We start from the raw sequence: 144,179 nt of genomic DNA on the forward strand, positions 1-144,179 counted from the left end.
AGCCATGTCGCTATTTTTAGCATTCTAGCTTGCGCAGAGCTACCACCTCTATGTTTACCTGAGCTGGTTTCAGAACTAAGACTCTAGGGGGAAGGCATAGCCAGAATCCCAGGCAGAAGAATTTGCACTTAAGCTTTGTTATAAAAAAAAATTTCTCTGTCCACCAAGACCATATAGCTCTCTCTACTATGTCCTCCAACTAGATTCTGATTTTGAAATGATGGCACCTCTCTGAACTAACTGAGCACTCTTCATTACCTCTCTCCCTGTCCCCAAAAACTTGTGATGAAGGGAAGCCTTCATTACTTCCTACTGGGTGTTTGTCTTTGCTGATCATACACTGTTGTGCAGTGGGGTTGTGGTGCCCTCCAGTGGTTGTTTCATGCTCCAGGTTTGAAATAATTGATTACACAGAAGTGTTCCAGTTCCTGAGCATAGTTGTTAACACTATGGATGATTGGTTTTATAAAAGCTTGACAACTGCTTACCTAATTTTACCCCATACTCCCAAGCAAATACTTTATGAAAGAAGCATTTCTTATTAGCAGTGCATGATGCTGCATGTGGTTTTTTATTCTATGTGAGATAAACAATTAGGGTGACCAGATGTCCTGATAAAATCAGGACTGTCTCAATATTGAGCAGTTTGTCCTGTGTCCCGACTGAAGTACTAAAGATGGCTTGGACTTCACTGTTAGGCTTCTGCTTTAGTGCATTTACAAATGCAGTCTTGTCTAGTTTGTAAATCGCTTGCCTTAGTTTCTCCAAAGGATTAAGACCATATATCTGCTGTAGTGAAGGGGCGTGACCTCCCTTAAAGATTGATGGGGAGGAACCCCCACCCATCCCCTGATGGGCGGAACCAGGACACCTGTGCCCGCCCTGCCAGAAGCAGAGGGGTGGGACAGAAAGTATAAAAGGGGATGGGTGGGGCTTCCTCCCCATCAATTGGGCTGGAGCTGCCAGAGGAGTCAGACGCTTAGATTAAAAACTCTAAGTGCTCCAGGAAACGGTGTTGGCAATTCAATATGTGAACTTTTGATGCAGAATCAAGTTCTTAACCGTTTGTGATCATTAAAGATCCCATGCTGCTTCTAATCCCAGTCTGGATGGTGGTACCAAGCGTGTTAACCCAATTAATATAGTAAATCTGCCTACCTAGTATTTCTCCTGCAGTTTGAATTGCAGCCAGTTCTGTTCTCCCTTCCTTCCTGGCCTAAACTCCTGTGCAGTGTTGCTGTGCTCTGTTAGCTAGCATCGTGATGGGGTGTTTGTGCCCCTTCCTAGGCTGAATGGAGGAAGCTGACTTTTATAAGCTGCTTGAGTTGTCAGCTGTGGTTTGTGTGGTTGCTGTGGGGAGGAATTGGCAGCTGAGCCATATGAGGGGAGGAGCTAGCAGAAGAATAATGATCTGCTTTCTTCTAGTCTCTTCCTAGCCTAGGGAGCTCCTGGTATAGAGTCAGGCTTGGAAAAGAGTAGGGGGAAGTTTACTGCCTGCACTAAGGGGGATTATGCTTCTTCCAGAGATGGCATTCACAGTGAGACTTTTGGCTGTTTTTTTATTATTAGGCTAAAGAACCTGCCTGCCTTGTTTTGTTTCCTTGGGACCTGTGGCCAAGCAGAGTTGTTGTGTTGCCTTCCAGTGGCTGAAATTGAAATGTTCAGGGGGCTTTAAGGGGTCTCCCCCTCTTGTTTCCATTCTCTTTTTTTCTATTTAGTTTTTTGCTGTGACCCCCAAATCCCAGGGCTGATTGGTGGACCGGTTTGTAAGCTGCTTCAGAAATGGCTGCATTTCTGTGGTGGGTAAAATGACTTCTTGAAGTGCTTTGGGATGAGCAGCGCTCTTGTAAATGCAGGTTATTGTGAGCTAGTGTGATGCTTGTTGCTCCTCTGCTCAGATGGAGGTTGTGTTGCTATTCCATTAAAATGGGGGAACTAAAACTTATGGCATTGAGTAGCATTACATGGGCTTCTCTTTTAAAGAGGTGCCAAATCCAAGTAATACAGAAATCCCCACCACAGCTATAACAAGAATGTTTTGTTCCACCCCTGCCTCTGGGAATCTCCAATTTGTCATAACTCTGGAACTGGAAAAATATAGGCTCCGATCCTCGAGGTTGCCTGAGCAGTGATCTCCACAAGAGCGGGGGGAACTAAACAGGGATTCAGTACAATGTGTCCAGTTCCCAGCTCTCTCACAGTAAATCTGTGGGGATGTTTTCACTGTAGAGTTAATTCAGGCTGTTACTTGGATGTTATCCTCTTATCCCTCCTCCCACACGACCCTCCCATCAGAATTTAATCCTTCAAATCCTGGGGCCATGGGTTAGAGCAGTGGTGGGCAAACGTTTTGGCCCAAGGGCCACATCTGGGTATGGAAATTGTATGGCGGGCCATGGATGCTCACAAAATTGTGGTTTGGGGTGCGGGACGGGGTGAGGGCTCTGGCTGGGGGTGCGGGCTCTGGGCTGGGTATAAGGGGTTGGGGGTACAAGAGGGTGCTCCAGGCTGGTACCAAGGGGTTTGGCGGGCAGGAGGGGGATCAGGGATGGGGCAGGGGGCTGGGGCGCAGGAGGGGGTCAGCAGTGCAGACTCTGGGCAGTGTTTACCTCAAGCAGCTCCCAGAGCCAGCACCATGTCCCCTCTCCGGCTCTTACGCGGAGGCCCTGCCAGGCAATGCGCGCTGCCCCGTCGCTTGGGGTGGGGGCAGTGTGTGGAGCCCCTTGGCAAGCCCTATGTATAGGAGCTGGAGAAGGGACATGCCATTGCTTCCAGGAGTTGTGTGGAGCAGGGCAAGCCCCGCTCCCTGGCGAGAGCTCGAGGGCTGGATTAAAATGTCTGGAGGGTCGGATGCAGCCCCTGGGTCATAGTTTGCCCACCCCTGGGTTAGTCTGGTTCTGCTTTCGGTGACTCGGGCTGGTAACCCACCCATTTTTCAGTGAGGACACAGGCTTAAACTACTGAAGGGCTGGTAGTCCACTGGTTCCTTCCCACAATTCCCCCTGTGTGCCCAGAAGAACAGACAGGTTATCCTACCAGCAAAGAATCAGAGAGAAACTCAATGTGCTGTAGCCCAAAGAACCATGGGATGTGCACCAGCAGTTCCAGGCTACGTCTATGATACAAACCAATATGGGTGGCAGGAAGCGTACATGTAGCATACCTCCTTTTCACTGCGGGCTGCGTCCACGCTGCAGTGTGTAGCTACACGTGTCCGTGAAAGGCTCTGGCAGAGGGGAGGCAGTGGGGAAAAGGCTCTGGCTCAGCCTTACCCTGCTGCTGGTGTCTGTCATCATGGCCCCGAGGTGCTCCAGCAACGGGGAGCTGGAAAGAGCCTTTTCTCACTGCTTCTCCTGCTTGCCAGGGCCTTTCCCTGCAGTGGGGAAAGGGTCCACAGGGGGAAGCTGCCCAAACCTTTCCCTGCTGCCTCCCCGCTGCCAGAGCCTGTCCGTGCTGGGGGAGTCTTTTCCTGTGGTGGGGAAAGGCTCTAGCAGCAGGGAGGCAGCGTGACACTAACTGCTAAAAATAGCAGTGTAGACAGGGAGGCAAGCATAGAACATGTAGTGTACTCGCCTACATACCCACACCCATCAGGCCTGTCTTTACTCTCCTTGCCTAAGCTGTGCCGCACCAGCCACACTGCTATTTATAGCAGTGCTGTGGGAGGGACTATGTGGGTATGTATTCTGCACACTGCTGAAAGAAGCATGCAGCGTAGACATACCCTTAGAGAGACACATGGGTAAGTGCAGCACCAGTGAGGCACAGTAACTTGGGTATGGCTTTGTAATATGGCTGCTCATATCGGTATCACCCACCTGGGTGTCAATCCACCTGAGTTAACACCAGCGTAGGTGGTGGGGCTGGAGGGAGCTGGCTGTTTGTCAGGTCTCCCTTTTCCACGGTAGTGATATATAGCCTTCTCTGTGTGTAGAGTTATGCCTGTCTAATGAAAGTGACAAGGTGGGTGAGGTAATATCTTTTATTGGACCAACTTCTGTTGGTGGAAGAGACAAGCTTTCGAGCTCCACAGAGGAGTTCTTTATGTCTGGGAATAACTTGTGACTTTTAAAACTGATTTAATTAAATTGGTGCAATTCTGTCTGTGTAAACCTGTACATTTACAGAGGATAGCTAAACCAATATAGACTATGTGTGTTCAAACTTTGATGCAGTCAAATTGGTGCAAGTTCTTTTACTCTCTGTCTGCAGGTAGGGACTGAGTTAAAAGGGGATAATACCATCCTATGGCAGGGAGGGTGGAGAAGATAAACTATAGATTTGTGAGGTGCTCAGATTCTATGGTGATGATTAATATCTTATTGAATACCTGCTAAATTCTCCAAATCTGCACTGAGCATGCTGCACTCCAGGTCTGCAGCTGAACCACTTTTGCTGAAACGTTCAACTTAGGGCAGACACCGAAGTAGCTGGGCAGTAGAAGCTATTGAATTTTCAAAACTTTGAAGTATAACTTTCACAAAAAACATGAAGTGTTTTTTGGAGGGGAATATTGTCACAATTTTGGATGCACTCCAGTAAGCAGCATTTTCATAGATCAATGATCTGAGGCAGCAGAAACACAGAGCGGAAAACACAGGTTCCCCAAGCATGACAGAATGGCAAATAGGGTTTTTTTTTTTTTTTTTTTTAGGGAGGAGTCTGCCATTAGAACTTTTAAAAGGGAAAAATCCTGCTATAGCCAGCATAGTTGAGTGGGAACAGGTGAGAAGTAAGCAGTATAAGGAAGAGGCCTAGTATAGTTTATTTTCCTCTTTGAGCTAAGGGCCACTCATGGTCCCATACTCGGGCAGGATTCCAAAGTGGGATTGGACCTCAGAGTGCTAGTCTAATGAGTGATAGAGAGGTTCTCTGACTCACCCCTACATGTGGGAAAGGGAGAAGAGTATAAACTTTTTGTTTATTGCGTTAGGTCTAACAGACAAAGGTTATATAAAGCCATTGCAGATGAACGGTCTCTCAGAATAACAGCTCTGCATATTTAGATAATGCTTTTTATGGATTTGGATCTCTCCATCACCAGCCATGAAAATTATTACAAGGCATGTTTCTCCTCCAGTTACTTTAAAACATTTTTACCTTCCAGATACTAAATATTTCTCCTTAAAAACGTAAACTTTGTTGGAAGAACGTGCAGGTTGACCGTGAAAGGAAGACTTATTCTTTCAGTTCCAGCAATAACTTGTGGATAATACACGGTAAGTTCAACATTTTCAAATATTTGTGCCTAATTATTCCAGACCTAAATAACTGGCCTAATTTTCAGAGTTTAACACCCATTTGTTTCAAAATTTTGTTATACCAATAACATAAAAACCAGCGGGATCTTATTAAAGGGGAAAAGGCAAAATGCCACATTTATTGTGAATACAGAAAGAATCATAGTAAGCAGTTATAGCTATAACATTCCATTCAATTTCATATTTATTTACTCATTCATTCACACACACACACACACACACACGTTCTGCAAGGTTGTTATCATAGTTACCAGCCTTAGAGTTGCTCATGCCAAACCACTGGCCAGGTGGCCTGGACATGAGGAGGGAGCAGGGCCTTGTCAGATGCTCATCTGATGCTCCTGGAAGTTGGTTTGCAGAATCAGACCCCAAAGTTCTCCCTTTCTAGAGTCCATTTTGATAGGAATTTCTTCCTATGCCAGTCTATGGGAATTGCTTCATCATGCTGTTGCTGAATCAGTCAGCAGATGGCACATTCCTGACGGCTCCGTGCTGCCAGATGTTATCTTGTTCTTTGGTTCTCCCATTCTTGAGGCTGTCGGGTGGATTCCAGTCTGCCCTCTAGGGGTCCTCTGGTTATTTCCACTTGACGCCTTCTTCAGCCTATGGACACTGGATTCTTAGGCTGGCACCTCCCTGATCATTCAGTTATTATCTGCACCAATCATCCATCCACATACATACTCTCTCTATTTTAATCACAATTGTTAACAAAGCGAGATGAATACAACAAAAGGGCGGGGAGTCTCTGGGTGCTGTTTCTGTTGTTACAGAGTATTGCTTTGAGTCTCTCTCTGTGTGAGTAGTTGTTACAAAGAATTGGTTTGAGAACAGACTCTGTCTTAGAATGTACTAACACAATTAGCAGCTTGCAAGTTTCACACAGAGAGGGAGAGAAAACAGTACCAAAACCCAAGAGACCTCTTAATTAGTAATACCCTGGAATTTAAACTATGGGGAATCAAACTCATTTGTGATTTTAATACAGAACTTCTTTAACATGATCCAACAATTTGGCATACCAGCTGAAAATGTTTGTGTGTTCCTTCTTTCAGTTAATCTCTTTTCATCTTTCTTGCCTGAGATGTGTGCAAAAGGAATCTCCTTGTAAGTATATATTGTGGAATTAGCTTTAAACAGTCATTTAACAGCCTCTGATTTGCATAAGCACATCATGTGTTTGTGCACAGAGAGCCTGATTTTCCCCATGCTCGAGTGATAAGATTATTATCAATAAAACAAGAAAATAAGCAGACTGGGCAGGAGGCACTTTTAAGACAAATACATATTGTCCTAATTTTTTATCCTGATTCCAAAAGTTTTTACCATGCCAGTCTATGGATTTCAGCCTCTAGTTGCTGTTGTGGCAGATGGCTGCAAACTCTGCTCCAGTTAAAAAAAAAAAATCACTCACGTTTTTAGGTTTATATGGAAGTCTCAGGGAGTCAATTGTTTAAGCAGCAAGGATGACAAATTTGGGACTCTTGCCTGCCTTTGCCGAACAGTAAAAATAAGAGATAAACATGGGAATGTCCTGGGATTTTCAGTGACTTATTTAATGTGTCTTGAGATGACAATTACAGCGATGATAGCACATTCTAGGGAGAGGCCCATGTCAAACTGCCTGCAAGTTACTCCCTGCAATGTGCACTTACGCAGAATGATGGTATCCATTTTGGATATGAAAACTCACCAGAATCAGATTTATGTAGTACTTTCGTACACCTCTAGATGTCCTCCTTGTTTAAGCTAGGAGGCTACCCAAATAAACACTGCAGTTCTCATTGATACTAGAGGGGGATGAACCTCAGAGGGTTCCTGGGGTCTGTTTGGATAAAAACTCAGTAATTCGGTTGTGTTGGGAATCTTTCAAACATTTTCCAATCTTACCTTGGTAGATCCAAGAGGAGGCTTTTGGTACTCTCCTATTTTGAACTGGGTTGGAAATAGCATGAGATCAGGCTCTCTTACCAGGATTGGGCTTTTTTTAGGGTATTGCTTTTAACTGCCTCTTTGGTCACAGGTTTACAGCAGAGTTGTAAAATATACAGGATAAGCCAGACCCTTATTAGACAGAAGGAAAAGGAGAGGGATAGGAAAGAGACGAAAGAGGGGAAAGAGAAAGGACACACTGGGTTAGGGGACAACAGTATCCCATCCCAGTTGGGATTTAGCCAGCGCCGGTGGAGGTGATGATGCCATCTGGTCCCTCTCTTGCCTGCTCTGGTCAGGACATCTCTCCGGAGTATGATGAAATAGGTGCAATGTTCTCATGCTGGACCCCAGGGTCCAAGGGGATGGTTGGGGGTGGCAGCCATGATGGTGAAGCTTGCTCCTTCCTGTTTTTTTGTCTTTCAGTCAGCCAGTGTCCACTAACTTCCCCCCCCCAAAGTCTCTCTTTGAGGACCCCAGGTGATGGGTGAAATAGCCCATTTCTAATTGTTGAACAAAACAATGAGGACTTTCTTGCACACCAAATTTTGTCCACTGATTTCCAGCCCCACACGTCTTTTATGTCCCAGGTATGATCTTGTGACGCTCTCCAGAGGTGCCCAGAGTTGTGAGGCACCTCATCACCATTTGTCCTTACAATGGGACAGCCTTGTTTGTACCAGCTGTGGATCTGCTCCCTGAAACCATCAGCCCCTGGCAGCACAAACCACTACTTTTCAGGGCCTCACAGGCCTTGCTCTCTCTGTACAGGTAGCAATAGACACAAACCAACACATGAATACACAGAGCATTCCTGGCAGAGTCCAGCCCCTTATCCACTGAATGGAATTACCAGGAACAGTGGTATGGAATTACCAGGAACAGTGCACATCAGCTACGCAGAACCATCACTTTGATTAACACCACATCACTTAAATATATTTATAGTGAAAACAAGAATAAGTTTATTATCAAAGAACAGAGATTTAGGTGATAGTGAGTAAGAATATTGACAGGAGTTTGGACAAAGGCACTAGCTTTGTGGCAAGAGGTAAGAAGAGAGAAAAGTCGGCTGGCCCTGACACCCAGTTCTTTAAGTTCCCCCTGGCTGGAAACAAATGCTTACATGTAAAACTAAATCATAACATGTTTTATGGAGACTAAACGTAACTAACTGGTTACCCTGCTGTCTAAAGAAGCTTAGCTCACCCAAAGTTCTCTCCAGCTTTTTCAACCAAGCCTGGTTGAGACCCCTTTTTCATAAAGCAAAAGCACTGTCTGTTTACTTCATAAGCGAGGGGTGCCCAGGGGTCTTCTCTGCCTCCCAAATATGTTCAAGCCAACTTTTGAAGTGCACCTCAAGATAAGGTTCTCTTCCCCTGCTGTTTTTCTCATCTTGTTAGTTTCTTTCTGAAGTTCTTACAAGCTGCCTTTTGGAGTTAGTCCAGACTGGTGGTAAGGAGGCCTATTGCAGGTGAGACAATACTCAAATATACAAAAACAACTAAATGGATAAACCTCTCTTGTCTGATAGAAAACCTGTTTTTCACCTTTGCTGGTGACCACCTTCCCCCACCTCCTGACACAGACCTTAAGAACATGTTTTCAGTATATACATACATAACTCCTTATATGATGTCTGCACATGCATTTCAAAATGATGTTGTTGACCAGTGTGACACCAAGTTTTATTTGAGACCACACAACATTTTTTGGTGAACTAGAATGCACACACCAGACTCAGTAGATTTCTGTAAGCTATCTGCACCCCCTTTGTCATTAAGAGGTTCTTGGGTCACAGATCTTAACAGAGTCCTTGAATTGTGTTGGTAGGCCTTTTGGTTGGATTAATTCAATCTGTCTCCCTTTTGTACATTTTCCTACTAATATTTGTTATAGCTTATTGTAACATTTTATGAACTTTCCAGTTGTGCTTCCAATTATGGGAAATTTGTAGGATCAATTTGTAGGCTCAATTATTTCAACAGTTAATCCAAAGCATTCATCTGCCTGTGCAGGGTTGTCCCCTTTGGTATATTTCCCACAATGTTCTGTCCAGTGCAGTTTTAGATTCCTTGGCAATGGGGCATCCCTCGCTTCCCTTGAGAGAGTATTCCACAATCTGACAGTCCTTATGTTTCTTTATATTTAGCCCACAGTGTCATCTTGTTCATCTCATTCATCCTAGCTGCAGCCCATGGATACCTTGAAGGGCATTAATTAAATCAGGTTGTTAAGAAACTGTTTCATCCATAAGAAGCTTATCTGCTCATAATACTCATAATGCTATAGAGACCTATCAGATATTTGATAAAGAGGAAAAAAAACTCCTAAAGAGCATGATAAGGATAAATTTGGGCAAACCTGCGTGTATCAGCATGATCTGAACCTTTAAAATAGATTACAGGCCCAGTATACCCCTGTTTCTGGTTCAGCTCTGAAGAAGGGAATCTTGTGAATTGTAGTTCCCAGTGCCAATTGAAGTTATGCTGGGAAGGAACATCAGAGCAGATAAACAGCCCTTTCCCTCTGAACAAAGAGAGTGGGGAAAGAGCAAGAGTTCTGGGCTATTCTGATAAGTGCCCTGGAAGGAGCCTGGATTTTGGTGGAACAAATGAAGCAGCTTTGTGGCAAGAGACGCAGAGGGGAGAGAGTTGGTTGGACCTGACAGTCAGTTCTTTGTTCGCTTCCCCATGGCTGGAATGCATGGAGAAGGGAGAGTGGGAGCTCCCCATTGATCAGGAAATGTTGCTATTGTATCCTGGAAAGAGAGAAGATTGCCAGACCCTTGAAGGAAAGTAGTGACCCAGGGAAAGGCACTGGGTGAAGAAGGTTTGGACTTCTGATTTTGGGAGGATTTTTGTTACCCCGGCAGGTGTGGAATTTTGCACTTCTCTCTCGCTACTAAAATTGTCTGAAAAATGCAAAACTAACATCACAAAACTATGCTGCTGTTTGTGTTCAAAGCAATCCTGTTTTTTAAAAAAAATTGCAAATTTTTTTAAATTAAAAAAAAAAAATCTATGGCTGACATGAAAAGGCCAAAAGAAATGGAACAGGGCAGTCTGCAAAATATATTCGATGCCTGTATACAAATGCAAGGAGTATGTGGAACAAGCAGGATGAACTAGAAGTTATGGTATGTGAAGAAAATTATGACTTAATTGGCATCACAGAGACTTGGTGGGACAACTCCCATCATTGGAGTACCAGCATTAAGGGATATAGCTTGTTCCGAAAGGATAGCTATGGGGAAAAAAGAGGAGATGTTGTGCTGTATGTCAAGAATGTATACAATTGCTCTGAGTCCAAGAGGACATGAGACACACTGCAAGTCTCGAGTGAGGATAACAAGGGAAAAGAACAGCAGTGATATTATGGTGGGGGTCTGTTATGGATCACCAAATCAGGAAGAGGAAGTGGATAAGTCATTCTATAAGCAGGTAACAAGATTAGCTAACACACACAAGCTAGTATTAATGGGGGATTTTAACTTCCCTGATATCTGTTGGAAGACTATTGCAGCAAAACATAATACGTCCTACAAATTCTTAGCATGTGTAAGGGACAACTTTCTCATTCAGAAAGTTGAGGAAATAGCTAGGGGGTCGTCCATTTTGGATCTGGTTTTGACCAAGAGACATGAATTAGTTGCAAATGTGGGGGTGGTCGGGAACTTGTGAGGAAGTGATCATGATCTAAGAATTCAAGATCTAATGGAAAGGAGGTCATGAAAACAGCAAAACAAGGACACTGGACTTCAGAATGATGCATTTCAGCTGATTCAGAGAAATAGTAGGCAAGGTCCCATGGAAAGACCAATTAGGAAAAAAAATGAAAAGGGGACTGGTAGTTCTTAAAAGATGTAATACTAGAGGCTCAACATCAAGCTATTCTGATGCAGAGGAAAGATAAGAAGAGCCGCAGGAAGCCAGTGTGGCTACACAAGGAGCTTTTTAGCTATCTAAAAACCAAAAGGAATACATACAGGAAATGGAAGGAACAGCATGTCACCAAGGAAGTATTCCTGGGAATAGCATGAACGTGTAGGGACAAAAATCATGAAAGCCAAGACACAGAATGAGTTACAGATGGCAAGAAATGTGAGAGATAACAAGAAGGGGTTCTTTAAATATGTCAGACAAAAAAGAAAGAAAAGAGATCAAGGATGGTGTGGGTCCACTGCTAAATAGAGAAGGTGAGCTGGTAACGGAAGATGATAGGGATGCAGAGCTGCCCAATACCTACTTTGCTTCAGTCTTCTCACAAAAAACCAACATGTGACTAGCAAAGTTACCATAGACGACAAAGGGGGAAGGGATGAAGATTAGGATAAGTGAAGAACATGTCAGAGATCTTCTGACCAATTTGAATGAATTCAAATCAGCGGGGCCTAATGCTATTCACCTGAGGGTACTAGAGGAATTAGCTGAATAAATCTCAGAGCCACTAGCAATAATATTTACAAACTCATGGATGACAGGAGTTGTCCCGGAAGATTGGAGAAGGGCTAATGTAGTGCTCATCTTTAAGGAGGAGGAGACAGGGAACTATAGACTAGCCAGCCCGCCTTCAATACATGGAAAGCTACTAGAGCAAGGTATAAAACATTCAATTTGCAAACACCTGGAGAATAAAGGGGTAATCACAAGCAGCCAGCATGGATTTACTGAGAGCAAAACATGCCAAACCAGCTTGATTTTCTTCCTTGATAGGGTAACTGATGTGTTGGATAGGGAATGTGGTGGACATATACCTGGACTTCAGCAAGGCTTTTGACAGTCCCACAGGACATTCTGATAAGTAAGCTGGAGAAATTCAGGCTCTACAGAACTACCATTAAAGTAGATACATAATTGGTTAAACAATCGCAAACAAAGAATAACTATTAATGGACCAATGTCAGATTGGAGGGAGGTCTCGAGTGGGGTTCCACAGGGATCTGTACTGGCTCTGGTGTTGTTTAACATCTTTATTAATGATGGGATGTAGATACAGAGAGTGTGCTGATCAAATTTGCAGATGACACAAAGCTGGGTGGCGGGTTGCCAATACTTTGGGGGATAGAGCTAAAATTCAGAGGGATCTTGATAAATTGGAGAACTGGGCTATAGACAACAAAATGAAATTCAACAAAGACAAATGTAAAGTGCTACACTTAGGGAAGGAAACCCAAATGCACAAATACAGAATGGGGAGTAATTGGCTTGGCAGCAGCACTGCTGAAAGGGATCTGGGAATTGTGGTGAATCAGAGCCTCAACATGAGTAGGCAATGTGATGCTGTTGCAAAAAAAGCAAATGCCATTTTTGGTTGCTTAACAGAGGCATAGCATGCAAGTCATGGGAGGTGATAGTGCTGCTCTACTCGGCATTGGTTAGGCCTCAGCTGAAGTACTGTGTCCAATTTTGGTCATCAATGTATAGAAAGGATGTAGAGCAACTGGAAAGGATCCAGAGGTGAGCAACAAAGATGATCAAACAATGGAATGGAAGTCGTATGTGCAAAGGCTGGAGGAACTGGGTATGTTTAGTGTTAGAGGGCTTTCCTTTCACCCTCCCACTTCCCTGGCTCTTGTCATGCAGACAGCAAGCCACAAAACACCAGAAGTCCGAAGTGCAGACAATGCAAGGTTTATTGGGGTTAGTTTCCAAGCAAGCATATTCCAAAGCCCTTCACACCAGCTGGGCTTATCTCTATACGCTGAAAGTCTGTTTCCCAAAGTTCCGTTCCCAGCTTTGACCCCGCTGAGCATTTACCCCGTGTCCCCTTCCCAGCTCTGATTCCACAGAGCCTTGCCTGTGTCCCTGTTCCCTATTCTCCGTTCCCGTTCTCCCCCCACTTAGCAAGCATGATTCCAGTTTCCCTTCCCCGCCACTTTCTATTTGACCCAGTTTATATAGTTATATTCTCAGCTATACCTTAACCAATTATTTTACTGAAATTTAAATAACCAATCCTAACGTATTGTAACATAATTCTCTAACCAATTATATCCCACTACCCTAATTAACTTACACCTAGCAAAATTAATTGTACAGCAGACAGAAACAATTAGAGAACCAGACAGATTAACAATAGAAAAATGGGGGCCATAAAAATAAAACAATATAGAAATGAGGGTTTCACAACCATAACCATTGATAAGTGATTTCTTGCCACACAGGATGCTATCAAACTAAGTTTTCTTTAACCAGCTTAAGATCTGTTTCTTTATCTGGTGGTGATGGGCACTACTAGGACAGGGTCATCTTCCTAACAGCCCAATACCACCTTATTTCTATGTGACTGGTTTGGAATGCGAGGATGTGACCTTAAGCTTCCTAGCTTATGGCTGCCCCTGCTGCCAAAGGCCTTAACCTAAGAACAAGGTCTCAGACTATCCTAGTGAGAGAAGGCCCATACACAGTCCACCTGTGATTTTGATTCTTTGTTTTATACCTCTATAACTAGCTAAGTGATAAAAATACACCTTTGTTCTTAAAGTATACGCCTTTACAGTCAGGCTTGAATATCTATATTCCAACATTTAGTTTGGAAAAGAGGAAATTAAAGGAGGACATGATAGTGGTCTTCAGATACTTGAAAGGCTGCCACAAAAAAGATGGAGAAAAGTTGTTTTCTCTTGCCACAGAGGGCAGGACAAGAGGCAATGGGTTCAAATTACAACACAGCAGATTTAGATTAAATCTTGGGAAAAACTTGCTAACTGTAAGAACAGCAGGACAAACCAAATGCCTCGGGCGGTTGTGGAAGCATCTGCACTGGAGACTTTCAAAAGGAGGCTGGATAGCCATCTGTCTTGCAGGATTTGTTATTTCTAAACCATCCATCTTGTCGGGGTTAGACTAGTTGACCCTTGCAGTCCCTTGTAACGCTATGATTCTATGGTTTTTTGTTTACCAAAATCCCAAGTTTTGGTAATGGAAAAACTCAATACCCATTTTGAGAATTTAAAAAAACCCCAACATTTAGAAACACTTTTAAAGGGCACAATTTTTGAAAAAGACCATTTTTAAAAAATTGCTTAAATTTTTTTGACCAACTCTACACTAGGCTGATGTAAACTGAGGTAGCAGCAGCTGCCTGGTAGAAACTGAGGACGTTGCTATGTTCATATTCACCCCCTTTGATCATTCTCATCTGATTGATCACAATTTGCAGGTATATGAAATAGAAGCATTTGGGGAGCTTACTGTGCTCCACATGCATAGAAGCCAAACCATCTTGTAAGAGCAGCTTGAATTCTAATAGGAAAATTAATGCCAAAGCAGGTCAATCATATTAAACTGGCACTGTTTAACACTCCCATGAGCTGTACCGATCTCTATCTGCTACCCAGTGGCATTCAAAAACATTAGCTGCATTCATCATCTTGTCTTGTGGTCATTTCCAATCTGATCAGTATGATGAGTGAGCAACAAAGACATCACCAATGGCAGCGTGGCCCAGATTCATCCCTAGTGTAACACCAAAAGAAGTCACAGGAGCTACATCAGGGATAAATCTGCTCCCAGCTTTTGGAAAGGAAGTATTGAACAACATAGCTGAATGACCACAACAAGGAGTGAGCTGTCAGACTGAAACCATAATACCTTGTTTTGCACAGCGCAATGCTTTATCTTTGTACAGCTTTCTATTGGACATTGTTAATCAGATTCCATGAGCCTCTTATTTTCTGTTCTCCATTTGCTGTAGATATTAGTATTCTGCAAACATACACAACTTGATTTTTTTATGTAACATGAAGCTGAAAATTACTTTTCCAAATGGATTGATTGTGGATTCTCACAGAGACAAAGTGGATGAGAAAAAGTTGCTGAAGTCATACATTACAAATTGCTTACTTCCTGTTTATAGAAGCCTCTAATTTAAAGCTCAGCAAGGAAGAATTATTTATATTTACACATGATCGTATACACTCAATCCTAGATGTGTATTCTCTATTTGGAGAGAAAATTAAAATTTAATGCAATATCACTTACCAACTACAGTGATTGATTGACTGGAGTCTTTAGTTACTAGTCTTCCTGCTCCAAATATATTGGAGTGATAATGGATAAAATGCATTTTGGTGTCATAGTATCTTCAGTGAATACTCAATTGGATAATGCTGGCAAGAAGGAAATAAAGAAGGCGGAAAAGTGACGCTGAGGTGAGGGAGGAAGAGGAGATAGAGAGAATAAAGTGAATTCCCAGTGCCAGAGAGATGTGAGGGGAAAAAAGCACAGAAAATAATGACAGGAAGGGAAGAGAACTACGGAAAGCGTTTTTTGAAAAGAGGGCATGATGTTGGGGTCAGTAAAATTTATATTTTATTCATTAAAGGTTGTTTTTTTTAAAAGGGTGAAGCTGTGAACATTTTGTGTAAGGTCTTCTGGTGATCATCAGAAAGTCTTACAAGTTCTCTCTATGAAAATGTGTGGGCAGTTAGATCTTGGAGAAACATTATGTTCTTGATTTCATGCAGCAAGTCTCTTTGGAAGCTGTTGCACACAGCAGTTAAGTTTATTCTCTGACTACCATAGAAATAATTCTGAGGCACAGAGCTTGTAGTTATTGCCACCAGTGAAGTCATTTCCTTTTCTTTGGACTCTGCGTGGGAGGCTGCTGACAGCTTTCTCTGCTCTCTTTGCGTAATGTATTGGTTCTGTGGTGGTGGTTTTTTTTTTTGTTAGAATGAGGCTGTTGCTATCCAACATAGTGTCTCGTAAAAGCCTTCTGTCTAAATACAGGAAATACATGAGAGGAGGGGAATGCAAATTACCCCCTTCTGGATCCATCCGTCTAGAGCTGTGCCTTGAGGAGAAACCAATTGTCTGGCTGATTATCTATTCAAGGTCTCTTCAAAGACCCAAACTGGATAAAAGGAGTGACTTGGATTCAGGAGGGTGCTTGTTCTGAGCTAACAGCAATTATGGACTTGTGACCACAGAAAATCCCCTTGGTGGGGTTTGAAGGACTGTTCACTGGCCATTTCCCTTGTTGGAGTCAGAGAGTGATCTCTAAGTTTATTAGCATGTGTGTAGGTTTTTATCTTTTTAAATATGTAAATGCTCTGTAATGCTTTTATCCGAAGAGTAAATGTGCTTGCTTAGGAAGAGCTGTGTGGTAAATGGTAGGTGCCTGGGTTTTTAAAGTTTGAAGGGCTAGGATTCTACTTCCAACTCTCCTCCCAGTCTCCATGTATGTGATTCATACGGTGTTTGTGTCTGTTATCTTCAGCTCAGATCCATTACAACAACTGTACTGTGGGGGTTTTTTACAGGCAAAAAACTTGCCATTTGTAGTAGCATGTTAGTGAAACTTTTTTTTTCTTTGCTTAATACACAAGCTTATTTTGTTGTTGTGAAGTGGTGACAAATCCAAGAAAGTTTTGGAGTTATTTTTGCTTAGAAGGGATCGATGCATTGTAATGACCTGGTTAGTGTGTTGAATTTGAAGGAACGGTGAACCGCAGCCACTGGGAGCTGCGGGCAGCCATGCCAGCGGATGGTCAATGTAAGCAATCGGTCTTGTGGCCTGCAAGCAGCTTACGCTGACGGGCCACGTGTGGGCCGCAGGTTGCCCACCACTGCCTTAGCAGCTGAGTGCAAATAGCCTAAGTTAGGAACCTACACAGAGTCCATGCTTCCCACAGCTTTGTTACAACTCTTTAAGTACTGCAGATTAATTATACACAACATCATGTTTATCTAGTAGTGTGATTTTCTATATGATCAGTGACTTGTATTCCAGACAGAAGGTAAAATGCATAGGTTATTTTGAAACATTTAAAATAAAAATAGCAAATATTCATCCATGTGAAGAACTGGAGACTCTTAACTGGAGCTAGAGCGCTCGAAATATTCAGTCCAAGTCCTAGCAACATGCAGCATGTTAAGTCTAAGGAGCATCCTCCCTTGGGTGTGGATGTGGATGGAAGTTATAAGAAGAAATAGATACTTTAGCAGGATAGTAAGGAAGTTCCAGGCTTCACTTTGTTTTTTTTTTATGGGATTGGCAGTTGTTTTTCTGCAAGAGATACGGAGTGAACATGGTTGCTAATGTCTGTTATTGTATTTCACACGTTTGTCTTTGGTCCTTGTCAATATGCTCTCACTTATTGTTGTAGCTGTCAAGACAAAGTTGGGTCTTATGACAGACCAATTAATCTGATCTATCATTGCCATTTTGTGTTTGTTTGCTGCCTTGCAACTTTCTGAAAAGTACAGAAAGGTCATCTCATCCTCTGTGGCCCAACCTCCTGCATGATAAGCTGTTCTCCTTCCAAAAACTGGTTTCCCTTATTTTAGTTTGCACTTACCACTGAGCTAACTAGTTGCCAGTGTTGGGTGAACTAAGACAGAGCCTGTGCAGAGTGCATAGACCCAGTAAACCTAGAGGACTGAATTTGGATCTGATGTAAGCGGGTTCCATTTCATTGACTTAAATGAAATTGCATCCATTTACACCAATCTGAACGTGACCCAATGAATTCAAATGCTTCCGGAGGTCAGAATTTCATGTTCAGTAACAGGCAAAAATGAAATAAATGATCAGAAGTCCTATATATTGATGGATATAGAACATACATAATATGGAAGTAGACAATATTTAGTTGTGTTTTCAAATAATAAATAGGGAATATGGAGTGGGGGGACAGACACACTTTCCACATAACTGGCCAAATTCATCCCTGGCATAACTCCACAGAGGACATCTGTTAGACTAGGGATTAATGTGTTTCAATTTAATTTTGTACCTCCTTTCCCATCAACTTTGCCAAAACCTAGGGTTACATTTTTTGTGGCTATGGAGGATTTAATAATTGTGTTGGCACAGCTTTCTTATAACATGTGCTCCCTGCAGTGTTTTTTTTAAAATACGTATTGCACTTTGATCTCTCTTGACTCAATTTTTAAAGTTGATGGCTCCTTTAAGAACTTAACTGGATGGTCTAAGAACTCTGTTTGCTGAACAGGTTCAAAACACATTCGTGTTCCTGGAAGCTTATTTCAAAGGAGGAAAAGATTTTGGTTGTAATTCTTGGGCAGAATCTTGCTGTTTGGTTGAATTTAATCCCTACTGACTCTACTCCCACTCCACTGCGTGACCTGCCTCAGAGTCAAAAATTCAAGGCCCAGATCTGCAGCTGGTATAAACAGGCACAGCTCTGTTGAAGTCAGTGGAGTTACACTGATTACATCAGCTGCTTATCTGGCCCTTGCAGACAAACCGGTGAAACTGGGATACTAAGAATTGAAGCTTGCTGTTTCCAGAAATTGGTTTGCTAATTCCTAGTTCAGAGCAATGTGCTTGAGCTGCATCTTGCCTCTGGGGGAAAAGTAAAGGGCTTCTACCGCCAGCGCTGTCAAGATTTGTTGGAGGAGCTAACGCCAGATATACCAGCAATGAAAATGTGAGTGGGTGGCTAGATGCTTTCCATCCAGCAGTGATGGGCTATGACAGCTTGTGCAGTCTTATGTAAGCAGACCTGACAATTAAAATGTGCTTATTTGATATAGTCAGAGGAGATGTGCTGCACTGCACTGGCTTTCTGAAGTCTGAAATAACTATTTCTCTCAGCAAATATTTTCTCAGAGATGGATCTTTTTAAAATTTGGGAGGATTAAATAGTTTTTATAGGGCAGGGAACTTTTCTCTTGTTTTTCTGAATTTTATTACAGGGGAGAGTTCACCTGGTTTTGTTTTTACACTTCAGAATTGATTTTTCTCACCTGTGTTTCTCCTTCCATTTCCCAAAATAGATGGGATAAAAAGTTCTGACCAAGCAATTCTGAAAACCTGCCTTGTTTGTTTGCTTAGAGACCAGCAACACTCAGTCTTGTGAAAGGGATTAGTTGGGCTTAATTTTGGGCAAAAAGTGGTGAGTAAAACTCTCAGGTGGCAATGAGGAGAGACTGCTGGGTGAAGAAAATGGACAGTGAAAGCATGTGACTAAGAGAACCAGGCAGAGGAAAAAATGGGCTAATGAAGGAGAAATAGAGCTCAAGAATAGGTTTGCAGAGTTGGAAAATAAAGAAGGGGCTCAGCAGGTGGTCACTGACGGTGGAAGGGCAAGGAAGAAGAGAAGAGCGGCTAGTCCTATAGGAAAAGGGGAAGAGTCAATGGAGACTACACCAAATATGAGCCCCAGGAAGATACAGGATGGGTTGAAGAGGATTACAAGGGAGAATAGGAATGGAAAGAACTTGCAACCAGAGGGAACAGGGAATAGACTGGAGAATCGCACCGTCACCAGGAAAAGGCAGGTCTACATGATCGGGGACTCCTTACTGAGAAGAATGGACAGGACTGTAACCAGAGTTGATCCAGAGAATAGAAGGGTGTGCTGTCTTCGAGGTGCTAAGATACGGGATGTGGACCTGAGGTTGAAGAGGATCCTAAAGGGAGTGGGAAAGAATCCACTGATCGTCCTTCATGTGGGAACAAATGATACCGGTAGATTCTCACTGGAACATATCAAAGGAGACTGTTAGGCTGGGACCTCATAGAAGAAATGGTTGTAGGGGACAACCTTGGTTCGAGTGATCATGAGCTAATTCAGTTCAAACTGAATGGAAGGATAAGCAAAAATAAATCTGACTAGGGTTTTTGATTTCAAAAGGGCTGACTTTCAAAAATTAAGGAAATTAGTTAGGGAAATGGATTGGACTGAAGAATTTATGGATCTAAAGGCAGAGGAGGCCTGGGATTACTTCAAGTCAAAGCTGCAGAAGCTATCGGAAGCCTGCATCCCAAGAAAGGGGAAAAAAATTTATAGGCAGGAGTTGTAGACCAAGCTGGATGAGCAAGCATCTCAGAGAGGTGATTAAGAAAAAGCAGAAAGCCTACAAGGAGTGGAAGATGGGAGGGATCAGCAAGGAAAGCCACCTTATTGAGGTCAGAACATGTAGGGATAAAGTAAGAAAGGCTAAAAGTCAAATAGAGTTGGACCTTGCAAAGGGAATTAAAACCCATAGTAAAAAGGTTCTATAGCCATATAAATAAGAAGAAAACAAAGAAAGAAGAAGTGGGACCGCTAAACACTGAGGATGGAGTGGAGGTTAAGGATAATCTAGGCATGGCCCAATTTCTAAACAAATACTTTGCCTCAGTCTTTAATGAGGCTAATGAGGAGCTTAGGGATAATGGTAGCATGACAAATGGGAATGAGGATATGGAGGTAGATATTACCATATCTGAGGTAGAAGTGAAACTCGAACAGCTTAATGGGACTAAATTAGGGGGCCCAGATAATCTTCATCCAAGAATATTAAAGGAATTGGCTCATGAAATTGCAAGCCCATTAGCAAGAATTTTTAATGAATCTGTAAACTCGGGTTGTACCGTATGACTGGAGAATTGCTAACATAGTTCCTATTTTTAAGAAAGGGAAAAAAGTGATCTGGGTAACTATAGGCCTGTTAGTTTGACATCTGTAGTATGCAAGGTCTTGGAAAAAATTTTGAAGGAGAAAGTAGTTAAGGACATTGAGGCCAGTGGTAAATGGGACAAAATACAACATGGTTTTACAAAAGGTAGATCGTGCCAAACCAACCTGATCTCCTTCTTTGAGAAAGTAACAGATTTTTTTAGACAAAGGAAATGCAGTGGGGATCTAATTTACCTCGATTTCAGTCAGGCGTTTGATACCGTGCCACATAGGGAATTATTAGTTAAATTGGAAAAGATGGGGATCAATATGAAAATTGAAAGGTGGATAAGAAGTTGGTTAAAGGGGAGACTACAGTGGGTCATACTGAAAGGTGAACTGTCAGGCTGGAGGGAGGTTACCAGTGGAGTTCCTCAGGGATCAGTTTTGGGACCAATCTTATTTAATCTTTTGATTACTGACCTCGGCACAAAAAGTGGGAGTGTGCTAATAAAGTTTGCGGATGATACAAAGTTGGGAGGTATTGCCAATACAGAGCAGGACCGGGATATCATACAGGAGGATCTGGATGACCTGGTAAACTGGAGTAATAGTAATAGGATGAAATTTTATAGTGAGAAGTGTAAGGTCATGCATTTAGGGATTAACAACAAGAATTTTAGTTAAAAGCTGGGGATGCATCAATTAGAAGTAACGGAGGAGGAGAAGGAGCTTGGAGCAGTGGTTGACCACGGGATGACTATGAGCCTCCAATGTGATATGGCCATGAAAAAAGCTAATGCGGTCTTGGGATGCATCAGGCAAGGTATTTCCACTAGAGATAAGGAGGTGTTAGTACTGTTATACCAGGCACTGGTGAGACCTCACCTGGAATACTGTGTGCAGTTCTGGTCTCCCATGTTTAAGAAGGATGAAGTCAAACTGGAACAGGTACAGAGAAGGGCTACTAGGATGATCTGAGGAATGGAAAACCTGTCTTATGAAAGGAGACTCAAGGAGCTTGGTTTGTTTAGCCTAACCAAAAGAAGGCTGAGGGGAAGATATGATTGCTCTCTATAAATATATCAGAGGGATAAATACCAGAGAGGGAGAGGAATTATTTAAGCTCAGTACCAATGTGGACACAAGAACAAATGGATATAAACTGGCCATCAGGAAGTTTTAGACTTGAAATTAGACGAAGGTTTCTAACCATCAGAGGAGTGAAGTTCTGGAACAGCCTTCCAAGGGAAGCAGTGGGGGCAAAAGACCTATCTGGCTTCAAGATTAAACTTGATAAGTTTATGGAGGAGATGGTATGATGGGATAACATGATTTTGGCAATTAATTGATCTTTGACTATTAGCAGTAAATATGCCCAATGGTCTGTGATGGCATGTTAGATGGGGTGGGATCTGAGTTACTACAGAAAATTCTTTCCTGGGTGTCTGGCTGGTGAATCTTGCCCACATGCTCAGGATTCAGCTGATCGCCATATTTGGGGTCGGGAATGAAGTTTCCTCCAGGGCAGATTGGCAGAGGGCCTGGGGGTTTTTCACCTTCCTCTGCATGTGGGGCACGGGTCACTTGCTGGAAGATTCTCTGCACCTTGAAGTCTTTAAACCATGATTTGAGGACTTCAATAGCTCAGACATAGGGGAGAGATTTATTGCAGGAGTGGGTGGGTGAGATTTGGTGGCCTGCATTGTGCAGGAGGTCAGACTAGATGATCATAATGGTCCCTTCTGACCTTAAGATCTATGAATGGACACCATTGTATTGCAGAAGTGCCTAGAGATTCCTATTCAGATTGTACATTAGGGTCCCCTTGTTGTAGTAGGCAAACATACTGAGATACAGCTCCTGCCCCTAACAGTTTACAATCTTAGACAAGACAAAGCGCAGGAAGGGAATCCGGGACACAACAAGGTGAAGTGGCTTGTCCCAGGTCAGCTAGTAGTTTTGGGACAGAGCTGGGAATAGACCCCGGCCCACCCAATCCAGTGCCTTATCCACAGGCTTCCTGACTGAATGAGCTAGGTGTGGTTATGGACCGAGATGTAGGTGGTCTGACGTAGCAGTCAGGGCAGGAGTCAGGTCTAGTGGGTGAAGCAGGCATCCAGGGTGGGGAACAAAGCCAAGGATCAGCACCAAAGGCAACAGCCAGTTACCAGAGCCAGAGGTGGAGCCAGAGTCAGAACCAGGAATCAAAGCTGAGGGTCAAAGCCGAGGTCAGATACTAGATACCAAAGTCAAGTGTCAAGCTGGAGTCAAGGTCAGAAGTTAGAGGCTGGGGATAGCGCCAGAACCGGTCACTGAGGATTAGAGGCAAGTGCAAGAGGAAAGACAAGGATCAAGTATGGAGCAGGAGCACGGTGGGAAGAAGAGCGAAGGCAGGGGTGAGGCAGGAGTTGGGGTTGGTCCTGTTTTTAGCAGGGGATTGGACTCGATGACCTCTTGAGGTCTCTTCCAACCCTAATATTCTATGATTCTACGATTCTAGGAGGCAGGAGAGGATCAGGACTCAGGAATAAAGTTGGGTGCAGGAGGCAGGCACAACAGGAAATCATCTTGTTGCTCAAACAAACTTCCTGTTCCTCCTCCTGGCTTAAAGGGCATAGTTGGATCAATCAGTGGAGCCAGGCAATCCTCCAATCAGAGTTACTGTGGGTGGTGTCTTAGCAGGAGCTATAGCCCTACCAGGTTCCCAATCCACCTATTTTCAGTAGGCCTTGGGTGTAGCGGCTATCTGGGGGATTCCCAGGCCTCGGTTTAAGACCAGGAACAACACAGGTGCATAGAAAGCAATAAATAGAGTTTAAGGGAGCATGCTATGACCATAAAATAATTAAACTTTCTATCAGTGCTGTAAACCTAACCCCTTGCTGGCTTTTTGTGGCAACAGGAACAACAGATGAGGTATAAACAGTCCAGCGGATGATACAATGGAAAGGGCTAGTGAACATGCTGACAGTGGTGTAGGGTTTTGAAGGCAGAAGGGGACAGGAAGCCAGTGAAAGGACTGGACTCTATTAGAAGCAAGTGATGTCAGTGACTCTTGCACCACTATTTTGGACAAGATAAAGAGGTGAGAGGAGGAAGCTGAAGTAGCTGCGATGAGAAATAATTGGGGCCTGGATGAGGGCTTTGACAGTCGGGTTAGAAGGGACCGGGCAGATTCTGGAAATCATCTGTAGGAAAAAACAGCAGGTTTTGGTGACCATCTTGATGTGACTGGAGAGTTGAAAATTAAACCAGATTGTGAGTCAAGGAGAATGGTGGGATTGTCAGCTGTGACTGAGAGGAGGAAAGGAGCTTATGGAAGCAAGATGAAGAATTCAGTTTTCAGTGTCGAGGTAGAGGTGGTGGCAGGGAGTCCAGGAAGAAAAGCTGGAGAGGTAGTCGGGATGGCAGGGAATGGGAGGGCTGGTGAGAGAGATTTGAGTCCTCAGTCTAGAGATGGTCTACTAAAGTGGTGGGCAACCTGCAGCCTGTCAGGGCAAGCTGCTGGCAGGCCACCAGACCGTTTGTTTACATTTGCACAGCCGCCCACAGCTCCCAGTGGCTGCGGGTCACCATTTCCGGCCAATGGGAGCTGTGGGAAGCAGTGCGAACCTGGCCGCCACTTCCTGCAGCTCCCATTGGCTGGGAACAGCGAACTGCAGCCACTGGGAGCTGTGGGCGGCTGTGCAAATGTAAACAAATGGTCTGGCGGCCCACCATTACCCTGATAAGCTGCGTGTGGCCCACAGGCTGCATGTTGCCCACCACTGGTCTACTATATAGTCTCATTAGGAAGAACACGTAACTCATTGTCCAGGATAAAGAAATTTAACAGACTAAGCTTAAATAAACTTAAACAGCCTAAACTAATGTCTCAGTTCAACATCCGATATTCTCCTTGAAATGTTGGGCCAGACCATGGTCCCTGCAATAGTCCCTTTGTGCTGTGGTTCTCAACCAGGGATACACAGATGTCTTCCAGGGGGTACATCAACTCATCTAGATTAGGTGAGTCAATTAATCGCAGTTAACTTGCACGATTAACTCAAAAAAATTAATCACAATTTAAAAAATTGCTATTAATCGCCATCTTAATCGCACTGTTAAACAATAGAATACCAATTGAAATTTATTAAATATTTTGGATGTTTTTCTACATTTTCATATATATTGTATTCTGTGTTGTAATTGAAATCAAAGTGTATATTATTTTTGATTACAAATATTTGCACTGTAAAAATGATAAACCAAAGAAATAGTATTTTTCAATTCACCTCATACAAGTACTGTAGTGCAATCTTTGTCATGAAAGTGCAGCTTACAAATGTAGATATTTGTTATATAACTGCACTCAAAAACAAAACAATGTAAAACTTCAAAGTCTACAAGTCCACTCAGTCCTACTTCTTGTTCAGCCAATCACTAAGACAAACAACTTTGTTTACATTTACAGGAGATAATGCTGCCCGCTTCTTATTTACAATGTCACCAGAAAGTGAGAACAGATGTTCACGTGGCACTTTTGTAGCTGTCATGGAAAGGTATTTACCTGCTAAATATGCTAAACATTCGTATGCCCCTTCATGCTTCGGCCACCATTCCAGAGGACATGCTTCCATGCTGATGACGCTCATTAAAAAAAGAATGCATTAATTAAATTTTTGACTGAACTCCTTGGGGAGAATTATATGTCCTCTGCTCTGTTTTACTCGCTTTCTGCCATATTTTTCATGTTACAGCAGTCTCGGATGATGACCCAGCACATTGTTCGTTTTAAAAACACTTTCACTGCAGATTTCACAAAACACAAAGAAGGTACCAATGTGAGATTTCTAAAGATAGCTACAGCACTCCACCCAAGGTTTAAGAATTTGAAGTGCCTTCCAAAATCTGATAGGGATGAGATGTGGAGTATGCTTTCAGAAGTCTTATAAAAGCAACACTCTGATGCGGAAACTACAAAACCCGAACCACCATAAAAGAAAATCAACCTTCTGCTGGTGGCATCTGACTCTTATAATGAAAATGAGCATGCTTCGGTCTGCTTTGCTTTGGATTGTTATCAAGCAGAACCCGTTATTAGCATGAACACATGACCCCTGAAATGGTGGTTGAAGCGTGAAGGGACATATGAATCATTAGCGCATCTGGCATGTAAATATCTTGTGATGCCGGCTACAACAGTGCCATGAGAACACATGTTCTCACTTTCAGGTGACATTGTAAATAAGAAGCAGGCAGCATTATCTCCTGTAAATGTAAACAAACTTGTTTGTCTGAACTATTGGGTAAACAAGAAGTAGGACTGAGTGGACTAGCAAGCTCTAAAATTTTACCTGGTTTTATTTTTGAATGCCGTTTTTTTGGTACATAAGTCTACATTTGTAAGTTCAACTTTCATGATAAAGAGATTGCACTACAGTACTTGCATTAGGTGAACTGAAAAATACTGTCTTGTTTTTTTACAGTGCAAATACCTGCAATCAAAAATAAATATAAAGTAAGCACTGTACACTTTGTATTCTGTGTTGTAATTGAAATCAATATATTTGAAAATGTAGAAAACATCCAAAAATATTTAAATAAATGGTATTCTATTATTGTTTAACAGTGCGATTAATCGAAATTAATTTTTTTTTAATTGCTTGACAGCCCCAATATAGATATTTGCCTAGTTTTACAACAGGCTACATAAAAAGCACTAGTGAAGTCAGTACAAACAAAATTTCATACAGACAATGACTTGTTTATTCTGATCTCTATACTATACACTGAAATGCAAGTACAATATTTATATTCTAATTGATTTATTTTATAATTATATGGTAAAAATGAGGAAGCAAGCAATTTTTCAATAATAGTGTGCTGTGACACTTTTGTATTTTTATGTCCGATTGCATAAGCAAGTAGTTTAAGTGAGATAAAACTTGGGGTTTTATCAGACTCCTGAAAGGTGTACAGTAGTCTGGGAAGGTTGAGATCCACTGCCTTTGTGCTCTGGCAGCATAAATGTGCCACAAAGCTGCCATCACTAGCCAATTGAATTTCCATAGCATATTAGGGGTATGACCAGGGAAACGTAGGCATGACCAAAGTGTTGCTGCTCTCTGGTGATCCCTGAGAAATATTTCCATCTTAGTTCAGTAAGCGTAGAAAACTTCAGCTAGACAATACCAGTCACACATACTTTGTAGGTTTAAATCCACTTGAATGAACATTTAAGTTTGATTCGTCACTGCCTAACCCCCTTGTGTAGCCATTTACCTCCGTGCAAAGTGGGAGGCAAATGCCGCCGTGGTATAGGTGAGTAGAGAATTCTGATTTAGTCATCACTGTGTTACACCAACTTTGCAGAGTGGAGAGCGCTGAAGCTTGATCCAAATGATTTGAAGTACCTTTTCCTAGAAATCTCACAAAACCAGGCTCTCTTATAAGGTTTTTAATACTTCCTGGTTCTGTTTGGGTCCAAAATACTTTCTTGTGACTTGTCATTTCTTTGGGGAGAAGTGATAACATTTATTTATAGCCAATGATTTTAGTTTATTATTTATATAGTGATATTATGATTAATTAACATGTTATTGTCTGTTAAAGTAGAGTTAATTTGTAGGATTATACAAGTATGAGATGGATCAGTATTTAGTGGGAATTATGTATTAGATATAAGTAAGAAACTGAAACACAAGAACCTGTAGGCTGAGGCCTGCAAGATTTTAGCTTAGCTATTTTAGGCCTTGAAAGCAAGAAACGCTGTCAGAAGTAAGTGACCGAGGAATAGCCCAATGCTTTAAGATTATGGGAAAAGAGGTACCAAGGGTGCAATTTTTCTCCTCGGGTCAGTGTTGCAAGTGGGCCTGTATTCGCACGAGCCCTTTGGCTCTGCATAGAGATCCTGGCAGAGGGAACAAACATCTTACACTGAAAATCAGTTCTTTCTTCTTATATTGACAATTACTTATTACAGACCATGGCATCTTAAATTGTGATTGGTACTACTGTGAAAATTTAGACAGAAGATTAAATTTTAAATAATAAAATGCTGTAAAAGCAAATATTGTTTTCAACATGTGTTTTAACCACAGGATACCGGTGATACATTAAATGAAAACCTATACAGCCTATAAAATTCAGGATCCCATATGTTTTTAGGGGACACAGACCAATAAGGAAAAGAGGGTTGACACTTTCATGAACATGTGCAGAATGTAGGTATAGATGGAATCATATTATAAAAAAAGGGTGCCCAGAGTGCAAAAATTGAGCTTCCTTTGGGAAGCCTCCAGCAGGAACCATCCCTCTACTGATAACCAATCCATGAGAGAGCAACAGGCTCTCTCTTTAACACCATCTAGGAGGAAGTAAGTATGTCTGTAGTTATAACTAGTACGTGGATATATTTAGGAATTGTACGCTTACAACTTTGTTGACAACTTTAATAAAACTACTAAAATTAGTGAACTTTGTTCTTGTGATTGTACGTGTTACTCCCTGTCTAGGGGGCCGGCAGGGGTTAGGCACCCAGCACACAGTCTAGGGGGCTGGCAGGGGGTTGAGGATCCTGCAGGCAGCCTAGGGGGCTCACTGCATCAGCAGGAAATCCCACCGCAACACACTGACCGCAGTTCGGATGTCCCTGCGGCCAGACTACAGTTGGCTATCCCTGGGCTCCTTCCTCCCCTCCACTCCAGGTGTACCTGAATCCCAGGGCTGGCCTCAGTCTCCTCGGGTAGACTGCCAGTGGCAATCCCAGCAGCTCCTCAGCATCGGGCGTGCCTGGCAATCCCGGTTCCTGGGTTCAGGAACAGCAGAAGTCTTCCACGGTTCCAGCTCCAGGCTGGAAGCATCTGCCTCCCTTGGCAGCTCCAGCTCAACTGAGGTGCAGGGCCCACCTCTTTTATGCTTCTGGTTCCTGTCCTACCCTTCCACTTTCAGCACGGTGGTCTGGGCCTTCCAGATTCCTCCCACTAGGGGGCGTTTGGCTCTTCCTTGATGTCAATCTGTGAGGGAGGCCATGCCCCTTTGCTACACTTGCCTATGGTTTCATGTATTCCTATGAGCTCTAAAGCTACAACGAACACAGATACCTCTGTTGAACTTGAAATTGTAGCCACCAGAGCTGAACCCACTGTAATTAACATTAAATAAAATAAAAGGCTACAGAAATTGGCACCCAAGATGAAGCCAGAGAAAAGAAACCAGTGGAAAGAAAGGTCCAAGGAAAAATAGGTCAAAAGTCTAAATAGACTAAAAGGGAGGCTTCCTGCTTTTGCTTATCCTGGCTTGCATTTTGTGTCATTTTGTTTGTCTATGTGATGTTGTTAGAATTGAGCTGAGGGGAAAGTTGCGTATGGTACCAAAATAGGGAATTAGCAGTTGTGTGTGAGGGTCCCAGCACTCATGTACGGGTAGAAACCCTATCAGGCATGGCAGAGTGAGTCAGATACTTTGCTGTCATCCATCATTAATAAACTCCCCAAACTTTGGACTCCTCTGGACTGCACCGCCAATGAAGGATCAAGGAAAACTTTGTGGGGTCACTGCCCCTCCTCTTGGTGGACTCCAGCTGCAAACAGCTGAAGGAGAAGCAAGCACCACAAGACCTTCTCAATAGAAAAAATCCCTATAAAATAGTTATTAGGACCCAGGAAGGGGTACCTTCTACTATTTTTCTAAGGGAATTATGAAACAAAATAAAGTATCTGTTCAGGCATTTGTTTAAACAGACCCATAAATGCCCTTGGAGACCTTTGTGCGAGATTACATTAAAACTCATGGGGGAGGGTTAGTAAAAAAAACCAAGTAATGGAGTTCTTTGGGCACACAAAAATCCATGACATTTGATGTGTTCCCTCTTTGAAAAGGACAAATTAAAGATAAAAGCTTAAGAGGTGAAAGGAATAGCCATGGATTGTGTCTATATGGCATGTAATATCCTGGAAAGAAAATTTAAGAGAAAAGTAGAGCAACTGGAAGAGGCAAAACAAGCCTTATCCAAAGAGCAGAAGACCAGTAGCACTTTAAAAGAACAGCTTAGTCGTACAAGGGAAGTAAATTCCGTACTCCTTTGTCAAAGGAATAGTCTTGCAAAAGACCTGACTTACAGTAAACAACAGTTACAAAAGGCTGGGTATAAAATTATGATGTGAAAAGAAAGAGCACTAGGTCAGACATTCATTTGGGCAAGAAGTGAGAGTAGCAGAGTTAGCTCACAGAACATAGGCATTAGAACAAACCTGTGACATTCTAAAGAATAGGTACCGTCAGGTAATAAATATTAAAGGTGAAAATGGGCAGACACCTCAAAAAGATCAGAAGATTGACTATATGGAACTGGAGTTGCCACCTGTATATGTTGTGAATATGTGGCCCAAAGTCCTCAGTTTTGCACACACAGGAGCTATTGTTGTTAGTAGAGATAATCACACCCATATGCATACAGTAAGAACAGAGATTGCACCTTCTTTGAAGGTCAGAAGAATGTAGTTCATTTTGTGAACCAATTTGCATGCTCCTATGTACACTGAATTTACCCACTAATTGCTTATGTGAATACATGATCTGTATGTATATGCTTGTGATTAGCGATGATTCTAACTGGTCATGTGTGTACACAAGTGCCTTAGAAATGGTCACAAATGGCTTATTTATACAATTAGGAGCATATAAACGAATGCTTGTAAATTAAATATTGATCTTGAAAATATGGACCTTAAAAATCTACATTAAAAATAATCAAGGAAAGTAGTATAAGGGCCCTACCATCAATCAAACCCTGACCCCACCCCTTGACCCCTTAGCCCCGCCCCTTGACCCCTCAGCCCCGCCCGCCGGAAGTCCCACCCCATGGGTTATTACTTCCGGGGTCAAGGCTGCCACATGACCGGAAGCAAGGGGTGTCATGTGACACCCACCCCACCCCTTGACCCCTTTAACCCCACCCCTTGACCTCTGCCCCCCCCCCCCCCACCGGAAGTCCTGCCCCATGGGGTATTACTTCCAGGGTCAAGGCTGCCACGTGACCGGAAGCAAGGTATGTCATGTGAACCCTCTAACAACTCCTCCCACTGCCCTCTACCAATCAGGATGGGTTTCGCCCCGTAGGACTTCCCCCCCAAGAGGAGCTTTGACCAATCAGGGCGAGTTCCAGAGCGGGGTGTCCTCTCCGGAAGTGGGTCTTGTGACCCCTCTAACAACTCCTCCCCCCCCACCCTCTACCAATCAGGATGGGTTTTGCCCTGTAGGACCTCCCAGAGAGGAGCTTTGACCAATCAGGGCGAGTTCTGGGGTGGGGGTGTCCTCTCTGGAAGTGGGTCTTGTGACCCCTCTAACAACTCCTCCCCCCACCCTGCTACCAATCAGGAGGGGTTTTGTTCCGATAGGACCAAGAGGAGATTTGACCAATTAGGATGAGTTCCGGGGGCGGGGTGACCCGTCCGGAAATGATTCGTGTGACCCCTCTAACAACTCCTCCCACCAACCTCTACCAATCAGGCCGGCCCGAGAGCAGATTTGACCAAAATAGGGCAGGTTCTGGGATGGGGTGAACCACCCAGAAGAGGGGCGTATGACCCCTCTGCCAATCAGAGCGCAGCACCATCACCCCATAAGGCCCAGCGTCGGGCAGAAGAGGCTGTCTTTTACCAAGAGCGCGTGTTTTAGAAATCGTGGAAACATGGACTCCTTCACCACCCCCGTGAGAACTTCGGACTTTGTTTTAGCCCTGAAGGCCTTTGGACTTGTATGGAGAAAGCGCTACATCAGCGAGAGTTCTGAGGAGGACCCTTTGGCCCAGCCGTTGATGGACACACCGGAAACCGACCCCGAAACCCGGCTGCTTGTGAGGCCCCACGATGAGCGTGATGGCCTCTTGTTGTCCACCCCCCGAGAGGTGGAAGGTGATCACGGCTTGGGGGAGTTACGGGCGGACAAGGTGAATGAAAAAGACGTGGCTCAGGTAAATGAATGTTTAAGAAGTGACGGTCGGGGTGGGGGTGTGTAATGGGGGTGGGGGGGGGGGAGGGCTAGGAACCAGGGATTGTGTAAATCAAAAACCAAGCAGTGGTGTGCTTACGCTGTTTCTTTTTTGAAAAAAAAAAATCTCTCAACAGCTCGATGATGCCTTTCTGGAGGCCTTTGAGAACTTGCACATCGGTAGCCCTGTGGGAGTAAATGTATCATGCGTCAGCTGTTTTTGCTCATGTCTGAGACACAGATCTCAAGAGGAAAAGGACAAAATGGAAGAATGAACCAGCACAGACACCCTCATGTTAGGAGTCATGGCGTCCATTTTTACAGGCGGTTGTAAAAGGTTGTGTTAAACCAGGCGATTAATAAAACTTATTTAAACGTGTTAATATGAATGTTGTCCCCCACCCACACTTGTGTTAGTAAAAGATGGTACCAGTAACAGTCATGTCTCCACAGGCGGCTCTGTTAAAGAAAATATATTACACCCCCGGGGAAGTTGGGAGCTTTGGCGGGGTGAACCCTCTTTTTCAAGTGGCCAAAAAGCATAGTAAAACTTTAAATAGAAGACAAGTAACAGCTTGGCTTTCAGACCAGGATGCTTATACTTTACACAAACCGGCTCGAATACGTTTTAAAAGAAACAAGACCATTGTTTCAGATGTGGATGCGCAATGGCAGGCAGATTTGGTGGATATGCACCAGTTCTCCAAACAGAACAGCAATTTTAAATACATCTTAACAGTGGTAGACATTCTATCCAAATATGCCTGGGCCTTAGGCCTAAGGGACAAGACGAGTGGTGAGGTATGCAAGGCCTTTAAAGCTATTTTTAGCGAAGGGCGTGTGCCTCAAAAATTACAAACTGATCGGGGGAAAGAATTTTTAAACAAACCCTTAAGCAGATTGTTAAAACGGCATGGCATTCACCATTTTGTTACTAATAATGAAGTCAAAGCAGGGGTTGTGGAGCGGTTTAACAGAACTTTAAAAACTAGGATGTGGAGATATTTTACAGCCCATAACACCTTTCGCTACATCGATGTGTTACCTGACTTTATAAAGAGTTACAACCAGAGCTTTCACAGAACTATACATACCAGACCCGCTGATGTTAACCCTTCAAATTCTCTGAAGGTATGGAAAATGGTTTATGGAGATGATTTTAAAATAAAACCGGTTGTTGCCCCTTTTCAAAAAGGCGACCACGTGAGACTATCTAAAACCAAAGGAGCTTTTGAAAAAGGTTATGAACAGACATTTACCGATGAGATATTCATAGTGGATGAAGCCTTAACCAGGGGTCACAGACCTGTATACCGATTAAAAGACTACGAGGGTGAGACAGTTACTGGATCTTTTTACCCTGAAGAATTACAAAAAGTAAACCCCAAACGAGACAGGATTTACAGGGTTGAAAAAGTTCTAGCGGAGAAAGGAAAAGGGAGAAAAAAGCAACTACTGGTAAAATGGTTGGGGTGGCCTGATAAGTTTAACAGCTGGGTGAAAGCTTCTCAACTCTGTGACATTTAGACGCAAACAACAAACAAACAAAAGTTATTCCTCCCCGCAAAGTCAGAGAAGATGAGCGACGGCGGGTTTTACATTACTTTGCCCAGCAACGCCAGCGCTGCAGTTTTTCCCCAAAACACCAGCTCGAACTTTACAATACGGCTAATTAAGCCCTTGGATCTCCGGGGTGCCTGGGAGGTGGGGTTAGTGGAAATACAATACCCGCACAGCTGGAACACTATCAACGAAGACACCCCTTTTGAAGTCACCTTTGGAGATATGGCATGGAGTTTCATCCTACGACGAGGTTATTACGCGTCCATACCCGAATTACTGGATCATATGAACAGTATCATAGCTCGTCACCCCGGACCGCCTGAGATGGTCATGAACTATGACCCTGTGGGTAGAAAAATTAGACTTAAATCCGCCGCTTTTACTTATATGTTTTCTACCAGCGGGGAGCTAGCTAACATTCTGGGCTTGGGCCCCAAACACAGCGTCCAAAAATTCCCTTTCTCGGCAGACATTACAGGGGGTTTTAATTCCTTGTATCTGTACACGGATATCGTAGAACATCAGTTTGTGGGGGATTTTTCTGTTCCCCTGTTACGTTGTGTCCCCGTCCAAGGAAGGAACAACGAGTTTGTCACCATCACCTACGATAAACCTCATTACGTCCCTATCAGTAAACACCACATCGACACAATTACCATTGAAATAAAGACAGATCAGAACAAAAGCGTCTCATTTCGCTTTGGCAAGGTGATCATCAAGCTACACCTGCGCCCCCGGAGAGAGCGAGTTTTCTAAAAAAGCAAAACAGTATTATGGCGATCCTAAAAAATTACGGCGACCCCAACGTCTACAGAAACTATTACAAAGCCCAGGCGGGATACGCCCTTCCCAGATATCATGGGGCCCCCGTGATGTATGGGGCAGGCGTGGGTGGAATATTCCATAGCCTCTTTCGAAAAGCCGTACCGATTTTGAGGAGGGGGCTAGAGATTATTAAACCCCACGTAAAAACCGCCGCTCAAAACATAGCTAAAGACGTGGTAGGTCACGTCTCCCGCGCTGTTCTGGAGAAGGTGGGGAACACAGCTTCACAGGAAGGATCGGGGCTGATGTACATTAAAAGGAGGAAGAAGAGAAAGAGAAATGCGTCATACCCGCGACGCGCAGGTCCCCCGAAACCCTTTAAAAGAAGGGCTTTGACCCGCAGGGTCGGCCATAAGCGAAAGTCCAAGAGGAAGCCTGGGCGAAAGAGGAAACACTCGCCGGCTGATACAAGAGATATATTTTAATCAACATAGCTTTCGTTCACTGCGGGTCTGAAGAATGCACCAAATCCGAACTAGACTTGTTCCAAATAGCCCCTACGCAGACCAGCATTGAGAAAAGCATCTACATCAAGGTGCCACCTCTGTCGGCCGTTACGGAGTCTGCCCCCATTGACTTCTTTATAGCACGGAATGGCGTAGATTATATGGATTTAAACAACACACTGCTGTACCTGTGTTGCAAGATTGTAAAAGGAGACGGAACTGAACTCAACGCGGGTGCCGAGGTGGGCCTGGTGAATTACCCAGTGGCCTCTATTTTTAGTCAGCTGGATGTCACGCTCGGAGACCGTCTTGTAAGCCAAAGCAACAACTGTTACCCTTACAGGGCCTTTATAGAATCGGTGCTCAATTACAGCAACGACACCCTCGCCACGCAATTTTCCGCTGGCCTCTTTTACAAAGACACTGCCGGACAACAGGAAGACACAGACTTGGATGGCGAGAATCTAGGGTTTGTGAGGCGTGCAAAGCTGACCGCTCAAAGCAGAACAGTAGAGCTTCTGGGTCATCTACACAGCGACCTGTTTTTTCAAGAAAAACTATTGTTGAACGGAGTGGATGTGAAAATTAAACTGACGCGCAGTAAAGATCCTTTCTGTTTAATGGGCAGCGGAACCGAAGGCTTTAAACTGCGCATTCTATCAGCATCCCTTTTTGTGAAGAAAGTACGTGTGGCCCCGAGCGTTCGTCTGGGGCACGCCGAGGCCCTGCTTACCGCTAATGCCAAATACCCCGTGGACCGTGTGGGAATGAAAGTGTTTAGCATCCCTGCGGGCAGCAGGGTCAGTAACCAGGAGAACCTGTTCTTGGGACAGTTGCCCAAAATGCTTGTCCTGGGGTTCGTGGATAACGATGCCTTTAGCGGAAGTTACGCTAAAAATCCCTTTCATTTTAAGCATTACGATATTAATTTTGTGGCCTTGTATGTGGATGGTGAGCAGATACCGACCAAGCCTCTGCAACCAGACTTCGAGGCAGGACGCTGCGTGAGAGAATACATGAATCTGGTACAGACGGCCGGTAAACACATGAAAGATCGTTCTCTGTTAATCGACCGTGAGGAGTTTGCACAGGGTTACACCATGTTTGCCTTTGACCTGTCCCCCGACCAGGAATGCGCCGATCACTATTCCCTGATTAAAACCGGGAACCTGAGAGCAGAAATTCGTTTTGGGAAGGCTTTAACCATTACCGTCAATATGATCGTGTATGGGGTTTTTGACAACGTCATAGAGATAAATCAGAGGAGAAACGTTCTGTTTGACTACATGTGAACATGGACACCGTGCAGCTCTCACGTGTCTTATCAACAGACCCTTACACGAAAAAGAATTTCTTAGACGTGTTTCCCTGCGATTGGCTCCCTGGCGGCAAGCTGTCTCAGAGACCCCTAGGTTTGGTGGTCAACACACATCCACACAGCCGACCGGGTGAACACTGGCTTGCCGTGTATCTGGTGGAGCGTAACCTTGGAGAGTTTTTTGACTCATACGGGCATCCCCCGAACAGTGTGTTCTTTCCTAAAAGCATTATGAAATTTTTAAACAAAAATGCCACAGACATTGTGTTTCACAACAGACAATTACAAGACCCCAGCTCCGTTGCCTGCGGCTATCACTGCGTGTTTTTCTTACACCATCGTAGCAAGGGTTTATCTTTTGACCGGATTTTAAAATTGTATTCTAATGACTTAGTGCAAAACGACCGGATGGTGATGAATTTTGTAAAAAATAAATTTAAATACTTGGCCATGCCTAGCCTTGCTCAAAGCATGTTTCAACAAGCCCAGACATGCGTATCTTGCAACGATTTTCATAGTCATGTTACCCAATAAAGCACTCCAGGTGGGGAGTTTAAAGACAATCGATGTTTGGCGTGGTTTTTTTAAAAAAAAACAAAACACAATGACCCAATTCAGAAATGTTTTATTTAAAGCAAAACATTACCAGTTTTAAAAAAAAATAGAACGTGAAAAAGATCACAAACTGACCCATTCGGCTCTTTTAGCCAATTTTCGTTTTTTAGATGGCAAAAAAGGGGTCACTGTTTCTTGGTCCACACCGGTGTCGGCGATTGAGGCCTTGAGGCGTTCCAAAAGATCTCTGTTGGTCGCGTTGCCCATGATGGAAGATGGCATGTTCAGTTCCGCCATGGCATTCATAAACACATCCCATCCTTTAGGTACATGTCTGCTAGGAACAGAGCGCGTCTGGGTGACGGCCCTGACTAAGTCGAGCATGTTAGAACCATTAACCACAGAGCCTTTGTACACAAAAGACCCTTTATCGGTCCATGAAGAAATGTTTTTATCTTGGCCCAGCTTATTTAGCAATACTGATGCATTTTTCTTATAACGCTTATTCACGTTATCCAACACCTCCTGAGCAACAGAGTCTGAGGTCTTTGGTGTTTCGGAGGGTTTGGCAGTCACACTCTGTTCCTGTTCTGGTAGAAACAGACTTAGTTTTCCTTTGTCCACATCGCTCTGCTTCACGTACGTTAGGTACCTTTGAAGCACGGTGCTGTAAAGTTTAGCCTTTTCATATTCACCTAAGTCAGTTCTTTGAAGAACAGATTTCATTTCAGCATCCAGTAAGCGAGTTGCAGTCGTTCTGATATTTTCCTCTGCCGGAGGGGGAGCACTTAATTGCTCCAACTGCCGGCTGGGCACCAGGTACATTTTTTCTGCATACTCCATTATCGATTAGTTAAAAGCCCCGTTATCAGAGGGATAGCAAAACTTAACAGGGGTCCTATAAACCCCCCAGACTGCTTCACCAGACGCTTCTTTCTTTTAAGTGAAACCCTTTTATTACACAAAGTTTTTATAAGCGTGTGTTTCTTTTTCAGCACACGCACTTGCTTCGGTGTTAAAGGTACGTTTCCTTTTAAGGTGTTGAGCGCTATTTCTGAGATGGCTGCTACTAGATCGTCAGAGGCCGAGCACAGTATAGCCCTCCTTTGCTGTGGGGACGATTTGCTAAGTAATTTTAAAAGGCCCAGGTTTCTTTTCACGCAGCTAGACATGTTTTCAGTCAGCAACCCCGGCTGCTAAAAAGGGACCTGCCAATAATTCATCTCTTTTTATACAGGGCTGTTGTTCTTTTTAAAGTATAAACTGCCGGCCAGTCTGGAGGGAAAAGACCAGTTCTTAGCCTATAAGCTTCTGGTGTGGAAGCATTTAAATCCACCACCAGGTAGCCATAAGGCCTTTTGGTAGCATCCTCAAAAGCTTCTAGAAAGAACTGAGCTTTGCCGGGGTACATTTGCCGAGCGAGTGTAGCAATTTGTAATCTGTCCCTGGGGTTTTTGAACAGAACCATGTATTTTGTGTTTAGGTTAATAGTGCGACTCTTTTTTCCCTGGCAAAATACGTTCTGAACTATATACATAATGCTCAGGTTCCTGTGATGCACGTACTTGGTAAAGGCTTTCTTGATTTCATCGCTTTCACAAGCGGAGTTCATCAGATCGTCTATGATAATCATGTTCACTTTATTGGTAGGAAACAAACGGTCATCGTCAAAAGCATCAGGCAGACCCTCCACAAAATTGATAAAGGGGTATTTACAGAGCAGTTCTTTATACAAGGGTTGCCAACAACTGTAACACCACACAATATTCTCAGGCGTAACAGACAATGTTTGTTTGGCATTATCCAATACATTTTTTATAAAGTAACTTTTCCCGCAGTTGCTAGGCCCCGCGAGAATTGCAGAAAAGGGGTGTCTCCACCTCGTATCCATTTTTCAAAAACCGTAGGGCAGGGTTTTAAACCCTTCTCCTAGGACCCTCTTGTTGTAAACGACTTTCTGTGTTTTTTTAAGGGTTTTTGTCTCTATTTGCCACTGATTTTTGTTTCTTACAATAGAGGGCTGCTGCACCTCTATCTTTTTTGAGGGGTTCTCTCGCAGACCCGTGCAATAGTCCAGGACTAGATCTTTCAAACTGTCAAAGTTGATCTTTTCACAGTTTGCTACGTTCAGGGTAATACCTTTGACCTTCATACAAGCCTTTCCTCCCGACAGTTTGTACCCGTATGTTTTTGGGCCTGCCGACACAAACTCGGTGATGTGTTGATCTGGTGGGATCTCGCTCGTGAGGTCCCCTAAATAATCCCCCAGAGGGGGATTCCAGGCCCCCTCCCTTTTCACAAATATCACAGAGTCAGTGTCGTGGTACAGGCACCGCTCTTGCAATCCGTCTAGGAGGTTGTATAGTTCTAAGCGGGCATAAGCGGTGGTGAAACAGGCTATGAAAACATTGGTATTGCCAGAGACAGAATAACGGTCTTTTGTGTGCTTCCAAGATACGCACGCTGTTTCATCGTCGATAAACTCACAGGATGAAACCTCGTAGTTGGGGGAAAATAGGTACTGAAAGAGTTCGTCGGGGTCTCTCACGATGCTGGTATTGGGTAGGTTGGTTCTTTGGCCGAATTTACCCCACAGAGAATTTAAAAACAGTTTAGCAATTTGGCGTTTAGCGGGGTTTAGCCTGATCTCGTGTCGGCGTAAAAGCACGCCTTCTTTCTGGTAGAAATCGTTAACATACTTATTTTGTTTGTCTTCGTCTGTGCACCAGCTGGGATACCCTGAAGCCTCTTGTTTCTGGCGGAGGTGTAATTTTATGTACTCCGAAAAGAGTTTATCAGATTTTTCATTAAAATGCCAGATTTCATAGATTTTAGCCACCACGTACCCCTTCGCTATGGCTGCGTTCAATTCCACAGTGCACCAAGTCCCCAGGATGGCCCTCTCCTCATCAGTGTGGGTGCACGTCTCCCGCTGCATGGTTTCCGCGCAGGTTCGGCATAGCGGGAACATAAGCTTGCCGCCCACTCTGACAGGTAACAATGGGAAAAAGAGGCCTCGTGGGGGGTACACTTTAACTTTTGCAATTCCAAAATAATTTGCAAGGGGTCCAAATTTGTCATAAACTATATCGGGGTGCCCGATAGGGTAGTCTTTCGTTTTGTTTACAAAAGGGTACAAGCTGGTAAAATCATAATAGTGGATTTCTTCCCCGGGCTTAGGTTTATAATATAGACGGATGGCGTTCGTCCTCCCCCCAAAAAGAGCATCCCTAGGCATGAGAGGCTGGGGTAACTGGACTCGGTTTAAAAAGCTCGCAAGCTCCCTGTCTGTTTCTTTCATCACCACCCACTCGTGCTCCCAAAGAGTCCTCACTACAAAACCAAGCCGTTTTAGATAGTCGGTCTTGAGCTGCGTCTTGTAATAAAGAAACCCAAAAGTTGTACCCATCATAGGGTTTTGTGCTTTTTCACAATGACAGACGACACAGCCGTGAAAAAAACACCCATTAAACTCAAAGGCTGTGTGTACCCCGTCAATATTGGCATAACCGTCTAAAAAGTAGGGGCCTACCTGTAGTTCCCCACCCTGTAAAGCGTGCCGTATTTGTATATGTTCTTTTTGAGAGATATACAACAGCCACTGGATAGATGGGGTCGAATATCTCTTTTTCTGTCTGTGATAGTTGTCTGGAGGGAGAAGAGCTACCGTGTTAGGCTCCAAAAACATAAACCTGTACATAGCCATGCAGACGGATGCCAGCGTTATGTACCGGAACGGATCTATACACAGTTTTATCTCAGTGAATTTACCGGGTTCTCTCTCTACTAGATCGACCTTCTCCGTCATATTCATAATTTCTTTTCTGTATAGGATACAAGCCTGTCTCAAAATTTTTACATCCTGCTGGCAGTAATACGCAAGCTCTTTCTGCAGGTCAAAAGTCTCAGAGCTGTGGTCTTGATACCAGTCGAGAAACTCTGCTTTTTCCCTGGGCATCATGCTTTCTACACCGTAGTGCTCCACACCGGGCATAGGCCCCACATAATTTTGATTTTCTAAAGTGTTAAAAAAATGTGGAAAATACCCTTTGCAACCTTCAAATCCCATCGCCTGTGGGAGCTTGCTAAGCTTCATGGGCAAGAAGCTTAAAGAGTCTATAAAACGAATGCCAAGGGCCTTAACTTCCACACACATTAGTTTACTGCCCTGAGTGATCAGTTCTATGCACATCTTTTCCTTCAGTAACTGTCTAACGCAGAAATACGCATCATAACCTTTGGAATTGTGTGCTAGGAACGTGTAGTCCCGGAACTCTTTGCCAATAAAGGTCTTAACAAACATAGAAAGACATTCGTCACCCTTAAATTCCCAGGATTTTTCCGGCTTTAGGGACATTGCAAAAATATAATTGGGAGTGTGCAACCCAGTCTCCTGCATGCATTCAAAATCATAAAAAATATACTTTTCTGATGATCCGGGCTTTCTAAGGCTGTCCATAAAACAGAGGTGAATGTCTACATCTCCAACGATCAAACCCTGACACTGCTTACAGCGCCTCCCTTTACACCTGTGCTGCTTGTCCACGTATGCCTGACACTTACCGCACAAAGTTTTAGACAGGCATTCAACTTGGTTTTTTGACGCACAGTTGACATGTCTGTTTAAACACTCTTTGGACCGACAATACAGTTTACAGCTAGGACACCTCAGCTGCACACCCATGTTGTCAGAGCATGTTGCGCTCAAGCAGAGACGGCAACGATACCTGCAAGAATGGTCGTGACTGTACACCGTGTGGCAAAACTCACAGTAATTTTTTGCTCCGAACAACTTTTTCACATCCAGAACCCCATAGTAATGTTCATTGTGCAACAGGATGAAATAAGTCTTAGGGTACACGGGGCCCCCCGTTTTAAAAAAATCCCAGCCACCTTTCACCGCATACAGCACCACCTGTATGTTAACTCCTAAATGCTGTTCAAACTTTGCTACATCAGTGAGCATAACCTTTTTTTGATCTGACCACCCCAGTTTCTCGTGCAACTTTCTCGCCTCTGCTAACAATTCTGCATCTGTAGGTTTATGACCGGCCATGACCGCCAAGAGCCCTCCCGCAAAACATAGATTGGTACCGGTGTAAGTCAGGTCTACTAAACATTGTCTCTTTTTATGAATAATCTGACTACTAAGGATAGAATTTAAAACTCTTCGAGCGCCCCCACCCCTATTTTTTACAACTGTCACAACAAGGCGCAACGTCCCATCAAAATGCAATTCTCTATTGCTCTGAAGCAGCTTTGAGGTCTGGTTCAAGAAATCCTCAGCGGACAGCTCATCCCTAGTTCTTCTGACTGAAAACAAAGGGTTAGTTAAACGACGGCTCTCTAAACGTAACTGTACGTAATCATCAGGGCCTACCCTACCATTAACATCATCAAGAACTAGCTGTATCCCTCTGTGTATGGCTTCAACAGCCTGTTGAGCTGAATTTATTTGCTCAAGATGGACAAAACGAAACTCCTCACAATACACCGACCCCCCAAATCTAGGTAATTCACGTTGCCAACTTCTCACTCTCTCCATATACACCTCTGCATTTTCAGGGTTACTTGGGGGTTCCTCTACGGAACCATCAGTGGCATCTTCTACATCCGATACTAATTGAGAGTCAGACTCTGAGACGCCTCCGTGAGGGGCATTGGGAGTCGATGGGACTCCGTCTAGAGAGCACTCTGGGGAATTTTCTAAACCAGAGTCTGATTTCGCCTCCCCATTTTCAGACATGCCAGTTTGAGAGCCTCTGGTAGGGGGCATCTCTTTTTGTTTTTTTTCCCTCATTACCTCTTTAGCCCTTTTTAAAATTTTTACAGCGACCCTGGCCTGGAATTTTTTGGCAGCCATCTGTTTATCCCCCAAGCGCCGTCCGCCCTTTTGTTTACACACGAGCTGATGTGCACCCTTGAGGGTACCCCTTTCCACACCTAGTCATGCCTGATCAGAGCCACCCTTTCCAGCCCCCCTTTCTTTTAGGCCCCCTGAGGATTCAGCGTCCATCAGTTTTCTGAACAAAGCGTCGTATTTTTTCCAAATCTTTTTAGAATGCCGTAGTTTTAGACTCCCCGAAGATACAGCGTCCATCAGTTTTCTGAATGAAGCATCAAACTCTTCCCAAATACTAGAATATGGGGGATCTTTGTCAGTCCTTAGTTTTTTATTCACAACCCCTAGAGTGCCTGCTCTGGGTTTGTGAATGTGTGTGTTTCTGCACACATTCAGAGCCCCTAGAGTGCCTACTCCGGGTTTGTGAATGTGGACGTTTTCGCTCACAGTTTTCTCAGGGCTTGGTGCGGCGGTGGCCACTGAGGAACTGGAGTTGTGTTTGCATGGTTGCAATACCTTGGCATTGCAGGTGTTTTCAATCCTTGGTTTTTTATTCACAATCCCTAGAGCGCCTGTTCCGGGTTTGTGAATGTGGGCGTTTTCGCTCACAGTTTTCTCAGGGCTTGGCGTGGCGGTGGCCGCTGAGGAACTGGAGTTGTCTTTGCATGGATGTTTTTTACCAGAGTGTTTTGTTTTGTCCTTGGGTTTGACGTAAATGAGGTTTGGACTGGGCTGATGCTTCATCTGCACTCTTGTGCTGTTTTGCGTTGTTAAAGGTCTCAAAGCAGATTCCTGGTTCTTTGGTGGTTCTCGGGGAGGGGTCCTTGTAGCTCCCACTACAGCCTTGTCAGAAGGGCTGCATATGCCTGCTTGGGGCAGGAGGGGGGAAAAAAAAGCATTTTACAAAAATGTAACTTTGCCAGCTTTCTCACCCACACCTATGTATGTACTTAAAATACAAAACCTCATAAATTAACCAGACTAATAAGCAAAATATATTTACCCGGCTTCATCCATCCATCTGTCACTGATACTTGTGAATTTTTCTTTTCAATTGTCTCTTTCCTTTTTCTTTTGAGCATTTTTACCCGCTCAAGTTTTGACCGTGCTGTAAAGCAAACAACATTCTAATAAAACACATGAAACTGTCTAGTAAACTTTAAAATAAAATAAAATAATATCCATTAGGGTGTTTTTTCTATTTAAAAAAGTCATAGCTTTAAAACAAAATAATCCATTTCAGGCTGTACAACAATCACAGGTTTTGAGTTTATTTCTACCACTTTGAAAACAACCCCCACAAATATTTTTTTTTTTTAAAAATACATCTCATTTTGCAAAGTAAAAACCCTGTTAATTGGAAACACACCATCACCATCAGTTTGTAGACATATACTTTTTAAAAACCGCCTATGTTTTACACACACACACACACACACACACACACACAGAGTTTAAAACACTGTTTGCAACAAAATACTTTTCAATAAACCCACATGCTTTTAAAAAGATCCCTGGTTGTTCTGGCCCCCGCCCTGCCCCAGCCATGTGTGCTTGGGGTCTTTGGGGTAAGAAAAATAAGCCAAAATGTTAGTTAGTATTAGCTCCCAAATCCCTATTCAACCTATGTAATACCTGAAGTTATTAAGCACAACTACAGTTAAAAATGGTTTTTACCTTGGCCTGGTGATGAACTGCAACTTAAAGTTACTGGCTCCATGCTAAACAGATCACACTGCAATACAGATATGCACCATTATTTACTAAGATAGCATGGCCAAAAAATGGCATTATATAATATATATATATTTTCAGAGTTAAAAAAAAAAACCAGGGAACATACCTCCACTTGCAGCCCAGCAGCAATTCAAGAGAGTTTCTGTTGAAAGAGACAGTCTCCAAGCTACCTGAGGTTTTTTTTTTTTTTTTTATACCATCCTAACTCTTTTGTTTCAAAATAGTTAGCAGGTTGATTGGATCACCCCTCCCTAGCATTCCCTTTTGTGATCGGGGGTGGGGAATAAGTTTTTCTGCACAATTGGGCTGCTTTTCTTTTTTTTTCTTTTTTAAGTTCAAATACTTTTTGTTCCCCCCACCCTGTAGGGCCTTCTTACAGTAACCATTTCAAGTGAGGGGCCCTTTGCAGATATCAATGAATGTCTTGGGGCTTGTTTTTGTTTTTAAAAACATGTTCTTTCATGCTTAAAGTTTGGTGGGACGGGGGGTGATTTCTAGAAAAAGTGCCCCGTGGCCTTCAACCAACTCCTGGGCCATATTTAAACTGGCCTATAGCGTTCCACCAACTCCAGGGGTTATATTTAAACTGCCCAATAGCATCTGCAAACTCCTGAGGTTTTATTTCATTTCATATTAATCAGAACTCACCATCCTCACCCACCCACCTCCCTTACTATGGGTGCACCCCCATCAAAATTAACCCTATGGCAACAAGGGTGAGTAATCACAGTCACCCTGGCTATTCAGTGAGGGGGGGGGTGGTTAAACCCGTTCAGTTCAACAGAGTAAGTCAACTCTATTGTACTCAACCACATGTCTGAACCATCCCCGTTTGTTTTATTGTAAACACATTTTTAGGGTATTTTTCCCCCTCCCACAACATACATTTCAGCTTTTTTTTTTTTTTTTGCTGTAAATGGGTCTCTCTTACACAAAAGACACAAGAGCTAGGTTCTCACAAACAATTTTTTTTTATTTAAAAGACATACAGCTCCTTCAAAACAAACCAAGATGCTCCATTAAAAAAAGAAAGAAAGAAAAAAAGACTTTAAGCTCCCTTAAGGGCCAGAGACCTTTTAACAGAAATACAAATAGTCACAAAGCCCTTTTCAATAGATTTTTTTTTTAAATTTACAGCTACCAAGTTTTATATCGCATGTTTGGCACCTCACCATTTTCTAACTTAATCCTTTTAGATTTCTTACAAATAGCCTTTTTCTTAAGCAGGGTTCTGTAACTTTTTGTGCGGACCAGACGGTCAATATAACGCTCTAAGCAGGCATCTTCCGGTCTGGTCATTTTCTTTAAAACATGGTCAGGGTCTCCACTGAATTGCACAGCATTTATCAAGGTCACCCCTTGTGCTAAATGTTCTTGGGTTAGGCATAGACATTGCATAGCATAACCTATGGCAATCACAGTGTTTAATAAGCTTTCCAAACACAGCTCAGCACACAGGCCCCGGAGCTTGCAGTTTATATCCACTGAAGTCCAAGTCACACAGTCATGGTGCCGCTGGCCTGGTGCATCTATGACACAGCCCTCACAATCTTCAAAAAGCTTTTCCCTAAGACAGTGATTAAGAACAGAATAAACAGCAACGCGTACAATAGTCCGCATGACTTTGTTACGCTCACGACGTGGCACTGGCTCAGTCAGTTCCATGCCAAGCCTCCTCCTAAACTCCTCATAGCCGTCATCCTCGGAGTCCTCTTCAACATTTTGTATTTGCGTTGAGCAAAAACAAGGTGGGCCCGGTTCATCTTCGCTGCTTGGTGCAACGCTGTCCAGAGTCTCCGGGTCCTCTAGAAAGGCATCATTGAGCTGTTGAGAGATTTTTTTCAAAAAAGAAACAGCATAAGCACCCCACTGCTCGGTTTTTGATTTACACAATCCCTGGTTCCTAGCCCCGTTACAACCCCATCCCGACCGTCACTTCTTAAGCATTCATTCACCTGAGCGTTCATCTTGTCCACTAGTGACTTCCCCGAGCTGCGATCACCTTCCTCCTCCTGTGGGGTGGACAACAAGAAGCCATCACGCTCATCGTGGGGCCCCACAAGCGGCTGGGTTTCAGGGTCCGGGGTATCCATCAATGGCTGGGCCAAAGGGCTCCCCTCAATTGCCCCCTCCTCCTCCTCGGAACTGTCGCTGATGTAGCGCTTTCTCCGCGGTTTGTTGAAGGCCCTCGGGGCTAAAACAAAGTCCGAAGTTCTCACGGGGGTGGTGAAGGAGTCCATGTTTCCACGATTTCTAAAACACGCGCTCTTGGTAAAAGACAGCCTCTTCTGCCCGACGCTGGGCCTTATGGGGTGATGGTGCTGCGCTCTGATTGGCAGAGGGGTCATACGCCCCTCTTCTGGGTGGTTCACCCCATCCCAGAACCTGCCCTATTTTGGTCAAATCTGCTCTCGGGCCGGCCTGATTGGTAGAGGTTGGTGGGAGGAGTTGTTAGAGGGGTCACACGAATCATTTCCGGACGGGTCACCCCGCCCCCGGAACTCATCCTAATTGGTCAAATCTCCTCTTGGTCCTATCGGAACAAAACCCCTCCTGATTGGTAGCGGGGTGGGGGGAGGAGTTGTTAGAGGGGTCACAAGACCCACTTCCAGAGAGGACACCCCCACCCCGGAACTCGCCCTGATTGGTCAAAGCTCCTCTCTGGGAGGTCCTACGGGGCAAAACCCATCCTGATTGGTAGAGGGTGGGGGGGGGAGGAGTTGTTAGAGGGGTCACAAGACCCACTTCCGGAGAGGACACCCCGCTCCGGAACTCGCCCTGATTGGTCAAAGCTCCTCTTGGGGGGGAAGTCCTACGGGGCGAAACCCATCCTGATTGGTAGAGGGCAGTGGGAGGAGTTGTTAGAGGGTTCACATGACATACCTTGCTTCCGGTCACGTGGCAGCCTTGACCCTGGAAGTAATACCCCACGGGGCAGGACTTCCCGTGGGTGGGGCTAAGAGGTCAAGGGGCGGGGCTGAGGGGTCAAGGGGCGGGGCTGAGGGGGTCAAGGGGCGGGGTCAGGGTTTGATTGATGGTAGGGCCCTTATACTACTAAGGAATACTTGGTATGGTTTTCTGTGGGCTGGCTGTCTATAAATTGGAAATTCCAGTTTCTAATTTAAAAGCAACTTTTATATATAGCTTCATAATTCCCCAATATGAAATACACCCTTTTCTAACCTGGGAATTCATGTATATACATTACTCTGTAGTATATTAAGTCATCTGCTAGCTTTTCTTCTCTGCTTCATTCTTTGCAAATTGCAGTAGATCCTGTCTGTTGTGATTCCAAGAGTCAGGATACCTTGTGCTCAACAAAATTTCCAACACATTTCTTTTTAAAAAAAAATGTTTGCCACTCATTACAATTTAGGCAGATCATTTTCACCCACAAGCAATTTTCAGTGTTGCAATGTTTCTATTTTACTGGCAGCTTGCAACACATGAATTTAGAGAGAAACTCTTTTTTGTGGGGGAGAGAATTAGGAAGTTTATAGGAGCAATGTCATGCCTGTGTGAGTGCAACTATTTCATTAGCAAAAGAAAAGTTTTAAAATATCTGAAAGGAACACTCGTGGTGACTCTGATATCACAGCAGAATGGGTTTTATTGTAAAAGTGATACTTAAAATTGATTTAGGATTTTCAAGGAGATTATTCCAAAATTACAAACTGAGATGGTTTTTTGGATGACAAATTATTTCTTTCCATATATGTTCTTATGCCATGCTAATCACCATAGTATTTGAGCACCTTCTAATAGTGCATTAAGTGACATGACTAACATCTGTCACATTTGTTCTCTTTCTAGGGAAAGAAATATACGCAGTAGAATGTCTTGTATTTGTAGGACATCTTTATTATTTTTTTTTAAATGTTGCTATGTATTTGTATTTGGCCTTGTACTTGAACGGAAGGTGGTGAGGTTTGTGATGGTCCTTAGTTCCTGGGGGAGTCCATTGAACAATCTTGGACTGGCCCCTGAGAAAGTTCTAGCACTGAGGAATACTGTGTAATGAGCCAGCAGACAGCCTAGGCAACATTTAAGCCGTCAAGAAGATGTAAATGGGACATAAACCTTGTGCTGGTCCTCTGCATAGGGGTAAATTTCACTTATTGGCCTGATTCTTACTCCTAAAGAGCTCTTTGCCCCACTCTGCCAGTGTAAAGAGCCTGTGATGGGGTGTCTGCCTCACACAGGGTAAAGCAGGTTCAGTGAGGTCACCTGGGGAAGAGCTAGGGCTTGAAAGGCTGATTGAAGATGGAGCCCAGCTGAGAAGGAATAGGTGGGGTTGGTATAAAGCCAGGAAGTTGGCAACAGAAAGGGACTGCAAGGGAAGAAGTCTGCAGTCACTCCATGGGAGAAGGGAAGTGTGTTTGGGGCTACAGATTTAGTTAGTGTGCAGTCACTCCATGGGAGGAGGGAGTTTGGGCTGATAACCCAGAGAAGAGGGAGGCCAGAAGATAAGAGCAGAAAAGTAGGAAGGAGTGCAGGGGAAACAGAAACAGGGTCTTGGTGCATCCAGACCATAGTTGCTGGACATAGGGTCCCTGGGCTGGAACCTGGAGTAGTGGTTTGGCTTGGGTCTCCTACTAGCCACTGAGGAAGTGGGATAGACAGGGCAATGGAGCTGAAGACTGCTTGGGACAGTTGGGCAATAGGACTTAGATACCCTGGAATTGGAGGACTATAGTAACCAGGGTGGAGAGCTGAGTCATGAACAAGGAGTACCCCAAGTCCCAGAGATAGAGGAGCCATGGTGCAAGGAAAGGGTTGTTGCACATGGAAGGAGCTAATCTCCTATGCAGCCAGGAGGAGGTATCCTAGCAGTGAGTGAACCCCATTACAGAAGCCTTAAAGTGTAATAAGTATAATTTACACCCACATAAAGACTGCTCTCTATTGCCAGAGTGGTGGAAAGGCACCTTTGTGTACATTAGAATCAGGTGAATTGTAAATAGAAATAGGGTGGAATTGAAATACATGCTACTCACTGGTGTTGCCGTGTGTTCCTATACCCATTAAAGAAGCAAGTGATCGCCCAGTAATACAGGTTACCAGCTTCAGCACATACATACCAATTGCAGCCACTGGAAGATCCTGCTTGCATCAGAAGAATATTCATTGGCACCCTTCTATCACCTCCAACAGTTATCTTAGAGTCTCTTCTGATGTAAATGGTGCATGAGGGGTTCCCACAAACACACCGCACAGCTTTACAGGGGTGTTAACACATAGCATGACAGGAGGTACAGTACATGCCCTATTTTTTTGCCATTAGAGCATGATATGACTCCCTACTCTAGGGTTAGGGTTCCTGGGAGTAGGGCTCCCCAACCTAGGGTTAGGGTTCCTGTGGGTAGGGTACTAGGAGCTAGGGTTAGGGTTCCCAGGGGTAGGTCTTCCTGCCTTATGATTAGTGGTCCTGTGGGTAGCATACTTGTAGCTAGAGTTAGGGTTCCTATGCATTGAGTTTCTGGCCCTAGGGGTAGGGTTCCTATGCATATGGCTCCCTGCCGTAGGGTTAGGGTGATACCAGAGAAAGTCTCCAGCCTCCATTTTGTGTGCTAAATAAGCAGGAGTCATGCCACCCTAAGATGGAAGCTGCAGATCCTGAGCATGCTCGGTGCAAAAGTAGGGGGAAAATCAGTTATGAAACAACATAAAATTGGCAGAAAGCCTAGGAGTGCTAAGATGGCACTTTGGCAAAAAGCCAAGTGAGGTGAAAGGGTGTTGGCAAAAGCCAGCTAGGGTAAGGTCAAATGAGGTAATCATAACTCTGAAGTAAAAACTATGGCAGTGAGCATGTGCAGAATATTGGCATACGTCCAGGAATGACAGCATAAAAGGCAGTATAAAAAGCAGATAGGAGTGAAACAGAAGAGCAAGAGAGCGAAAGCAGGAGCAGGAGAAGACAGAGACAGAATGGAGGAGAGGAGCGAGGCCGAGCAGAGCAGAGCAAAGATTAAAATACAGATGAAGTGCAGCAGCGAATGCAGAGGGCACAGCTGAAGACAACAGAACAGAGTAAGCAGAGTAAGAACAGAACAGAGTAAGCAGAGTATAGAGTAAGCAGAGTATAAGAACAGAACAGAACAGAGTGTAAGAACAGAACAGAGTAAGCAGAGTATAGAGTATAGAGTATAGAGTAAGCAGAGTAAACAGAGTATAGTACAGTGAAGGGTAGTATATAGTATTAGTTTGTGTGATAATAAAAATGATAAAATTCTGTTAAGTGCAACTTACTTATGTAAAAATTTAGAGTACGTTTTAAAAACTGCTGTCTGTGATATATAGCAGACTGGCCATCCATTACAGAGCACAGCACTTAGAATTCTTTAAGTTATTAGTGCGGTTTAAGTGCTCTCATAACTTGCAGTAAGAGATCTGTGTTCAAGATTTGTGTCTTATTTTGGATTTTAGATTATAGTGCATTAGGGATTATTAGTTACATAAATAAAAAGATACTTTGTTCTGGAAAGAACATTGCCTATGTAAATCACTTTATCAGAGGGTTTCATCTGTCTCCTACAAATGTTTCCTTGACTACTCTGAAGAGCCATACCCCAGGAAGAGCAGATAAAGGGGGTGATAGGTTGTTCTAGGGGTGCCTCAAAGCCTAAATTTTGGTGTAACAAGGGTTCCTATGGGTAGGTTACTTGGAGCTAGGATTAGAGTTCCTATGGGTAGGGTTCACCCCCTACAGGTAGGTGTTGCTCTGGAAAGGGCTCCCTGCCCTACGGATAGGGTCCTATGGGTAGGGTACTTGGAATGAGAGTTAGAGTTCCTATGGGAAGGGATCGCTGTCCTAGTGTTAGGGTTCCCAGGTGTAAGGTTCTTGGAGCTAGGGCTAGGGTTCCTATGGGTAAGGCAGTCATTCTTAATCTGTTTGCGATCAACAATCTCTGGGAACTGATCCACCCTAAATGGTGAGCAGTCACTCCTCTCTTGTTTCCAATCAACAGATTCCACAAACAGAACAGCTCTGAAAGGAAAAGAGTCAGTGCCTCTTATTTGCAATGCAGAAGCTCAGTGAACTGATGGGCACGGAATGGTCAGTATTCACTCCTCACTTGTTTGCAAAGAAGAATCTCTGTGAACTGATCAGTCCTGAATGGTCAGCAGTAAATTCTAATCTTTTTGCAATCAGCAGTCTCCAAGAATGGACCAGCCCTGAATGGTCAATAGTCTCTCCTATCTTGTTTCCCTTCAACAATACCAACAAATTGATTAGCTTGGAGTGGCAAGCAGACATGCTGACTCTCTTATAATGAAGCAAGTCCATGAGTTGATTAGTCTGGAATGGTCAGGAGTAACTCAAAACTTGTGTGCAATCAGCACCAAGTGGTCTGCCTTGAATTATGGAAGTTTACTTCTAACTTGTGTGTAATTAACAATCAATGCGAGCTGCTCCGCCCTGAATGCTCAGCAGTGATTCCTAACTTTTTTGCAAGGAAGAATTTCTGCAAATTCTTTAGTTCTGAATGGTCAGAAATCATGCCTAACTTTGCCATGAACAATCTGGCCAAACTCATCATCCCTAAAAGATTACCAGTCACTCCTAACTTGTTTGCAATTATGAATTGATCAGTCCTGAATGCTCTGCAGGCACAATTAACTATTTTTGCAGTGAAGAAAATCCCAAACTGATAAGCCCTGAATGCTCATCCAGGACCCAGAGTAACAGCCGTGTTAGTCTCTATTCGCAAAAAGAAAAGGAGTACTTGTGGCACCTTAGAGACTAACCAATTTATTTGAGCATGAGCTTTCGTGAGCTACAGCTCACTTCATCCAGGACTCCTAACTTGTTTGCAGTCAACAAACTTATCAGCCCTGAGGTAAGAAGTCACTTCTCTCTTGTTTGCAATGAAGAAGGTCTGTAACCTGAGCAGCCTGGAACAGTCAGCTTTCCTCCTAACTGGTTTGCAATGGCAAATCTCTCCAAAGTCATTAGCCCTGAACGGTCAGCTGTCTTTCCTTACTTGTTTGTCATTGAGAATCTCTGCGAACTAATAAGCCCTGAATTGTCTGCAGTTTTTCCAAACCTGTGTGCCTCCAACAATGTCTGTGAACTGATCAGCCCTGAATGATCAGAAGTCATTCCTAAAGTCTCTGCAATCAACAAACTCAGTGAACTTACCAGCCTTGAATGTAAGCTGACACTGCTAAATTGTTTGCAATGAAGAATCACCACGAAATGGAGACCTGAATGCTGACCATTCACTCCTAAGTTATTTGCAATGAAGAAGCTCAGCGATATGATTAGCCCGGAATGGCCAACTGTTCCTCCTAACTGGTTTGCTAGGACAAATCTCTGTGAAGTGATCAGCCCTGAATGGCCAGCAGTAAATTCTAACTATTTTGCAATCAACAATTTCCAAGAACGGATTAGCCCTGAATGGTCAATAGTCTCTCCTATCTTGTTTCGCTTCAACAATACCCACAAATGGATTATCCTGGAATGGCAAGCAGACACACATGATGTGTTTACAATGAAGCAAGTCCGGGAGTTGATTAGGCTGGAATGGTCAGCAATGTGCACTAAGTTGTCCTGAATTTATCAGAATTTGCTTCTAACTTTTTTGCAGTGAAGAATTTCCATAGGCATTAAGATTGGTGATCTCTCGCTCTCAGACCTTGACTATGCAGATGACATTATTTTTCTAGTACAGAGCCCTGACAGGTTTCGCAAGGCACTTCAGCAAATGGAAGAGGAGTTGGCTAAGGTTGGCCTCCATGTTTTGTGGTCAAAGACAAAGCTTTAAAATCAAGGATCAAGTCCACTTGTGACCCCAATCTCTTGGAATAATGAAACTGTCGAAGCAGTCTCCAGCTTTTGCTATTTGGGTTCTGTACTCACTAGTTCCTCCAGCTCTCACATGAAGGTTCATTGCAGCATCTGCCATGGGTTGTTTACAACAAATATGGAATCAACATACTTCGGCACAGCAAACATGTTCATGATCTATTCGAGCTGTATCCTCTCCATACTGCTGTATGGTTGTGAAACATGGACACTATGCCACTCAGACTGGGCAAAGTTGGAGGCTTTCCACACAAAATGCCAACGCTGTATATTGGGCATAAAGTGGAACGGCTTCATTTTGTAATGCAGATATTTATGGTCACTCCGGTCTACGGACTACTAGGAACATTGTCCTCAGATGGTGTCTTACGCTTTTCGGACATGTTGTGAGAAAGCCACAAGACTTTTCCAGTGAACGCCAGTGAACGCCATTCTCTGGGTGGCTTGTAACATCCAGGATAAAATTCCACCAACCAAGAAGTAGAGGCAGCCCAGAAGTAGACCCCCTATTACATGGCTGCATCAAGACTGTTCCGACATTGGACTCTTGACTCATTGAGCCCTTGCGGCTGCACAGAAATGGATCAAATGGCGAATGATCACTGCGGCTGACCATTTGGCTAAGTGTTGAAGAAGAATCTCAGTGAAGTGCTCTACTCTGAATGGTCAGAAGCCACTCCTAACTTGCTTGCAATGAAGAATCACTACAAACTGATCAGCAATGAATGGTCAACAGTGACTACTAACTTGTTTGCAATGAGGAACATCTGTGAACTGATCAGCAACGAATGATCAGAAGTGACTTCTAACTTGTTTTCTATCAACAGTCTCCATGAACTCATCAGCTCTGAATGGCCAACTATCACGACTAAGTTATTTGCAATCAATAATCTTTGCAAGCTGGCCATCCCTGCATGGGCTGTAGTTTCTTCTATCTAGTTTCCCTTCAACAAAATCCGTGAACTTATTCAGGCTTGAATACTCAGGGGTCACTCCTTACCTGTTTCTAATTGTCAAGGTCCATGATTTGATCAGTCCTGAATTGATCCCTCACCCTAGCTCCAAGTACCCTACTCCATAGGAACCCAACCTTAGGGCGTGGAGCTATATCCTTGAGAACCCAAACCCTATGGCAGTGATCCCTGCCCATTGGAACCCTAACCTAATGCCAAGTACCCTACCAATAGGAATACTAACTCTGTGGTGGAGAGCCCTACCCATAGGAACATTAATCATAGGATGGGGAGCCCTTCCCATAGGAACCCTAACCCTAGCTCCAAGTACCGTAGGCATAGGAACTCTAACTCTAGGGTGGATAGCCCTAACCATAGGAACCCTAACCCTAGCTCCAAGTACCATTGCATAGGAACCCTAACCCTAGAGCAGGGAGCCCTACCCATAGCAACTGTAACTTTAGGATGTGGAGCCCTACCTGCTGCTTCAGGTACCCTATTGACAGGAATACGAACTGTAGGGAGGGGAGCCCTAGCCATAGGAACCCTAACCCTAGATCCAAGTACACTACCCTCAGGAAACCTAACTCAGGGTTGGGGTTACCATGGGTAAGGCTTCCCATCCTTGGGATAGGGTTCCTATGGGTAGAGTACTTGGAGCTAGGATTATGGATCCTAGGGTTACCTGCCCTAGAGTTAGAGTTGCTAGGTGTAGGGTACTTGGAGCTATTGTTAGAGCTTCTGTGGGAAAGGTCTCTGCTCTAGGGTTATTTTTTCTATTTGTAGGGCTCCCTGCCATAGGGGTAGGGCTCCTATAGGTGGGCTCCCCACCCTAGGATTAATTTTCCTATGTGTAGGGTACTTGGAGCCAGGATTAGGGTTTCTATGAGTAGGACACTTTGAGCTAGGATTAGGATTCCTATGGGTAGGGCCCCTTGCCATTGGTACCATTGTTACCTATGGTAGGGTAATTGGAGTGAGGGTTAGGGTTCACATTGGTAGGGGTCCCAACCCTATGGTAAGAGTTCCTATGGGTAGGGCTCCTCGCCCTAGGGTAAATTTTCCTCTGGGTAGGGCTTCCTGTCCTGGGGTTTGGGGCCTATGGATAGGGTACTTGAAGCTATGGTTAGGGTTCCTATAGGTAGGTTAGTTCGAGATAGGGTTAGGGATACTATGGGTAGGCTCCCCTTGACAGTAATGATTTCTATGGGTAGGATAGTTGAATGTAGGAGTGGAGTTCCTTTGGGTGGAGATCCCTCTCCTAGGGTTAGGATTCCTAGGGGTAGGGTCATTGGAGTGCATAGATCACTGTGGCCTAAGGGTAGGGGTCCTATGGCTAGGACTCTCTGCCATAGGATTTGGGCTCCTCTGGGTAGGGCTCCTTTGGTTAGGTTTACAATGGGTAGGGGTACTTGTAGCTAGGGTTGTGATTCTTATGCGTAGGTCACCCGGTGCTAGGGCTATGTATGATTCATGTGGGTAGGGCTCCCCACCCTACATTTAGGGTTTTTGTGGGTAGAGTACTTGGAGCTAGGGTTAAGGTTGCAATTGGTAGGTGTGACATGCCCCAGGGTACAATCTGGATTGTTGAACAGTGGTGTCCCCAGAACTCTCTAGCCTGGGGTGCATTGCTTAAATAGCCACTCCTGGTCTGCTCAAGCACCCTTCAGCATGTCAATTCACTGCCTGCTAAATACATGAACTCTTTCCCAGCCACTCATGAACTACGTAGAGGGAGACACCTACAAATTCTTAGTCCCAGCCTTGTTCCTCAGAAATGTGCATCTTGTGTTGGATCATATTAAAGAAGTTCTGTATTTAAATCACAAATGAGTTTGATTCTCCATACTTTAAATTCCAGGGTATTACTAATTAAGAGGTCTCTAGGGTTTTGGTACTGTTTCTCTCCCTTTCTGTGTGAAACTTGCAAGCTGCTAATTGTGTTAGTACATTCTAAGACAGAGTCTGTTCTCAAAGCAATTCTTTGTAACAACTACTCACACAGAGAGAGACTCAAAGCAATACTCTGTAACAACAGAAACAGCACCCAGAGACTCCCCACCCTTTTGTTGTATTCACCTCGCTTTGTTAACAATTGTGATTAAAATAGAGATAGAGGATGTATGTGGATGGATGCTTGGTGTGGATAATAACTGAATGTCAGGGAGGTGCCAGCCTAAGAATCCAGTGTCCATCGGCTGAAGAAGGCGTCAAGTGGAAATAACCAGAGGACCCCTAGAGGGCAGACTGGAATCCACCCGACAGCCTCAAGAATGGGAGAACCAAAGAACAAGATAACATCTGGCAGCATGGAGCTGTCAGGAATGTGCCATCTGCTGATTGATTCAGCAACAGCATGATGAAGCAATTCCCATAGACTGGCATAGGAAGAAATTCCTATAAAAATGGACTCTAGAAAGGGAGAACTTTGGGATCTGATTCTGCAAACCAACTTCCAGGAGCATCAGCATCTGACAAGACCCTGCTCCCTCCTCATGTCCAGGCCACCTGGCCCGTGGCTTGGCATGAGCAACTCTAAGGCTGGTAACTATGATAACAACCTCGCAGAACCTGTGTGTGTGTGTGTGTGTGTGTGTATGAATGAATGTGTGAATAAATATGAAATTGAATGGAATGTTTATAGCTGTAACTAACTGCTTACTATGATTCTTTCTGTATTCACAATAAATGTGGCATTTTGCCTTTTCCCCCTTTAATAAGATCTTGCTGGTTTTTATTTTATTGGTACAACACTTGCACTGCTCAGTAGTCTCCTAGACAGTGTAAGCTCATAAAGAGTCTGTCATTCCAACACTGGCTAATGATTTTGCACCAATCTTGTTATCCCAAATGGAGTTTACCACACATTTCAGTCCAAACACACACTAGGTAATATAAAACAATACAATAAGTTTATTAATGACAGACAGATTTTAAGTTATTACAAGTGATAAGGCATACAAGTCAGAATTGGTTACAAAAGAAATAAAAAGATAAAAATGCAAACTAATTCCTAACTTTACCAAGCTAATAGACTTAAAAGTCAAAGGGTCTGTCTCACCATTAGCTGCAGTCAATTTCATAGGCTGGATCTCCTTCCAGCCTGGGACTCCCCCCGCCAAGTTCAATTCTTTGAGCGTCATTAATGTCATGAACAGAGGGATGGGAAGAGGAGAGGGGTAATGTGGAGGTCACTATCTTTGATTATTATACCCTCTTCCTGTTTTTGAGGATTAACCCCTGCTGAGGTGTAGACAAACAGTGTCTGGTACACGTGAGATTTGAAACATTCCTGTGATGTATTGTAAATTTCTTGTTATACCTTCCCATTGCTGAAAAATGGCCAGTTAAGCAGGTAATGGCTCCGTAGCACCTTGCTGGCATGCTAGTGTGTTTTTGTCTCTGAGAAATTGGTTTGTGGGCATTACCAAGAACTACAACAAAATTCAAACAGTCATACAGCAAAATCTCTTAATTTTACATGCAGTGTTGTTGCACACATTTCAATGGGATAATAATATTCAGAAGATTGAGTTTTCAAATGATACCTCACAAAATGTATTTTGTACAAAATATATCATAACCATACAAAAGTGGTGAACGTGGGGTACTGGGTATCACATGAGAGACAGGGTGTCACAGTAGGAATCCCTGCCCTATGGTTAAGGTTCCTATGGGTAGGTAGTTAGAGTTAGGGTAAGGTTTCGATGAGTAGGACTCCCACCCTTGGGTTAGGATTCCAATGGATAGGGCTCCCCAGGGTAGCATTGTTCCAAAGTAGAGAGCTCCTCAGGCTAGAAATAGGGTTCCATAGGTTGGGGTTCCCCTGGCTAGGATTGGGGCTCTATAGGGTGTTGGTCCCTGGGCTTGTGTAAGGGATCCATAGGTTTGGGCTCAATGCACTAAAGTTAGGGCTCCATAGGTTAGGGATCCCAGGGCTAGGGTTATCATTCCAAAGGGCAGGACTCCCTGAGCTAGGGTTTGGGTTCAGAAGAGTAGGACTTTCAGGACTAGGATTAGAGTTCCAAAGGATAGGGATCCCCTTGCGAGGGCTAGGGATCCATAGGGCAATGCTCCTCAGGCTTGGGTTAGGAATCCATAGGGTGGGGCTCCCTGGGCTAGGGTTCTATAGGTTAGGACTCCTCAAGCTAGAGTTAGTGTTTGAAAGGGGAGGCATCCCCAGGTGAGGGTTAAGGTTACAAAGAGGAGGGTTCTCTGGGCTATTTTTGGGACCTATAATTTAGGGCTCCTTGAACTAAGGTTAGGGTTCAAAATGGTAGGGGTCCCTAATCTAGGGCTAGAGTTCCAAAGGCTAGGGCTCCCCAGGGGAAGGTTAAAGATCCCAAGAGTAAGCCCTGGTCTACACTAGGTCTTTAGGTCGAATTTAGCAGCGTTAAATCGATGTAAACCTGCACCCGTCCACACGATGAAGCCCTTTTTTTTTTGACTTAAAGGGCTCTTAAAATCGATTTCCTTACTCCACCCCTGACAAGTGGATTAGCGCTAAAATCGGCCTTGCCGGGTCGAATTTGGGGTACTGTGGACACCATTCGACGGTCTTGGCCTCCGGGAGCTATCCCAGAGTGCTCCATTGTGACCGCTCTGGACAGCACTCTCAACTCAGATGCACTGGCCAGGTAGACAGGAAAAGAACCGCGAACTTTAGAATCTCATTTCCTGTTTGGCCAGCGTGGCAAGCTGCAGGTGACCATGCAGAGCTCATCAGCAGAGGTGACCATGGTGGAGTCCCAGAATCGCAAAAGAGCATGGACTGAACGGGAGGTACGGGATCTGATCGCTGTATGGGGAGAGGAATCCGTGCTATCAGAACTACGTTCCAGGTTTTGAAATGCCAAAACCTTTGTCAAAATCTCCCAGGGCATGAAGGACAGAGGCCATAACAGGGACCCGAAGCAGTGCCGCGTGAAACTGAAGGAGCTGAGGCAAGCCTATCAGAAAACCAGAGAGGCGAACAGCTGCTCTGGGTCAGAGCCCCAAACATGCCGCTTCTATGATGAGCTGCATGCCATTTTAGGGGGTTCAGCCACCACTACCCCAGCCGTGTTGTTTGACTCCTTCAACGGAGATGGAGGCAACACAGAAGCAGGTTTTGGGGACGAAGAAGATAGCTCACAGCAAGCAAGCGGAGAAACCAGTTTTCCCGACAGCCAGGAACTGTTTCTCACCCTAGACCTGGAGCCAGTACCCCCCAATCCACCCAAGGCTGCCTCCAGGACCCGGCAGGCGGAGAAGGGACCTCCGGTGAGCGTACCTTTTAAAATACTATACATGGTTTAAAAGCAAGCATGTGAAAGGATTAATTTGCCCTGGCTCTCCTGGATGTACTCCCAAAGCCTTTGCAAAAGGTTTCTGGGGAGGGCAGCCTTATTGCGTCCTCCACGGTAGGACACTTTACCACTCCAGGCCAGTAACACGTACTCGGGAATCATTGTACAACAAAGCATTGCAGTGTATGTTTGCTGGCGTTCAAACAACATCCGTTCTTTATCTCTCTGTGTTATCCTCAGGAGAGTGAGATATCATTCATGGTCACCTGGTTGAAATAGGGTGCTTTTCTTCAGGGGACACTCAGAGGTGCCCGTTCCTGCTGGGCTGTTTGCCTGTGGCTGAACAGAAATGTTCCCCGCTGTTAGCTACGGGGAGGGGGGAGGGGTTAGCCACGCGGTGTGGGGAAGCAAAATGCGACCTTGTAACGAAAGCACATGTGCTATGTATGTAATGTTAACAGCAAGGTTTACCCTGAAAGAGTGTAGCCATTGTTTTATAAAATGTGTCTTTTTAAATACCGCTGTCCCTTTTTTTTTCTCCACCAGCTGCATGTGTTTCAATGATCACAGGATCTTCTCCTTCCCAGAGGCTAGCGAAGATTAGAAAGAAAAAAAAACGCACTCGTGATGAAATGTTCTCTGAGCTCATGCTGTTCTCCCACACCGACAGAGCACAGACGAGTGCGTGGAGGCAAATAATATCAGAGTGCAGGAAAACGCAAAATGACCGGGAGGAGAGGTGGCGGGCTGAAGAGAGTAAGTGGCGGGCTGAAGACACGGCTGAAGCTCAAATGTGGCGGCAGCGTGATGAGAGGAGGCAGGATTCAATGCTGAGGCTGCTGGAGGATCAAACCAATATGCTCCAGTGTATGGTTGAGCTGCAGCAAAGGCAGCTGAAGCACAGACTGCTACTACAGCCCCTGTGTAACCAACCGCCCTCCTCCCCAAGTTCCATAGCCTCCTCACCCAGACGCCCAAGAACGTGGTGGGGGGGCCTCCGGCCACCCAGCCACTTCACCACAGAGGATTGCCCAAAAAACAGAAGGCTGGCATTCAATACATTTTAAAGTTGTAAACTTTTAAAGTGCTGTGTGGCATTTTCCTTCCCTCCTCCACCACCCTTCCTGGGCTACATTGGCAGTTATCCCCCTATTTGTGTGATGAATGAATAAAGAATGCATGAATGTGAAGCAACGATGACTTTATTGCCTCTGCAAGCGGTGATCGAAGGGAGGAGGGGAGGGTGGTTAGCTTGCAAGGAAGTAGAGTGAACGAAGGGGCGGGGGGTTTCATCAAGGAGAAACAAACAGAACTTTCACACCGTAGCCTGTCCAGTCATGAAACTGGTTTTCAAAGCTTCTCTGATGCGTACCGTGCCCTCCTGTGCTCTTCTAACCGCCCTGGTGTCTGGCTGCGTGTAACCAGCAGCCAGACGATTTGCCTCAACCTCCCACCCCGCCATAAACGTCTCCCCCTTACTCTCACAGATATTGTGGAGCGCACAGCAAGCAGTAATAACAGTGGGAATATTGGTTTCGCTGAGGTCTAAGCGAGTCAGTAAACTGTGCCAGCGCGCCTTTAAACGTCCCAATGCACATTCTACCACCATTCTGCACTTGCTCAGCCTATAGTTGAACAGCTCCTGACTACTGTCCAGGCTGCCTGTGTATGGCTTCATGAGCCATGGCATTAAGGGGTAGGCTGGGTCCCCAAGGATAACTATAGGCATTTCAACATCCCCAACAGTTATTTTCTGGTCTGGGAATAAAGTCCCTTCCTGCAGCTTTTGAAACAGACCAGAGTTCCTGAAGATGCGAGCATCATGTATCTTTCCCGGCCATCCCACACTGATATTGGTGAAACGTCCCTTGTGATCCGCCAGAGCTTGCAGCACTATTGAAAAGTACCCCTTGCGGTTTATGTACTCGCCGGCTTGGTGCTCCGGTGCCAAGATAGGGATATGGGTTCCGTCTATGGCCCCACCACAGTTAGGGAATCCCATTGCAGCAAAGCCATCCACTATGACCTGCACATTTCCCAGGGTCACTAGCCTTGATATCAGCAGATCTTTGATTGCGTGGGCTACTTGCATCACATCAGCCCCCACAGTAGATTTGCCCTCTCCAAATTGATTCCCGACTGACCGGTAGCTGTCTGGCATTGCAAGCTTCCACAGGGCTATCGCCACTCACTCCTCAACTGTGAGGGCTGCTCTCATCTTGGTATTCATGCGCTTCAGGGCAGGGGAAAGCAAGTCACAAAGTTCCATGAAAGTGCCCTTACGCATGCGAAAGTTTCACAGTCACTGGGAATCGTCCCAGACCTGCAACACTATGCGGTCCCACCAGTCTGTGCTTGTTTCCTGGGCCCAGAATCGGCGTTCCACCGGATGAACCTGCCCCATTAGCACCATGATGCATGCATTGGCAGGGCCCATGCTTTCAGAGAAATCTGTGTTCATGTCCTGATCACTCACGTGACCGCGCTGACGTCGCCTCCTTGCCCGGTATCGCTCTGCCAGGTTCTGGTGCTGCATATACTGCAGGATAATGCACGTGGTGTTTAATGTGCTCCTAATTGCCGAAGTGAGCTGAGCGGCCTCCATGCTTGCCTTGGTATGGCGTCCGCACAGAAAAAAGGCACGGAACGATTGTCTGCTGTTGCTCTGACAGAGGGAGGGGCGACTGACGACATAGCTTACAGGGTTGGCTTACAGGGAATTAAAATCAACAAAGGGGGTGGCTTTACATCAAGGAGTATTTCAGGCAGGACTTCACGGAGGGTTCCAATAAGAAATGGTGCACCTAAGTAATTGTTCTTATTGGAACAAGCAGGTTGGTCTGGCCTCTGATTGATACATGGCTAGATTTACCTCGTGGCATCTTCTCTGTGAGTGACTGCAGTGTGACCTAGAGGAATGAGTCCCCTAGTCGGGGGGGGGGGGGAAGAGAGAAGCAAATGAGTACAAAACAAATCTGGTCTATTTCTTGTTTTGATCCACTCCATCTATCTTTTACATCTTTGGCTGGCAGCAGACGGTGCAGAAGGACTGCTAGCCATCCTTATCTCTTGCTTGCCCGGCAGAAGATGGTACAATAGGACTGCTAGCAATCCATATCACCTGCCTGCTCGCCATAAGATGGTTCAATAGGACTGACTGCAGGACTAAAGAGAATGACCTGGTCAAGTCACTCCAAATTTAGTCCCTGCGCCCATGACTGCCCAGGCACTCCTGATCGACCTCACAGAGGCGACAAGGAGCACCTCGGACATGACGATGACGGCTACCAGTCCTACTGTACCGTCTGCTGCCACAAGGCAATGGGTTGCTGCTGCTGTGTAGCAATGCAGTACCACATCTGCCAGCACCCAGGAGACGTACGGTGACGGTTACCTGAGCGGGCTCCATGCTTGCCGTGGTATGGCATCTGCACAGGTAACTCAAGAAAAAAGGCGCGAAACGATTGTCTGCTGCTGCTTTCACGGAGGGAGGGAGGGAGGGAACGGGGGCCTGACTATATGTACCCAGAACCACCCGTGACAATGTTTTAGCCCCATCAGACATTGGGATCTCAACCCAGAATTCCAATGGGCAGCGGAGACTGTGGGAACTGTGGGATAGCTACCCACAGTGCAACACTCCAGAAGTTGACGCTTGCCTCGGTACTGTGGAAGCACTCCGCCGAGTTAATGCACTTAATGCACTTAGAGCATTTTCTGTGGGGACACACACACTCGAATATATAAAAACGATTTCTAAAAAACTGACTTCTATAAATTTGACCTAATTTTGTAGTGTAGACATACCCTAAGGCTTCCTGGGCTAGGGTTAGGGCTCTAAAGTAAGATGACCATATTTTGTAAACCAAATCTGGGGACACACAGGGGTGGGAGCACAGCGAAGTACCCAAGACTGAAAATGTAAGTTTCAGGGTGTAGTGAGGCACATTTTTTTAGCACCTTCTATTTTAAGAGTTGCACATATACACTACAAATACAAAACAAATGTGCATATCATCACTGCGGCTGTGATGTCACTGTACAGAAGTGCAGTCAGACACCAGTCTTCTTCTTAGAATCATAAAATCATAACATTAGAAGGGACTGCAAAGGTCATCTAGTGACCCCCTGCCAAGATGCAGGAATTTTTGTGGCTAACCAATCCAAGACCGATGACTATCCAACCTCCTTCTGAAAATCTCCAGTGAAGGAGCTTCCACAACCTCCCAAGGCAGTCTGTTCCATTGTCCTACTCTTTTTAGTTAGTTTTTCCTGAGATTTAATCTAAATCTGCTGTGCTGTAGTTTGAACCCATTGCCTCTTCTCCTGCCATCTGTGGCAAGAGAGAACAACTTTTCTCCATCTTTTTTAAGGCAGCAGCCATTCAAGTGTTTGAAGACTGCTATCATGTCTCCTCTTAATCTCCTCTTTTCCAAACTAAACATACCCAGTTCTTTCAGCCTTTGCTCATATGACTTGCATTCCATCCCTCTGATTATCTTTGTTGCTTGCCTCTGGATCCTTTCCAGTTTCTCTACATTCTTGCTATACATTGGTGACCAAAACTGGACACAATACTCCATCTGAGGCCTAACCAGAGTGGAGTCGAGGAGTGCTATCACCTCCCATGACTTGCATGCTATCCCTCTGTTCATGCAACCTAAAATTGCATTTACTTTTTTTGAAACAGCATCTCTTTGCTGAATCACATTGAGGTGGTGATCCACCACAACTCCCAGATCCTTTTCAGCAGTGCTGCTGCCAAGCCATTTAACCCCCATTCTGTATTTGTGCATTTGGGTTTTCTTCCCTCAGTGTGGCACCTTAAATTTGTCTTTGTTGAATTTCATTTTGTTGTCTAGAGCCCAGTTCTCCAATGTATCAAGATCCTGCTGAATTTTAGCTCTATCATCCAAAGTGGTGTCACCCCCCCCCCCTTTGTGTCATCTGCAAATTTTGATCAGTGTGCTCTCTATTCCTACATCCTGGTCATTAATAAAGATGTTGAACGACAGCAGACCCAGAACAGATCCCCGTGGAACCCCACTTGAGACCTCCCTCCAATCTGACATCATCTATTCATAGTTACTCTTTGTTTGTGGCTGTTTAACAGATTATGTAGCCATTTCTGCAAAGCCTGCATTTCTCCAGTTTACTTATCAGAATGTCAGTAGGACTGTGTCAAAAGCTGTCATAAATATAAAGGGAAGGGTAACCACCTTTCTGTATACAGTGCTATAAAATCCCTCCTGGCCAGAGGCAAAATCCTTTCACCTGTAAAGGATTAAGAAGCTAAGGTAACCTCACTGACACCTGACCCAAAATGGCCAATAAGGGGACAAGATTCTTTCAAATCTGGAGGGGGGGGAAAAAGACTTTTGTCTGTCTGTCTGTGTGATACCTTTGCCGGTAACAGATCAAGGATGCAAGCCTTCCAACTCCTGTAAAGTTAGTAAGTAATCTAGCTAGAAAATGCGTTCGATTTTCTTTTGTTTTTTTTGTCTTGTGAAATTCGCTGTGCTGGAGGGAATGTGTATCCCTGTTTTTGTGTCTTTTTGTAACTTAAGGTTTTGCCTAGAGGGATTCTCTATGTTTTGAATCTGATTACCCTGTAAAGTATTTACCATCCTGATTTTACAAAGGTGATTCTTTTATCTTTTCTTTAAATAAAATTCTTCTTTTAAGAACCTGATTGATTTTTCATTGTTCTTAAGATCCAAGGGTTTGGGTCTGTGTTCACCTGTACCAATTGGTGAGGATATTATTATCAAGCCTTCCCCAGGAAAGGGGGTGTAGGACTTGGAGGGATATTTTGGGGGAAGACGTCTCCAAGTGGGCTCTTTCCCTGTTCTTTGTTTAAATCACTTGGTGGTGGCAGCGTATCAGCTTTTTAACCTAAGCTGGTTCCCAAGGCAAGAAAGAAATCTGTGCCTTGGGGAAGTTTTCCCCTAAGCTTATTCTTACCAGCTTAGGTTGTCTTTCATGCACGTCCCCACATCTGTACCCTAGAATTCAGAGTGGGGAAGGAACCTTGACAAAAGCCTTGCTGAAGTCCAGGTATCTTATTTTCACTGCATTCCCCTATCCACAAAATCAATTACCCTGTCAAAGAAGGAATTCATATTATGCTGGTTTGGCATAATATGTTCTTAGTAAATCCAGGCTGGCTCCTAGTTATAACCTGTCATCCTGCAGGTATTCAGAAATTGAATGTTTTATATCTTGCTCTAGTAGCTTCTCGGGTATCAAAGTCAGGCTGACTGGTCTATAGTTCCCTGGCTGCTCCTTTTCCCTTTTTAAGGATAGGTGCTGTATTAGCCCTTCTCCAATCTTCCGGGACCACTCCTGTGATCCCTGAGTTTTCAAATATTATTTCCAGTGGCTCTGCAATTTCTTCAGCTAATCCTTCAGTACCCTGGGGTGAATAGCATCAGGCCCCGCCGATTTGAAGTCATTCAAATTGTTCAGAAGATCTCTGACGTGTTCTTTACTTATCTTGATCTGCATCCCTTCCCCTTTATTGTCCATGGTAACTTTGCTAGTCATCTGGTCACATGTTATTTTTTGTGAGAAGACTGAAGCAAAGTAGACATTGAGTAGCTCGGCCTTCCTGTCATCTTCCATTACCAGCTCACTTTTCCCATTGAGCAGCGGAGCCACACCGTCCTTGATCTTTCTTTTTTGTGTGACATAGCCTTGGCTTTCCTGACTTCGTTCTTACACACTCTCACTATTCCCATGTATACTTCCCTGTGATTTGCCCCTCCTTCCATTTCCTGCATGTACCCCTTTTGGTTTTTAGATAGCTAAAAAGCTCCTTGTGAAGCCACATTGGTCTTCTGCGGCTCTTATCTTTCCTCTGTGTCAGAATAGCTTGTGGTTGAGCTGCTAGTATTACATCTTTTAATAACTACTAGCCCCCTTGGATTCCTTTTCTTCCTAATTGGTCTTTCCATGGGACCTTGCCTACTATTTCTCTGAGTCAGTTGAAATCCACCGTTCTGAAGTCCAGTGTCCTTGTTTTGCTGTTTTCATGTCTTCCTTTCCATTGGATCTTGAATTCTTAGATCATGATCACTTCCTCACAAGTTCCCAGTCACCTCCACGTTTGCAACTACTTCATGTCTGTTGGTCAAAACCAGATCCAGAATGGATGACCCCCTACCTGTTTCCTCAACTTTCTGAATTAGAAAGTTGTCCCCTACACATGCTAAGAATTTGCAGGACATATTATGTTTTTTTATAATAGTCTTCCAAGAGATATCAGGGAAAATCCCCCATTAATACTAGCTCATGTGTGTAAACTAATCTTGTTACCTGCTTGTAGAATGATTCATCCACTTCCTCTTCCTGATTTGATGATCTATAAAAGACCCTCACCATAACATCACTACTGTTCTCTTTACCTTTTTATCCTCACCCAGAGACTTTCAGTATATCTGTTGCTCATGTCCTCTTGGACCTCTGAGCAAGTGTATACATTTTTGACATACAACGCAACACCTCTTTCTTTTTTCCCATAGCTATCCTTTTGGAACAAGGTATATTCCTCAATGCTGGTACTCCAACCATGGGAGCTGTTCCACCAACTTTCTGTAATGCCAGTTAAGTCATAATTTTCTTGTTATACTATGACTTCCAATGCATCCCATTTGCTCCTCATATTCCTTATATTCGTATACAGATATTGAAGCTATTTTGCAGACTGCCCTGTTGCTTTTCTTCTTGCCTTTTAATACAGTTGTGATTTCTAGTCCATAGTCCAGAGTTTAGCCCCTTCCCCTTTTCTTCACTACTTGAGCCTAGATGCGCATTGGCCAGACTTTTATCATCATCCCCTATAGGACCTAGTTTAAAGCTCTCCTTATCAGGCTAGCCAGATGATGTTCAAAGATGCTCTTCCCAGTATTTGATAGATGGAGCATATCCCAGTACAGTAATCCTCTTTCCTGGAACATCAGCTCATGGTTGAAGAAGACAAAGCGCTCTCGCTGACACCACTTGTGTAGCCATGCATTTATTTCTTTTTTCAGAGTAGCAGCTGTGTTAGTCTGTATCCGCAAAAAGAAAAGGAGGACTTGTGGCACCTTAGAGACTAACGAATTTATTTGAGCATAAGCTTTGCATTGCATCCGATGAAGTGAGCTGTAGCTCACGAAAGCTTATGCTCAAATAAATTTGTTAGTCTCTAAGGTGTCACAAGTCCTCCTTTTCTTTTTGCATTTATTTCTGCAATTCGCTGGTTCCTGCCTAGGGCCTTTTCCTTCTTGTGTCCTTGTCACAAACTAGGCTCTTTCTGTTGCTACAGCAAGGTCCTCCTTTGTACAGGTCTCCCCAAAGGGTTGGCAAATGAGCAGGTGCTCTTGGTCTGCATTTCACCACACTTGCATGTATTCGTATCATTCAAATAGCTGCATTTGATCATGTTAGTCTTTGATGTTCCAGTTTGCATTCGCAGGTAGTTAGGCATCGCCATGTTGACCAGTCTGTATTGGCCCCTCTGGGAAAGTCTGCCTGGGGTTCCAGATCTATTTCTGTGCATCCGACTCTGTGTAGTCTTTCATTCCATAACCTCAGTCATGCCTTGCCAGCTCTCATATCCAAAGGCACTATACTGGTAATAAAACTCTTTCAGGATTTGAAGTGTTTGGTTACTCCTGTGTGACGATATAATGAATGCCTTGGGTCTTCCATCTGCAGTGATTTTTCCTTTTGACTTGCTATCTTCCTCCTTATAGGAGGTGGTGCAATGCCAGCCAGTAAGCACAGGCTAACCCAGGGGTTGGCAACCTTTCAGAAGTGGTGTGCCGAGTCTTTATTTATTCACTTTAATTTAAGGTTGCGCGTGCCAGTAATGCATTTTAATGTTTTTTAGAAGGTCTCTCTCTATAAGTCTATATGTTATATAACTAAACTATTGTTGTATGTAAAGTAAACAAGGTTTTCAAAATGTTTAAGAAGCTTAATTTAAAATTAAATAAAAATGCTGATCTTATGCCACCGGCCCACACAGCCCACTGCCAGCCGGGGGTTCTGTTCACCTAGGCCGGCAGCGGGCTGAGCAGGGCCTGCGGCCAGGACCCTGGCTGGCAAGGGGCTGGCAGCCAGAACCCCAGACTGGCAGCGGGCTGAGCGGGGCTGGCGGCCGGGACCCCAGACTGGCAGTGGGCTGAGTGGCTCAACCTGCTGCCACTCAGCTCGCTGCCGGTCTGGGATCCTGACCCTGCCCACATAGAGAAAAGGAGTACTTGTGGCACCTTAGAGACTAACCAATTTATTTGAGCATAAGCTTTCGTGAGCTACAGCTCACTTCATCGGATGCATACTGTGGAAAGTACAGAAGATCTTTTTATACACACAAACCATGAAAAAATGGGTGTTTACCACTACAAAAGGTTTTCTCTCCCCCCACCCCACTCTCCCACATAGAGTGGGTACCTACCTTCTCCCTGGTTCTAGCCCATTCTCTTCCTCTCTCCCTGCACTGAGCTGAGGGTGGGAGTGCGCTGAGCACAGGGCTGGGGGTGAAGGATCAGGCTGGGGGTTGGGGTGTAGGGTCTGGCCAGCAGCTAGAATGAGGGAGGGGGCTCAGGGTTGGGGCAGGAGGTTTGGGTGTGGAGTGCTTACCAGGGCAGCTCCCATTTGGTGTGAGGCGTGCAGGTGGGAATGGGGGGGGGGTGCAGGTGCTCCTGTTTGGTGCTCAGGGTGGGGGTGGGAATGTGGGGGGTGTAAGAGTCAGGGCATGAGGTGTGGGGGGCCTGGGTATGTGTGGGGGGTGCAGGAGTTAGGGCAGGGGGCTGCGGGTGTGTGAGGAGGGTGCAGGAGTCAGGGCATGGGGTGTGAGGGGGCTGGGTATGTGTGCGGGGCTGCTGGAGTCAGGGCTGGGGCCGTGGGGGGGGTGCAGGGGTCAGGGCAGGAGGCTGGGGTATGTGAGGGGTGCACGGCTCAGGGCAGAGGGCTGGGGTGTGTGGGGGGTGCAGAGATCACGGCAGAGGGCTGGGGGTGTGTGAGGGGGGTGCAGGGGTCAGGGCAGGGGGCTGGGAGTCTGTGGGGGGGTGCAGGGGTCAGGGGAGAGGGCTGGGGGGGTGGGCTAGGGTTGTGGGGGTGCTCCCAGCCCCCTGCCCAGAGCGGCTCATGGCAGGGGGCTGGAGGGGATATGCCCTGATTCCACCCCCCTTCCCCAAGGCCCCGTCCCCACCTCTTCTCCGCCTCCTCCCCGGAGCAGCGAGCGCGCTACGGCTCCGCTTCTCCCTCTCCCCCGCAAGGGCCATCAGCTGATGGGCAGCAGGGAGGGAGAAGAGGAGGGGCAGGAACCCCACACGCTGGGGGAAGAGGCGGGGGAGGGGGGAGCTCGCCTGCCCTGCAGCAGCAGCCGGCAGGACCAAGCTTCTTCACCCTGCCCCCGCAGGAGGGGCAGAGAAGAGTGGGCCAGGGCGGGCAGGATTTTTAATGGCACGCTGCTGCCTGCCGGGGTCCCGGCCTGGGTTCGGCAGCTGGCTGAGTGGATCCGGTGGCTGGGACCCAGCAGGCAGCAGCGTGCCATTAAAAATCGGCTCGCGTGCTGTCTTTGGCACGCGTGCCATAGGTTGCCGACCTCTGGGCTAACCTTTGGTGTTGGCTTTAGACACCCTGTTATTCCACGACAGCTGTCAGTTAGAACAGGGTCTAGTTTCTTAGCATGGACAGATCAATCCAACACTGGACATGCACACTTAGCTATGGAATAGCAAAAGGCAATAGTGACACATATTCAGCATCTTTCCAGTCGTCAATTAGTTCATCATTTGCCCCACATCTGCAACTATTGCTTCAAAATTTGTCTGCACGTATGAGAATTTTGGGTTGCTGAATTTTTTATTTAAATTGGAAATACAGTCCATTGACCTGAAACTGTGATTATGTCTAATGGTATGACATGCATATATTCCTTCTTGCAAAACAAGGTCATACTCACTCTGTTTTAACTAATAGTAATAATAACAATAATAGAAATATTCGGGATACTTCTCTTTAATGCATTTATTCACTAGGTATATTAACCAACACGAGAAATTAAAAGTAAGGGCATTGGGGGACAAATTCCATGTACCAAGAACTCTTCTGGGGGCATTGTTTGCCAGGGGATACAGTACCTCATCTGGGGACTCTCCCTGGAAAGTGGGGACATATGGTCATCTTATTCTAAAGAGTAGGGATCTCAGGGGTAGGGTTGGGCTTCCCAGGCTCAGGTAAATGATCCAAAGTGTAGGGCTAACCAGGCTAGGCTTAGCATTCCATAGGATGGTGCTCCCCAGGCTAGGGTTGCAGTTCCAAATTGTACGTCTACCTGAGCTAGAGTTCGGGTTCCAATAACTAGGGCTCCTCAGGCTAGAGACAGACTTAGAGTTGGTAGGGCTATTAGGGCTGGAAATAGGGTCCCATAGATTAGGGCTCCCTGGCCTATGGTTAGGCACCCAGTGAAGCCAATGAAACTATTTCCATTGATTTTAATGGGAGCAGGATCAGCCCAAGTTTGCAGTAATTACACTTGCTACAAGATTTGCACGATTCTGCATCCTCATTTTAGGGAATATGGCAGTGTGACAGGGTGTAAACTCTGCATCAGCACCAAAAAGGGTAAAGGACCCCGAGAGTGCTAGTAACCTCACTTATTGCCCCTGTGGCGGATGTGGTCTGGTGAAGGTGATGGATGCAAAAAAGGAGAGAGAAGGATAGCTGGTGAGAAGAGACCTGGGGGAGAGGATGTAATGAGTTCTCTCTCCGTGTGTGTGTGTGTGTAATGAGTTCTGTGTGTATGTGTGTATATATATATATATATAGAGAGAGAGACAGAGACAGAGACAGACAGACAGGCCTGAGAGAAGGCCAGAGGGGCAGACAGTGTGTGCTTGAGGCATGATGGTCTGCCTGAAATGCTGGGAAGATAGAGAACTGTGCCAGCCCCAGACTGTGGGGTTGAGTGAAGCACAGGAGCTTGTAGATGGATGTGAAGATGCCACATTTTAGTTGAGGCTCATGCAGCTGAGCCCAGTTAGGGCTGAGGATTGGACAGAGGTGAGCACATTGTGTGGTAGCTGAGGCCTGTCTGGGAGGGAGGGTGGTGGCCAGCTAAGCCCAACTGGAGCTGAAGATTCAGCTCTTTTCCTGTTTGTGCTGGACTTGTTAAAGGATACTGTGGCTCCAGAAGGGATCAGACTCTTGAAGGTGTCTTGGCTGGAGGGCCAGTTCATTTCTATAGCTTTAATAGGCTCAGGAAGATACTAGGGAAACTGTGGCACAGCAGTCACAAAACTACATCCAGCAACCAGGGGACATGGTATCGTTGCAACTCTGTGATGGGCAGTACAAATAAATAATGTGGTGCAGTGAATCTCCAGGGCCAGATTCACTAGGAGGCTGTGGTTGCTTTGTCCTGCTCTAGAACATGTTTTTTTAATAAACAAACAACCTCAACCACTTCTAGAAGTAGGAAATGCAACCAACCAAATCCTTGTAAAAACATTAAGTCAAGGTGAACTATATAGGGGGGTGTCATAAATATAAAGGGAAGGGTAACCACCTTTCTGTATACAGTGCTATAAAATCCCTCCTGGCCAGAGGCAAAACCCTTTCACCTGTAAAGGGTTAACAAGCTAAGGTAACTTCACTGGCACCTGACCCAAAATGACCAAAGAGAGGACAAGATACTTTCAAATCTGGAGTGGGGGGAACAAAGGGTCTGTCTGTCTGTGTGATGCTTTTGCCAGGAACAGATCAGGAATGCAGCCTCACAACCCCTGTTAGTTAGTAAGTAATCTAGCTAGAAGTGCGTTAGATTTCCTTTTGTTTAATGGCTGGTAAAATAAGCTGTGCTGAATGGAGTGTATATTCCTGCTTTTGTGTCTTTTTGTAACTTAAGATTTTGCCTAGAGGGATTCTCTGTGTTTTGAATCTGATTACCCTGTAAGGTCTTTACCATCCTGATTTTACAGAGGTGATTCTTTTACCTTTTCTTTAATTAAAATTCTTCTTTTAAGAACCTGATTGATTTTTCATTGTTCTTAAGTTCCAAGGGTTTGGGTCTGTGTTCACCTGTACAATTTGGTGAGGATTCTTATCAAGCCTTCCCCAGGAAAGGGGGTGTAGGGCGTGGAAGGATATTTTGGGGGAAGACGTCTCCAAGTGGGCTCTTTCCCTGGTCTTTGTGTAAGACGCTTGGTGGTGGCAGCATACTGTTCAAGCCAAGGCGAAGTTTGTACCTTGGGGAAGTTTTTAACCTAAGCTGGTAAGAATAAGCTTCGGGGGTCTTTCATGCAGGTCCCCACATCTGTACCCTAGAGTTCAGAGTGGGGAAGGAACCTTGACAGGGGGTTACCAGTTAAACTGACTATTCACTGCATTCAACACTATTTCCATGTGTTAACATGAGAGAGAAGGTAATAGAAGAACTGTAATTAATACTAGGCAATGTAGCTTTAACACCATGGGATGAAGGTATTGCCTGCTCTGTTTCTACAGAGCAATAAACTGAGGTGCATCCGATGAAGTGAGCTGTAGCCCACGAAAGCTTATGCTCAAATAAAGTTGTTAGTCTCTAAGGTGCCACAAGTCCTCCTTTTCTTTTTGAGGTGCTGAAGTGGCTTCCCAGAGATCACATAGTGACTCACTGGCAGAACTTGGAACAGAAAGCAGGAATCCTCACTCTGCGTGCCAAGTACTCCACTCTGATGAATTTTTCCACCTCTGATACAAATAACAGCACATTCTGGAGCTAGCTCTAGTGCGGCGTGTATATGTACAGGTTTGCAAATGGTATCGGTTGCACAGGATTTTACTCCCACATTTTTTAGCTAGGTAGAAGCAGGCAGATTTTTAGGGGGAGTACGCTGACATTTGTTGCACTGAAAAAAAAAAGCCTCAATTAGTCATCTCTTCTGCCTGCTTATTGAACCCCCTCCCCTGAAGTTCAGGATTAAGGAGCCAACAAACATTGTAAGAAGCTTTCAGCGGGTCACTTTTAAGAAAGTGAGTCATTCTAACCAGTTTACAGAAAGCAACTGTATGGACTAGATTTAGGGGTCTGGCTAGGCTAGGCAGAGCACAAGTTACGGAAATGCACACCAAGGTGGCTGAAAGCTTACCTTCACACTGTTCCAGTTCTGTGGCTGCTCTGTGCAGGCCAGTTCTGCAGCCTATTAGAGCAGCCTTAGGGCTGCTCTAACTTATAGTAGATGCAACAACCTGAAAATGTGCAGACCACAATCAGTGGAGTGCAAAGGTGGCTGAGAACTGCACCCTTTCCTTCAGCTGGGATCCCTTTCCTCTGTTAGACCAGCAAGCATGCATCACAACCCAGCAGTTCTCAAACTATGGGTTTGGGACCCCAAAGTAGGTTGTGGCCCCATTTTAATGGGGTCACCAGGGCTGATGTTAGACTTGCTGGGCCCGGGGCCAAAGCTGAAGCCCAAGCCCCTCCACCCGAGCCCAGGGTTGAAGCCTGAGCTCCTCGGGCCAGGGACGAAGCTCAAGGGCTTCAGCCCTGGGTGGTGGAGCTCAGACTTCAGCTTTGGGGCCCCCCCCAGCCTGGGATTTCGGGGGTCAGGTAGGCTCAGGCTTCTGTCCCCCTCCTGGGGTCATGTAATAAGTTTTGTTGTTAGAAGGGAGTTACAGTGCAATGAAGTTTGCATCATTTGTACTGACAGTTTCTACACCTCCACAGAAAACTCCCTTGCATTTCTAACATCTAAATAAATACAATACACATGCTAAATTCCTAACGTATACAGTAATGCAGCCATCTCTGGACTCCTGCACCTACTGCTGACCTGAATGATCTTGTAATAGTTTGACTATGGACTGAGAATGACAATTTGGGATCAAGGCAGGATCAAAGTCAATGTTGTTCATTCAAGTTCGGGTAAGCTTTTTTTGGAACTGGCCAAATTCTCTTTGGTATCTATTTTAGAGGGTGCCTTTTGCCCCATGTCCAAAGAACGTCTTAAAATAGAATTGATTACTAATGGATCTTGTAAGGGTTGTATTAATTTAGATAGAATATAGGGGCCCAAATAGTCAACCGTGTTAACATGACCCTTTAACTGTTCAATATTAACAAGGTTTGGTGTATGGAGATTTTAGCTTGCTTAGCAGCATGGCAAATACACTGTTTTTTTAAACCTTTCATTAAAGATGTAACCCCCCCCCAGTTAAAACATTTAAAATGTAAAGTATTAAGTAAGCCTTTTATTTCAAGTATAACTCTTGTCCCTTTCCCCCGTAGCTGGAGAGTTTTTAGAAAGAACCCCCCCCTCGCGCCGGTTTGCCAGTGGTATTAAAGATAATGATAACTGTTCTTTTGGGGAAAAGAGAAGACTTTAGCCGAGATGGGGTTGAGGAGCTACTGCTGTTGTTAAAGTCTGATTCCAGTTTCCTAAAAAATGAAATAAGACAAACACACACATGAGCGGAAAGAAAAGAACAGAAAAAATAGAACACGCAGTGTCTGTCTTTGGTTACCCTTTCACTTGCAACACACTGCTGGAAAAACACAGGATCAGACAAACCATGGTCTTATCAGAGACTTGGCAAACTTGTACTAGAGTAGGGATGTTTAGGGGATTCCATTTATCTGCCTTTTGGTCTTAAAATAATATTGCAAAATAAACAGTCTTGGCTGGGTAAGCCAGATTTGTAATAGACAGAAGGGAAAAGGAGAGAGTTAGGAAAGAGAAGAAATAAGGTAGGGAAGGAAAAGGACAATGGGGTGGGCAGGGAGAGACAAAGTCTCATATCCTGAGTGGTGGTTGTGATTTAGCCAGAGCCAGTAGAGGTGGGGGTGTCATCTTAGTCCCTCTCCCTTCCCTACTCTGCTCAGGACTCCTCTCAGGATTAGGATGAAGAAGGTCCCGGGTCCCAGGAGACAGTGAGGGTGGTAGCCATGATGACGAAGCTAGCTCTTTCCCCTTCTCTTGTATTTTACTCAGCCAGTGTCACAATGGCCAGCCTTCCCTCACCCACCCAAAGTCTCTGTTTGAGGGCCTCTAAAGGGAGTGATGGGCAGAATAGTCCATCCTTTCATTATTTTGCCTACCTTTTAGGCTTAACACCCCAGTCTTGGTTCATTGATTTACAGTCCCATACTTCTCTTGTTTACCAGGTCTGATTTGAGCAGTCCTCCAATTACATCAGTAAGCTATTTTGTTTGGACTAATTCAGTCTTTCTGTCCCTCTTTTTCACCTTTTCCCAATCAATATTTATTGTTATGGGTTATCACAATATTTTTATAAACTTTTCCAGAGTTTCTTACAGTTGAGTTCACAAGCAGGGTAAATTTGTAGGCCCAGTTATCACAGCAGGGTTACAGTGAGCTAGAAATATAAACACACACCAAACACTGGACACCAAGAATGAAAATATGGGCTCAAGAAATCTAGACAGTGAAGACAAAGAGCCTCAGGGGACACACTGGGAACAATCCTTAGCTGTTCACACTGTGACGCACCCTTACACCTCTTCTGATTCTCAGCTGCCTACAGACCAAGCAATACTAAAGGGCTTCTCTAGCATGTTCCAGATAACATTGCCCCTAGGGACCATCCACTGGCTAGGGATAATTGCAGCATGTTGTGCTCTGGCCCTATTCTCACTGGCCCTAGCTTGCCCTGGTGCAGTCCCAGCTTGCTCCCCATTGATGCTGACGTGACCCCCACTCCAAGAGTACTATAGAGTGGGCTCACATTCTGTCTCTTTATGAACTGGGGATATTCTTCTCAGTCCCTCAAGGACTGATTTAAGGTCCTATTGTGCCAGTCCCCCAGCACAAAGAACCTTAGGAGGGGCTGCTAAATTGGGCTCAGTGCTTTGGAAACAGGGGCTCTAAACAACTGAGAAGAAGAAATTTTTAGTAAATAAACCTCTTTATGCTGTTAATTATCCTGAATATAAAATGTTGTGTTTTGTTAAAGAAACATTCCCTAGTGTTGTGTGTGCCTCTATTTCTCACAATAAAAAAGTGGTTCCCATTAGCTGGGCATTTCTGACAAAATCTAATGAGTCTGATCTTGTGGGGCAAGCGGGAAGTGGAGAGTCTCTGTGCACTCTGGTATATAAGAACGCACTCTAAATTTACAATGCCACCAGCCAATCCCCCGAGCATTGTTGCAAGTCAAGTCTACCCTACAGTGCTACATCGGCACAGCTGTACCGCGGCAGCTGCGCAGCATCCGGTGAAGACGTGCTATGCCGATGGGAGAGCACTGTTCCGTTGGCAGAATTACTCCACCTTGGCGAGAAGCGGAAGTCACCGCTTTTTCACCCCCTCTGAGCGATGTAAGGTAGATCGACTTAAGCAGTAATGTAGACCTGCCCATTGTGTGTGGAGAGCTGCTGATATTCGCTGCTCTCCTGCAGCAGGTGCCCTGAATGTGTCCTTTCTTAACCTGCCAAATGTCTAAGCTTCATGCCCATAGGTGCAGTTTTATTGTGGGAAGAGGAGGAGTTGGACAGAGATTCTAACAACCCAGTTGAATTCTGGAGTGATTGCAGGGAAAATGAGCAGCAATAATGGCTCCAGCCCAGGTTACACTTCTGCAAATAGAGCATTAAGTATAAAACGACAAGAGATGGGAGGAATGGGAGATACCCTGTATTCTCCAGGTATTATAACAAGCCTGATGGGAATATCTATGTCTCTTATTCCATTCCCAGAGGCTCTGCTTCTAAAAAATGGTGCTTCCAGGACTGCCACTGAAGGAACTGGAGGTGGGTGAGTGTGATGTTGATGTAGTGTCAACGGGGGGGGTGTCAGTGGCCATGTCTTTACTGGTGGAAAGAAAATACATGTGTATTTTTAACACATGATCGCTGACACATGCAAAATTGCTAGGGTAAAAATCCTGGCCCCATTACACTCAATGGCAAAATTGACAAACTTGGCCAGGATTTCACCCATAGTGTAGTCAAGGGAGTTGTCCTTGTACTACATGTTAGCTTGGGGGACTGAGGTAAACCCTAGCATCTCCAGTAGGGTTTATTGTGACCAGCTGATGTGTTAAAATTGCCTTGTCTACAGTAGGATTTTAACACGTTAATTCTGTTAAAAGCACTAGGGGAGAAATGGTGTAAGATAAGGTGAGTGAAAATGCACATGAGATGTGGTTCGTATGGAGAGGTATTCCAGGGAAGGTTGGTGAATGGCAGTGATTGTAATGGGCCCTATTTCTTAGGGTAATAAGTGTTTTCTACATTGGCAGGCGAGTCGATAACAGTGGGGCCAAAGATTTAGTAGCGCTGGTGATGGATGGGGAAAACAAGAGTAACTATTCAATCCCAAGATTGGTTCCCAAAAAATGATGCTGGAGGGACAGTAGCTTCTCTCTGGGTAAGGTTTAGCTGGAGTTCCAGTCACAAGCCTTCTTCTGAGACTGGCCCCTGTATACTAATGGCTCAAACTAAAATCTTGATTTGGAACACCCCCCAAGCTTTGAGGCACTGAAAAATAGGATCCACATCTGAATTTTGCAGCTTGGTCCCTGTAGTGATGCTGAGACTCACTGCCACAGTGTCTCCTGCTGGTCATCTCGGGAATTAGCTCTCCAGCGTACAGAGTGTCTCCTACTGGCCAGTGTCTTGCCTGTCGCTGGCCCCGTGTCCCTCCCAGACCCCGGTGCTCTCTACCTTGGGGTACTGCCTGAGCCGTACCCCACCGCGCTCTGGGTCTCCCCTCCCAGGGGAACCCCCCAACCCTCTCACCCACCTTGCCTCCATGGCTACTGCCAGTTGTCATCTAGCCCCTGCTCACTGGGGCAGACTGCAGTCTGTCATGGCCACTCATCATTGGCAAGGAGGTTGGACCAGCTGGGCTGCACCTCTGCAACCCCAGTATCTGTTTTGGCCTTTAGCAAGGCCCCCAGCCTGCGGATTTGCCAGGCTGGAGCTCTCCAGCTCCTCTTGCCTTTCCCCAACCCTGCTCTACTCCTGGTACCCTGAGCTCCCAGGCACCCAGGTCTTTCTCTCTCCCCAGCTAGAGGGAGACTGACCCAGCTCCTCCCTGAGCCCTTATAACAGGGCCAGGTGTGGCCTGATTGGGACATGGCCAGTGGTGAGCTGGAGCGTGGGACAACCGGTTCTAAAAGGGCTTACAAATTTAACAACTGGCCAAAAGTGGCGCCTTAGGCGCCGACTCCATGGGTGCTCTGGGGCTGGAGCACCCACGGGGAAAATTTGATGGGTGCAGAGCACCCACCGGCAGCTCCCCGCCCCGCCCTGCGCCCGGCCCCAGCTCACCTCCGTTCCACCTCTGCCTCCTCCCCTGAACGTGCCGCCCCGCTCTGCTTCTCCGCCCCCCCTCCCCAGCTTCCTGCGAATCAGCTGTTCGTGCAGGAAGCCGGGGGGCTGAGAAGCAAGAGGCGGCTTCGCGCTCAGGCTCAGGGAGGCGGAGGCAGAGCGGAGGTGAGCTAGGGCGGGGTGTGTGTGTGAGGAGGGCTGCCCACGCCACAGCAGGTAACCTGGGGGTGGGGGGGGCGCAGGGGAACTGCTCCCCACCCCAGCTGACCTCCGCCTCCCTGGGCCTGAGCAGGAAGCCACCACTTGCTTCTCAGCCCTCCCAGGCTTCCCGCGTGAAGGGGGAGGGGGCGGAGAAGCAGAGCGGGGCGGTGTGTTCAGGGGAGGAGGCAGAGCAGAGGTGAGCTGGGGCTGGGAGTGCGGCGGGGAGCTGCTGGTGGGTGCTCTGCACCCACCAAATTTTCTCCGTGGGTGCTCCAGTCCCAGAGCACCCATGGAGTCAGTGCCTAAGGCGCCACTTTTGATGTGATCAGTGGGGGGAGCAGCCGCTCCCCCTGCTCCCTCCCCAGCTACATTCCCCCACCCCTAGGAGCCAGAGGGACCTGCCGGATGCTTCCTGGGAGCTGCCCCAGGTAAGCACTGCCGGGACTCCCCACCTTGCCCCCCGGCAGGTCCCTCTGGCTCTTAGGGGCGGGGTGGGCACCCACTATAGTGGCCCACAAGATCCTCCTGCCCAGTTCTGAAGGCAGTCAGGGGACAGGGGAGGGGGTGGATGGGGCAGAGGTCGGGGGGGGTCGTCAAGGAACGCGGGGGGGTTGGATGGGGCAGGAGTCCCTGGGAGGCGGGGATGGGCCATGACCCCCTCGTGGGGTGAGGAGGGAACCGGTTGTTAAGATTTTGGCAGCTCATCACTGGACATGGCCCCAGCTGTGGCTTCTTCCCCAATCAGTCTAGCCTTTTCTCTCGGAGCGGGGTAACTGCACCGCTACAGTCCCGTATCTAATTCGTAGTTTTGTTCTGCCCTAGCACAGGTCTGGGTCGAGACTTACGGCTGCACTCTCTTTCCTGCTTAAGCACAGACTGCAATGCCCAAACCACCAAAACCCCAGTACATGAATGATAGATCTTTGAAATAAATGGAAACACTGCCCACCACTGCAGACAGACTGCCTACAAAGAAATCAGCCTACAGCAGTACATAAACCACAATCTGAATGTGATAGCTCAGGGGGGCTCACATACTACACCCACTTTTTAGAGTCAGATGGGAAAAGCTTAATGCAATCCTAAAAAGCAGAGTTTTCCTTCTTTGGGGAGGAAGAGGGGAGAAGCTTCTTTTATTTGTTTAAATGGGTGCATACTAAGGATGTAACATTTTCATGTTTACCAAGCTGCAGACTCCTCATTTCTGTCCTGGAGCAGGGCTGCTGCAAAGTACTAGAATGTGTTTACTTTGCCTAACTCAATCTGATGAGGAACCAGGACCTAGACTGTGTGCAGTACTGCCAAGGGACCCCTGGGTGGCAGAGAGGAATACATCCTGATGTAGCGTACTAAGCTGTGCTCGAAACAATCCTCCCAGCAATGACTACTGAACAGCGAAACATGCCTCAGATGAGATACAATGAGTGCCCCTGAGCTCTTACCTAGCAACTTTTAATGGGTTTCACAATAATTGGGGGGTGGCGGGAGATTGTGGGCCAAGTTCATCCCTGATGTAACCATACTGACTACAGTGCAGTGACAAGGAGGCCCAATGTGTAGATAGCACAGGTTGGGGAAGAGGACATTTCTGTCTCTAAACGTGGTGTATTGGCTTTAAAGGCTTTTAAAAAACTACTGCCTGCTTCCTCCCCTTTTTGCTCTTTGGCCCTTATCAATGTACCTTTCAGATAGTTCTTCACCGCTTGCCTATTTTCCTTCTTTTACGTTTTTTTAAACCTATGACTATTTGGTTATTTTCCTTTCTTTAGTCTCATGTATGCTAAATAAAGGTGATCCCTGTTATTTTCTTTTAAATACATAAAGTATTCCGCTCACGCTACAGTCTGAATCTACATCATATAAAGGTGTTCCCCCACCCCCATACTCCTCTGAGTCACTCATTCCTCCCACACCTTGCTCTACATGTGACAGTTACTTTGTGCACTTCAGGAATACAACTTAGAAAAACAGCCAATCAGAACAGTTGTTTGTCACTATCTAACTATCTTAAAGTGTCCTCTTCTAGCTCAGGCGTCAGCAGCTAACTGCAGCAGGCCCTTCTCTTCCCCAACAGAGGAGAGACATGGTCCCTTTTTCCCTGGGGCCAGGGAAGGGGACCTCATGTAAATTACACAGTATGGTGTAATGATCAGGGCAGACAGCACCTCCCTACATAGTTATCTGTGTACATTGCAGAGACTGATCGATAGGTCTTCCCCTTCACCACCCTGGCCAAGAGATGGCTTAAGTGAAGCAGAATTGTGCTGTGCTGAATCTGGCACAGGCAATGCAGAAAGAGGGCTATATACACTGACTAGCCATGAGAGATTCCTGTGTGAAAAGTCAGTTTATAAATGGTTTAACAGGGGAATGTCATAACTGGTGAAGGAAGAAAACGTACCGGCTAAAACAATGGACGAATTTATATGCTGAGTTACAAATGTGGAAGCAGAAACGGGAGTCTCTTTAAGGGTATTAGCTATTAATTCCCAGCCCCATGTGACATCTTTGTACCAGCTGCAGCATTTCAAGAAATGATTGCTAGTGAATTTGCTAAAATATTGGAGGAGGCCTAGCTGCAAGCTGTTTTCAGGCTCCCCAAGGGTCAGATGAGACTATTTCCCAAGTGGGTCCCAGGCCAGATAACATTTCTAGGTGATGTGGAGCAAAGGTCATTGAGACAGAATTGTCGAAGCAGAGGGAAGCCACCCCCAGGGAAACTAGAAGCTACTGATGCAATAGGCCTACCATCAGCAGCTATTAGCATATACCAGGTTTAAAGCTACCCAGATACCTGTTACTATGTGTCTGGAGATATAGATGGTTGGAAAAACCATGCTGCTGTTTGATTTAGGATCTGAAATAAGTCTGATCCATCCCAGTGCTGAGGGGATGAAGATTTGTACTGCAGCAGGAGTTAAATTGGTGACTTAATCATCAGCCACTGCAGACAAAGGAGAATCTAGTTCCCACTGAACTTGGGGTCTCTGGATACTAAATGGTGTGATAACCAATATTTGAGATAACCAATATTTCTAGTGCTGTTATACTGGGAGTGGATTTCATCTGAGGGCATCACAAGAACTTCTGGGGAGTTATTAGAAGACATTTGTCCCTGAATATTATTCAGATACTCCTGCTGGATGTGGGTAGGAGGAAGCGCAGATCCTGGGTCAAAGCTCTTAACATATTAGAGATGCCTCTAACCATGCCTACAGAGTGACAGAAGAACTGCTCTCTGGGTGGGTTGGAATAAAGTTGTGGTAAAGCCAAATAATCATGCAATAATACCCATTAGGATAAAAGATTACTGCAGTGAACATGTAGGAGAGTTTGAAATTACCAGATCCAGTCATGATTGCTGGTTAGCAGAACTTGATTTCAAGATGGACCAAAGTGGGAGTTCTGGGTAAGCGCAACTAATGTGACTGGCCAGGAAATGGAGCTAGTGAAAAATCATACCAGGGTAAAGTGTCAGTGTAGTTGGTGTCACAAAGCCTCTCACAGAGGCAGAGATCAAGAGCTGTAAAGAAGCCCAGTCAGTAAAAGAGCTAGGGGTTGACTTGACAGAAGACAGCTGTAGAAGGAAATGAAATGAAGTGATTAGAACAGCTACTCTTATGATGTGCCAGTATGTTCTCCAAGTATAATAAAGAGCTTTGGAGATATGATCAGGAGCAATATTGGATTGTGCTTATGCCAGGGAGTGAGGCAGCCCCCAAGTTGGATTCCCCTAGCATATCAGATTGCAGTGAAAGAGAAGCTAAATTGCATGCTGGGGAATGGCTTGATTGAGCAATCTACACCACCTTGGACATCCCCAAATGTAATGATGAAAAAGTGCAATGAAGACTTAAGGATATGTGTTGACTACAGGAGATTTAACTCACAGATAATTCAAGACAGCTACCCACTTCCCCACGTAGCAGATACCCTACATAAAAAAATGTCAGGAGGAAAATATTTCAGTAGTTTTGATTTGGTATCTGGATACCATCAGATTAAAATGGCACTTGAGGATCAAGGAAAAAACAGCTTTTTTCACACCCTATGGACGTTTTCAATTCTGCAGAATGCTTTTCAGACTCATGAATGCCCCAGGGATGTTTCAGAGAGTAGCAAATGATGTAATCCAAGTTTTGAGAACTGAAGACATCCTCACGTACTTAGATGACTTAATTTGTTTCTGTAAAACATGGGAGGAATATTGGTAGGAGTGGAAAAGATTCTAAAGCATTTTAGGGAACCAGGGTTTAAACTTGGGAGAAACAAATGTCAGCATGCAGGGAGTTGCATCACCTTCGTAGGATGTATAATTAATGAGGGTGGATTGGAGTCCCAACCTCAGAAATTGAATGTTATAAAGGACTAGAAGGTTCCAGCCATTTGTAGGCTCTGTGGATTATACACAGGATTTGTAAAAGAATTTGCACAGCAGGCAGTGCCAGTATACCAGCTCACTAACAGCAACAGTGTCTGGACATAGCAACACCAAAAAGAATTTGAGTTACTGAGGGAAGGACTTCTAAACCATGCTGTACTTTTATTCCCAGATCCATCCTGTCCATTTATGGTAACCTGTGATGCCTTCAAAGTTGCTGTTGGACTTGCACTTGAACAAATCCATGAGCTTAGTAGTTGTAGACCAGTGGCTTTTGGAGGCCATATATTTAAATGAGGGAAACCAAGTATTCCGCTACATGACTGGAGTGTCTGGCTACTGTGGAGGTCTTCAAGGCCTATTGCTCCTGTTTACTAGGTACAGAATTCTCAGTGTACACAGATTGCAGTGTCTCCTTACAAAACACAACCAAAAGGCTTCTTGTGGAGATGGATTCGCAAACTGTCTGAATACACATTCATAGTTCACTGTAAACCTGGAAGGCAAAATGTAGTTGCAGATGCCCTCAGCCAGGTGAGGACCATGAGAGTAGATTCAGCCTGGTCTTGTGAGGGCATCTGGCAAGAACAGTCTAAGGACCCTGAGTCATGTTCAGTGGGCCAACGGATCTACCAAAGGAGCTCCAGACTGGGGAGGTTCAATGCAGTTCTGAATTGATTATCCATTGATCCAACTACCAACTAGTGGGTGTATGATGTAAACAGCATTGTCTTGCCAGCTAGCTCACAGAGAACGGTTCTGAATGTTCTCACGGTAAAGCAGCAGGCCACTTGGAGTATGAAAAGACACCAAACTGGTTTTTTTGATCTGTGTAAATGTTAAGGACTGGGTACTTTCCTGTCAAGAAAGAAAAGTTACCAGCAAGGTGAGGCAGAATTCCTTTAGGGGAAATGCCTCATTAGCCCTGAGAGTTCATACAGGTTGACGTGAAAGGCCCACTACCATAAACACCATCTGGAAATTGGTATTTGCTGGTAGTATATGACACCATCTCAAAGTACGGGGTGGTACTACTGAAGGATAAAAGTATTGAGACAGTTCCAGGTACATTGATGAAACATGTAGTGTTGCAGTTTGGCCCACCAAGCTTCATCTGCATTGATCAGAGGAAAGAATTTGAATCACAGTTGTTACACGAGATGTGACAGCAACTCTACTCGACAACTCTAGATAACTAAGGTGAGGATCAGTGTTGCCCACTTTGCCTGTAATGGGGGAGTGGAGAGCGTTAACAGCCATTTGGTTCCATGCTGAGAATCTTAGTCATCAAAGACCAACAAGCCAGGGATACAAAACACCTTTTTTTATCTTTGCCTACAATACCAGCTGGCACTCAACTATCCATTACTCTCCTGAGATTTTTTTGTGTGGACTTCCTTGTAACTTGATGTTCAAGCAGCAAGAACCAGAAAGGCCCTCTGTACCTATACAGGTGGATGATATTGTGGAGTCTTATATCAGTGACCTGAGGACAGCATTCCAGAAGGTAGAACACCAGATGGGCCAGAAGTGAGCATGCTAGCCACAAGATGCCAGGAAAAAGGAGAATTATATGTCCATCCAGGAAGGAGAGACTATGGAACTGGAAAAAGCAGCCTGGAAAAAGTCCCAAATGTGTACTCTTTGGAGTGGACCTTGTGCAGTAATTAAGAAACTAAACAACTTATGCTTGCTGATACACAAAACAAGAGCATGCCTTGGCTGTCAGAATAGCCTCTTGAGGGTATGGAAGTTAGGCAGAACTTGGAGCAGCCTGAAGCCCCCTGCCCCATAGCCTCTAGTCCTGTGCTGAACATAAATCAGCTGGCTGGATGTTCTGGATGTGTGCCCCCAAGCCAAGTTGAAACTACATCCTAACCTTAAAATGAACACCTTTAGAAGATCAGTAAAGATTTAACTTCCCAGCATACTAGAATTTAGCATGAGATCAGCAGAAAGCTTGTTATGATGGCAAGAATACAGCCAAGTCATTTCCTCCCTAATATCAATAAAAAAATCCAGCTCACTCCATTCAGGGATTCCACTAATTGGCTAAAACTATTGTAAGCATGTGATTGCTGGCTCATGACAGGTTCACAGTGGCTGGTTTGAGGCCATTCAGGATCTGGCAGGTCTTAATATCTTTTTGTTCTTATAACCCATGGCTACCAGGATAACAAATAAGGAAATCACATATCCAGCATGTAACACAGAGTACTCTAGCTACCGAAAGGGATGGTCTTGACAATGGGATTCTTGTTTGTTTTGTTTTTTTAAAAGATTTCCTGTGTAGACTTTATTTTTGAAGCAAGTCAGGGATTCAGGGTGTGTAAATTGATCTGTACTTGCATGTTTTCTCTACTAGCGTTAGAGGCCAGGACACACAAATGATCTTGTTGTTGAAAAACATAATTTATGGATGAGACTGTTCTCTATTTCGTAAGGAGTATAGAAACCATTCATTTAGGGCCTGAATGCTTTGCCATGTGATTCCTTTCATGTCTAGAGTAAAGCTTATTAGCTGTTTGCTAACTCGTCTCTTCATGTAGCAAATTAAAATTAGCCAACAAAAGCCAGCTTGTAGACTTTCCATTGGAGTTGCATTGAAGTACAAACAGACATGGCAAACATTAAAGCACTTTTTCTTACTTGTTCAAATATTACAAATGACATTGATCATTCTGGAGAATGAAATTTGGAAAGTAAAGGGAACAGAATAACAGAGACAGCCTGGCAGAGTACGCATGAAAAGTATTTGAGCAAACGTTAACCCTGTTACTCTGGTTCCCACTTCCAGTGGCTCAAGCAAACAAGATACTTTGCTGCAGCAAAGAGGAAGAATATTTGTATAGCCAGAGAAATGAACTGCCAGCACAGCAGACTCTAAGAGACATTTCTTGGAAGCATTTTTATTTGCACCATGGCCTGTCACTAAGTTAGCCATGATTTCAGCCCTGCTACTGCTTTGTGTTGGGATTCTTTCAGCTCTCCCAAGGTAAATATGGCAGCATTGGGTTAATATTGGGATAGAATACCTCCAAGGAATATGTAGACACTGCAGGAAGCACAGGAAATAGTGAATTATCAATTACTATAGAGGTATTCAGTAGGCGGCAGGCTAGAAAAAATGTACCAATCACCTGGCCATGAGTAGGCTTCAAAATTTGTCTATCAGGAAAACCCACTTGTCCCAGATTTTGTGCTGTGGTTGCCTTCTCAGAGTTTAAATGAAGATGAAATACAATTGTCTAAAAGCATTTATCTGCATTTTGCTTGATATGTTTTGGACTGTTGTGCCATTTTTTTATTCTCTTGTTTTTAGTGTGTCTAGGTCTCAGTTGGTCTTATGGGCTTGATCCTCAAGTGTGCCGAAATGAACTGGGCAGGAAACAGTTTTTCTGTCCCAGGAAAATGTGTGAGATTTCAAAAAATTTTCTCCTTCTGCTTTGGGATGAAACTGAGACTTTTCAAAGTTTTCTGAGAAAAATGACAGAGTAAAAGAGAGCAGGATAGTCAATAGCTGAGGATACTGAGGTTCAAGTCCCTGCTCTGAATCAGGTAGAGCAGGCATGTGAAAATGGGTCTCTCACATCCTAGGGGGATGCCCTAACCACTAGGCTCTTAGCTATTCTAGAATAGGTCGCTTTTGTTTTGATCAGAAGTGCCATCCTGGACCTGGAAACCTTTCCGCACAGAAGTGTTATTGACCTGTTCCCATGATAACTTTTGATTTCAACAAATTGGCATTTGCCAATGACAACCCATTTTGTCTGAAAATTCCTGACCAGCTCTTTTGCAGAGCTCTAGTTCAGTGAGGTGGTTGAAGGCGAAAGTGACTTAGCCACCTTCCTCAATCCTGTGGGCTGGCCAGGAGTTAAAATGACCCTTGGCTTAAATTGGAGCAGCTACAGGGCTGCTTGAATATTCTTGGAACAGTCCCCCCGCCCAGGCACTGTTCTGTCAGTTCAGGTTTGTCCGAGTGCAGTGTGATACCTTATTAGGCCTCCACCATACCCTGTCTCTGCCTTGCTGCAGAGTGAGGGTGGAAGCACGTGGAATAAAGCTGGCTGCAACAGCCTTACACATTGGGGGATTCATCTACATCAGGGGAACCCAGTGGTGCCTATAGGAAAGCTTTAAATTGCCTTCACACTGCTGGAGTGGCACAAAGGGACCAAGGATCTAGATTTCCATATGCATTTCTCAGATGCTTCCCTAAGAGACTCTGCAACTGTGAAATCTTTGCCTCTGCAATATTCTCAGCAGATTGGCTAATGTAAGACTTGCGCAAATAACCGTCATTAGCTAACATAAATTACAAAGGGACTCCTCCAGTTTAGCACTGACTGGGATTAGGAAGTAAATTTCCCTCAAGAGGGTATGAATTAGGTGCCTGTATGGGGCTTATAACTTCCTCCAAAGCAGCTGACATTGACCACTCTGAGCAACTGAGATGGGCCAGTTCCAGTGTGGCAATTCCTGTGGGTTTCTTTTGTATTTCCACAAGGACACAAAAGTAGTTTTCTATGTGTATAGTGTGAGGATTATTTTAGCAGGCATCCCAGAGCACACAGATGCCATTCACTGAACAATCTAGCGATGAAATGTAAAAACTAGAGATGGGCCCAAACCAAGCTCTCAGATCCATAAACTAGATCTGGACCAGGTACATATGAAGCACTAACTATTGACTGAACTTTGAAGCTGATGTTTATCTGTCTATTGGGCTGAGCCAAAATAGAACAGGAACATTGGCTGCCTCTCAGTAAATAAAACATGGACTCCCCTTTTACCATACTTAAGGTTCAGCTTGCCTTTGCAGCTTAGTCTGTTACAAATATCACATGGATACCATGCACAAGTCCTGTATAACCCATTTCCTATTCCACATTTTTCCTTTTCTGCTGGTATTAAAGGTAGCCAAGAACCATAAGTCATTTTGGTGAATAGGAGTTCTTATTATATTTGTACTTAATGTTAAATGAGTCATACAAGAAGCCAGTGGGTAAGAAAGTGTTTGAGAGATGGAGACAAAATGTTTTGTGCACTGTAGTTCCTACTTTCATTAAATGAGTCATGCCACAAAAATGTATGAAACTGATGCTCCAGAATCAGCAACAAGTTTAGTTCAATATGGAAAAAAGATTTTTTTTAAAAAAAAGTTAAATAACTAGTGATGGGCCTGAACTACGAAGTTCAGATCCGAATATCAATTTCAGCGTGCACTTCCTCTAGTTGTCTTCTCTTGAACTGCACCTAGCAATATAACCTGTAATTGAATGAAGTTTTTTGTTTTCAAATGGAGAGATGGCAGCTCTGAAGTTGGAGATATGCTTGGATCCAGAGAGGGAGACATTCTGGATTTCAAGGGACATCATGTATTTGGTTTCTATTATCCCATCCCCAATAAGGAGCTACTGAGAAGGATTTAACCAGATAAAAATTAAGGGCTAAATCCTCAGCTGATGTAAATCACCCTAGTTCCATTGAAATCAATGGAATTCTGCTGACTTACACCAGCTGAGGATTTGGCTCTATGTTTTCAACCAATAATTGTGTAAAAGATGACATAGGTTTACAATGTGAGATTTTATACAGCATGAGGTTCTGTCCCTTAGAATAAGCTTTGTCCTGTGGTCTTCCCTCACCCCAAACAGTTGTTCTTTATTGCCTTAAAATGTAGGCAGTCACCCTAGATGCAGGATTTTAATTTGGGTCCATCTCTGCAAATAACACAACAGTCATTCAGATTTGGGTCAATTGTACTGCTGAGGATTTCAATAGGACACAACAGCCATCTATAACTTCCTTGGTCCCTGACAGCCATAAAAAATAAATAGATAATAATTAGCACTCACTTTTTATAGTTTGTTTCATCAAAAGCCCCATGTGATCCCAGTGAGTGCTATATAGACCACCAGTGGCCAGTGTATGCGGGGCAAGCAAGACAAGCGTTTTGCAGATTTTAAGGAATACAGCTCCCATGTTGCCACAGATCTTGAAAGGAACAGACATGGTCTGTGTTCCACAATGTTCAATTAATAGTGCTAGGTATGAAGCATGAGCTCTTGATGGAGGACCAAATCTGGTAGCTATTACTCATATGAATAGTCCCAATGACATTTAAAAATCCAGTGGTAAAATCAAGTTCTTGGTTATGTAAGAAGAGTTGCTTCAATATACCAGACCTTCCTAAAATCATCTGTACAGTATGTAACTTCCTCTCTTAGCATGATTAACAATAGGGCAAAGCCTAGATGATGTGAATGAGCTGTCTTTGATTATTCCTTTAGCCCTAGTTTTGTAAGATATTTAAATGAAGTGAAATGAAAAGATTTTTAGATTAAACTAAAATCTCTGCAAGAATCTGACAGTTAGTCTCCAATGATTGAGCATTCTAGTCTACGGAAAGTAATTGTAGTCTTGGAAAAATGCATGAGTATTGTGTAATGTCAGAAATAATGAAAGTTTCTGCACCTTGACTTGTAAGGAAAGTGGCTATAATTCACACTGATGTGCTGAATTCCATTGGACATAATCACAACTGAGATAATGGGGTGGACGTTATGAAAGATAAAAGTGTGTGAGGGCAGGAGGTTAGTTTTTACTTGTTTACATGATTAATGCCTTTCTTGCTTGGGTTAGCGAGGGCATTTGGTACCTGCTGCGGAAGCTGATATACTAATTTCCATACTTTCTCTGCCGTCACCTACACATCTTAAATAGGCGCACTGGAGCCTACACCGAGGCACAATAACTCTGCCTCAGGTTGATACACTCTGAAATTGAACTTTCAAAGTGAACCAGAATAAACAGATGCAATTACACACAGCCAGGAGACATTATATAAGGCTAGATCCTGTCTGTGGAGCTCTGTAAATGCAGATCCTAGCCAGAGCTCCATGACCTGGCTAAGCTCCATGCCCATAAAGCACTATTTGAACACATAGCTAAAGGCCCCACTTTTCAGTGACTGACATTCCACTGCCGTTACCTGTACTCAACTCCTTCCCATGGCAGCAGAGTCTGTGACCTTATTAACTCGATCACCTTGATGGATCGGTCCTTCAGCCCATCTATAGATTGCGCCAATCACAACACGTCTTCCATTCTTCTCATATTCTGGCCTTCCTTCTCCATGTGCGGTCATGTCTTTTCACAATAAAATCTTCCCACATCTTTGGAAGTCGGCTGACTAGTTGTTTCAGTTCCCATGGGTACCACCTGGCGACAGCTGCAGTCCATCGATTGTCATTGAGCCTCGCTATATACCCGGCCCATCGCATTTTACTATGCCTGCTCTCAACAACGACGTCCTGCACTCCACTCTGCTGTCTGATCACTTCATCTGGGACTTGGTTGCGGATTGAAATTCCCAGAACTCTTCTTTCCATCGGCTCTCTGTAACAGACAGTTGCTGCTCCTCTGTCTTCGACAGCGCCCATGTTTCACTGCTGTACAACATTGCTGGCAGTACTGTTGAGTTGAAGAGGCTGGCGCACCCCACCTCTGCTGTTAAAGCTGTTCCACTTTGTATAAACCATTTAATATCTGTTGGGGCAGAAACTTGATTGTCCCTCCTCCCAGCTGAGAACTCAAACCACTAGATTACAGAATCACTCTTTGTCTGGCCCAATGAATATTTAATTCATGATACAGCAGGAGAAATATTCAGAGAACCTCCCTAACAAATACCCTGCTGCCCAAGGGCTAGGGTGGGGGGGTTCCACCTGTCGCCAGTATCCCACGTGGGTGCCTGAACTACTGGGCTATTAGGTATAAGGGGGCACCAGGACAACCATGTGCCAACATTTTTTTTGACCAAAACTTTTTGTCAAATTTGTGGATTGTTATGGTCAATCTGAAGCTGCATGTTTTCAGTGAATAAACGATTTATTTGAAAAAAAATGCATGCAGTTCTACGGCATATGTATGGGGCGGAAATGAGTGTGCACCTACTCTTGTACAGCAGAGGATAACGTGAGTCAGGCTTGGTCGTGGCTATGACTATGACCAAGTTGGGGAAAGGGGAGAGGTGCTGGGCAAAAACGGCTGAACCAGGACTCTGGTCACTGTAGCTCCAATTAAACACTGCAGAACGGACCTTGTGAAGAAGAGCTGTGCCTAATTGGTGGGTGGAGGAGAGCTGGAAGGCTGATTAAGCCATTAGGCAAAGGATACAAAAAGACACAGGAAGGAAGTAGGGAATGCAGGCAGTGAGGGGGGGAGAAAGAGATTGCTCTTCCTTCCGTGTCTCAAGAGCTGAGGGTTCCCTAAGACTCATAGACTATCAGGGTTGGAAGGGACCTCAGGAGATCATCTAGTCCAACCCCATGCTCAAAGCAGGACCAATCCCCAATTTTTGCCCAAGATCCATAAATGGCCCCCTCAAGGATTGAACTCACAACCTTGGGTTTAGCAGGCCAATGCTCAAACCACTGAGCTATCCCTGCCCCCCGCCTACAATTAAAGACTGTAGGAGTACGGCTATATATTGTACAAGGGGGGTGCAAACCAATGTAAATCTACTGCACCTGGTGTTTTACCAGCATAAAGGTCTCTGAGTCGTTTGTGGACTTGAGCAGAGGCAAAAGTGCGTGGGCCCTGCCACAGCAAGGTTTAGATGAAGTCATTGATCTAGAAACATATAGAATGTGTCCAGAATGATAGAATCTGGATGGACAAGAGATTAGATGAAATTTTTGTTAATGATGTAGCTTGAGTTCTTAGGATCCTGGGGAGGTATTTTACTGCAGCAACCAGTAAAATTGTGACATTTACATTCATTTGCAAGATGGATGTGCCATGCATAGGGGTTTAGCCTTGTTTCAATTGCCTTGAGTTATTAATGCATAAAACTGTGGTCCAGCAGAAATTAAGTTCAGTTTGCTATGTGATCCCTGAACAGACGACATAATCACTTTCAAAATTGGCTGCTGTTTGATGTTTTTAATCTCTCTCTTTCTTTCTCCCTCACAACTCAGATGTGACAAATCGGCACAATGTGAAATACCCTCTGGGTGTCATCAAATTATTGTACAGTGCAGGCAGTCTAGCAGTGTCCCAGCTTTGCATTATACATTGTACAGGTGTTGTCTCACACTCTGTTCAGAGCTCTTAGGAGTGTTGAAATTCAGAGGCTTATTTCAGGTCACTTTGATCTGACTACTTATTAAATCTTGTGGCAATGTGTGATATTTTAAAAGAGCTAATAGGCCTGTTTTGGCTACTTCAAGAGAGAAATGTCACCATTAGTCAGAGCTAACAATCGGTTTTCCAGGTACATTTCAGACATTCATTGAATCCCCACTATCACATTCTCCCATCCCCACTGTCACCTCTGTAAACAGGGCTAGCCAGAATGGTAGATTATGTGCTGTTGAGATGCTGTGCATTCGGTGCACACCTGAAAACCAATAAAAGAGCGATGCCCAATTTATTTATCACCTCAGGGATAATTTAGAAAAAGGTATAATGACATTCAGGACTCTGAATAGTGAGGATCAACTTAAACTTCACTGCCAACAGCACTTTGCTCAGGAACATGGGCAGAATGTTCTGATAAAATGAAAACGTCATAAGCGGCAAAGCTTTGTGCTTCCGAGAAAAAGGCTGTGTTTTAAGGTTATTTGGATTTCAGAATTGGAGGATAAAAGTCTTTTGGCAAAGTTAACATTGGAAATGGGCAAAATTTAGGTTCAGGTTTCACTTGGCCAAACTTCAAAAATAGTTGAAATTTTGCTGGAGTTGGCTCAGTCTCTGGCATATCACAGTTTGGTTGGAGAGAAAGCACAGAACCTTTATTAACTTTACAAGCACTGACTGCAGATGGAACCAGGTGAGGCTTTTGGGCATGCTCATGGACTGCACATGTGCATCAGCATAGTCACTCCTTGTGACAGGTGTATGTGACTCCAGAATCTCAAAGGGGCTTGATGGGGGTCAACAATGAGTCCTGGAACTCTGAGTAGGCTGTCAAGGATTAATAGACAGGGCTGGGAAACTGCTGAAACGGATTGACCTGCCTGCACTGTGCTTCAGAAAGATGATCTCTGTTACTGGGGAGGCAGCTGTGAGAGACTTAGGATCCTGAGGAGGTATTTTACTGCAGCAACCAAGATGACTGAAAGTTTGTTTTCAGTAGCTATGTCTGAATTTTCATGCTCTTGTAGAGAAGAAACTATGTAGGAACTTGTATGTTTGTTTCCAGCAAACATTGAAATGGCTGGTAAGACAACCCTGAGGGAAGAAAGGGTTTTGGACTTTGTTGTTTTTGGGCTGTTTAAAGGACTCTAATACTTTGGTCTAATTCTGGTTGTTGGGTTTAGTGTGTTGGTGTCTGGGTGGTGTTTAGTGATGTACAGGTCAGATTGGGTGATCTGCTTGTTCCTTCTGGCCTTAAATTCTATGACTCTTACTGTGTTTTGCACAGAAGAAATCAAGAGATGGTAGCTTGTGTCTTGACTTGGGTTGAGTCTTAAAGGGACAGGTCCAGATGCTTTCCAGGAGAGGCAGTGGCCTTGGGAAGGCAATAGAGGACTTGGGAGTCGCACTTGGCCTACTGCCTTCATTCAGGGCCCAAGCCCAGAACATCTAATGGGTGGTAGGATCTGCCCTTGGCACTGTCACACCACTAGGGGTCTTCTAAATCACAATCCCATACTAGCATTGCATTATCTCATTAGTATAGGCACACCCATACTAGTAACATGATATACCTGTCCTAAGCCTGCTAAAACTTATAGGGCTCCCTACAAGTCCAAATGGATGCTGAGAAGAAAGAAAGAAGGGTAGCCCACCAGTGATGGTAAGAATCTATTGAGGAGAACTCAACTGGAAATAGAGAGATTCCTCAATAGAATTCATTGTTTTATGGATTAATTCATGTCTGGGCATTGCAGACAAATAGAGGAGTTTTGGAGGGAGTAGCTGCGGATCCTGTGCTTAGAGGTAAAGGGACTCACTGAGTTGTGTGTTTGGTCTGTCCGTTCATTTGTTCTCTGGGAAGGTCATGTGGCTGGGCTTTTGGGCCCTGAACAGGCCAAGTGAGAAGTCTGTGGGGGTAGTATAGCTGGGTCTGTGATCAGAGCAGTGTTTAAGCTCTCCGAGTCATTAATTCCTCCCTGTCAGAGAAGGGGTGAAGCTAAACAGTGTGGGTTAGTGTATAAATTAGTGTCAGGAAAATCCTTGAGCAGCTGAACAAGAGGGGCAAACGGAAGTTTTGAAGGGAGTGTGGTTCTTTCTGGTTTTAGGTATGGCCGTACACCAGATAGTGTATATGGGCAACAAGGGAACAACTGCTGTGACCCGTATTGCAGATATTATGCTTTCCTTTCTGCCTGAAGACAGAAAAGATTTCTAGTATATGAAATGCAACCTGGTTGCCATACTGGAGGAGAAGATATCTACTTTGAAAGCACAGGTATCAGTATTGTGTAGTATCTGAGAAAACAAAGAGTTCTTGGACAACCAGATTCAGAAATCTTTGCCATAGATGCCAAAAAGGTAAGGATCAATTATAAGGCAACTGGAGACAGTGGAAACTGGAGAAGACGACTGGCCATTTGTGACCAGGAAGCATTCACCCAGGCTAGAAGTATTGAATCAGTTACTCAGCTACCATGGAACCTGCCTCTGGAGAAATGGAACAGAAAGCTACAGAGGACATAACTGATGGAGGTTCTTGTGGTATGAAGCAAGAAACTACCAAAAAAGGTTCTTCAACTATCCTAAGAAGGATCGTGATCAGCAACTCCATATTATGAATAGTGGACAGAGAATTCAGCAAATGACACAGAGACAGCAGAATGGTGTGCTGTGTCCTCTGGAGCTATAAGATATAAGATGTGACTGCAAGACTGGACAGGATTATGAGGTCATCTGGTGCTGATACATACTGGAACTATTAATATGGCATCACATTGAATTACACAGATTATTGAAGACTTCAAGGATCTTGGAAGGGAGTGGAGGAAAGTCCAAGTGATCTTCCTGGAGATCCTTCCTGTCCCTGAAGCTAGAATAGGCAGAAAGTATTGGAGGTAAACAGTTAGCTGTTCAATTGGCATGAAAATGAAAGTTTTGGTTTCGAGGCACATTGGGCCACATTGTGGGGGCTGTTCAAATGGGATGGCCTGCATCTTACAGATAGAGTGGGTAATCTCAATTGGAGACTAGCTGGTGCAGCCATGAAGGCATTAAACAAATAATACGAGGAGAAAGTACTATGAAGGCAAATGTGGTACAAACTTTAGTGCACTGTGCAAAATTTGAACTAAGATGGCAAAGAGTGTAAAGAGGAGAAAAATTTAAATTGCTTATATAACCAAAGTCTGGGTAATAAGCAAGAGGATCTGGAGGTTCTCATTGATGAGAAGAAATCTGATATAATTGGCATTACTGAAACCAGGTGGATTTGAATGTTAAATTCACTGGTTACAATCCCTTTAGGATGGATAGAGTGGGTAAAAGAGATGGGTATAGCACTGTACATTAAAGACACTATTATCTGTTTTAGAGTTATTGATCATTCAGAACCACAGGATCTTGAGTGCATATGGATCAATGTGCTAAATAACAAAGCCCTAGAAGGAGTATTGGTGGGGGTCTGTTACATGCCACTGAATCAAACCAGAGAACAGGTTGCTTCTTTAAGCATCTGTTTGTCATGAGTGGGAAGAAAAATTGTAGTGTTATGGGGGACTTCAAGGCGAGAGACATATGCTGGAGGTCTCATGCAGTCAGTAGTAAAACAACATTAGAGTTTCTAAAAATGATAGATGATTTTCTAACACAAAAGATATTGTATCCATCAAGAAGTAACTCTATTTGAACCTCATTATGACCGATAGAAATAAATTAATTGCTGGACTGGAAGTTGGTGGTTGCCTTGGGAGCAATGTTCATGACCTGATTACATTCAATATGGGCAAACAGAGGACAGTCCCAACCAGAGATATAATTGTACCTGTGCTTCAAAAGATCTAATTGCACAAAGCTGAGGAAAATTATGCATTACATTAGTTGGGAGTAAAAATTCAAACAGAAAAAAAGAAAAGAAAACTAGGAATTCTTTAAAAAGAGTGTATTAGATGATCCAAAAGCCACAATTCCACTATCAAAAAAGAGGGCTTTTATCCAAAGTTGTCCATTCTGGTTCTGTGGAGAAGTGAAGGCAGCAATTAGAAATTATAATACAGATAAAAATAAAACAAATGGAGGGGAAAAGGGGAAGTAGACAGCAATCACTGCATATTCAAAATTATGAAGTATAGAACACTGATAAAGAAAACTAAAGACAACAGGGAAATATTCACACCTAGCAGGACTATGGACAATAAAGAGTTTTATGATGGCAAAAAAGCAGAAGTGTTAAATAAATATTTCTGTTCTGTATTTGGAAAGAAGAAGAATTATGTTCTTGTATCACGTGAGGATGATGAAGTACTTTCCTGTCTATTAGTAACTAAGGAGAATATTAAACATCTGCTAGTTATAAGCATTTTAAAAATCAACAGCCCAGGATAACTTGCAACTCAAGAGACCTAAAAGAGTTGTCTGAGGAGATCTCTGGCCTGCTGACATCAATTTTTAAAAGAACTCTTGGAATACCAGTAAAATTCCTGAAGACTGAAAGAGTGCTAATGTTGTGCCAATATTTTAAAAGGGAAAGTGCAATGACTAGTTAATTCTAGGTTGGTTACCCTGGCATCACTCCTGAGCAGAAAAATGGAAAAGCTGATATAGGATTCAACTGATAAAGAATTAAAGGATGGGAATGTAATTAAAGCCATTCAACATGGTTTTATGGAAAAATAGGTCTTGTCAAACAAGCCTGATTTCATTCTTTGAAGAGATTATAAATTTGCATGATAATTGTACCTATATAGATGTAATATACTAAGACTTTTGTAAGGTGTTAGACTTAGTATTGCATAATATTCTCACAATAAATTAAGACTGTACATTATTAATAAAGGACACGTTAAAGGGATTCAGAATTGGCTAACTGACAAATCACAAAAAGCAGTTGTCAGTGGGGAAATCATCATTGAATGGGGGTGTTGCTTGCAGCGGCATATTAACGCCTAGGCCAACAAGGCCTAGGCCTAGGGCAGCAAATTTATAATAGCAGAGGCTGCTTCCCCCGGTGCCGGTTCACACCCCCCACCCCTGCCCCAACTCGACCTCTTCCCCGCCCCCATTCCCCGCTCCCTCCCTGCCCCTATTGGTCCAAATCCCCGCCCCAGCCCTGCCTCCTCTCCTGAGTGCGCCGCATTCTCCCCCCTTCCCCCCCTCCTTCACGAAGCTGTTTAGCGCACAAGCACTGGGAGAAGCAGGACCCCACGGCACGCTCAGGGGAGGAGGTGGAGTGGAAGTGAGCTGGGAGGGGTGGGGCGGCAATTATTTCTGGGCCTAGGGGCTGCAAAATCATTAATCCGCCACTGGTTACTTGTGGGGTTCTGCAGAGATCTGTTCTAAGCCCAATGCATATTAACATTTTTATCAATGATTTCTGGAAGCAAATATAAAATCATTACTGCTAAAAGCTGTGGATGACACAGAGATTGGTAAAATGGCAAATAGTGACCAAGACATGGCAGCCCTACAGAGTGATTTGAGTCGCTTGGTGAGGTAGGCCCAGTCAAACAAAATGTGTTTTAACACAACCAAAAGCAAGGAAAGAAATGAAGGTAAAAAGAATGCAGCCAAACCTACAGAAAGGGGGACTTTGTCCCAGAAAGCCATGACTGCACAGTGCAACAGCTTCAGCAGGAGAGGCTGAGGGAGCTCCATATGAGAATATTCTATGCCCCAACGGTTAGGGCAGAGGTGGGCAAACTACGGCCCGCGGGCGACATCCTGCCCACGGGACCCTCCTGCCCGGCCCCATAGCTCCTGGCCCAGGAGGCTCGCCCCCGGCCCCTCCCTTGCAGCCTCATCTCACAGTGCCGCTGGCGCGGTGCTCTGGGCGGGGGGGCGGCGAGCTCCTGGGGCAGCGCAGCTGCAGAGCCCGGCCTGACCCGGTGCTCTGTGCTGCGTGGCAGCGCGGCTGTAGCGCCGCCAGCCACCGGTGCTCCAGGCAGCGCGGTAAGGGGGCAGGGGGGGTTGAATAGAGGGCAGGGGAGTTTAGGGTGGTGGTCAGGGGGCAGGGGTGTGGATAGGGGGCGGGGCGGTCAGAGGGCGGGGAACAGGGAGTTGAAGGGGTCCTGGGGGGCAGTAAGGAAGGAGGGGGGGTTGGATGAGGCGGTGGGGGGCAGTCAGGGGCAGGAGTTCCAGGGGCAGTCAGGGAGAAGAGGTGGTTGGATGGGGGAGGGGTCCTGGGGGGCAGTTAGGAATGAGAGGAGGGGTTGGATGGGATGGTGGGGGGCAGTGGGGGTGGGGGGTCCGGGGGCAGTCAGGGGACAGGGAGCAGTGGATGGGGCAGGAGTCCCGGGGGGCCGCCAGGGGACAGGGAACGGGGCGGGGGGGGTTGGATGGGGTAGGAGTCCCGGGGGGGCCGTCAGGGGGCGAGAAGCGGGGGGGTCAGATAGGGGTCGGGGGCTGGGCCACCCCTGGCTGTCTGTGGAGGCACAGCCTCCCCTAACCAGCCCTCCATACAATTTTGGAAACCCGATGTGGCCCTCAGGCCAAAAAGTTTGCCCACCCCTGGGTTAGGGCACTCACATGAGGGCTGACAAATCCCTTCTCCTCACAAGATGGAGGGGGGACTTGAACTGAGTGTCTCCCACATCCCACATGAGTACCCTAACCACTGAGCTAAAAGTTAGAAAGGAAGTGGTCCTTCTCCCTGCCCTGCCCTCCAATCCAGGCTTCTTACAGAAAACGCTGTAGGTGCTTAACTCCAAAGGGGGTTCCCAGCTATAAATTGGAAGCAGAGATAAATGCGTCCCTTCAGCCCAGACTTAGGCACCTATCTCCATGGGAGGGGCAGGGCTTAACATCCTGTCAGCTTCTCCTGTTGGCTAGTTTTGGCAGCTCTCCATTTAGCATGCCGGCTTTTATGTATCACAGTCTGTGCCTACCTTTCCCCATTCATTGTTTAGGGAGCCTAGGTGCCTCACTCAGGCTATTTGAATTTCAGTTTGTTCTTGTGATTTTCTAGGTGCTTAAGTACCTTTGTGAATCTAGGCCTCTGTGCCTCAGATGTCCATCCGTACAATGAGGATCATAGCACCTCTTTATCTTACACGGGGTTGTTGTAAGATAATTATATTAAAGATTCAGAGGTGCTTGGATACTACAGGAATGGGGCTATATAACCTAAATTGACTTTATAGAAAGATGTTTTACTGTCTGTCTTCTCCACGTTGATCAAAATTTTTGACAATTGTACTGGCTCATCGAGGGAACCACAATAATATTCGTGATCTTGAGTGTCACTTGGAACGAGACGTGCATAGTGTAGCAATGCTGATAAGTAAGAAAAGGACACTGATGTCATTGCTAATGATTATCTCAATGGAATCTTATTTAATCCTCGCTAATTTTTAGTGATTGAAATCACTTCTTGAAGCACATAAATATAATTTGCTCCAATAGATTTGCAAAGCTGGAGGAAGATGCCAACAATTTGCATTCATTTTAGGCATTTATAAAAACAACCCCTCTTGTGGCAAAGGGCTGTGCAATGGGTTTCAAAGTCTCACTCCTAACTTTTTTTGAAATCTTCATCAAAGTCCCAAATTGACAGCCCTAAATCTGTGCTTGTACATTGTGCACAAACTCTGCATTTGTTACGGACTTACACCCCCAGTTTAGCTAAAGTTTAACAGCACTTTATTTTGCACACAGTCTCGTTTGATAATTGTGGTGCTCTGTGGAATAAGCTACTGGTGTGCAGAGATAGACTGATTGCAGTCTCTGTGCTTATTTTATATTTCTGTAAATAGACATCACCCATCTGCATGGCTTTCCCAATAGCGGACTGTACTCAAGATTTAATTTAGTAAACACTGATAAGTAAGGGGGAACTGCTTGAAGCTCCGTGGGCATGAAAATGGATGGCTCAACTAGCTTAGTGACAATTTTAAATAAAGACACTGCAGTTGTGGGAGTGGAAGAGAACTAGGGGAAAAATACCAGAATGTTAATGTACCAATCTCTAGCTTTGGTTTTGCCACACTAGAGCAATAAGATCTTAATTATCCAAAGATCTTGGGGTCTCATGGTGCCATCCGTTAATTTCCAGTAACAAAGAGAGATATCCTAGTGATTGAACTCTGAGATTCTGATGCTGACTTTAAAAGTCATCTGTGAAAGCTGATTATAGAGAAATGTCTGGTTTACTCAAGGTCAGGCAGCTCAGTAGGAGCCCCATGAAACTAGAGCTCTTGTGTAGCATCAGGACTGGCCCTAGATCAATTGGTGCCCCAGGCGAGGAGCATCTTCGCGCCCCCCTCCATTGTTAAACTTTTGAATACCTTATTTTTATTGTATTTGTAGTCCATTTCATTACTTGATCTACAATTTGCATGGAGTGATGGAGAATCATCCAGTTTTTCTGGTGGACTAAAGGAGAGAGACGATAAAGAAGAATGTGTCTCACATGAAAAGGAAAATAATGACAAAGAAAAATCTGGTTTAAGTGAAAAGGAGAGAAATGATAAAGAAGAATCAGCTTTGCATGATGACAGAAACAGCAGTGAGAAAAATTGCACACCACAAATTGATACATCAGATTCTGATTTATGGTTAGCGATCTATACTCTGCTAATATTGATTGTACAATTTTGAACGGGCTGGGCAAAATCAAGGCTATGACATTTCCAGTAAAAGAGCAGAAGCGACACTTTTCAAAGTCACACTACAAAAAAGTGCCCAAGAATGGTGAGAAACTGAATCGGCGTTCGCTAGTTTACTCGAAATCAACTGACAAAGTGTTCTATTTTTGTTGCAAAATATTTGACAAGAATGCCAAATGGTTGCTTTCACTTTCTGGGTATAATTAGCTAATTCTCTGAAGCAACAAGAAAAGTCACCCAGCCCTGTTGTGGCCTTCTCCAAATGGATGGAGGTAGAGTCCAGGTGCAAGCTGAATAAATGCATGGACGTAGAAAAAGAGCATATAATTAATGTCGAAACCCAGCACTGGAGGAACGTGCTCAAGTTTCTGATCTCAATTATCCTCTTCCTTGCAAAGAATAATTTGGCTTTCTGGGACTTGTTAGATAAGTTGTTCACTGAACATAATGGTAATTTCCTTGGTTTGGTAAAGTTCCTTGCGAAATACGAGGTCATGCATGAACACCTACTCAGAGTGGTTCATAAAGAAGTTATGGACCATTACTGCAGCAAAAAAATTCAAAACAAATTGATTGACCGCATGGTAAGGAATGTGCTTGATAACATATTGATGCGTCTCAGCAAATTGAGGTACTACACCGTAAAAATGGACTGCATTCCCAGCATTAGTCACAGTGAAAAGATGTAATTTATAGTAAGATTTATTGACGATGAGGATGGCTGTATCCAAGTAAAGGAACACTTTTCTGTTTCTGGTCTGTGGATGACTCTATTGGAAAAGGCTCAACAGAACCGTTTATGAACGAGAATAAAATAAAGCTTCAGGGCTGCTGCGGCCAAGGCTACGACAAGGGCAAGAACATGAAGGGAAGAATCAGTGGCATCCAGGCAAGGATCCTTGGGCTGAATCCAAGAGCTTTCTTCATGCCTTATAGATGCCATCCCCTCAACCTGGTTGTGCCAGATGCAGTGTCATCTTCTTCAGATTCAATATCTATCTTTGGAGTACAGCAAAGGATATACATCCTGTTTTCAGCATCAACTACCAGGTGGAAGATTCTCACAGGAAGTGTTACAAATCTGACCATGAAGCAGCTAAGTGACACTTGCTGGGAGAGCTGCATTGACAACATAAGGCCAGTGAGGTACCAAGTGATTGAGGTTTACAACACCCTGATGGAACTAGTGCAGTCGAGTAAAGCCGAGGGTGGAATCCGACATGAGGCACAAAGCCTGGCAAACCAGATCACTGACTTCAAATTTCTGGTCTCAGTTGTGGTTTGTCACAATATCCTGTTCCAAGTAAACGTTGTAAGCAAGGCATTACAAACTCAGTTGATGGACATCACGACCACTACTACTGTGATGAGAAGTTGCCTTGATTTCATTGTGGCCTAGAGAGAGAACGGATTTGAAGATGCCATCACTGCTGCCAAAGAAACGGTGGAAGTCTTAGGAGTTGAGCCTATATTCAAGGAAACTCGTATTCATTGGAAGAGAACTGGGCTCTCACTTCATTCTTATATCTTACTGACTGACTGGCAATGCCTCGCTCCTTATATACCCACAAGGGCATGACTGACAACATTCTAGGAGGTTCAAGGAAAATATAATTCTCAGAAAGTCTGGAAGGTTCCAAGAGATTCTACAAAGGTCCAGAACATTCTAGGAGGGTAGAGAAAAATGAATCCACATTCGGAATATTTGAAACATTTTACTTCAAACATTCTATTTCCCCTTTTGTCACTAACAACAAAAACATCTCCCCAAGCCCAGCGTTCCCCAAGCTTGGCACCCCAGGCAGTTGCCTGGGTCGTCTGCCCCTGAATCTGGCCCTGTGTAATGTAGTTCTGCAGACTGAAGCTAGTCAAGCTTCTGGGTATACATCTGATGTTCCCATAAACAAGAGGCTTATTTATCTGGAGTTCAGATACTGAGAGTTTGACAGGTTGCAGGTGCATCTCTGATCCTGTTTTTTTTTGCTCTCCAGAAAAAATGTGATTGAAAGGATCTAGAAAATGAAAGTGAAAGTGACAACGCTTAAAAACAATAACAACAACCTCACAACCTCCTCAAACCCACGTTGGGTTCCCTAGTAATTCCCTAGGATTATGGGACTTTTATTTCTAGCATTTGATTGTTTCTAGGGAATTCCTTCAGCCATTATGTTGCTATCACAGCAGAAATTATGGTTAGATCTGGGTTAATAATAGATGTTACAGTTCAGTGGAAATTAAAACAAATCATTTTGGGGCAAACTGAAAATACATTTTTCAAAATTTTTCTGTGAATTGAAAAGTTGAAAAAAAATCAAGTCGAAATTAATAAAAGTTTAGACATTACCGAAATAAAACATTCTGACTCCAAAGATTTTGACATTACTGAGACATTACGTTTCATTTCAACCCCAACAATTTCGTTTAGCCTTTCAGGTATTTTGCCAAATGCAAGCAAAGGATTCACAAAAAGGCTGGCGGTGAGGGAGGAGGAGGTGGTGGTGGTTGTGCTGCCTCCTTTATAAGCTTTAGCCCTAGGGTTGCCAACTTGCACAAAAACAAACACACCTGCCCCACCCCTTCCCCAAGGCGTCTCCCTTGCCCCGCCCCTTCTCCGAGGCCTCACCTCCACTCACTCCATCACCCCTCCCTCCATCACTCGCTCTCTCCCACTCTCACTCACTTTCACCGGGCTGGGGCAGGGGGTTGGAGTGCAGGCGGGTGTATGAACTCTAGGCTGGGGGTGCAGGCTCTGGATGGGGCCAGAAATGAGGGGTTCAGGGTGCGGGAGAGGGCTCCAGGCTGGGGTAGGAGCTAGGGGTGTGTGTGTGTGTGTGAGGACTTCAGCTGGGGGTGCAGGCTCTGGGGTGGGGCTGGGGATGAGGGGTTTGGAGTCCAGGAGAGGAGTGGGGCACAGGATTGGGGTATTGGGGGGGTGCAGGCTCCAGGAGGGAATTTGGGTGCAGGAGGGGACTTTGGGCTGGGGTGGGGGTTGGGGTGCAGGAGGGGAGGGTGAGGGTTCCAGCTGGGGGTGTGGGCTCCGGGGTGGGGCTGGGGATGAGGGGTTTTGGGTGCAGGGGGGGGCTCAGGACTGGGGCAGGGGTTAGGGGTGTTGGGGAGGGTGCGGGGTGTAGGCTCTGGGAGTTCGGGTGTGGGAGGGGACTCCAGGATGGGGCAGGGGATTGGGGTGCAGGGACACAGCGGTGCTTACCGCGGTTCCCGGGAGGCAGCCGCCAGGTCCCTTCAGCCTCTAGACTCATGGGCGGCAAGGGAGGCTCTGCACACTGCCCTCATGCCCGCAGGTGCTGCTCCCGCAACTCCCATTGGTCGTGGTTCCCTGCCAATGGGATCTGCGGATCCAGCCTTCAGGGTGGGGGCAGCACGCGGAACCTCCCTGGCTGCCCATGTGTCTAGGTGCTGCGGGGACCTGGAGGCCGCTTCCAGGAGCCGTGTGGAGTGAGGGCAGGCAGGGAGCCTGCCTTAGCCTCAGACCCCTGCTGTGCCACTGACTAGACTTTTAACGGCGCAGTCAGCGGTGCTGACCAGAGCCACCAGGGTCCTTTTTCAACCGGGCATTCCAGTCAAAAAACGGACGCCTGGCAACCCTATTTAGCCCAATGGTTAGGACAGTCATTTGGCATGTGGGAGACCTGGCTTAAGTTCCCCCCTCTGCCTGATGTGGAAAAGGGGTTTGAGCTTGGGCACTTTCCTGCAATGGGGGAGATTCTAACCACTGGCTAAAGCTCATATGGGAGGCATTATTGCCTCCAGCCACTTTGTGTATTCTTTGCTTGTCTTTGACAAAATGCCTGAAAGTCTCAATGAATTTTTGCATGTCGAAATGAAACATTGGGTTTCAACATCACCAAAACTTTCTGACTTTTTCAGTTTGGTCAAAACTATTAAAAAAAACGTGACACTAATTCATTGATAGTTTTGGTCATCCCAAAACTGAATTTTTTGTTGAACAAACTGTTAGGCTGAAAAACTTTGACCCGCTCTAATTGTGGCCTGCCACTGGGGCCAGCTTAGTAAAGAGCCAGCCAGGCCAGGGTTGGAAGTGTGCTTCCTCTTGTCTGCCTGTGACCCTTCTCAGGAAGGTTATGTTCCTCCCCTCCCCCAACCTTCCTTACCTGTTTACAAGTCTCTGGGACCTCTAGTATGCACCTCTACCTGGCCCAGGAAGCAAAACCAAAGATCAGCTTTCCATCTGGAGTAATTTATGCTATGGGCTGCTGGTTTTGGGTATGACCATGAATGAGGAACCAGGGAAGGTGTTCTGGATGGGCGGCTTATGTGGTGCATCACCCAAAGAATACAGTCCATGGTAGCTCTGTAGCTTGAAGGTCAGATTACCATATATTCAAAACCAAAAACTGGGACATTTTTGTGGCAACATTTTTAGGGTACAGGAAAAATCCTACATAAGAATGCTAGTACATAGGAACTGCCATACTGGATCAGACCAAAGATTCAGCTAGTCCAGTATGCTGTCTCCGACAGTACCAGATGCTTTGGAGAAGGTGTAAGAACCACACAGTAGGTAGATGTGGGTTAATTTGTACCCCACACTAGATCTCCTCTTGATTTCTAATAATTGGAGAATGGCTTTAATATCCGCTTCAAATGTTTTGTTTTCATTATTATGACAATTCTCTAGATTTGCTTGACATCCGTATCAATGTTCAATACCTTTTGAATCTTGCTAAATTCTTACATTCAATGGGTTCCTGGGGCAATGAGTTCCACAGTCTAATTACACATTGTGTGACAAATTTTTCCTTTTTTTGGTCTTGCTACTGCAAGCTTTTGACTCAGCAGCAACAAAATATATTTTTTGGATTGGTGTTCTGAATGAGTTTACCATGGAACAAGTGTTGCTAGGACTTTCTTTAAAACATAGAAAAGCTTTGGTTGTGTCTACATTCATTTGATTTTTCTGTTCATTCCAAACACTGTTCATCACATTTGGACTGTTTGTTCCTGGGAAATGGAGAGCAAGTTGTACTCTGGGCAGTGATACTGTGTAAATATTTTGGAGCTATAAAACAATCCAAACTCTGTGATGAAATGAACAACTGACTGTCCACAAGGAAGTTCCTGGGACGTCATATAAAAAAATATGGCTGCCCCCAATAAAACTGAGCCATATGCTCACTTTAGCCTAATAACTAGTGCAGGATAAAAGCAGGTAGATATAAGAATGGCCATACTGGGTCAGACCAAATGTCCATCTAACCCAGTATCCTATCTTCCAACAGTGGCCAATGACAGGTGCCCCAGAGGGAACAAACAGAACAGGTAAGTGTCAAGTGATCCATCTCCCGTCATCCATTCCCAGCTTCTGGCAAACAGAGGCTAGGGACACCATCCCTGCCCATCCTGGCTAATAGCTATTGATGGACCTATCCTCCATGAATTTATCTAGTTCTTTTTTAAACTCTGTTACCGTCTTGGCCTTAACAACATGGAACGTTTATTCCAAATATGGAATAAAGATGAATTTTGGTTCAAAGTGAGGAATATTATTTGTCATGAGGGGCAGTGAGAGTTATGATGCAAACTGCTCATTGTGCAGAAATTGTTTTCTATGGCTTGAACATTTTCAAAATTGACCAGTAGAGCTCATTGGAAACTGGAATTTCTGTTCTGTGGAAATTTTAATACTTCATATTTGTTTTCATTCTGAATTGGAACAAAATCCAATAATTTCTAAATTTCCCCCCAAAATGAAAATTCTCCAAAAAATCAATTCTGAACTATTGAAACAAATTTTTTTGATAAAATGTCTTGTTTTTAAACTGTCAAATATTTAATAAATGTTTAAATGTAATATAAGCCAAACTGAATCTAAAGTTGGAACATTTTTACCTTATCAAAAAGAAATGCTTTGACATTTTCAAACCTAAACAGAGTCATAATGATTCATTTTGATTTTTCCCCATTGACATTTTCATTGAAATTAACACACTACTGCAAAACTGTTTCAATTCTGACTGAACTGCATTTTCTGATGGAAAACTTCCATGGGAAATTTTCCAGCTCGCTGTAAGGCCAGATTCCCATAGGTATTTAGACACTTAACTCACTCCCATGGATTTCTAAGGGACTTATGCACCCAAATATCTTTGAGGATTTGGGCCATACTGACTCGTGATTTTAGGTGCACCAATGAAACATCTTAAAAGGGCCTGATTTTCAGCGTCTGGGTATTCAAGATTTTCTGAAAATTCAGTTCTGGTCACTTCTGAAAAATTAGGACAAAATGCACCAACTTTCAAGGTACTTGGTCTACAAGCACTCAGTGTAGCTTATCACATGTAGGAGAACATACAGCCACAACCCCAGTTTAACCTAAAATAAACATGCAGGGTAATCTCAGTATCTGAAATATTTCTTGAACTCCTCTATATTTACTATAGGGAATACTCTGAATGCTGCAAATACTTACTTAGTTACCTAAGACAATTGGCAAGTTTAAATGCTACCACTTTACAGCCCACACATCCATTTATGCCCTGTTAATTTATTACTTATATAAATTAGCCATTGCCATGATGCTGAGAACATATTAGAGGCCTCATTAAAGAAACTGATCTAACATTTGTAAACCTAGGTCTAACATAGATGTCATGTTGCTCCCTCTTCAAAAGTGTTAATAAATCCTAAATGTATTTTCAAGCAATTTTTATATTGTGGTTTAAATGACTTACAACATTTCAGCAATGTCTGCCTTTCTTAATATTTGGAACAGTGAACATTTTCATTTCCTGAAATGTCTTGTATGCCATTAATATAGTCATAACTAGAGCTAGGCAAATAATGCAAAAAAAAAGTATTCATGAATATTTATTTCCTATCATTTATATACATAACAGCTATATGTACTGAACAATGCCTATGCAGAGCTCTAGGTGGATATGACATATTTAAAAACACAATATAAAACACTGCAAGCAGTAGCCTTATACTCCCAAGCACCAAAAATTGCTATCTGGAAAATAATAATCAGAGCCATACAATAGCCCATTTTACGGTCAAACTCCAGCCCTCTTCATTGGTTCTTCCCTTACAGACTGCACTAAAGCCCATTGAAGTCAAGGTGAGTCTTTCCATTGACTTCACTAACTTTGCATCAGGCCCTAAAAGCCCAGGAAGATAAATGGGTTTTGCAGCAAGCCTTAAAAGACATGTGAAGTGTTGTAAAGTGATAGAAAGATTTTTGTTTGTTGGATGACAAAAACTGAGACCTGATGATCAGTAAGTCTTATTGGCAGCATTGCTGAAACATTTTACTTACAACAAACAGCTCTTCTTTTTATCAGGAAAAAATGTATTCACAAATCCATTATAGGTGAAGCCTCTGGCAGCTGGCGGCTGGGTTGCCTGCTTGTCAGCCCTGAACATTAATGACCGTAATAGAGTTGCAGCAAAATGTCTGGTTATCAAAAAATTTAATGGGCATAACATAATACTTGAGTGCTTATATTGTTCCAGCAAAGTTTTCTTGAACAAATAGGTTTTCTCTGGCGTTTCCAAATTACAGTAATTAATAAAGGTTCATTATTACTTTTCCATGATTTTCCATGTCTTGTCCACAACTCAGCTGCAATTATTTGACAATCATCCCACGATTCAAGTAGGACTTTGATTATAGGAAATTTTATAAATTACCTGCATGAAATGAAAATGACTTGCTGTCAATTAGTTTCAGTATTCTGAGCATATAAATCAGAACAAATGGCCAGATGTTTAGAAGAGCCCCATCTGGTCTGGGTACATTGACCAAGGAAAAGTAAGGCAGGTGGTAAAATTTTTCCATTCATTTCATATAAAGAGCATAATTCGTTCCAAGAATCTGCTTAATATTTTTTCCGATACATTTTTTCATTCTGCTGAAACCTTATTGTTGAGTTTGACGTCATGTAACCTGTCATCACCACAACTTTACCATGGCAACCCATTATCCTACATAGCCTTGTAAAGTACACATGAATATGGTACTGTCCCTATGCATACGAAGTTTTAATTTAGGTTGGTATTCAGTTCTGTCAATTGATGAAGTGCAGTCAAAAACTGATGCTGACATATGGTGTGGAGGGAGATATGTCCTGTTTATTCTCCCAATGTCAAGGCACTTTAGGCCACTGAAGTAGGTGATGTGCTGTGCCTACATGATGGAGAACATTGGTTGTACATTTCAGTTTTAACTCTGAATTACCTTTCACTCTTTAAAGTTATAACAATATTGTAATGCTGTTGTTTGTGGCTTAGCTTGGTAAAAGGACAAAGAAACAAAAAGACTTCCTTGCAATACTGTCCACATTTTCAGTAGAGCTCAGCTCCCATTTAGACACCTAAATAAGGGCCAGATTTGGAGCTGCTGAATGTTGAGCTCTTCTGAAAATCTGACTGTGTCATTTAAGTACCTAAATGAGATCTGAGTAATCTTTATAATCTGTTTTGGTATTAGGTTTAATCTGTGAACTAAAATGTAGCACAGCAGCATAAAACAAGGACTAAATCCTGGATATAAAGTCCCTGTAAAAGGGCTTAGACGCCATGCAAAATAGCTGAGGGATGGAATCCAGCCCACTGTGCCTGTGCAAATGGCTACAGCTAGTAGTACAGGCCATCGGGAAAAGTGAGAGGCATGGTCTGTTGTACTCTGGGGCCGGCTTCTGGGCCTTTGTTTTTCTGCACATTGCAGATGCTGTTGTGGAGAGCTGAGGTTCCCTGTGACATACAGAGAGGTTGCTAAGTCCTCTTGTACAAGGTCAGAGTTTATGTGCCTTCACTTCCTACCTTAGGCTTTGAAACTGATCATGGGGCTCTCGCTGGCCCATATGGATTCCCAGGAACAGCATTTAGCCATGAAGGCCCAGTCTGGTCCCTGCTGAAGTCAAGGAAAAGAGCACTTTATTCTCACCTCACTGACTGCCAGCTTCTCTTTGGTCTTGCCACCCATGAATGACAACCTACAACGGAGCCATTCTTAACTCTGTGCCAGTAGACACTGTATACATCAAATGTGAAAGAAATTATGTGCTGTACATAATATTCATCACATGAAATAGGCAGTAGGGAGTTTTTTTCCCAACTATGGTGATTCAGGAACTGAGAGACAATGTAACATTGACTGGTGTTACGCACAGTGAGAATACGTGATATACAGTGGACCCAATTCTGATCTCATTTACCAATTTTAGTGTGATTCCTTTGATTTCAGTGGAGTTACTGCTTATTTATACCAGTGAAAGACAAGGACGTCGCCAGCTGCATATAGCCTAAGATTGAGAACCCCGGATCTGGTCTAATCCCTTGCCAAGATGCAGGATTTGTGGTGGCTAAACTATGCAGGACAGATGACTCTCCAGCCTCCTTTTGAAAACCTCCAGTGAAGGAACGTCCACAACCTCCCACGGCAGTCTGTTCCATTGTCCTGCTGTTCTTACAGTTAAGAAATTTTTCCTGAGACTTAATCTAAATCTGCTGTGCTGTAGTTTGAACCCATGGCCTCTTGTCCTGCCCTCTGTGGCAAGAGAGAACAACTTTTCTCCATCTTTTTTATGTCAGCCTTTCAAGTATTTGAAGACAACTATCATGTCCCACCTTAATCTCCTCTTTTCTAAACTAAACATATCGAGTTGCTTCAGCCTTTACTCATATGGCTTGCATTCCATCACTTTGATCATCTTTGTTGCTCACTTCTGGATCCTTTCCAGTTTCTCTACATCCTTTCTATACATTAGTGACCAAAATTGGACACAGTACTCCAGTTGAGGCCTAACCAATACCAAGCAGAGCGGTACTATCACTTCCCGTGACTTGTATGCTATGCCTCTGTTAATGAAACCTAAAATTGCATTGCCTTTTTTTTTTTTGCAACAGCATCACATTGCTGACTCATGTTGAGGTGGTGATCCACAACTCCCAGATCCTTCTCAGCAGTGCTGCTGCCAAGTCAGTTATCTCCCAATCTGTATTTGTGCATTTGCTCCTTCCCTAAGCAGAGCACCTTACATTTGTCTTTCTTGAATTTCATTTCGTTGTTTATATCCCAGTTCTCCAATGTATCAAGATCCCTCTGAATCTTCGCTCTATCCCCCAGCTCTGTGTCATCTGCAAATTTGATCACTATGCTCTCTATTCCTACATCCCGGTCATAATATCGATGTTAAACAATAATAGATCCAGAACAGATCCCTGTAGAACCCCACTTGAGACCACCCTCCACTCTGACATCATTCCATGAATAGTTACTCTTTGGATACATTATTGGTTAAACAACCACAAACACTTAATGGTAGTTCTGCCAAGCCCACAATTCTCCAGCTTACTTATCAGAATGTCATATGGGACTGTGTCAAAAGCCTTGCTGAAGTCCAGGTATATTATGCCCACCACATTCCACCTATCCATCAAATCAGTTACCCTGTCAAAGAAGGAAATCAAGCTGGTTTGGCATGTTTTGTTCTTGGTAAATCCATGCTGGCTGCAAGTGATTACCCCTTCACCTCCAGGTATTCACAAATTGGCTTTCCTGATTGACTTATATTAGTTGCTGGGCCAATACTCTGAAAAGTATCAACTGTAACATGTTGTTCTCTGGTCCCGCTTAGCAACACTAGCTGACATCCCTGCCCCATCTCTGTGAAACATTCTCTATTGCTAGGAAGGAAGGAGTAGGTGATGTAGAGCTGGGTATTCTCATTTTCTGCCATCTGGGGTTCCCCCTACACTAAGGTACCCAATGGCATTTTTGAGGGCACCTTTCCAGCTGCTTTGCACTGCAAATATTACAGGATTAAATTTCCACTGCAAACAGACATGTCTATTGTCACCTCCAAAAGCAAGCTAATTCAGTGCTAACACCAAAAGGCTGAGAAGCCAGACTGCTCTTTATGATGTGGATGTAATAGACTGCAGATTGACTGACTGCATTGGTTTACACTGGTATCAGTGAGTAGAATTTGGCCCTAGAAAATTACAAGGTACTGTAAGAAAAAGAAACACGAGTGGTCATCAATAGTGATCAAGAATAGATTTTAAAGGGGCATTAATTACAATTTCCAGCCACCAGTTACATCACTTTCACTAACATGGCTGCCTGTCATATTAGGCTCAAATTATAAGCATTTTTGAAAAAAATAAGGAGAGAAAAAAATACACTTCACAATTTAGGGTGAGAATTGCCTCCTGTCTTGCAAACTCTTATACCACTGGGCTGAGAGAAATGGCTGCAGGTTTCTTTTAACATGTTACGTTATGTTCTCATATTCACTACAGCTTATTCTGCTGGTATCATTTTCATCCATCAGAAAATATTCTCAGAGCTCCCTTGCATCTCTTCTTCCCATAACTTTTGAAGTTCTTACAAAATGGTTTTTTCTCACCATTACCACATTCTGTATGAGCCATGAATATCACATTAAAGATACATGGCCGACTGCAGTGTGGTTGCCTCTTTTCAAAGTCCCCCTGAAGCATTAGGGCTGCAGTGGCATTATTCATATGATGCATTGTAAAACCATGTGATTTATGTATGTTTCTATAAGCATAGACACATGCTTTAAAATTCTCTTAACGGAACAGAATAGGAGTGGGAATGAAATTGGTGATGTCTGAAAGTGGGTAGGCAAAAATAAGATGTAAAGTGGTGTTCAGATTCAATTTACAGCATTAGGTAAAGACCATTGTACGGTAGGATTTGCCTTTAAAATAGATATGTTACTAGTATGTGTGTGATTATGTTAATACCTAGCACAGATCCACAGCTGCTGTGCTATGCCACAGCTTTTAAACAGTCCCTTGGATTGGAGGTAACTCTTTAGTGTGCCAGACCCTGCAGAGGTCCCAGTTCTCCTTAAGGGTAAGCCATGTGGTCTCAACACCTCTGAAACAGAACCTCTGAACTCCAGTTCTCCTGCTTCTCACTGTGAGCTCTGCTCGTGGGTCTGACTGAGATAGACCCCAGTTCAGAGGCTTTCACCCTCTTCAGGGATCAACATACCTCAGCAAGTGTTTGTAGTGACACCAGGCAGACTTTTCAAAATAAGGTCACAATTTATTAGTCACCTGGCCTACAGAATCTGAAAGTCCTTAGGTTAGCGCAGGGATACGGCAACCAGGGGGAGGCCAAGGGGGCCATGCCTCCGCCTTTTGTTGGCCCCAGACTGCAAGCTTTGGGCAGTTGTGGAGCAGTGCAGGCAGGGGCTGCACTCCGCAGTGTGGGAGCTGATAATCAGCTTCCCTGCTGTGAAGTGTGGCTCCTGCCTGCGGTGCCAGTGCCTTCCCAATGGGGTGAGGGGGAAGCTGTCATGGGCCTTAGCCCCCTCTTGCCATGAGGCTGCACCCCATGCTCCTCCTCTTCTCTCCAAGGCCCCGCCCCCTGACCAGGTCAGAAGCCAGAGCTGGGCCATGGTAAGAACACCCCAGGGAGCCCAGGCCACTGTAGGGAGTCCCAGACCTGCCATCTGCCCTGGGCAGATGGGCCAGGGTGCCCGAGAGCAGCCCCTGGCCAGTGTCCCCACACCTCAGAGGGGGGCAGGGTCTCGGGGAAGAGGAGGAGCAGGAGCAGGGCCATGGAGGGGGCAGAGCCTCATGGCTCCCCACTTCTACTGAGGTTCCAGTGCTCCTGGATTAGCATAGACAAGCAAAGGTTAAGACGTACTCCATACTGCCTAAAGCCAGGGCTCCATTGAGCCATGCTGCTCAAGGAACCATCTTGGTTTCTTTTCTCTCTGTCTCTGTCTCAGTCCCAGGTGTGAACTGCTGTCTCCCCGCAAAGACCAGTTCTTAAAATAGTCACCTTTGTTCTCCAGCTCAGGGCCTTGGCTCTGCTTCCCTACAGGGAGGTGTGTGTGAGAGAATCTCCTTTCTCTTGGCTGTTGGTTACTAGGTGTGAATGTCCTAGTCAATGGCATTTCCCACTGTCTTTCTGGATTTTCCATTGATATGGGTTGGTTTCATCCATTCCTTAATGACCCTTTCATATCACTCCAAATCATTACAGATGTGACGGGTTCGGTCACAGAGACCCCCTTGGGACTGTCACCTGACATGCTGAAACTATCTCTAAGCCCATTTTACCTGCCAGCTTGGGACCCCAGAACCCTGTCTTGTTGAGCCAGACATGGTACTCCGCTGTAACACAGACCCAGGGTCTGAACCATGCCCCCAAAGCTGCAGGCTTTAAATGAAAACCACTCAGCAGGTATTCCTGTCTCCAGCACCCAGACACCCAGCTCCCAATGGGATACAAACCCCAAATAAATCCGTTTTACTCTGTATAAAGCTTATACAGGGTAAACCCATGAATTGTCTTCCCTCTATAACACTGATAGAGAGATATGCACAGCTGTTTGCTCCCCCAGATATTAATCACTTACTCTGGGTTTACTAATAAACAAAAGTGATTTTATTAAGTATAAAAAGTAGGATTTAAGTGGTTTCAAGTAATAACAGACAAAACAAAGTAAGTTACCAAGCAAAATAAAACAAAACGTGCAAGTCTAAGCCTAATACATTTAAGAAAGTGAATACAGGTAAATCTCACCCTCAGAGATGTTCCAGTAAGCTTCTTTCACAGATAGACTCCTTCTTAGTCTGGGCCAAATCCTTTCCCCTGGTAAAATTCTTGTTAGTTCCAGTTTGGTGGTAACTAGGGGATTTATCATGATTGCAGCCTCCTTTGTTCTATTCCACCCCCTTTTATGGCTTTGGCACAAGGTGGGAATCTTTTGTTTCACTGGGTCCCCACCCCTCCTTCTAAATGGAAAAGCACCAGGTTTAAGATGGATTCCAGTACCAGGTGACATGGTCACATGCCCTGGGAGACCCCAAGCCTCCATTCTTTCCGGCCTGACTCACAGGAACACAGGAAGGCTTACAAATAAACAAAGCCATTTACAACCAATTGCCCTGGTCAATGGGAGCCATCAAGAGTCTAAATCATCATTAGTGGCCCACACGTTGCATAATTACGATAGGACTTCAGAGTAATACTTCATATTACTAGCTTCAGATACAAGAATGAGACATTCATACAAATAGGATGAACACACTCAGTAGATTATAAGCTTTGTAATGATACCTTACAAGAGACCTTTTGCATGAAGCATATTCCAGTTACATTATATTCACACTCATTAGCATATTTCCATAAAACATATGGAGTGCAACGTCACAACAGACTCCTCATGACTCCTGCTTTGCCCAAGAGCATTTTAACTCTTCTGCACCCACCAGGTAGCAACCCCTAGTCAAGTAAATCACCACAGTGCATATAATTCATAAAAATATTACAGAAAATTCCTGCTTTGTCACTCTCTCTCTCTCTCTCTTCAACATGTAGCCAGACAGTCGGCCATAGTGATCGTTGGTCTGTTCCTGTGCAGCCGCAAAGGCTTGACAGCCTGAGCATCTAACATCGGAACAGACTTGATGAATCCATTTAATAGGGGCTCTGCCTCTAGGCCGCCTCCACCCCTCGGTTGGTGGAACTTTATCCCAGATGTTACAAGCCACCAGGAGAATGGTGTTCGCTGGAACGTCTTGTGGCATCCTTGCGACATGTCCGAAAAGCATAAGGCGTTGCTTGCGGCCCCACTAGTCTGTAGACCCAAATGACCATAAACATCTGCATTACAGATGAAGTCATTCCACTTTATACCCAATATACAACACTGACATTTTGTGTGGAAAGCCTCCAACTTTATCCAGTCTGTATGGCATAGTGTCTGTGTTTTGCAGCCATACAACAGTATGGGAAGTGTGCTTTGTCACACCTGTATATAAATGTCTAAGCACATCTACTCTGAACTAGGTATTTCTAGAAGCCAGAACAGGCTCAATATGAGCTGGGTGCTCTTGCAGGTTGTGTGTGTTTAAACTACCACCACAAAATGGCTGTCCTCTCTCTCCTGACAAAACTGACTCCTGACCACTTGCTAAAAAATTAAAGGCTGGATTGTCTGCTGCCTTGTGCCTAGAATAGTCAATTGCATCTTTGCATAGTGAGCATGCCGGACTGATTGTTAGTGTAAAATCCTGGCCCCATTAAAGTGAATGGCAAACTCCCATTGACTTCAATGGGGCCGGGATTTCACTCTCAGTCACTCTGTTCCTGAACTAAGGGCAAAGATGGGGTATGGAAGAAGGGGAAAGACATCGTTGGACTCTCCACATTCTGGGACTGCTCAGTGGTCTGCCTGTTCCCTGGTGCAAGTTATTGCAGCCCAGTTAACTTTTGCCCTTTCCCCACCCCCTTTCTCTTTTGCTACACATTCTCTTCTGTGCTTCCTGGAGACCCAGCACAAAGCCAGACTATAGGTGCAATGCTAATGCTAGAGAAGATGTGAAGATGGCTTGTATTAAATCATCTTTATTCACCCTTAAAAAGTCTTGCTGTGATGCACCTATGAAAGTTCACACTTATTTCTAAGCATGCAACAGTTCATTATAAAAAATAAGCCACAGATGCTCAGCCTAGACTGCACTGCAGGAAAGTAGTTTTGACAAGGCTGTCCATAAAAGGAAAGGAAAGGTGATTGCCAGCCAGTTGAAATTCCAGCAGTGGAGGGAGACTCCAGAGTTTCCTGTTGCATGGCGTCCTCAGTGTTTTCAGCTCACAGTGACATGTGGCCTTGGCAGAAAAGTCACCGATGCCCCACGAATCAGCAAAATGCTTGGGCTTTTGCACTCACACAGTAAGAAGCTACCTCACAAGCTCTGTGTTCAAGCTGTAGGGGAGTCTCTGTGGATATCTGTCTGTGAAATTTGTGTGTCATTCCCTGAGCAGCAGCTGCATCCTCCTGGCTGAATGGGACAATTCTCCTTTCCTCTAACGCCTTAAGAAACCCTTGCACAATTATGCAGAAAATTTACCAGCCCAGGCACAAAACCTACTTGCCTGCTCAGACCACGATGAATGTGGTTTTGAAGAAAATGGATATTTTACTGCCTTATCTAAAAATACACGAGGTAAGTAGAATGTAACAAGACTGCATTAAAGGAGTATTAGACCATCTAGCAAGCTGATGGGGGTTTTCTGATACAAGGACCCAGCAGAGCAGTTAAGCACATAATATTGCCAACCTCTAGCTGTTCAAAAATCAGGTCTGATCCCCCAAAATTATGAGAATAAAGAACCCCTGAAAACTCTGTATTTCTGTTTTTGTTTTGTTTCTTTCACCTGTGGGGCAAATCTACCCACTGCCAGTTTGTGTGGGATCATCCAAATTCAGTCTTAAATATCCATACACACAAACCCTGGCCTCCTTATTCACTAACTGCAGGGATGCTTACCCTTTCCTGGACCTCCCTCTAAGATCCCCCCTTCCCCATAACCTCCTGTTCACCACCCACCCCTACATTCACTCAACCCTCCCACATTTCCTTCTCTCCTTCTCCTCCTCTCAGTTTACTCTTTATCACATTCTCCCTCTTTGCAACACCTATTCCTTGCACAGCCTCAATCTGCGTCCTGCACCCCTTGTCCCCTAACGCCTCATCTTTTCATGTTCTGTTCCCTAACATACAATCTGCCTGATGCACCTGGAGTCTCACTTCCAGAACCTCCACATTCTTCTGTCCCATCCTTGTCCCATACATGGTGACTCAGGGGCTAACATCTTCCCTGAGGGCTTCAGAAACAATGGGAAATGGCATAAGTCTTTGCTGGGCACAGCCTTGCTTTCATCTACAAATGTTGAAGAGACATTGCTGAGGGCAGGTTGTGGCTTCAGTTCTATTGATAATCATTGGAAATAGTCGCCATTTTGGATAATGGCAAAGCTGCACAAGATTGAAGGCAGAAATCAGAATATGTTGAAAACACTTTTTTAAAAAACCCAAATGTGAGATTCATGATCAGATTAGGGTTGTGCCCCTTGTGTGTGTTCTCCATGAATGTTCAAATGATTGAGTTTCACCATACAAATGCTCATGGAGGATCAATTTTGCAAACCTGAGTATTCACACACCTCTTGCCAGAAAAGATTCTCCTCCCACCAATACCATGTATGTCTCAGGAACATGCACTGAGGCGGCAACCAGGATGCCAGGAATTTTGGTATCCCTTCCATTGACTGTTGTTCTGTCTGTGCATTTCACATCCTTTATTTCTGAATAAGGCCTCATACTTTATCCTGGAAGTCAGGTCTACTGTCTTATTCTCCCCCTCCCATTTTACAAATAAGTTAATTGAGAGGAAAAAGAAAAGGAGTACTTGTGGCACCTTAGAGACTAACCAGTTTATTTGAGCATGAGCTTTCGTGAGCTACAGCTATGCATCCGATGAAGTGAGCTGTAGCTCACGAAAGCTCATGCTCAAATAAACTGGTTAGTCTCTAAGGTGCCACAAGTACTCCTTTTCTTTTTTCTTTTTACGAATACAGACTAACACGGCTGTTACTCTGAAACCTGTCATTAATTGAGAGGATGCACATCACAGCTGGCAGAGTGGGAATAGAACCCGGGTCCTTAGTATGGCAGTTATGATGTTGTTAAATATCCATAGGAGTCTAAGACCTGGTCTACACTTAAAAGTTAGGTTGACATAGCTGTGACACTCACGGTATGAAAAATTCACATCCCAGAGCACCATAGCTACACCATCCTAATCCTCTGTGTAAGATAGGGCTAGCTTGATGGAAGAATTATTCCATCAGACAAGTACCTTCACTCAGAGGTGGATCACCTACAGTGATGGGAAAAACCCTTCTCCTCATTGCAGGATGTGCCTACACTATTGTGCTATAGTGGCATAGCTGCAATGCCTAAGCTCCGCCACTCTAGTGTACACATGGCCTAAGATCAGCAAAATTTATATTCACTTGCAGACTAGGATTTCTATCTGTTCTGGAAAAGTGAGTGCAACAGTCCTCTGCTCCACATGTTTGCCCCTTAGTCCTTCCATTTGATCTTGTTGCCATTTGCCATTGTGTTGAGACAGTCAGTGCCAAAGGAGCCGCATGCTCACTGAAACACTTTATTTCATCAATAGCTACTGAAAGAAAAGAGGTGCATCTGTTTGTCTTTATAGGCATCTTTTTCTGTGCCACAGTGAACATGCTGAACTGAGGCACATAGCTCTAAATGTGGTGTCAGAAACAGAAGTACCTGCACAGATCACTTTCACTGACCAAAACAAATAGATGGCAGAATAGTAGTGTCTGAAGACAGCATTTTACAACTGTAGGCCAATGTTGTTTACTGAGTGCTTAAAGTCATGCATTTAAAAATTGTTGAAGGGTTAACATTTCACTTTTAATAGGCAGGGTAAATTAAGTGTGCAATGCTTGCTATTGGTTTGTTATCTAAGTGCTTAGCAGACAACCAAGACTGTCTGTTGTTGTAGAATGAAACACTTTTCATTTGCTTTCAGGCTTTTATGAAAGCCCCTCAAGGTTGAGAACAGAGGATGAAGATTAATGACGCTGGTCACTGGTGCTTTATGAAAACCTCCCAAGAAAAGGGAATGCCTCTTAAGATTTTAAGATCTACAGACCAGAGCTGCCAGATGATAACCTGCTTGGCATGTTTTTTGATATGTCTGGCATTTTTTCCCTCACACCCTGGGTATGCTTCTAAAATAGGCTTCTCAGCACTGCGCTGAGGAAAAGCTTACAGTGACCTGGCCAAGTATTAATTTAAATCTTCCTTTTATTAAAAGATAACAAGGGAGAGCAAATCAAATCAGTAAAAGTGACTGTGACAAAAGGCTCCTGGTGAATGATATCTTTTCCATAGCGGAACACACTCTAATCATACCACTTATTTAAAAGAGAAAGATAATGAGTCAGAAACTAAACTTTTAGGAGGTGTGTTTGTTTGGGGAGTTGCAGGTGGAGATTTGAGAGCTGAGCCCTCCAAACCTCTTCGTTCTTTTTTACTCTTAACTATTATCATTACCCACCATCATGTCGATATACATTTAACAGCCATGTGAGAATGATGAGCTGCAGAAAGCAAGGCAGAAGGTTACTCTGCTGCTCTGACAGTCCAGTGCCAGGAGGTGTCAGTGCAGGGACTAATTATTCTAGGGACTCAAGGTCCTAGTCATGAGATTCCTATCTAGATTTGGGCTGCTGAAAATCTCCAGAGTAGTTCAGACCAAGTGCTCCAAAACTGACCCTTCTCTAGTAACCTTTCATCTGTTTATCTCTTTTTCCCCCTTCCCATGACGTTTGTGACGGTTCTATTCCAAGCAGCAGACATCCAACTTGCATCCCCTAATCATTCCCCAAATACGTTTGCTGATGACTGAATGGATTATTCTCTGTCTTGACTGACATCTCCCTCTTGTTATAGTATTTAACCCGCTAAAAAGAATTTGGCAGAAGGAAGGACTCTCTCTTGCCACGGATGCATCCTTGAAAAAGGGATGAAGACGATCAATAAGATATATGCCATCATGTGCCAGCAATGCCCCTCTGCCATGTACATTGGCCAAACCAGACAGTCTCTACGCAAAAGAATAAATGGACACAAATCTTTCATCAGGAATCATAACATTCAAAAACCGGTAGGAGAACACTTCAGCCTCTCTGGCCACTCAGTAAAAGATTTGAGGGTGGCAATTTTGCAACAGAAAAGCTTCAAAAACAGACTCCAAAGAGAAACTGCTGAGCTTGAATTAATATGCAAACTAGATACCATTAACTTGGGTTTGAATAGAGACTGGGAGTGGCTGGGTCATTACACGTATTGACTCTATTTCCCTAAGTTAAGTGTCCTCAGACCTTCTTGTCAACTGTCTAAATGGGCCATCCTGATTATCACTACAAAAGTTTTTTTCTTTTGCTGATAATAGCTCATCTTAACTATTAGCCTCTCACAGTTTGTATGGCAACTTCCAACTTATCTGTATGTATATATATATATATATATCTTCTTACTATATGTTCCATTCTATGCATCCGATGAAGTGGGCTGTAGCCCACAAAAGCTTATGCTCTAATAAATTTTTTAGTCTCTAAGGTGCCACAAGTACTCCGGGTCTTTTTAATAAGAAATTGGACTAGGATACTGCAAACCAGCATCTCCATCTCCAGCTTTCTGCTTACAACAACACAAAATCTTTACAAGATACTCTCAAATTCCAGCAAAACTCCATTCAGCTAAGTTGCTGAGGCCTGATTTCTCCACGGCCAGATATGTTGTATCTTCACTTCAAAGGCTTGCCATTTTGGGCTATTTTTTCTGACTTTTACAGTGCTGCAAACCCAGTGTGGGATCTGAAAATCCAGCAAAGGGAGAAGGGGGTCTCTGATGGCCCCAACAAAGGATGAGGTTAGTCCCAGCAGATGCGGCAGGAGCTGAAACTGCCTGGAGATGATGTTTGGTAGATTATTGTAAATACATGACATAAAGTTGGTGCCAGCATTGAGTCTTATGGGAGTCCATCCTTCTGGAATCTCCAGTTGCTCGTTTTGTGGCTCAGAGCCACCTGAAAAGTTGACCTCTGACAGCTCCAATTTTTTTCTTCTTTTGAAATCCATTCTTAGTATATGTAATAAGTGCTAACACTTGGACACACGTATTTTGATTTGGTTGGAAACTGGCCTGATCACAACTCAAAAGTTGTTCTGTCATGGGTGTAATTCTCTATAGGATCATTCACTCCAGGATTTTGTAGCTACAATTCAGGAGTGATATAAGGCAATAGGTAGCTGCTAAAGAGTGGTTTAATCTGGCTTTGGTAAAGCTATGGCAGAACGCTAAGGAGATATGTTTTGGTGAACACTGAATGTGTTTCATCTATTGAGATGTTATGGGGGCCACAGATTATATATAGGTTATTGATCTTAGTGTAATTGTCCCCATTGCCTTTCTGTAGTTCCAATATAGCCTGGGGGTAGTGGTCAGGCTAGGTATGGAAACCACTGTTTGGATGAGGATGAGGTAAAATTGGTTGTGGGGGGGGATTTTCCAGGACCCTGCAGGTGGTTAATAGAGAGCAATTTCCAGCAGAAATGATCCAGCTGAGGTCAGGGGAGGATTCCTGGTTCCTGTAGGCAGACTGAAAAGTTACTGGTTGCTTATGGTCATGAAGAAGGTGGAGTTCCTTGAGGGAAACCCAGTTTGCAAGGTCTATCCCACTTTGATCAGCTTCTCTGTTGCCCCATGTGGTGTGGTGGCTATTGACGTCTCCAGAATAGATGGCAGGATCCTGAAGTGATGGTAGAGCTGAAGCAGGCCATAATTAATTATGGATGTTGTAGACATTAGCCACTTTAAACTGACCAGTCCTTACGATGCCACAGTAGTCAGATGTAGATGGTAGACTCTCCACATCAGCTATATTGGATATTACATATTTTTCATGAAGACTGTAATTTGAGGTTGAAACCAGAGATTATAAAACAACTGGTGATAAGGGCATTAACATGGGTTTCTTGAAGGCAGATAACATTGATGATGTTAAAGAACAGAGCACTCTGTGACTGTTCGGCCATCAACTTTCAACAGTAGCACCTTGAGGGAAAGGCCAGCATTTATTGCATTTTCTTGTCTTTGTCTATATCCACAGTAACTAGATTTAGTTTGCTGGTTTTAGCTTTGATTTCCCCCAAAGGGTAATCACAAGGTACACAATGAGAACATTGCCTCATTGTTCCCTCTGTTTTGTGAAATGATGCATAATAAACTGTTCCCATGTACACTACTATGCTAGCATTTGGGTTTTACTTCCAGAAGGTGTCTGGAAACTGTGCCCTTCATATACAGCTGCACAAACATAGGATGCATTTCAAACCTGAAAGTAACTGACCCAGAACTGTGACCTTTGGCAGCTATCCTATGTTGTTGGCATGGGCCTGATCCAGTGCTCTTTGAAGTCAACAAACTCATTGACTTTGGTAGGCTTTCAATCAAGTCCTATGTTTCCAACTTAAGAGGGAAGCCACCTCTCCATTTCAGTGACTTGCATAAACAAACTGTAATTTAAATCTCCCTATCCTAAACTCTAGCCACATAAATTATTTTATTTATGAATATATTTCTCCAATGATTTTTCATTTTTCTATAACTCAGTCTGATCTGTGGTGATCCCTTGTGTGGGAGATTAGGGTTAGGACAGAAGGGAATATATAGATTGAAAGCGACTGGTTATAAATAATGCTGAAAGCTTTCTTCGTCATACAATCTACTGGAACATTATGGGCATCTGTTCTTCTGTAGCTCTCATATTTTTATTCTCCAAAGTGACTTGCAAGTTTTGATCATATGCAGTATGTTGTTTTTTCTTTCCTCAAATCTGAAGCACGTTATGATAATCAGATACTACTACAGAGGGGAAATTAGTTTTTCCATGTGGGTCATGGCAGCTGTTTCCTATATTTTTGTTTTCTGTACCCAAAATCTTTTCCCCGCTTACAGTGGTGTCACACTGTGTCATTAACAATAAAAATAATATGAACTTTTGCTTTTCTATTCTGAAATACAGATGCCTCTTACCGTTTTTTTCCAGTTCCAGACTGAATTTATTTAATAAGAGTTTTCTTTTGTTCTCTAATGTTAAAATAAACTACCTTTGGCAAAGCAAACAGATACTGAACTGAGGACTGTATGATTTGGTATTTCATCAAGTGCGGCTGCTAGGAGATAGCTGATGAATGTCTCATGTCCTGTTTTGAAAAATGTGTGTTTGCTCTCTTAATGGAGTGGGAGCGGAGATGGGTGCATATGGTAGAGAGCTGGGCTATTTTGTAGTTATTCAACTGTGGAAAAAATGTTCTTACGAAAAATGCTGATATGTGCATAACTATAATGAGTAATTGTGGCAGTTGACGAAAGAGGGAAAACAATCAAATATAATTGACAAGGCTGCAGATTTTTTCATAGGAAGTATTGCCTTGAAAGACCTCAGCTAGTTATGATGAAGAGAACAGAAGTAATGGAAATGCAATGTAAGACAAATTCATGAAAGACCTATTGTTTTGTACGCAAAGTAGGTGTATTCTCCCTATTTTAATTACAGATAAAGACCCACGGCCACAGCTGGTGTAAATTGGTGCAACGCCATTGATTTCAGGGGAACTACGCCAATTTGTGTCAGCTGACAATCTGGCCTCAAATGAAGAGCACACATGGTTTCAGAGCGATTTGGAATGTAGGAGCTCTCCTACCAGCGCCATTTGGGGGCCAACAAGGTATTCAAAATTTGGCTCTCTGTAAGTTTAAGAATAAATAATTGGTATTCATTTTGTACTTTGGAAGCAGAAAGGTACTGTAAAGTTGTAAAGCATATTATAAAAACCAATGGTGTTTTCATAAAATACAAGTTTGCTCATCACAAATTATTATTTTATAGTAAATCATATACCGGTCTGCTCTGTGCAATGACGGAGATCCTCTAACTGAACTACTGAACAGGATGCTATGCATGTTGGTACCTTATATAAATGTATGTTGTTGTTACTGTTGCTTTCTTTCTTCTCCCTTCATTTCTATTTGCTATGCTCATGTCATGCCTGGTTTTAAATGAATCCCTCAGCCTGCAAACACATGCTCATGAATGAAACTTTACATGAGTAGTCTTCAGGGCAATGCTGCAGAATTCAGAAGCAAAGCATTATTGCAGCCCAGGGCTTCAATGGCACTAGTAACATGTACAGAGTTACTCCTGTGTGCAGAGGGTTGCAAGAGCAGGCCTTTAGATTGTAAACTTGCTCTCATTATCAGCATCATGTCAGGAAAACTTGCTTGAAGAAGGCTTCCCAAAAACATCTGAGCCCTGGCTATTCGAGCGCTCACAACGTTGCAATGGCTTAGTACGTCCTGGTGCACAGGCAGATTTCTTTTTAAGAATAAACAAGGGCCCAAAGTGTCTTAAACAAGTCTGAGCCTGTATCCTGGCAGTATTGCTGATCTCCTCATTGCTATTTTCTTCCCAGTCACTCCAGACTGTATGTTTGCAGCTTTCAAGGCTCAGAAAAGTGTGCTCCACTGTTTTACCTTAACATCTAGCCCCCAGTCAGCCATCCACTAGCAGGATTTACTTGGAGTAAAACATTTCCGAATGTTCAGAGTCACTGGCAAAATCAATGGATCTCTCCCTGTCTTCCTCAGAAGCTTTAAACATTTCAGAAGCATGCAGCATGGATTGGTAGATTATATCACAGCTGCTCTCTCAAGGGCTTCTGTCCCTCTTCTGAATAGGAGGTCATCTGCCTGTGCTTTTCTCCGTTTTTATGTAGGGGTGCTAGAGTTAATGCTAAAGTTAAAAATCCATTAAAAAGTGATTACTGTAGTAGTTCAGCACCACCAGCATACCTGGAAAAAACACTGTTCCCAGTTCCACCCGCTCCCTAGCAGAATGCAATGAAATGCTGGAAGAAGCAGTATTAACTTACACGCAGCCATGCCCTTACAGAGCTGCCACTTCTGAAGGAGTATGCCTTGAGTTATGGTTTCTTCCTAACATCTTTCTCACAGCCTTGACATTACCCTCTGACCATGAAGTCTCATGGACTCCCTGACTTATGGATTTTGGATGGAGGGCACTTGAGGCAGGGCAATAGCTTTGGAACTGCTCCTTGCTCCCAAGCTAAGTGGAGCATAAAGCCCAATGTTAGCTCCCATCCCATTATGGGCTTTAAAAAACTGCTTTAGGCAGAAATTTTCAAAGGGCACATGGACGCCTAATCCCAATCTGTACCTATGGAAACTTTCCCCGTAGTGATGTTATGATATGTGAGCCACTGATGGATTTTCCTTAGATCCAAGGTGAGGTGCAGATAGTGTATGTGAAGAGAGAGAGACCTAATTAAATTATTTTCAGTTAACTTTCTAATTAGGGTTAGGTAATTCCTTTAGACTCAACCCTGTGCAAGGGGTGGTGCATGAGCCACAGATCTCCATAAGGAGCTCCAGGAGGCCTGGAACATACCCGTGCAACAATTCCTGCCTCTTATACCTAGGGGGAAAACCTATCCAGCTTGCCTATACCAGCAATAAATTATTATCTTCACCACCTGCACTCCCTCTTGTGTGGCCTCCCCTACTCAGGCTAGTGAGTAGGGGGTGCAGCTAACTCAGTCTGGGTACCCTGAGTAGGGGGATACTTGGGGTTCTTGAAGTCTATCACAATCCATCCATTAACAAGGAAGCCAATGAAACTAAAATATACAGAAATACGTCTAAGAATTTACACACATTTTACAAGCCTCATCTATGTGTATCTTGATAGCTAGTTACACTAGAATTCACAGGAATGAGGATTTTCATAATAATTAGGGGATTAATTAAATTACAGACTGTCAGTGTAATGAAATGATCATGTCACTGCAACAGTAATGACCATCTTGTGGATTATTGCAATCATTTCAGCAGTACTGAATGTGATCTTTCTAACGGACGTTACGGGAGTTCAATACATTCTGACTGGGTATCAAATTGTTCATTTACAACTAAATCCTGACTGTGAAAGGACAACCATGGGAGAGCAGAGGCTGATCCTGTGACATGCATGTCCTGCTAGTCTAGTGTGGGTTACCTCACAGACAGCTAGCAATCATCAGAAAGTCAATGGCACCAAAGCTGTCCTTCAGCTCCTAATCAAGGTGAGTCACTTTGCCAAGCTTCTTCAGGATTATTGACAAGTGTGGTCAAGTGGAACCTTGGCTTGGATGGCCAAAGGAAGGCTCACTAAGAGCCTACCTAGCCTGCTTCATTATCTTTTGATAGTGTGAGACACAGAAACTATGGATTTATCAAGAGAATTGAGACTGTGTTGTTGCACAGGAAACTGATGAAAAACAGGGCAAATACATCCAAGTGTAGAAATCCCCACTGGTGACATGACTGGAGGAATACATCCCAAAAGAAGGTGTTTTCCTCCCACACAGTTAGTAGGTACTAACACAGATGGATGTTTTGGTGTGTCTCAAGTTTTTAATAGACAGATTCTCTCCAGTTTTGTCAAATCAAACACAGCTGTGTTGTTGTCTGACAGCACAGGAATACAGTGTAGTTGTAGCTGTGTCAGTCCCAGGATATTTGAGACACAAGGTGGGTGAGGTAATATCTTTTATTGGACCAACTTCTGTTGGTGAGAGAGACAAGCTTTTGAGCCACACGGACCTCATGAATATGGCAGCTCAATGGAATGTGTAGTTTGTTTAGATTTCTCTTAACTGTGTGAGCAGCTCTTAGTTGTTCATAATGAGTGAGACTCAGACAATCCTCACAGCTAATCCCCAATTGTAACTTTGTCCCCTCCCGTTTGTTGAATTATATATGAAAAGTCAAAATAACCAATCAGAAAGAGATTTTCAAAGTCAGTATGGACTCCCAAGGAAACGAATGTATTGCTAAAGCTCCTGACCAGCTTTGAAAATCTCACTTTGATTATTTTTTTATGCAATGGATCCATTTCCAATATACTGGAATAGTAACATACGTGACATCACATAATGTTAACTATCATGTAATAGTGTGATTGAATTGTGTCTTCACAATTGTAGTGGGTCTGACGTGTGGGAGCATATAGTCCAGAAGGCAGCAGAAAAGCCACAATTGCTTGTCTTTGTTGCCAAACCAAAAACTTCCCTCCCCCAGTTCCAACCCCATACTTTTTCAACTTCCTGTGGCTGTGGTTGGAATCAAGCTTGTGGGTTTAAATGTGATTTAGGAATTTTGTGTGTGCATTTGGGTTGGGTTGATATTGAACATGAAAAGAGTTTGCTATGGTGATGAGGAGTCTGTGAGGGTGTTTGGCTGGGATGATGTTCGGCAACATGGATGAAGGCTGCCCTTCACTAGTGGTTACGCTGAATTTTGGCAATTATATTTGTGGAATTGGCACTTTAACAACTACAGCTCTAAGCTAGCAAAGTTTTTGGTTTGTGGTTAGACAGTTTTTTAAAATTTCCCAGTTAATAAAATACAACAGACTTTTCTACAGTCTCACATGGCACAATACAACCAGAAAATTCAGGTTTCTTGGCAGGAATGTATATATAACAAAATTTAGACTCCTTCAGTTTCAAGAGACCTGATATCAACAGGTTGGAGAAGCAAACTCTCTTAAGTCCCCTATCTTTGAGGATCAAGTTGAAGGGTGTTTAGCAGCTCTGTTTGCCTTTCTGATGAAGCCTTAATGTTGCTCCATTAACCTTTTTCCAAATGGTTGAACCTCCTTACTTAAAGAAACCAGGGTGCTTTGCTTGTCAAGGTATGTGAGAAGTGAGTCTTCTAAATCTGACAGTGTTGTTATGGCATCCTCAAAATTAGGACTGGTTTAAAAAGGAGTAAGGGAACTAGAGGCCTCTAACGTCATCTGGAAGCAGACCCTGTCCCTGTCTCAATTTCCCCTTCTTGGGCTTCCTAATAATTTCACCCACATTGTCATATGAAGCAAATACCCCTTTTTGGGGTCTGGTTTATTAACTTTTAGCCCCATGGTTAGAGCACTTGCCTGGGATGTGGGAGGTTCGGTTGCCTGCTCTACTTGAGGTGCAGACAGAATCTGAACAGGTGGCTCTTACCCCTCAGCAGAGTGCTCTAACCACTAAGTTCTGGGATATTCTGGAGTGGGGTTCTCCTGATGAAGTTGTTTCACTGTTCACAAATATTTAGTCACTGGACCAGAGAGAAGAGTGTGAAATGGCACCCACTTGGAAGGTTTATATTAAATATTTAATTATTTATACACAGTGGAACAGCTACACCAGGAGATACTCATTGGGTCAGACGCTGCAGTCCTCAAGTTTATAAAACGCCTATGGCATTTCAACAAATGAAAATGGAAATTTTGTCTGTGAGAAGATTGCAGGACGCATGCAAAGGCAGAACTTGCTCCTAAAAATATCAGAACAATAGGATTATATGTAAAAGGTACAGTAATGCCTCACTTAATGTTGTAGTTATGTTCTTGAAAAATGCGACTTTAAGCAAAACGATGTTAAGCAAATCCAATTTCCCCAACAGAATTAACGTAAAGGGGGGGGGGAGCATGGGTTCCAGGGAATTTTTTTTCGCCAGACAAAAGACATTATATACATACACAGTTTTAAACAATTTTAAACAATTTAATACTGTACTCAGCAATGATGATTGTGAAGCTTGGTTGAGGTGGTGGAGTCAGAGGGTGGATCGTCAGGCTACTCCTCTTGCTGTTCTTTCCAAAGTGCCTGGGGATGCTCAACCGCCGGCTCTGCCCCAGACCCGCCCCCACTCCACTCCTTCCCCCAGGCCCCATCACCGCCCCGCCTCTTCCCACCCCTGCTCCACCCCCTCTCCCTGAGTGCGCCACATCCTTGCTCCTCCCCCGCAGCCTCCTGAATGCCACGAAACAGCTGATTGCTGTGGGCTGGAGGTGTGGGGAGGGAGGGGGGAGTTGCTGATCTGTGGGGCAGCTGGAGGGCGGGAGGCGCTGCGGGTGATGGAGGGGAGCTGATAGGGGGGCTGCCAGCCCACCCTGGTTCCAGGCCCCCATGGCCAAACAATGTTATAAGCAAACATTGCACAACTTTAAATGAGTATGTTCTCTAATAGATAAGCGACGTATCAACAAAACAATGTTAACCGAGATGACGTTAAGTGAGGAGTTACTGTAAATGTTTTTTTTCCTATTATGCTTTCATTGGATCCTATTACATTTTTAACTCTATATTATTGTTGGAAAAGAGGAATCAGCAAAGAACCCATCAGTAAAAATAAGCATAACAATGAGGTGGAAAATACAGTTTTAAGTGTTTTCTTGAGTAAGAATTGCATTTGTTTCAATTTGCCTGTACTTTAATGTAGTTGCAGAGCAAGCATTTTGTTTTTTCAGCTCTTATTTGACTCTTCTTTCACTGGGCACTAGTTAGTCCACAACAAATTAACAGACAGGAAATAATTCCATTTACTTTTAAGAGTTCTGTGCTAACCCTTTAAAGGAAAGCAAGCTAATTTTTCTCTTTTCTGGCTCTGTTTTCTTGTATGAATTTGGCGACAGGTCATTATGAGAGAGCGCATGTGTGCCCACACACACACACACACACACAAAAGTATTATTCTGACTGACAGAATATGTTAAATGTTTGAAAGTCTCCAGATTATCTGCAGTTACATTGAACATAGGAACAAATCTTTATGGGAACTGCAGTACCATAAGGTGAGTAGGAAGCAGCCAAATGGTGGAGATATTTTGACTGGAATATATTTTTATAGAAAGGGATTGTGTGTAATTTGTTTGATTCCATGAAAATCAATACATGCGTTTTGGATTGGAACAGCGGATACTCCCCAAACAAGGAAATTTGACTTAGACTGCCAAATTGCTGAGCATTGTGGTCACAGTGGATCATTGTATACCAGTACTGCTAAATTTGGCAGTTTCACTTTATGCCAGCTCAGAGTTCCATCTACTAGCTGTGGAACCAGTATTTGGGAAGATGCCATAGATTCTTCTCATTGGCCTTTGGTGACTGTAGCTAGTTAACCCTATCTAATTCTCCTCTCTCCCCCAAGGGAGAGGGGAGAATTCCCAGGGATGTGCAGGGATGTGCAGGAAGCAGCTGTAACTGCCACTCAAAAGGGAGATCCCAGTTAAGTGATCCATTTAAAGTGTATGGTTTATTTGAGAAATAGAGGAAGGAGAGAAAGTTTCCTTTTTTAAAAGCTTAATCACTATTAACATACTTGAATCACCATACAAGTACTGTCAAATCTTATTCATAACCTGTATTTGTTACCTTTAAAAGATTCAGTTGTGTTTGGTCAACCAATTTCATTAGTGGCATGAAAATTATTTATTCTTGTAAATGTGCCAATGGCAAACTGTGTTCCTATGGCTTTGGAAAGTTTAAATTAACAGAGGGCAGTAACTGGTGGCTGTCTCCTTAAATGAGCAGTGCCTGTGCCTCCGTTCATAGTTGTTCCATGGAGCTATAAAACTTTCTCTTGTTTGCCTGAGTCAGTGTTCCTGCTCTTTCAGCCAAGGATTTCCTCTTATTATACAGTGAATTGAGCAAAGTTCTTTTCCTCCAGTCCACTCCCATCTGGGCGTTTTGGTGTCCTATCTCCCCAATTATTAGTAAAGAAGTCAGATAGGCTGCTTTTTTTGCCCAGCCACACTGAGGAAGCCCAAGCTCCTGAGTTTCCTATACCTGGGGATCCTAGCTAAGCTTCTGGAAGTTTTGTGTTTGTGAATTTTCCCATTTTTTGACTGAGCATCAACAATATAAGTTGTGATGGCAAATAGACTCTTACACAGGTCATCACAGCAGGACTTCCCCCGGTACTTTAGCAAGTCCATAGGAGATAGGAAGCTGCAGAATTATATCTGGGTGGAATATGGAAGTAGTTGACAATGGAGTGGGAGAGGGGAGGGATTTAAATCACACTGGAAAAATAAGGCGTTAAGGTTCTTTCTCAAAATATGAAATGTTTAAAATGTAATATGACTAAAAGATCCAGCAGTTCCCTGTCCCCATTCATATAGCCATTCCCTTACCCCATCCAGCCCTGGACATTCGTCTTCCAAGCATTGCCCTCGACCCATTCCTGTACTGTGGTCTCCAGCACCACCTTCAGTGCCTCTCTGTTCCCTGGCCATCGGCTGTCTCCCGTGCATGCACCCCCCCCCGCCACCGCTGTACAGCTTCCCTTCAGAGACAGGGTATCACAGCTACCGGCCATGCCCTTTCCTAGCCATAGCCCATGTCCCTCCCATTTCACTCCTGCCATCTCCCCCTACCCTACACATCCCACACTCCCGCACCTTCTGATTTTCTCTCTTAGTGTTCCATCCATGCCTGAAGTCATTGCAGAAGAGTTTATTTATAAATATAATCTTCAGTGTTGCTATGTATGTAGGCGACAGAGCTCTGTATGGACTTACCTGCTCTAGGGTTTAGTTGTACTGTGGCTCCAGCTGAGTGTTTGTCAGTTAATCAAGTTAAGTAGCACAACTGTTAATCTTTAGTGCAGACAGAACACAAACATTTGTTTCTGCTTGTGTTCACTTTGGTTGTATCAATTAAAATCTATGGGTCAGGCTACAGGGTCTCTATGTTAAGAGAACACATAGATGGTAATAAAGGTTACATGCCAAAAAAAACCCCAAAACAATCTTGCCTCCACAGAGTTTTAATATTCAGATTTCGACACCACAAGTCAGGAAGTTTGGAGTCAATAGCAAGTCCCACCACACAGCTATAACTTTGCCCCCTGCACCAGATGTGTTACAATATGCTACATACAATTTGCCAAATCCTGCCATTTGTTCTGAACATACAGATCCCACTGAAGTTAAAAAATAAATGTCAGTGATAATTCCTTTGAATTACATTTTGCTGAATAATTGGCTGAATCCTATTTGGAATTGCTGTGTGTTGTAAGATCATGCAATGAAAGTGAATGCACACAGTGGAGCCGTCAGGGATATTAACCATAAGGCATTTTTCGGGAGTAAGGGAAGAACAAAATAACCCTTCCTGAAAGGACAAATGTTTCATATCTGTGAGAACATAATATTTTGTCTATATTTAACATGCATGGACACTGTTATATTAGTAATAATACCTAGCTCTTTTCCTATGTCACTCTCAGTGCTTTTCAAAGGAGGACAGTATCCTTATCCCTATTTTACAGATGGGGAAACTGAGCCACAGAGAGGGGAAGTGACTTGCCTGAGGTCTCTGAGTCCCAGCCCCGGGTTCTAGCCACTAGGTCACACTAATAATTCTGATATAAAGTATATGCTACATGTGTTACACACATCACGGGCACCTTTGCTTCCCCCCATTTTGTGTCATCATTCCAGGCTGACCCGGCGGGCCCTCTTGCAGGCAGGTGAGCCCTTGCTTGATTTTTCTCTAAAGAGCAACCCCTTTTGGAGGTCCTCATTTATTATCAGAAAAACCAACAGAGAACATAAACAAAACTCTCACTCCAACATCTCAGTTAGGTGACTAGGTCATTTTTAGTCTATCTGTCCCCCATTTGAGTTCAGTGCTCACCACTGTCTAGGCTCTTCCCCACATGTTCTCTTGGTTCTGATCTCTGCCTCTGGTATTAAGCCTTTTGCCTCTACTGGAGTAAAATTCTTCTCTGGAGTCTGGGGAGGCCCATCCACCATGACTCTTCTCCAGGGACTGCAGATCTTTGCCAGGCTGGACACCGTCTGGAAGACTCATGACTGAAACCAGGCCCTCTTGACTGCAGCCATCTCCCCTCTCTAGGAGCACCTCTTACAAGTTCCCAGAGAGCTCAGCACTCTAGGTCCCCTGGAGCAACTCTCCACTGGAACATCTTTCTCCCTCAGAAGTTTCCCTCTAATTGAGGTTGAATAACCTTTGTTAGGTCCAGTTGCTCATTTACTAATCAGTTACCTGGGGAAGCTAATTTCCCATAAGAACAGCCCTACAGGGTCAGACCAATGATCCATCTAGCCCACTATCCTGTCTTCCTACAGTGTCCAATGCCAGATGCTTCAAAGGGAATGAACAGAACAGGGCGATCATCAAGTGATCCATCCCCTGTCATCCAGTCCTAGCATCGTGCAGTCAGAGGCTTAGGGCCCAGAGTATGGGGTTGCATCCCTGACCATCTTGGCTAGTAGCCATTGATAACCAATCCTCCATGAATTTATCTAATTCTTTTTTTAATCCAGTTATAGTTGTGGCCTGCACAACATCCCCTGGGAATAGGTTCCACAGGTTGATTGTGCAATGTGTGAAGCAGTACTTCTTTTTGTTTGTTTTAAGCCTTGTGGTCTATTAATTTCATTGGGTGATCCCTGGTTCTTGTGTTATGTGAAGGGGTAAATGACACTTCCTTATTCACTTTCTCTTCACCATTCATGATTTTATAGACCCCTATAGACCCTCAGTCATCTCTTGTCTAACCTGAATAATCCCAGTCTTTTTAATCTCTACTAGTATGGAAAATCTTCCCTGGATGAAATCTGGGACAATTCGGCTTTCTTGTCATACAACCCATATTTGAAGTCTGAGCTGCCCCTGGATAAGTGATCAGAATTTCCACTGCCCCCCGGCCCCAGCCTATCGAGTGTTCATCATCTCTTTAATGGCTCATTTTGTCTGAAAGATTCAATCATATCACTGGAGGTTCCATGCTGCCTTCCACCCACTTGTACAATCCCCACTGGTATGTGGGGGGGGGGGGGCACAGGGCAATGCGTGGCCTAAGTACTCATTTCACTGTGCTGTCAACATGCTCGGAACATTTGGGAGTGAAAGATACATGCCAGGGACTATGGGGCAGTGGGAAGGAGGTGGCTTGTAGGGAAGAGTGAATTGAAAGCACTTTCATGAGGATTGTTGCCATGGTAACCACTTCCTTTTCTCTGTGTGTGCAGAATGTTGGACTCGACCTCTTATAAAGTGCAGCTCATCTCATAAATTTGTGTGCGTGAAGAGGGGGAAAGAAGTGCCTGGGAGACACTTAGGGCTAGATCCTCAGCCTCTGTAAGCTGGCATCACTGTAGTGGAACGATGCCAATTTACTCCAAGGGGTCTGCCCTGTAGTTTAATATTCTAAACAGCATTTTCATAACTTCTGTAGGCCTTTAGGGGGAGCTGAGGACCATGGAGATTGGAAGGTTGTGCCTTTCATTTAACTTCTAAGATGATAGATAGTAAAACACTTCTGTCTTGTTCCATTAGGAGGAAGGAAAGTGATGTTGTATTTAGGCCTGGGGGTCAGGGAATTGCGACTCTTAGGTTTCCAATCCTGACCCTACAACTGACATCCTCTTTCCTTGTCTCAGTTTACCCATCTGTAAAACAGGTACAATAACACAGGGTCAGTCATACCCCATGCTCTAAAGGAAGAGGAGACCTTCAGTCCACAGATCACACCCCTCCCAGCTGAAAGGAAACAGACCACCTCTGGGCCAGCTTCCAGCCACTTGCTCCTTACGTCTGGTCATCCTCTGGGAGTGAGCAGACCAGTGGAGGAATAGATGGACCAGGACACTTATTGTCCCTTCGGCATCCAGTGGACTTTCCAATTGAATGTTAATACAATCTCAGGCAAGGTTAGTTTTCTAGTGTGCTCCTTTCAGGTCAAGGAAATTCTGGGGCAGTTGCTACATAGGGAAGCCCTGATGGGGTTGTTGTGGGGAGCAGGCAGTGGGGGCACAGAACCGACACAAAGGCACTTAGGCCTCTGTACAGATTGCCTCACCTCCTGCTGGTCTCAGAGATCGGCAAGGTTTGTGGCCTGCTCTGTGGGGGTGGCAAATTCCCACCCCCAGCCAGAACTGGTGGTAGGGGATAGATCTCTACACAAAGAACCCTTGTGTTCCATCTTGCTGCCTGCAGAAGGGGGTTATTGGGGCTACATTTCCTAGCTCAGGGGGTACTTGTTTGGTGTAACTAATTCATGCCTTTCAAGACCCTCAGTACAGTGTTGGTCATCAGATTTTCAGAAGAGCTCAGCTCACATTTAGATGACTAAATGGAAGTGGCCAGGTTTTGCCCTCAGTGGGAGCTGTGGAGTGCTCAGCACCTATGAACATCTGATCACTTGATTTAGGTGGTAAATGGGAGCTGAGCTCTTTTGAAACTCAGATTCCCAAGGTGCAAAGTATTATTATATTACCCTTTGCAGCCCTGAAAGTGGAGAAAAAGCCCGCAGATATTTATAATTGTCAATCACATTATTTTAATCCTTGTTTTTGCTTTTTTTGGGTGAGATATCTCCCTTCATGTTAAATAAACAAGCATGCAGGGTGTATTTTTCTGCAAGCGCAGGACTTTGTATGCTGTTTAAAGACTATCTTATTATTGTTTCATAAACTTCTCCTGGTCAAGCACATCAGCAAGAAACTTGAAGTTGAACAACCCTAAGGGCTAAGAGGCCCGCTTGTGACAGCAACAGCTCTTCATTATTTTGCATTGCATGGTTGAAACTGACATTGTCGTGCCCAGGGACCATTTCTATTGGGTCCATTCCCTTATCCGTTTATTCCTTTTGCTCTCTCTCTCTCTCTCTCTCTCATGGTTTTAGCTTTGATGCCTTAGTGGTAGTACTGAACTGACCCCTGAAATTCCTGGCAAAGACTGATGAGCTTTTCCTACTGCAGTTAATCTTTTCATTATCAATATACTTAAAAGCAGTCTCAGTGTTTCAAAATGTCAGGTCCCTCTTCTCTCTCTCAGTTTCCCTAACACGCTGCAATCTGTAACTGTAAATATTAATCAGACCACATAAATAATCCTGACATTTTGATCCAATCTCTGTCAGCCGCTCTGCCAAGCCCATTCCCTGGTGCCAAAACCAAGCCCTCTGCTGCTTTTATGGGGTTCTGAGCGGCTGGGGAATGGTAATTCTGATGAAAGTCATGGACTATGGTGCTGTGTGGAGTCATGCATATATCTTCCAACGTTCTGAAGCATAGTCGCTCATTTTTCTCTCATAACTCTTCTGTATGTAGCTATGATTATTCTGTTTGGGTGCTGCATGATTATATACAATGGGCCTGATTCTTTGCTCATTTACACCAGTGTAAATTAGGATTGGTATAAAACTGGTTTAAGAAGCCAGTCAGGTCCCACTTGGCTATCAGTCTGTGTGCTTAGGGACAGTGCTGTGAGGAGATTCAAGATGGAGGATCTTACCAAATGTGAGCAAGACACTGCTTTCTCTTTCCTAGGACTATTGCATTTAGTTGTTCGTTGTTTGTATGTTTTTCCTTACTCAAAAATAACTAAGAAAGACTAGAAAAATATATGGAAAATAGAGAACTTTGTCCCACACAGCCCCCTTTTCTAACTCCCTTTCATTACTGCACCCTATTCATGTCAGAAATTGTCAGTCATAACTCACAGGGCCTGAGTTTTCTCTTTATTGCCAGCCCATGGCATCCACATAACACAAATCAGGCCTCAAAAATCACAAGACTGTCTTAAAAATCATGAGATATAAAGTAAGATAGGATTTTCTTTGCCTTCTATTTTTGAGCCTTTCAGGTGCACTCAGTTCACATTTTCAAGCTTTTCCTCGCAATCAGGAAGGCTAGAAACTTATATTTTTAAAAAGTGGAAGCTGAGATTCCAAGGTAACCACTTAACTCCAGTTGATGGGGCTTTAAGAAAACCTGCAAACATTGCAAGATTTGTACATTGCGGAGCTAGCAATGCTGCTGGCATCTTGTGTCATCATGTACACTTGTGAAAAGTAAGAGTAAAACACCGCTTGTCTGAATTGGTAGCATTTTACACTCCTTTTGGACTGGTGCAAGTGACTGTACAAGGTGCAAGCCAGTATCAATTGGCCAGTAGGAGGTTTTGTATCTTTGAGCACCTATAGGAGAATTTAGAGGAAGGTGTCCCGTTACAGAAATTCTCTAAAACAATATACTTATTGCTAATATCCACTTTAGCCACAAACCTTTCAAAATAAAAGCCCACTTATGGTCAGAGACGTGCCTATGTAAAGATGACACTTTCTTCTTGACTAGAACTGCTTGCCATGAGTATTCCAAGTAGTATCTGCTGACTCTGCTACATTTTAGTCCTGTTGGCACTGTGGATCCAATAGAAGAGAGGGAGTAGGCACATGTCCTAGCTCATTCAGTATCAGAACTGTTACGTTCCAATTAAAAAAAAATCTTTATTACTGATAATGATGTTTGAGCCAAACCCAGATTGAATTACTGATCCCAGAGTGAGTTTGCAGAACTCTAAATAAGTAAAAAACCCTTAGCTCATGAACTGAGCACACTGGAGCTGCAATCCATTGAGAAAAAACAGAGAGGCCCATCATACCCTTTTTACAGAATTATTTTTCAGAGCACAATATAATCACATTTTAAACCTATGCCTGCTTATATGCGGAAAACAAAAGGCAAAACCTTCAGGGTAGTCAGTGCTCTACATAACAGAAAGAAAAACCCAGCTTTTTGAAACAAATATTGTTGTACTATAGTTTAAAAAATAAAGGTGCTCCCAAGGTGCTTAACTCAGGGAGAGAACTGACATGACAAGATACCTGGGAACTGCATGCTACCTAAAAAGGTAAGACAAAAAATAAAACAATATGGAGTAGTTTGAAATCCACTACTTGTCTCATAAAATGGTTTGTGAAAGAATAGCAAGAGGGAGCCAGTCATGCTTTGCAAAGCAATGCAGTAAAAGATATCTATTTAAGAGCGTAGGGGAGTGTTAGTCTCTATAACCATTAAAAGACTTCACGGATATGTTACAGAGGAAAGGATTTTCTTTTAAAATAAGCCTAAATGCCAGATGAAGCATTTTCACTCAGGTATTATAAAGGATGAGACTCTATGGAAGCGTCTGCTCTTTGGTAGCTAAGATAGTTCGCAGCCTTGAGGTCAGATGGGACTTTCTAGTAGCATTGGACATTCAAATAGCCGCAGTCACCATAGGCGCCTTCCTCCGGCTCCAGATAGCAATAATATACCTTTCTTTTTTCTCTGATAATGACCTGGCTGTAATAATCTGTGCATTCATCACCTCAATGCATCGCTACTATAGTTCATTCAACCTCTGTCTAGTCAAAAAATACCCAAAACCCTACAGTTGGCACATAATACAGCAGCTGGTCTTCAGTGTGGGATGAAATGAAGAGAATATATTACACAGTGTTCTGCTACCTATCCTGAATCCTGATTCAGTGCTGGATCCAGTTCAAAGTTCAGGTATTGATCTGTAAATCCCTTAGTGGAATAGACCCATGGCAGCTAATGGCTCATCTCTACTTCTTTGACACAGCATGGTATGCTCCATCTGCCAGGATTTAGGTATAAGAGGGAGCTTCCAGAACAACTCTCTGAACTGTAGACAAGGCTTTGTAACTGTAGACAAGGCTCTCTGGTTCAGGATATTAGGAAAAGTCCTGCTTACCCTCTCCATCTTCACAGCATGGTTGAAAACTCACTTCTTTAATAAAGCACTTCCCAAAGAATAAAGCAGAAGAGAACTTGGCAGCCTGCTCCGAAGAGTAAGCCACAATTCTAAATTCCTTCAAGCACAGTGGTAGATGGCACCAGGGTAGCTTCCCTGACAAGAGGGATATGGCAGAAGGATGAAGTGGGGGACTCACAGTAATATCCCAGAATAAGACAAACACAAACAGGAAGTTGGTTTGCAGATTCACCATGGTTGTGTGTTCTTCTGACACAGTTTACTCAATCCCCTTGAAATCCAGACAAAGTGCGTTCTTAGTTCCAAGTGTTGTGCAACTCTTTGTCCAACACCTCACTGATGAGAGGAAAGGAGCTTCTATGCCCTACACACAGCAGTTGCAGTGTGTGTGGGCAGTGGGGACATGCAGAATCCAAAGAATCCTGCTTTTCTTCCCCACAACAGCAGTGGGAGTTCAGGAGAGGCACAAAGGACACTGCCTCCCTGCACCCTTCCTAGCAGCAGCTGGAGGTGAGTTAGGGGGTCCAAACGAACTAACCAACTGCACTCTCCCCGGTACAGCAGAAGTAGCAGTGAATGGGGAACACAGGTCCGGACTATCTGCTTCGGTATTCCTCTCCTGGGCCAACCCTGCTCTGTCCTTCCAATGTTTCCTCTGAAGCTGCACCTCAGTCTCATTTAATAAAAGGTCTGAGAGATGCCTGTTGGTGGGAGACTGAGTCAGCTGGTGGTACTCCATCTAGGTTCTTATACCAAGCCCACCACTGTAGTCTCATAGCACTTTTCTTGCAGGCTGGGGCAGGAAGAAAGGCAGCCTGCCTGCCTGTAGACCCAGCATCCCCTGGTGTCAGGGAAGACACTCTGCAGAGAACTGGACTTGCAACCCCTCTGGCTGCATGAGATTCCAGCAGGGTCATGGGGAGTAATGAGGGTAAGCAAAGCAAGAGAGAGGGCAAATATGCAAGAGTTATGAAACTTGGCAGCTATGTACGTTCAGACACAGATGAACCAGGACCAGCAACGTTGTTAAAGGGCTCTTGACCCTCATGCAGTGTTCGAGGTTCAGGTAGACCTCTGGCTTAGTAGGAACAGGTCCCACAGTACTTCCTACATCCTCTGGGAGCTAACATTGAGGGCAACATTTAAACCTTTGGGTTCCTTCTTATACGGAGGACTCTGCAACCAACCCATCAATTAAACGAGGCATGTGTATTTTGTCCCACTCACCATGGACACTTGGCAGCACTTGTGCAGATAACCTTTAAACACATTTCTCACATGCAGCTCCACACTTCCTATTTGATCAGTGACCAAAAGCGAACAGATTGCTAAAAATCTAATCACCACTGACTGACATAACCCAACCCAGAAAATACTAGCATTCTTGTGAGGGGGAAACCCTAGTCTTATGAAATTTCCAGCCAGATTACTATCTGTCTAGGTACCTATCTGGCACCCATCCATCATAGTATTGCAATCTTTGATATATTTATCCTCACAAACACCCCTGTGTGGTAGGACAGTAGCATTATCCCCATTTTACAGACCAGGAATTAAGGCACAGAGAGATTAAGTGCCTTACCCAAGATCACAAGGAAGCCTGTGGTGGAATAGCTAATTGAACCAAGGTTTCATAAGCTCCAGGTTAGCACCCTAACCACTCAACCATCCTTCCTCTTCTGAAGAACATGAATAGGTTTAGCTAGAAATACAGGGCTAGATCCTCAGCTATGTTGATTTACACCAGCCAAGGATCTGGACCTTAGACTTTATAGTGCTAATCTCAAGTATTCCAAACCATCAATCCTTTTGAGAGTTGTCTGTCACTAGTAAGTTCGCAAACATTTTGAAGCAAAGTGCTCATTTACATTTGCTTTAAAACCTTGCAAACTCCACTGACACTATGCACATTTAAAATTTTGTTTAAATGCACAAGTTTTACAGGAAAAATCTAGGTGTGTAGCAGACCTCCTACTACGTTATACATCCTGCATAGCTCCCACGGGGCCCTATGTTTAGCACCTCCTGGCTAAGGAACCTGACTCCATTTAAATAAACAACCCTAGCCGCCCCCGCCTCCAGATCACATCTCATTCTAGCCTTTATTCCTCATTGCTGTAGTAGGCCAATCATTAGTAACCTCCTGGAGGGAGGGGAAGGACTATCTTTAATTACCATTCTGCTTCATATAGAGCATTTTTTTCAAGCGTTGTTGATGTTTCAGCAGTAGTTTCCAACATTTCATTAGTTATTTGTGACCCAGTTCAGTTCCTTGCTGCTGGACCGAATTAATTAAATGCACATAAAGACATGAGGAAAATCTAATGACCAGAACAGGTTGATTAAAAAAAGATTTGGAGAATTCAGGGAGTTGAGCAGAGCAGTTCTTAGCAACTGACATTTACAACAAGCCCCAATGCACAAAATGAAAGAGCTCTCCCAGCTCTTAGTTCAGTGTAGGTGTGAATGATGGAGGCGTGACAAATGTGAAATAATTTGGTCTGTTGGTATCATTACATGATCTATGTGAACTCATAAAATTTTCCTGGATTTAGGATTTAGATTAAAAAGCGGCAATGTGTATGTAAATGTAAAATGTATGTGCATTATGCTGGAAAGTTAGAAGCAGCATGTTCCTTTAATGGACATCATCTTATTTATGTGCTACCTATGGGAAGAATGTGAGATGGAATAATAATTGCCTAGTGCTTTTTTATGACTAGATCAATAAGGAGATTGCTTATTTATTATGTATAGTATGTGTGCTGTTACTGTAGGAAATCAGTCAGAAAGCTAGTATTCTAAATGGATTCACAGCGGAGAGGATATGAAACTATAATCAGACTGTGAGAATTTAATTGTGGTGAAATGTGATAGGGGATCAGATAGGAACTTCAGTCACTGCTGCCAGAAGTTGGGTTAGATACTTTTGTTCTGGGAAAGAATAAAGCCTTGCAAGAGCTGCTATTAACATCAAGGTTTTCATTGTCTGGGCAGAGATAAGGATATTACATACAAGCGAAGTGGCAAAGGAGCAGAATAAGTTAGCTAGTGTGTTACTATTGTGCAGTACAGAGGGGTGTATTTTAATAAAGGAAGTAGGAAGCGATCAAGGTGCTGTTTGTTGGTAATTGTGATGGATCGTGCAGTATTGGAAAAGTAGTGCTGTAAAACACAGTGTTGTAAAGGGGCTGGGAACTTGTTGATCAGGTGCTGGGGTCATAACATGGGGCATTGTTTCCATTATTATTATTTGTAGTACCATAGCACCTAGAAGCCCTAGTCATGGACCAGGACCCCATTGTGCTAGTCATAGTAGAAACTCTGAACATTGTGAGTGATGCTGTGTCCAACCTTTGGTGAGCTGATTTAGGGCTGAATGGATGGACTTATCTGGCTGGAAAATCTTGTTGTGTGTAAGAGAAACAGGGGGAAATAATTTTGTTCCTCAGAATTTGGTTCCTAGGGTGAGAGATTAAATGTTGATGGGCCAAAAAGGCTTCCAAGTTTGGGGACAAAAAAAGACAGCTGTATAGGCTAAAAAAAAAGTGCTTTTGAGCTGCTCCCTCTGTGCCTGGAGTTGGGTTACTTGATAAAAAAAGTTGTTTGTGTGACTTTGGGGACAAGAGGGCCACATGAGGACTAGTGCATTGGCCCGAGAGCTGCATCACTGACACCCCCCGTCACTGCCCCCGGCCCCGCCACCACTCCACCCCTTCCATGATGCCCTACCCCTGCCCCACCTCTTCCCACCCCTTCCCTGCCCTCCATTCTAACTGCTTCCCTGAAGTTCCCACCCCAACTCTGCTCCCTCCCTGCCCCCAGGGGGTGCAGGAGGGGTGTGGGGTGTGGCGGGGGCTCAGCACAGGGAATTGAGGTGCAGGAGGTGTGCAGGGTGTGGCAGGGAGCTCAGAGCAGGGAGTGCAGGAGGTGTACAGCAGGGGGCTCAGGGCAGGGAGTTGGGGTGTGCGGTGCAGGAGGGGTGAGGGGTGGGGCAGGGGGTTGGGGTGCAGGGTGTGGCAGGGGGCTCAGGGCAGGGAGTGCAGGAGGTGTGTAGGGTGCGGCAGGGGGCTCAGGGCAGGGGGTTGGAGTGCAGGAGAGGTGCGGGGTGCGGCAGGGGGCTCAGGGCAGGGAGTTGGACTCCCTGCCTGCCTGCCTGCCTGCCTGCCCTGCCCCCTGGCCCTGCTCCACTCCGCTCCGGGAACCAGCAGGAACCACGTCCCTGCTGCCCCTGGGGGAGGCGGGGCACAGGGCTCCATGTGCTGCTTTTGCCGCTCCTCCAGGTACCTCCCCCAAAGCTTCCATTGGCCGTGGTTCCCCATTCCTGGCCAATGGGAGCTGCAGGGGGCGATGCCTGGAAGCAACGCACAGAGCCCTCTGCGCCCCCTCCCCCCCCGCCAGGGATGTGGTGCCGAGAGCAGCGCGGGGCTCGCGTGCTATGGGGCCAATCCTGGCCCACGGGCTGTAGTTTGCCCACCCCTGGCCTGGAGGTAGGTGTGGGGGGGTGGGCAGGGGAGCTTGGCAGGATGCAGGAAATAGCCCTGCGGGCTGCGTGTTTGAGACCCCTGCATTAGGGTGTGCCTGGGCACACCCGGCACACTCCGTACGCACACCCTTGGCAGAGTGGCAAGCTGAAGGAGCCTGGGTGTAACTCCAGAGCTGTAACTAGGCTTTTTAGTGACCTGGGTGACCAAGCCTATTTGTGCCCTCTGCTGGTTCTTTTTAGATGACATGAGTTAGGCTATTATAGAGTAATGATAATGCATTTATTTTTGCATATTGGTACGGTACGTAGACAATAAAAGCTACTGTAAGATTCTTTTAGGTGCCACATTAATTTTCACACAATCCTTTAACATCCCTATAGTATCCTCCTATATAGCCTTTAAGGAAACTCATTGATAGGCACTGAAAAAAACCATGGATTGAAAATAATAGTAACATATATGGATCCTGCAATGACTTAATTCCATGAAAGATGTAAAATTGCATTTCTGTATATTAAAAAAGTGATACTGGTAGTTTTCCATCACCGCACAGTGAAACTGTGGCTAGAATAAACAGCCTCCTCTCTCAGTGACACATCAGAGAATAAAAGGGACTCAAGAGTAAACAAAGAATGAATTTATCACACAGGTAGATTATCTAGCAATTGAATTACCAACATAGCATCTGATTCTGTATCAGCAGAAGCCTGGTCTTTATATGAGAGAGACAGCCATTTTTTGGGGGGGTGGGGGAGGTCAGGAGAGATCATAAGATTTCTGTTTTTTACCTTTTGCATTGTAATTTTATTTTTCTTGATTATTATTTGCTTCCTGGTACAATATTATGATTGGCTTATACCTGATCATTTCTCCTGCTGAATCCTGCCAAGCAAATTGTGATTATGTCCCTTTAAAGGTGAAGGATTATAGCAGCATGGCTTGTTTGTTTAACGCCAGTGTGAGAAGTGTCATTCGGTTGGGGAAGCTATGTTGTGACAGCGGATTAAGAGGCATGATTCATCCTGCATCTTGGTAGGGATTAGACTAGGTGACCCTTGTGGTCCCATTTAACCCGATGGTTTTATGACATATGACTTCTGGCCAGGCGAGGCCCTTCAGAGCTAAATGTGGAGACAGAAGAAAGTATGCGGCTGTGGTGATTGTGAAATCAGATAATGCTGTGCCTCAGTGTGAGATAGGGTGACCAGATGTCCCGATTTTTGTGTCTTTTTCTTATATAGGCTTCTATTACCCTCCCAATCCCCATTCCGATTTTTCACACTTGCTGTCTGGTCACCCTAGTGTGAGACAATGCCAGTACCATGGCTGTAGAGGCTACCTGGACATATCACCAAGGTGATGGCTTCAGTCTCATAGAGAAGGGTGTCAGGAACA

At 44.3% G+C, this 144,179-nt stretch overlaps 2 long non-coding RNA genes across 2 annotated transcripts; both read left to right on the top strand.

Annotated features, from left to right (window-relative positions):
- The first annotated feature begins 3,681 nt into the window (after positions 1-3,681).
- On the top strand, positions 3,682-76,600 carry LOC141985430 (uncharacterized). The gene is made up of 4 exons (XR_012638938.1): positions 3,682-3,742; positions 5,108-5,219; positions 6,317-6,368; positions 76,547-76,600. It is a non-coding gene; the product is annotated as an uncharacterized LOC141985430 (long non-coding RNA).
- On the top strand, positions 49,629-59,830 carry LOC141985431 (uncharacterized). Its single transcript, XR_012638939.1, has 3 exons — positions 49,629-49,840; positions 50,779-50,867; positions 59,407-59,830. It is a non-coding gene; the product is annotated as an uncharacterized LOC141985431 (long non-coding RNA).
- Positions 76,601-144,179: the final 67,579 nt, after the last annotated feature.

Source organism: Natator depressus, chromosome 3, assembly GCF_965152275.1.
Source record: "Natator depressus isolate rNatDep1 chromosome 3, rNatDep2.hap1, whole genome shotgun sequence".
Lineage (NCBI taxonomy): Eukaryota > Metazoa > Chordata > Testudines > Cheloniidae > Natator > Natator depressus.